General features: G+C 40.1%; 1 protein-coding gene across 1 annotated transcript; it reads left to right on the forward strand.

The window, feature by feature from the left end:
- The first annotated feature begins 701 nt into the window (after positions 1 to 701).
- On the forward strand, positions 702 to 83,123 carry LOC126143530 (uncharacterized). The gene is made up of 8 exons (XM_049915436.1): positions 702 to 780; positions 33,739 to 33,908; positions 36,488 to 36,550; positions 44,157 to 44,337; positions 51,352 to 51,496; positions 66,238 to 66,390; positions 79,651 to 79,794; positions 80,729 to 83,123. The coding sequence occupies exons 1-8, from the start codon at positions 702 to 704 to the stop codon at positions 83,121 to 83,123; spliced, it is 3,330 nt and encodes a 1,109-aa protein (XP_049771393.1).
- Positions 83,124 to 144,179: the final 61,056 nt, after the last annotated feature.

Below are 144,179 nucleotides of genomic sequence, written 5' to 3' on the forward strand. Positions count from 1 at the left end.
ACAAAATGCAGTAATAGACATACGTTTGATTTTTATTGCTTTGAATTAGAGTATGTAGTAATCTTACACTCGACTTCTGAACATTGCCTGTTGAATGAAACTGTCACACGAAGGTCAAATGGTCGCAGTTTATCACATATGTCAATTATCGAGAGTTTCTTAATGTAAAAAATCGCTCATGCAGGAACGATAACAAGAAAATTCTTTATTGATTTGATTTTTCCGATAACATTCGTCCAACACACGATAAAATGTTTCAACCCGTGTCCGCTGCCTTCACCTCTCTATTAAACCCAAAATGAACAATTTGCCGCAAATATTAGACCTTTCCCACGTGTGACTCCATTTTATAACGCTTAAACAACGTTCATAAGACTGAAGTACGAAAAATACAATTCGTAACTGCAAGACAAGTACTAGGAATTCATATAAGAAAATGGTAACTGATAAATACACTCATAATAACCTATGCATTCTTTGTAACTACACGGTGTTCACTTGATTTATCGAAATTATTTCGCGCAGAAAATCAAACCACAATAAGCAACAAGTGATTCTTGAGCTCACAGGAGCTCAGTCCGTCAGTTGACCTGATGATGGCGACATGTATGATCGCCGAAATATTGTGCCCGTTGGACACTGTAGACCGGCAGTACACCCGTGGATATTTTTATTAATAAGCAACAAGTTTATGCTTACCAATGCGAGAGCAGAGACATGCTTCAGATGCGCCATGTTCAGCTGGTGGGATGGCGGCCGGCGTCAAGCTGCCGATGGCAGGTAGTCTGTTGCCGGTTGCCGCTGTGGTGTGCGGACATTTGCCACGATTTTACCTGCTCCAAAGGGTTGCGTTCCTTGTCTCCTCCTCCTCATCCTCCTCCTCCCCATCGCTTACTGAGCCTTTCCGCTGGTTTACTTAACATAGAACCAGAATCTCTTCGGATTTTCCGCCACATGTCTAGAGAGAGTTTCGTTGTGGAAACTATTAAGTGCATCTCGCATTGAAATCCGCACCAAATTTCGAGCCTAAGTAAAACTTCGCCAATCTTGGTGATTTTGCGTTCGTCTAAATTATACTTGCCTTTTTCGGTGCTCCTGCAGCGCCTTTCTGTCGTGTTTTGTGCACCATGGGTGATCAGTTCCGTCTCTCATTAATTTATTTAGTATGAATCTCTCGAGTGCTGTTAATACTATTTCTTTGAAGTTAAGCCACATATGGTTTTCACTTACATAGTTTGGAAGGATTGGAGACTGTCTCTTAGAAAGACGTCAAACGAATTTTTAGTTGTTTTTATAAATCGATATCTTTCGCGTTTAGTTTTGGTGAATTTCTTTGTTACGGAATTGAGCCTCGCTACAACTGTGTGTTCACTAATCCCTGTATCCGTCGTGATGCTCAACATTATTGGTAGCTAGGAGGTCAAGTGTGTTTTCGTAACCGTTTACAATATCAATGGCCTCGTGAACTAATTCTTCAAAATAATTTAAAAAACATTTAGAAAAATTACGGAAGTTGTTTTCTATCTACAATAGGACCTGAAAATGTATTTTTGTCAACATATGGAAGGTAGATTGAAATCACTGCCAACTATAATTGTATGAGTAGGGTACCTATTTGTGATGAGACCTCTGCCCATACTAAGTCACAGGAACTATCTGCTTCAGTGTCGCTTGTGAGCTAGAACACACATTACATTATTTTTCCTTAAGTTGTGCTTCTTGTTTCTGTTGTAGTGCAGATCTTTACAATTACGGCTTTTCCCTCCAAAACCTAGGATGCTTTCTCTGTGACCCTGTAAATACCAGAGCTAAACAATATAGAACAACAACGTACGTTACAAGCATAGCATTCTGTATAACTTCATTTCCTTATTTCTAACATTTTAAAATTATACGTCGACTTTAGATGACATGTCAATCATAGATGTTCTTATCTCTATTTAGTGAACGTATTTTCAGTCATGTTTCGAACATTGTCCGGCTACACTTTATTAACTAATGTTTCGCCGCAAGGGAAATCGCATTTTAGAGAGTAAATTAATATGGAGATGTCCTTCTTCTTTTCAAACATTCACATACCCATTTCTTCTTTCCTTGTTGTCTTTTGGGCATGTAGTTGTAGTAATTAAAGTAGGCACAAATGCAGTGATTAAAAGAGAAATGATTAGCGTACATTCGCGTTCTCTTTACATCGCTCCTTTCTTGTTGCTCGCATGAGGATGGACTGTTTCTATCGCAATCAGTAAGCGTGAATGGAAGCTACCGTACAGACAGAGGAATCTATATTTATACTTGGTAGAACTAATTACATACTGACACAATCGTCGGTATTATTTTCGTTTCCCAAAAGTTATAAATATTTCGATTTCGGAAAAGAAGCTCTGTATTTGGCCAAGATGTCGAAGAAGAAGGTCCCTTACGTACTGGTTGTATCGAGTAAGATGTGGAGACGGCGGTTTGAAAGCAGACACAAGTAGTACAAGGAAGGGCGTCCCTTACCTGAGGGATCGCTACCTGGCGAAGGGGCAAGTGTGGCAAATGTCCGGCGTTGCAAATGTCCGGCATTCGCCGCTGTAGGACGAGGAACTTCTCGAGCACAGCGATGTTCTGACCTTGATGTTGGACGTTTTTACTGTTACTGGTGGGTCAAAAAGTGAAGCAAATTATCTTTCGAGTTACATCAGTCAGATACCTTTAGCAGACAGCCGAAATGAGGTTTAAAAAATTAAAGAAGGAGTAAACTCGAACTCACAACTTTGCGTCCATATTGCGCGACGTTTACCATTAGACCACGCACGGATACACCATTATAACAGCTCGGGCAAAAGACCACAATTCTTCCAGACACTTCCGAGCCTTACAGTGTTGGCAGATCAGACGGTCAATTTTTGTGCTGCCAAGTGTATATCCTCTTAAATCCACGACCGGCGGATGAATGTTCATTTGGAAGCTACACTTCTGGCCATTAAATTGCTACACCACGAAGATGACGTGCTACAGATGCGAAATTTAACCGACAGGAAAAAGATGCTGTGATATGCATTCACACAATGGTGGCGCCGGTGGCGACACCTACAATGTGCTGACATGAGGAAAGTTTCCAACCGATTTCTCATACACAAACAGCAGTTCACCGGCGTTGCCTGGTGAAACGTTGTTGTGATGCCTCGTGTAAGGAGGAGAAATGCGTACCATCACGTTTCCGACTTTGATAATGGTCTGATTGTAGCCTGTCGAGATTGCGGTTTATCGTATCGCGACATTGCTGCTCGCGTTGGTCGAGATCCAATGACTGTTAGCAGAATATGGAATCAGTGCGTTCAGGAGGATAATACGGAACGCCGTGCTGGATCCCAACGGCCTCGTATCACTAGCAGTCGATATGACAGGCATCTTATCCGCATGGCTGTAAGGGATCTTGCAACCACGTCTCGATCCCTGAGTCAAGAGATGGGGACGTTTGCAAGACAACAACCACCTGCACGAACAGTTCGACGACGTTTGCAGCAGCATGGACTATCAGCTCGGAGACCGTGGCTGCGGTTACTCATGACGCTGCATCACAGACAGGAGCGCCTGCGATGGTGTACTCAACGACGAACCTGGGTGCACGAATGGCAAAACTTCATTTTTTCGGATGAATCCAGGTTCTGTTTACAGCATTATGATGGTCGCATCCGTGCTTGGCGACATCTCGGTCAACGCACATTGAAAGCGTGTATTCGTCATCGCCATACTGGCGTATCACCCGGCGTAATGGTATGGGGTGCCATTGGTTACACGTCTCGGTCATCTCTTGTTCGCATTGACGGCACTTTGAACAGTGGACGTTACATTTCAGATGTGTTACGACCCGTTGCTCTACCCTTCATTCGATCTCTGTGAAACCCTACATTTCAGCAGGATAATGCACGACCGCATGTTGCAGGTCCTGTACGGGCCTTTCTGTATACAGAAAATGTTCGACTGCTGCCCTGGCCAGCACATTCTCCAGATCTCTCACCAATTGAAAACTTCTGGTCAATGGTGGCCGAGCAACTGGCTCGTCACAATACGCCAGTCACTACTTTTGATGAACTGTGGTATCGTGTTGAAGCTGCATGGGCAGCTGTACCTGTACACGCCATCCAAGCTCTGTTTGACTCATTGCCCAGGCGTATCAAGGCCGTTATTACGGCCAGAGGTGGTTGTTCTGGGTATTGATTTCTCAGGATCTATGCACCCAAATTGCGTGAAAATGTAGTCACATGTCAGTTCTAGTATAATATATTTGTCCAATAAATACCCGTTTCTCATCTGCATTTCTTCTTGGTGTAGCAATTTTAATAGCCAGTACTGTATGTATCAATGTTTTGAGCATTCCATTCTTCTGCACCGAGTGGTGGCAGCTGTCCAAGTTTAGCTATAGTCGGCATGTCTTGCATATCTTGGCGCCAAAATGCTTTGTTTTCGACGGTGGCTGCAACCAGCAGATGGAAGAGGTAGCCACTGGGAGTCCACTTTTACCAGCTGTCGCCAATATGTAAAGTACCTAGGGGAAGGTGCCATACCATTTGCTTCTATATGAAATTATGACAAGAATTTTGAGATTTTCAAAACGAAATTGATGACACGTGTTTGCAAGGTTTCTTCAAGGTGTATGTGATAAAATCATAACTTTCACGTCCCGTAGTAATTTTTTTATAGGTTGAACTATAGAAGATCGTGGTAAGATGGCAAAATTTGACATCACCAATTTAATTAGATACAGGTATTTTATTGCCTAATAATACAAATCAAAAACTGGTAATGCAATTACCGACCATTCTACAGTTGATATTTACTGTATTATAGCACAGTCGTTTCACATATCTGCTTCATCTGTGCGTGTTTTATGAAGCCACTTCTTACAGTAAATGCCCTGAATCCAGTCCACTTAAGGGCTTTTTTTCGTAGTAGTATCTTCTACTCACAACACAGTCATTGTCTTCAGAAATTGGATTTACTTCTCTCCCTCGTTTGGTGGTTGGTGAACTTTTTTTTGCCAGTCCTTTTCTGTTGCGATGCTTTCAAAGTTTGTAGCATTTCCTGGTCTGTCAACAGCCATAAAGTTTTCTTCCTCCTTTTCTCTGGTGTTTCCGAAATTGGCATCGGTGCAATCTTTTCAAATAAAGTAGAGATCCCGTCTTGAGCTGCAGCACTTGCGTTAGATGCAACTTCTGCAATTATGGATTCATTAGGAGTGTTGCGTTCTGAGATGTCATATCCACCAAGAATGTTGGTTCTTTTAGAATGCTTCTCCGTAATCTCAAGGCATTGCCTGAAAATAAGTAAATGTGCCAAAAAGGTATTACGCGTGTCCTTCTTATCCGAAGGAAAATACGGCGCCTTTCCCAGGTATCGTGATGAGTTGGAAGTTGAAACACGGGTTCCATTATGGCAGCAAACGGGACGTAACTGGACGCACACATAGTTCAAGACACAGAGTACGTGATAAACTTAATGTTAGAATTGCTACAAATGTATAGAAATCACTATTATTGTTTTTAAAAATATCTGCTTTCATTTTACGGAGTATATTTTAACACATATCACAGTTTTTTGGTTCCCAGAGACTAAAAATGTCCGCTATAACAGCAGCTACCGCTAGCCACTCGAAACTTGGACTCGAGGAAGCAGCGGACCGCTGAGTGTTGCGCTCTCTTGACACAGTGAAGTAACACTAGCAAATACACGTCATACACCGATTACCATCTTCCTCCGATTCACTCTATGTGGAAGATTTCGAGGAGGAAGCCAAACCCATGTGTTTTTTGCAGTATGTAGACGACATATGGAAGAAACAAGCTGAATGACTTTCTCATACATCTCAGTTGCATATACCAGAACATTAGCTTTACAGTCGAAGTCGAATCTGATGGAGTGCTCCCCTTTCTGGATATCCTGGTAAAAAGGAGAACGGAGGGCACATTGAGCTACAGTGTGTATCATAAGAATATGCGCACCAACTTACAAACACGCGAGGACAGTCGCCACCACCCGAGGAATGGAGTGCTCAAACACTGGTACATTGGGGCCGGCCGGAGTGGCCGAGCGGTTCTAGGCGCTACAGTCTGGAGCCGCGCGACCGCTGCGGTCGCAGGTTCGAATCCTGCCTCGGGCATGGATGTGTGTGATGTCCTTAGGTTAGTTAGGTTTAAGTAGTTCTAAGTTCTAGGGGACTGATGACCACAGCAGTTAAGTCCCATAGTGCTCAGAACCATTTGAACCATTTGAACTGCTGCATTGGGCTGCCACCTCCCTGACAATGAAAGTCTTAACAAAGAACGGGGTTTCGGAAGAACAACTACAAGGATGAAAAATTCGGAGAGCCCTACGTCCTACATCCACTGTACATCCGGCTGAAACAGAAGTGAAACCTGAGGAAAATGCGGTCATTGAGTTTATTTCTTTTTGTAGCGCATTATTCGGAAAATAGCACGAATTCTTGAGAAACACCAACTGAGGACAGTCTATCGCCCACCAGCTAAAACAGAAGCACGGCTTGATAGTGCCATAGACGACGTCGGACTACGGAAATCTGGGGTCAGATACCTCGCCAATGTGCAAGACATGTATTGGTCAAGCGGTGCGCACTGTCGGAGATCGTTGCCGAGAACATCAATGACATACCAGACTGCAGCACCATAACACGTCGGCACTAGCAGAACTTTGTCTATTAGGATTACGAGGAATGGATTACGATAATAAGGTTCGGAAATAAACGTCTAACTTTTGGTATTATTAAATAATCTTCCGAGATTAGAGTAAGAAAACCGCTTATCAGTCGCGGTAGTGGCTACACCCCTGGTAAGGCCTGGAAACCCACAATTAGCCTGTTTATGAAGAGGAAGGAGATATCCCACAACGGACTGACTTCAGATGCAGTTGGAGGAACAGCGGAGGCGCCGCCAGCACGCATATCTGGGTGCGAACCGTAGACGGAGCAACGATGTCGACGGAAGGAATGGGTTGGGATGGTTGGGGGGGGGGGGGGGAAGGGGGAGGTGCTGGTTCAAAAAATGGTTCAAATGGCTCTGAGCACTATGGGACTTAACTGCTGTGGTCATCAGTCCCCTAGAACTTAGAACTACTTAAACCTAACTAACCTAAGGACACCACACACATCCATGCCCGAGGCAGGATTCGAACCTGCGACCGTAGCGGTCACGCGGTTCCAGACTGAGCGCCTAGAACTGCTAGACCACCGCGGCCGGCAAATAATAAAAATCTACTAGAAAATATCGGAAGTTCCGTACGGCTGTTCGCAGATGATATGGTTGTCTATAAGAAAGTAGCAACCCCCTAGAACCGCACGGCCACATCGGCCGGCCGGGAGGTGCTGGGCGCAGACGGCAGGCACAGAGGCAGGTCGGAGGGTGGGGAGTTCAAAAATGTGTGTGAAATCTTATGGGACTTAACTGCTAAGGTCATCAGTCCCTAAGCTTACACACTACTTAACCTAAATTGTCCTAAGGACAAACACACACACCCATGCCCGAGGGAGGACTCGAACCTCCACCGGGACCAGCTGCACAGTCCATGACTGCAGCGCCCGAGACCGTTCGGCTAATCCCGCGCGGCGAGGGTGGGGAGTGGAGGTGGGCGGTGGTCAGATAAAAGTGCTCCATTCAGTGTGGCAGAAATTTGGTCGAGTTCCGCGCCAGTGCGAGATCATTAACCCACCTTACACGTCATATGAAGTTCTGAGCTGTGGTCTTATTGTCTCACGTATTGACTCCTTGCTGTTTAAAGCGTCGTCGAACCCGAGGGTGACGTCGCAGGGCGCCACGTTTTCGCACCATTAGAAAGGAAGGTCGTACATACCTTTGAGACAAATTTCAAACTTATATGTCGCAGTGGGAGACAATTACGTGGATTCGAAAAAGTAATCCTTTAATTCTGTTGCGCAGTGTAGAAAAAAGCGTATGCCGCTCGGACTGAACTAAGATGAGAAAGAAAAAATTTCAAAGAATTGCAGCTCGTTTTTTTTTTTTTTTTTTTTTTTTAACAATCACCAAATAGGGGAGCGAATGACACGGATGCGATAAGTGAGATGCGGCTCCAATCATTAAGACAAATGTGAGTTTCGTTATGACAAAACCTTTCCACGAAATTTCAATCATCAGCTTTCGCTTCCTAATGCCGAAATATTTTGTTGATTCCCACCAACTTAGGGAGAAATTGTCATCGTAATAAGACAAATCAGTGTTCGTGTGGGGAGATTCAGGTGTTCATTTTTCCAAGCGCTATTCGAGAGTGGGACGGTAGAGAAATAGTCTGAAAGCGGTTTTATGAACCCTCTGCCAAACACTTAGTGTGAATTACAGAGCAATCATGTAGATGCAGGTATGGATGAAATTGATGCCATCCTGGCATCAGCTGTTATAGTTTTTGGGAATCCACATAAAACGTTAAACTCGATTATCAGATGGGGATTTGAAGCCGTTTTCTTCGACATACATATAACAATGTTTTAGCCATTGTGCCACCTGAGCCCCCTCCCCAGAAAGTTTCCGTAAAAACTGCGAAACATACGACTTAAAATTTAAAAAAAGGTTCATACCTAATAACGGGCTCCATTTGTAACGGGATCTTACTAACAGGAATAACCCAACAGGTCTCATCGAAGAGGAAATGCGAAAAGAGTAAGTAGTGTCGGGCGTGTGATAGGTCCGTTTCTGTTCCCACTATACAGAGTGATTCCATGATGATGTTACAAACTTTCAGGGATGATGGAGAAGGGTAAATGTATCAATTTTAGGTAAGGGACCCTGGTCCGGAAACGGCCGGGTCAAAAGCCATGAGCGAAAATCGTTTCACTACCTCCGATAGTGTGTATCAAAGACCCAGGCATTTGGAATATATCCGACTTGCTATTCGTGAACGGATGTGGATCCAGCGTGATGGAGCCGCATCTCACTTTCGACTGAGGGTTTGTGAGCACTTGGATCAGACATTCTCTGAAAATAGGTAGGCAGAGGAGATCTTGAAACTTCCTGGCAGATTAAAATTGTGTGCTGGACTGAGACTCGAACTCGGGACCTTCGCCTTTCGCGGGCAAGTGCTCTTCCAACTGAGCTACCCAAGCACGACTCACGCCCCGTCCTCACAGCTTTACTTCTGCCAGTACCTCGTCTCCTACCATCCAAACTTTACAGAAGCTCTTCTGCGAACCTTGCAGAACTAGCACTCCTGAAAGAAACGAGTGGTAGAGCACTTGCCCGCGAAAGGCAAAGGTCCCGAGTTCTAGTTTCGGTCCGGCACACAGTTTTAATCTGCCAGGAAGTTTCATATCAGCGCACACTCCGCTGCAGAGTGAAAATCTCATCCTAGAGGAGATCTTGTTTGATGGCCAGCACGTTCATCTGCTTTCAAACCACTTGATTTTTTCATATGGTTCCATGTGAAAAGTCTTGTGCACGTGCCGCCTGTCGAGACCGAAGAGGATCTCCTGGGAAGAATTCTCGCAGTCTGCAACACTGTTCAGATGGCATCAGGGCTATTAGAAAGGGTGCAACAGAACTATGTGCTACGATGCCATGCCTGCATTAACGCTTGGGGACGCCAATTTTGGACAACTATTGATATTGAAGTGGCTTGTGAAACTTATGTAGATAAATGGAATTCGTTATTACTGTATCGTAACAGTACGAGTACCTGACTACCAATCCATGCTTTGGCCTCTCTGAATCTAGTTACGTGCACCATAACTAATTTATCAACAGGGGAAATTATCTGAGGGTTTTGAAGAGTATTCAACGAGAATTCTGTACGCCACGATCAGCTTTTGGAAGCTGGGGTCTTTCGCCTGAGCACTGCGGGAGATTAAGGTGGAACGTGAGTAGAGTTTCGCTTATATATTTCAACTCGATAGCTTCTTGCCTAGGGTCCTTTACCTCAGATTCATACGTTTACCCTTCTCCATCATCCCTCAAAGTTTGTAACGGAATCAGCCTGTATACAGGGTGAATTACCAGGTGAATTAACTAAAATTTGTACCACAAATATTGCGGAAATGAAAAGTGCTATTGATGTGCGGTTTTCACAGCATAGATTGGAAGGCAGGAGCTGGTATTGTTAGCCAATCAACAGATTGTAACAATACTCAGAAAGTGTATTTTTTGTGCGCACACACACTTTTTAAATGGAACCATGCCTATTGACATTAAGAAACTAAAATTAGGGTAAATTAGAATATCAGTGGTGTTTGTTGCAGTATTCTTGGGCGAGTCGTTTACTAGATATTGTATTTTGAAAAGTTCCCACACCAACACTTGCACAATACGTGTGGTAATACGCACTAAATAACAACACAAGTTACGTGGATTCTGACCAGTAACGAAACAATTGCCCATAACAGGCTGTGTTCAAAACAACCACTGACAGCGGCAATACATGCTTCCTGTCTTGTATGGAACGACTGCTGCACACGTGCTAGCATTTGAGCGGAGATGTAAGAGCAGGCTGCAGTACTACGTCATTGTATATCATTGGGTGTAGTCGGCATGATCTTGCAGACAGCGTCTTTCAGCTTTCCCCACAGGGAAAGGTCTACAGGCGTCAAATCCGGGGAACAGGCCGGCCAAGGTACAGATTCTCTGCGTCCAATCCGACGATTTGAAAAAAATTAGTCAAAACATACTATAGTACTTCGTGCGGTGTGGGCTGGACAGCCATCATGTTGGTACCATAGGTTCCTCTTAGTCTGCAGAGGAACGCCTTCTAGCATCCGTGGAATATGGTCTGTTAGAAGACTGCGATACATATGCGCGTTCAGAGTTCCGTCTAAGAAAATCCGGCCTATGAGCTGATGGTTTACCATCCCACACCACACGTTTACATTCCATGGACGCTGACATTCTACCTGACGAATCTATCGGGGATTGTCAACTGATCAACAGTGCATGTTTCGGCGGTTTATCTGGCTATGATTGGTAAATGTGACTTCATCACTATCAAGATACTTGATACATCTGGAGTATCCTGTCTTAATGCCTACGTACAGAAGTTAACATGATTCTCATAATCATTTCCATGCAGCTCTTGATGGAGAGAGATGTGACAGGGACGGAACCCTTGTCAATGGACAATGTGTAGGACACTTTCCTGACTCATACCACTGCCTCATGCGACTGCGCAGGAGTTAACGTGCAGATCAACTGCAACAGCAACAAGAAGATTAATTTCTCTCTCTTCTGTCGTCACTTGTTTCCTTCTGTGAAGCTGTCTAGGTGTTATATTACCACTTTCATACAGCTGGTTGAAGAGTTTGATGAACAATTGCCGAGAAGGTTGACATCTATTGAGTTATCTTGCCGCACACACGGCACAAGAACGAACTGCTTTCTTCTTACACCCTCCTTCTCCATACACTATGAACATGTTGGCTTCTTCTGCATTGGTAAATCCCATAGTCAACTCACGATCTACTGCTTCAACTGTCACACGCTGACTAGCAACACGCAGTGCACTCAAGGAACACACAAGTAAACTATAAGCAAACAACAACATCGTTCCTAGCAACTACGCAGGCTGAATGACACAAACAAGAGTCAGTGTCGCAACTTTTCTAAATACGATATCCCGTAACGACTCTTACAAGAATCCTGCAACAAACGCCACTGACATTCTAATTTACCCCATTTTTAATGTGGCATTGTTCCATTTAAGGAAGCGTATATTCGCACAGAAATGCACTTCCTAAATGTTATTACAGTCTGTTGATTGGCTAACAATACGAGTCCCTGACTACCAATCCATGCTGTGAAACCCGCACATCGATAACACTTTCCATTTCCACAATATATGCAGTGCAAGTTTTAGGCAATTCACCCTGTACACACTGGTGGCTGTTAACATTGCCACACGAGGAAGGTGGCGTGTAATAAACGTAAAATTGGCATTAAGTGTACTACATGCTAGAATAAGCAACACACAACCACACAAAGGATTTCCTTCTTGGGGCCTTGGTCCTGCGTCACGCGGTTCGGCCGTGTTACTATTGATTTGGCAGTGTTAGTTGCAGAGAGTGGCCGGATGCCCTTCCTGCCGCCACCCCGAACCCCCTGGGACAGAATGAGTGTACTGCAGCTGTCAGTGTCTAGTGTAAGCCATGGAATTGTGCGAATGTGCTCAAATGTCTGCGAGTCGTGTAACTGAGGCGAAACGTGGGGACCAGTCCGGTATTCACCTAGCGGGATGTGGAAAACCGCCTAAAAACGACATCCAGGCTGGCCGGCATAGCGGCCCTCGTCGGTAATCCGCCAGGCGAATTCGACCCGGAGCTGGCGCGCCTACCCGAGTCCAGGAAGCAGCGCATTAGCGCTCTCGGCTACCCCAGCGAGTAACCACAGAACGGATGTAGGAGTAATATTTTGTATATAAGAAAAGACTACTCAGTGGGATTTTCAATCACAAATCGCATTTGAGTGTTGTTTGTTTGTGAGAAGATACTGTTATGCCTCATGTTAAAACGAGAAAAGTTTACCAGCACATGTCAAAATTCGACAGCAGCAGAATCGCTGCTTATCGAAACTGCAGTTTCTGTACTATTGCTGCTCCCATTCGTTGGATCCAGAGATCACTGGTAGGATCCCACGACTGCGATGTGCATGTGGAACCGATGGGTTCAGGAGGCCCATACTCAACGCCATAAAGGATATCAGCTGCCCGAGCGACTACCGCCTGAGAGAACAGCGTAGGATCTTGCAGGCACGTCACGCACCTTGAATCAGGAAATGGGCTTTCTTACAGGAAGACAAGTATCCACACAGACAGTGCAATGATGTCTGGAGCACCATAGACTGTCAGCACAGCAACCATTGTTGCAGCTTCCCTTGATGTGGCAGCAAAGAGAGAAGCACACCAATAGTGGTGCGCCCAACGACAACAGTGTCACAGGGTACATAAAACGATCACCTCTGGTTCACTCAGCCAGTAATTCAGACAGCAGGACTTACCTTTATAACTGTTGAGGCCGATGGCTGCGCTGTGTCTTCGAGATCTCTGTGACGTTATCTTCCAACCAGATAACGGAAGTATATATGTTGCCCATTCTGTCTGTGCTGGTCTGTTGCCCTGGTCAGCATGAATATTGTAATCCCCAAATCCTCGAAAAATAAGCGAAAAATATACCAATTCGAAAAAACAGATAAAAATTCACTTGACGCCTTCCTGAGAGACAATCTCCACTCAGTCCAGATTAATTATATAAGTGTAGACAAGATGTGCCTTAAATTCAAAGAAATAGTATCGGCAGCAACTGAGAGATTTATACCAAATAAATTAACAAACGACGGACTGATCCTCCTTGGTACACAAAATGGGTTAGAACACTGTTGCAAAAACAACGAAATAAACATGCCAAATTTAAACAGACGCAAAATCCCCAACATTGGCGATCTTTTACAGAAGCTCGAAATTTAGGACGGACTTCAATGCGAGATGCCTATAACAGTTTCCACAACGAAACTTTGTCTCGAAACCTGGCTGAAAATGCAAAGAGATTCTGGTCGTATCTGAAGAATGTTACCGGCAAGAAACAATCAATGCCTTCTCTGCACGATAGCAATGGAGATACTATCGAAGACAGCGCTGCCAAAGCAAAGTTAATGAACACAGCCTTCTTAATTGCCTTCACAAAAGAGGATGAAGTATATATTCCAGAATTTGAATCGAGAACAGCTGCCAACATGAGTAACGTAGAAGTAAATGTCCTCGGAGCAAGTCTTCTGGTCCAGACTGTTTACCAATTAAGTTCCTTTCGGAGTATGGCTCCGAGCACTATGGGACTTAACAGCTATGGTCATCAGTCCCCTAGAACTTAGAGCTACTTAAACCTAACTAACCTAACGACATCACACAACACCCAGTCATCACGAGGCAGAGAAAATCCCTGACCCCGCCGGGAATCGAACCCGGGAACCCGGGCGTGGGAAGCGAGAACGCTACCGCACGACCACGAGCTGCGGACCCTTTCGGAGTATGCTGATGCATGCTTCATACTAAACAATCATATACAACCGTTCGACCGACGAAAGATTCGAACCCAAAATGGTTCAAATGGCTCTGAGAACTATGGGACTCAACATCTTAGGTCATAAGTCCCCTAGAACTTAGAACTACTTAAACCTAACTAACCTAAGGACATCACACACACCCATGCCCGAGGCAGGATTCGAACCTGCGACCGTAGCAGTCCCGCGGTTCCGGACTGCAGCACCAGAACCGCTAGACCACCGCGGCCGGCCCGAACCCAATGACTGGAAAGTTGCACAGGTCACGCCAATATTCAAGAAAGGTAGTAGGAGTAATCCACTAAATTACAGGCCCATATCGTTAACGTCGATGTGCAGCAGGATTTTAGAACATACACTACTGGCCAATAAAATTGCTACACTACGAAGATTAAGTGCTACAGACGCGAAATTTAACCGACAGGAAGAAGATGCTGTGATATGCAAATGATTAGCTTTTCAGAGCATTCACACAACGTTGGCGCCGGTGGCGACACCTACAACGTGCTGACATGAGGAAAGTTTCCAAACGATTTCTGATACACAAACAGCAGCTGACCGCCGTTGCCTGGTGAAACGTTGTTCTCATGCCTCGTATAAGGAGGAGAAATGCATACCATCACGTTTCCGATTTTGATAAAGGTCGGATTGTAGCCAATCGCGATTGCGGTTTATCGTACCGCGACATTGCTGCTCGCGTTGTTCGAGATCCAATGACTGTTAGCAGAATATGGAATCGGTGGGTACAGGAGGGTAATACGGAACGCCGTGCTGGATCCCAACGACCTCGTATCACTAGCAGTCGAGATGACGGGCATCTTATCCGCATGGCTGTAACGGATCGTGCAGCCACGTCTCGATCCCTGAGTCAACAGATAGGGACGTTTGCAAGACAACAACCATCTGCACGAACAGTTCGACGACGTTTGCAGCAGCATGGACTATCAGCTCGGAGACCATGGCTGCGGTTACCCTTGACGCTGCATCACAGACAGGAGCGCCTGCGATAGTGTACTCAACGACGAACCTGGGTGCACGAATGGCAAAACGTCATTTTTTCGGATGAATGCAGGTTTTGTTTACAGCATCATGATGGTTGCATCCGTGTTTGGCGACCGCGGTGAACGCACATTGGAAGAGTTTATTCGTCATCGCCATACTGGCGTTATCACCCGGCGTGACGGTGTGGGGTGCCATTGGTTACACGTCTCGGTCACCTCTTGTTCGCATTGACGGCACTTTGAACATTGGACGCTACATTTCAGATGTGTTACGATCCGTGGCTCTACCCTTCATTCGATCCCTGCCAAACCCTACATTTGAGGAGGAAAATGCACGACCGCATGTTGCAGGTCCTGTACGGGCCTTTCTGGATACAGAAAATGTTCGACTGCTGCCCTGGCCAGCACATTCTGCAGATCTCTCACCAATTGAAAACGTCTGGTCAATGGTGGCCGAGCAACTGGCTCGTCACAATACGCCAGCCACTACTCTTGATGAACTGTGGTATCGTGTTGAAGCTGCAAGGGCAGCTGTACCTGTACACGCCATCCAAGCTCTGTTTGAATCAATGCCCAGGCGTATCAAGGCCGTTATTACGGCCAGAGGTGGTTGTTCTGGGTACTGATTTCTCAGGATCTATGCACCCAAATTGCGTGAAAATGTAATCACATGTCAGTTTTAGTATAATATACTTGTCCAATGAATACCCGTTTATCATCTCATTTCTTCTTGGTGTAGCAATTTTAATGGCCAGTAGTGTATATTGTGTTCGAACATTATGAATTACCTCGAAGAAAACGGTCTATTGACACACAGTCAACATGGGTTTAGAAAACACAACTATCTCTTTATTCACATGCAGTTTTGAGTGATATTGACAAGGGGTTTCAGATCGATTCCGCGTTTCTGGATTTCCGGAAGGATTTCGACACTGTTCCATACATGCGGCTCGTAGTGAAATTGCATGCTTATGGAATATTGTCTCATTTATGTGACTGGATTTGTGATTTCCTGTCAGAGAGGTCACAGTTCGTAGTAACTGACGGAAAGTCATCGAGTAAAACAGAAGTGATTTCTGGTGTTCCCCAAGGTAGTGTTATAGGCCCTTTGCTGTTCCTTATCTATATTAACGATTTTGGAGACAATATGAGCAGCCGTTTTCAGTTGTTTGCAGATGACGCTGTCGTTTATCGACTAATAAAGTCATCAGAAGACCAAAACAAACTGCAAAACGATTTAGAAAAGATATCTGAATGGTGCGAAAAGTGGCAGTTGACTCTAAATAACGAAAGTGTGAGGTCATTCACATGAGTGCTAAAAGTAACTCGTTAAACTTCGGTTACACAACAAATCAGTCTAATCTAAAAGCCGTAAATGCAGCTAAATACCTAGGTATCACAATTACGAACAACTTAAATTGGAAAGAACATATAGAAAGTATTGTGGGGAAGGCTAACCAAAGACTGCGTTTTATTGGCAGGACACTTAGAAAATGTAACAGTTCTACTATGGAGACTGCCTTCACTACGCTTGTCGGTCCTCTTTTAGAATACTGCTGCGCGGTGTGGGATCCTTACCAGATAGGACTGACGGAGTACATCGAAAAAGTTCAAAGAAAGGCAGCACATTTTGTATCATCGCGAAATATGGGAGAGAGTATCAGAGAAATGATACAGGATTTGGGCTGGACATCATTAAAAGAAAGGCGTCTTTCGTTGCGACGGAATCTTCTCACAAAATGCCTATCACCAACTTTCTCCTCCGAATGCGAAAATATTTTGTTGACACCGATCTACATAGGGAGGAACGATCACCAAGATAAAATAAAGGAAATCAGAGCTCGTACGGAAAGATATAGGTGTTCATCCTTTCCGCGCTCTATACGAGATTGGAATAATAGAGAATTGTGAAGGTGGTTCGATGAACCCTCCGCCAGGGACTTAAATGTGATTTGTAGAGTACCCATGTAGATGTAGATGTAGATGTAGATGTTCTCGAAATCTCTCACCCAATTACGCGATCTGGACACAGGTTGCCGGGAAACTGTTATGCAACCACTCGCCAGCCACTGCAAATGATGAGCTCTGGCACAGCATTGAAGTAGCTTGGAATGACGTATCTGTATCTGTCATCCAAGCTCAGTTTAGCTTGATGTGTAGCCAGGTTAGAGCTATAGTTGCTGGCAGCTCTGTGTACCAAATTTCGCATCCTCTATACTCCGCAAATCACCTCCAAATTTAATCGCGCATTCTTTCTTCTACAGTTTAACACATAATAAGCAAAATTTCGCTATTTGCTGCCTTTCCTGTCGTTGCAGTTTAATGATCAACAGTGTAATTGTTCTAGTATCAACCGGAGATCGTTCGTAGACAATACTGTTTATTCGTATACTGATATCTGGTGCGAGCATTGCATGGGAAATTTTCCAGAGGAGAGCTGTATCCAGCAGTGTGTGTCAATTGGATGATGATCATGATGATGATGATGAACATCTTAAGGAAATCTTACTTAATGTGCAAAGTCTTTTGATTAATTCAGCCACTCATCTGGAATAATTGTAAGTCCGAAAACGGTCCTATACTCTCTGGCAGCACAAGTCCGAACTGCCTAAAAGTCAGTTCTTCTTTCTAACTCACAATACGTGAATACACTATTTGATAAAAGGTATCCGAATATCTAATAGTGGTCATTAATATGAGGTGTGTCCACACGTCACCGTTGTGGCGGATCGAACTCTACTTGGAACACATTCAGTGAGGTGTGTGAATGCTTGTGGATGAGCGGCAGGCCATTCTTCACCGAGAACCAAAACTAGAAAAGGTAATGACGTTGGACACTGCTTTCTTGAGTGAAGTCGACGTTTTCATTCACCCCAGAGGTGTTCCACTGGGTTCAGATCGGGTCTCTGGGCATTTTAGGAATGTTATTGTCCACAAACCATTTCCTCAGAGATGCTGTTTCATAACAAGGGGCGTTGCCCTGCTGATACGAACAGTCATCGTCTCTGAACTGTTCTTCAACTGTACGCAGTACACAATACTGTAACATGTATTCCTATCCTTCCGCATTTCGCACTTTTAAGCGCAACAGGGGGATGTCACCCCAACCATGAAGAACAAAAAAAAAAAAAAAAAAAAAAAAAAAAAAAAAAAAAAAAAAAAAAAAAAAAAAATAAATGGCTCTAAGCACTATGGGACTTAACTGCTGTGGTCATCAGTCCCCTAGAACTTAGAACTACTTAAACCTAACTAACCTAAGGACATCACACACATCGATGCCCGAGGCAGGATTCGAACCTGCGACCGTAGCAGTCGCGCGGTTCCAGACTGTAGCGCCTAGAACCGCTCAGCCACTATGGCCGGCCCCGTGAAGAACACCCCCACTCCATAACACCACCTCCTTTATACTTCACTGTTGGCACTACACACGATAACTGAGCGAGGTGGCGCAGTGGTTAGCACACTGGACTCGCATTCGAGAGGACGACCGTTCAATCCCGCGTCCGGCCGTCCTTATTTAGGTTTTCTGTGATTTCCCTAAATCGCTTCAGGCAAATGCCGGGCTGGTGCCTTTGAAAGGGCAGGGCCTACTTCCTTTCCCATCCTTCCCTAATCCGATGAGACCGATGACCCGGCTGTTTGGTCTCTTCCCCTCATATCAACCCAACTACACACGATAGCAGCTAATGTTCTCCATGCATTCGCCAAACCCATTTCCTTCGAACGGATTGCTACATGGTATAGCATAACGCATCATACCAAATCCCTCGTTTCCAATCATCCACACTGTCCAGTGGCAACGCTCTTTAAGTCACGTCAAGCGTTGCTTAGCACTGACTACAGAAATGTGTGGCGTATGACGAGCTACTCGACCATTGTTCCCCATCCCTGTCCATCAGTACAAGTTTCCTGGTTGGTCCTCGGGATAGCTGTGGCTGTTTCTTTTCGTTCACACTTCACGATCACGTCACAAACAGTCGCGTTTGGCAGCTGTAGAAGGGTTGAAATGTTTCTGATGGCTCTGTTACTCAGATGACATCCGATGACCTTCGAAGTCACTGAGCTCTTATGACCAACCCATTCTGTCGTTGCGATGAAGAAGTGAACTTCAGCACTGGAAACTCTTCACTCCCAGTTTAAGATGAAGTTTTAACACTTTGTGTTTTACTTTATTTATTCAGTTTTTTTTTTTTTTTTTTTTTTTTTAATTGTCGCACAATACTAGCCCCGAATGTGTTGTGGCCACTGTTCAATGAGCCTGTACTTGCCACTGTTGGACGGGTTTCTGATGTGTATGTTTGCAGATTTGGCAGTCTGTTGGTAAAACTTTCTTGCAGTTTCTCAATATCGTTCTTTCAGTCGTGGTACATCAGCTAACAGATGCAGTTCGTACTGTGGATAATCCTGAGGAAGGTGGAGGGTCAGTCGCTATCCCTGCTCTGAATTTGTTGCAGCCGTCGGATGTGGGTGTCTGCAACACTGCCCCAAGTAGCTACTGCATATTCGAGGAAAGATCATATGAGGCATTTGTAGACATCTAGACCGGCGTGAGAGGGTAGCGTCGAATGTAGGCTGAGAATTGGATATAGGTCCCTGAGTCGTCCAACGGCCCTGTGTTGACGCCAAGTAGATGTCTGTCTGGCGCGAAGCCAAAGTATCAGCAAGATGATGCCCGGTTCACGGCTGTTCCTCTGACGATGGCGGTGGCAGAGATCCTGGCGCCACCCATTTCATAAGGATGATGGCTTTCATTTTTTTGGGTTGAAAGCTAGTCACCATTGTGTCGCCTAGCTGCCGAGTTGATTTATGTGCATCTGAACTCTCCGTTACGGTATCCATGCATTAAGGCTGTTGGTGCGCAAGGCTGTGTCATCAGCGTATAAGACCAGATTCATCAGTGGTGTTGCGGGGATATCTGCTGTATAAAATGTATACAGGATCAGGTCAGACACTGACCCATGCTGTACACTGGTGGCAGTGGGATACCGACAACACAATACTGCCCTGGCGAGTCCACCTCACGTGACGTCTAGTGGTCAGTTCTGCATTATGTAACGGTGTCCGTAAACTTGTCATCAGATACCGGTAGTGTATATCCTGTTGTTGGGAGACACGCTTGTACTTCAGATGTTAAGTCCCACAGTGCTCAGAGCCATTTGAACCAATTTTGAACACGCTTGTAGGTGGTGTATACTGAGAAGACTCTCTTCAGCAGAATATGGTGATATCTATATTCTACTATCTTTCCCAAGGCCTGTGGCAATGACAGGGAACTAATATGGTGGGTGACAATATGAATTAATGTGGCTGATCTACTGGTATCACATACAGTCAAATTTAAAACAACCTAGGTATGGTTTACCTGGGTCTAATACGAGGGTAATCCCAAAAGTAAGGTCTCCTATTTTTTTTTATAAGTACATAGATCTGTTTATTTCTACAATGGTTTACGTCAGTTTACAGCTCGAACATTTAGCTATTTTTCGACATAATCACCATTTCTGTCGATGCATTTTTGTAGACGCTGTGGCAGTTTTTGAATGCCCAAGCCATACCAGCTCGTCGCCATGCTGTTTCTGGACTCAGTTGTCACGGGTGATGAAACCTGGGCATACAACTTAACACCTGAGACCAAGCAACAATCACGCCAGTGGCGGCATCCTTCTTCGCCAAAGCCGCGGAAATTCAAACAAACACAGTCTGCCGGTAAAGTCATGACAACGTTTTTTGGGATGGGAAAGGGGTATTGTTGGTCGACTTTATGCCCACTGGGACCACAATTAACGCTGACAGGTACTGTGAGACTCTGAAAAAACTCAAACGGGCAATTCAGAACCGAAGAAGAGGAATGTTGGGCAACGGCGTACACATTCTCCATGACAACGCTCTCCTGCAACAGTTTCAGTGGAACACAATCACCCACACACCCTACAGTCCTGATTTGGCGCCCATTGACTATCACCTGTTCCCTAGGTTAACAGAACATGTGGCCGCAAAGCGATTCAGGTCCGACGGCTATGTGAAAGAAGAGGTTCATAACTGAAACTTCCTGGCAGATTAAAACTGTGTGCCGGACCGAGACTCGAACTCGGGACCTTTGCCTTTCGTGGGCAAGTGCTCTACCAACTGAGATACCCAAGCACGGCTCACGCCCCGTCCTCACAGCTCCACTTCTGCCAGTATCTCGTCTCCTACCTTCCAAACTTCACAGAAGCTCTTCTGCGAACCTTGCAGGACTAGCACTCCTGAAAGAAAGGATATTGCGGAGACATGGCTTAGCCACAGCCTCGGGGATGTTTCCAGAATGTTTCCAGAATGAGATTTTCACTCTGCAGCGGAGTGTGCGCTGATATGAAATTTCCTGGCAGATTAAAACTGTGTGCCAGACCGAGACTCGAACTCGGGACCTTTGCCTTTCACGGGCAAGGCAAAGGTCCCGAGTTCGAGTCTCGGTCTGGCACACAGTTTTAATCTGCCAGGAAGTTTCATATCAGCGCACACTCCGCTGCAGAGTAAAAATGTCCTTCAGGTTCATAACTTTCTGAACAGCATGGCGGCGAGCTGGTATGACGTGCCACAGCTTCTACAAAAATGCATCGACATAAATGGTGATTATGTCGAAAATAGCTAAATGTTCAAGCTGAAAACTGATGTAAACCACTGTAGAAATAAACAGGTCTATGTACATATAAAAAATAGGAGACCTTACTTTTGGGATTACCCTCGTACTATTGACTTACACATGTTCCAAGCGAGTTGTCAATTGATAAGAGTGGGAACAACTATGATGACACAGCAGCAAGGCACTATTGTCGCCCACATTTTACACAGAATTCTTGGTAGTGTGAAGAATTGACCTCATGAGTCTGTCGAATAGGAAGCTCGAAGACGGAATAAAAAATGTACGTTGCCAGACAAGGTCGCACTGTGCGTCTCACCATGCACCACTGTACCTGTGAGAGTGACTTTACGCATTGGAGCTTCGCAGTCAGCGAAGATAGTGCGCAGTGGACACTCCAGGGGCCACTGACATTACGATCCAACAGTATGCATGACTGAGGGAGGATCTGCAAACTAAAGACTGCTCTGTAAAAAGTGCAAGGGGAACAATCATTGGAAAATGTGTGTTTTATGGTGTGACAAAAGAGAGCGTTACTCAGGAGCAAGGAAAGTTACTACCAAATAATTCTGTTGGTGGCACGACGTTATGAGTTCACCAAACAAAAATAAAGAAACCACCAAGGCAAAATTTTGTAGAAGCTTAGGGGAGACAAGAAGTTTCTGTGTGCTCCAACTGGGAGACATTTCGTTGTGATGCTTGATGATAGACACTTTAACACCTGCTGTAGGGCCACGTACTTCGTCGGTGATGACAGAGTCATTGGTATCAAACGCCTGGTCCGGACCAACCCAGCCACAGCCACATGCATGCAACATCCAGCATGTGGAGGTGCAGCCGTCTCACGTGGACTGCTTGAAAGCCGACAGTCGCTTGACACCACTACACCAGACACGCACAACCTGGTAAAGACAAGCACTAAAGCACTGTTTGCCTCTCAGTCGTCAATAAGTAACGTGCAGGATAACCACCCTGGGATGATTAATAAGTAAATGGACATACACTACTGGTCATTAAAATTGCTACACCAAGAAGAATTGCAGATGATAAACGGGTATTCATTGGATAATTGTATTATACTAAAACTGACATGTGATTACATTTTCACGCAATTTGGGTGCATAGATCCTGAGAAATCGGTACCCAGAACAACCACCTTTGGCCGTAATAACGGCCTTGATACGCCTGGGCATTGATAAACCGCAATCGCAACGGACTAGAATCCGACCTTTATCAAAGTCGGAAACGTGATGGTACGCATTTCTCCTCCTTACACGAGGCATTACAACAACGTTTCACCAGGCAACGCCGGTCAGCTGCTGTTTGTGTATGAGAAATCGGTCGGAAACTTTCCTCATGTCAGCACGTTGTAGGTGTCGCCACCGGCACCAACTTTGTGTGGATGCTCTGAAAACCTAAATCATTTGCATATCACAGCATCTTCTTCCTGTCGATTAAATTTCGCGTCTGTAGCACGTCATCTTCGTGGTATAGCAATTTTAATGGCCATTAGTGTGTTATGGTTTTTCAAACACGTTTGTGATTAAAGGATATTAATTGTCTGGTTTACACACTTCAGAGCGAGATACGGTATTAAGTAATTTTGTAAAGGGTAACTAACAGAGTGAAAGATACCAGTAAACCCACGATACCGTAAAGAAGCGAACTCCCGTGCATAAAAAAGTTTCATAGGTCTGACTGCTTTACAAATGAGTTCATGTTTTAAATATTTGGCCTTTAAGCGTGTAAGTGAGGATAGCTTTAGAAAAGATTTGAAAGTATGCTTAAGGTTTGTTGGAAGTCGCTAACTACTCTCATTATGAAACACTGGATGAATGTGGTCTGGGTAATTTGCACTCCATTTCAAGCAAAAGCAGTTTTCCACTGAGCACAATGCTAATGACGTGGCATCTCCTTAACTACGTGTCACACAGTGATATAATTTTGCAGGTACATTGACTGGTATGTGGAATACTTTCTGCAAAGTGAGATGCGAATAGAGTTTTCAGTAAAGAAGTAATACATTAAAATGTCATGCCTGATGTTAAACTTCTACTGCGCACTATTTCTAAACAAAAGCTAGTTGTCGCGCGTCTAAATATCTATGACGTCCTATCTCCTGAACTGTATATCGTACTGTGATTTAATTTTGCAGGTACATTTAGTGGTACTTGTCTACAAATTGTGTTGTGAGTGTAGACGGTAGTAAAGAAGTAATAACTTTCCGTCATGTCTGATGCTAAAGTTGCACGGCATGAACAGCGAAAATGTAGTAGGCGATAAGCTTCTTTCATCATTTTACGGCGGATGTCAGTGAGAAAAGGTTTCATAAGCGTTCGATACTATGTGTACAGTTTTTTGGAAGTCGCTAAGCGCTCTGGTTCTCAATTACTAAAACTAAACTTCGCCCGAACAGGCCATGCAGTACAGCTTAAATTGGAGCTCCATGAGGCCCCCACTGTCACCGCAAAGCAACAGTTTGGAACTAAAAGAATAATGTATAATGGCAACATAAATAGACCAAACTGCATGCTAGCACATATAAAATGGTTTGAAAATAATAGCTTTTCATATGATAGCTTTGCTGCTGACTTCTGTTACTGCTTTGATACCACATGCCCAGTTGTAATCACAAAAATGAAACAAACAAAAAATATAAACAAAAATATTTGGGTAAAGCTAGGGAAAAATTAAAACTACTCCACAGAGCAATGCTGAATAATAGAGAGATTCCTGAGCTAAAGGAAGCTTTCAAAATATATCAAGCACACTATAAAGACTTAGTCACACAGACCAGGAGCAACTATGTTGCAAATAAGCTTCAAAACTCACACAACGTAACTGCTGGTATCTGGGCAGTCATAAACGGTTTTAGAACCTGCAATGACAAATCCTGTATGGACTTTACTATTAACCACAATGGCATGCTCATAAAAGACCAACTGGAAATTGTAAATACTTATAATGAATATTTCCGTAGGGGAAGCCATAAATGACAAACATAAAAACATGCACTACAGTTTTAAAGGTAATACATGTGACCATATTAGATATCTAGCCCCCACAAACTGTGCAGAAATAATGGTCATCATTAGCTCTCTAAAACCCTCTAATTCAGCTGGGCATGATGGCCTAAATATTAATGTTTTAAAAGCCTGTAGCCAAAATGTCTCTGTACCTCTGTCTGTAGCAGTCAACAATATAATAGAATCAGGCACCTTTCCAGACAGACTAAAAATAGCACAGGTAACACCCATTTTTAAGAAAAGTGACAACAACAAAATAGAAAACTACAGACCAGTCTCAATCCTTCCTGTCTTTTCCAAAATAGTTGAGATAGTTATATACAACAGGATTAGAAACTTTCTTAACAAACACAACCTGATGTTTGAAAATCAAAATGGATTCCTAAAAGGTAAATCAATTAGCACTGCAGCTGCTCAACTAATTGAAGAGGTGTTAGGAGTATCGAAAGCAAGGAACGTGTGGCAGGTGTATACCTAGACCTGGAAAAAGCCTTTGATTGTGTGAATGTTGACATGCTATGAGACAATCTATGGAACATGGGCATTGGAGGAGCTGCTTATGACCTAATAAAGTGTTATATGAGCAATAGAAAACAGTTTGTTCTGCTTAAAACGGAAAGTGGTGTCTACAAATCAGAGATCACTTGCATAAAATATGGCGTGCCCCAGGGCTTAGTGTTGGGCCTCCTTCTGTTCTTGATCTATGTAAATGATATTAAATACTGTACTATAAATTCCAAAATTGTTCTGTATGCCAATGACATGTCCGTTGTGTGTAAAAAGGAATCATGTAATGAACTAGAGGCCAAGTGTAATAATGTGACAAAAGAAATTGTTCAGTTTTTTAATGAAAGCCACTTAAATGTAAGCACCAGTAAAACATGTTTGATGGAGTTTAACAAAAGTAGTTTGAATAATGAAATTAAATTGTACATTGGCAATGAATTGGTAAAGAAAGAGTCCAGTGTAAAATTCCTTGGCATAACAATCCAAAGCAACCTGAAATTGGACACACATATTGACTCCCTAGCAACTAAGTTGTCAAAAAATATATTTGCAATCTGTACTATTAACAAGTTCTATAAAGATACTGTAGTCCTAAAGATTGCATACCATGCTCTTTTCTCCTTTCACTTAAACTACAGTATTGAAATTTGGGGGGCAACAACCTAAGCTAATCTAGAAAAGCTACTCATTCTTCAAAAAAGGGGTGTGAGAATAATCTGTGGAGCAAAATATAGGGAATCTTGTGGCAACTTGTTTCCAAAAACAGAGGTGTTAACTGTTATAAACACATACATTCTAAAAGCCATACTGCTTGTGAAAAGACTGCACCCAAACACTTATTCATATTTCCACCAATACAATACTAGAAATAAGGAAAGATTTTACATTGGCAGCCACAGAACAGCACTTTACGAAAAGGGGCCTCAGTATGCAGGTATAAAATTAGCTAATGCACTGCTTAGTGCAGTCGTGGCTCTTCCTACAATTAAACTGAAACATCACCTTAAGAAATTTTTAGTAAAACACCCTTTCTATGCATTATAAGAGTACCATACTTATATGAAGAACAACAAATGCTTTGTGAAATTATGTGAATAGAAATCAGTATACATCTTATTGTAATTTTGTTGTAAATTAATGACGTATTCAGAAGAATGTCTCTTGTGTATTGTACAAATAACTTTAATCATTACTGTTTCTTTGTACATGTGCAGTGTACCATTCGATGTTGAATAAAGCTATTATTATTATTATTATTATTATTATTATTATGAAGACTCAGTGGTACCGACTGGCTGCCATGTTATCCTCAGCCCACATGCATCATATGGAGGGGTATGTGGTCAGCACACTACTCTCCCAGCTGTATGTCAGTTTACGAGACCAGCACCGCTACTTTCAGTCAAGTAGCTCCTCAGTTTGCCTCACAAGGACTGAGTGCACCCTGCTTGCCAACAGCACTCGGCAGACCATATGGTCACACATCCAGCTCCCTAGCCCAGCGTGATAGAGCTTAACTTCGGTAATCTGACCAGAACCGGTGTTACCACTGCGGTATGGCCGTTGTCGCCATTCTCACTTACTGGATGACTAAAATAGGGTACTTGCACGCAGTCAATCATGCTACCTTAAGACCAACACACAGTTTGCAACTGTAATACTCACAGGTCAGCACTTCACATAATCTGTGAGCAGTTTAACACAATTTTTCAAATGGCAACACAGTGAAGTAGCATACTTCAATAGGTGGACAAAAACATGCGAACACCACAGCCACAACACATTACCATGCCTGTTGTCATGTAGGAAAACCATTGGCATTCAAAACAGCTTCCAGTCACCTCGGAATGGATAATACAGGTCCGGTATGGTTTTTAAGAGAATATCGTACCATTTGTCCTGAAAAATAGTGACAACTTTAGGCAGTGATGATGAAGCTAAATAGTGATTGTGCACCCTTCTCTCTAAAGTAGACCACAAAGATCTGGTGACTGTGGTGCCCAGGGGAGATGTGAGAGTTCATTTTCATGCTCACAAAACCAGTCCTGAGCTATTCGCCACAGTCTTCTTCAATGATCTTCCCTCATGATCATTCAACACACGCTTTTGTCCTCACTGTGACTTAGCAGATGATGTATTTCCCTTTGCCCTTTATGCAGTATAAAACTTCGATACAGTGTCTCTTGAAACACCAAACACTCCAGCTCCCTTGGTTACAGAAACACTCATCATACTATCACCAACTATTTTCCCACGTTTGAGTTTACTTAGCTCTGACATGATGTACTGACAACAACACAGAACACTGTTCTAACCATGACTGACACTTGCAGTGTATTGAGGGCCTTGCACAGATGCCATTCATGGACAAATACAACAGCATGACATGCAGGCTTGGCTAGCATCTGCATTTATGTTCAAGGATGCATTTCTCATTGTGTTTCAATATTTTTAGTCCAATCTCTACACTTTACGCTATAACTCCACAATCATGACTTACGACAACTAAATGATTTTTACATACTGAATGCTTGCTAGCCACTGACTGTGGTTTTAGGGACGATGTCTGAAAACCCCAGTTGGCCCAAAAAGTTTCAAGACTGGATTAATAGAAAAAACAGAGAACAGTTAAGATGGCAACTACAACATTTTAGACGTTCTATTTAGTCTCCCCTCAGTTGACTACAACAAACAGAACATTCATACCACCATGTGAAACTGTCAGAAAAGTCCTTCTTAGGGATACTGTTCAACTTGCATACCACATTGGCTTCAATGTCAGTTATGACTTCAAAGCATTGATGCTTCATGTGAATTGCTACATTTTGTCATACTTTGGTAGGTTGGTGTTGATAACACCAGGTCTTGTCACCTGTGATGCTTTTTTACAGAATAGAGTTGCTCACATCTTGCAATTCAGCCAAGTCATGGCAGGCATCCATTCATCATTGTTTTTGTTTTGGAGTCAAAGTGTGCCTGTCCAAGTTTGCGCACATTTTTCTCTGCTTCAAAACATTCTGAAGAATATATTGAGCACTTGATTGATAGACATTGCTCCATTGCAATTCATGATACAACATTGTTGACATATTGTGGCTGCATATCCACTATTGAATGCTGCCTGCTCAGTCACTTAGTTATAGTACTTGTTCCATAGATCAAATTCACGATAAATGTTATGATGTGGAATGTGTCAACAGAACAAACATAGAACACTTATATGCAACTAAGTAAAAAATAAACAATAATTATTATATTGTTGCATACTGGAGTCCACAGCTCGTGGTCATGTGGTAGCGTTCTCGCTTCCCACGCCCGGGTTCCCGGGATCGATTCCTGGCGGGGTCAGGGATTTTGTCTGCCTCGTGATGACTGGGTGTTGTGTGATGTCCTTAGGTTAGTTAGGTTTAAGTAGTTCTAAGTTCTAGGGGACTGATGACCATAGATGTTAAGTCCCATAGTGCTCAGAGCCATTTGAACCATTTTTTTTTGCATACTGGCCATTTATGGTATTGTTATAAGTAATTATCTCTACACAAAACAGAAAACCCTTTAATCTACATTCGAAGATATTTTTGCTATCTGCCAGACATTTTATGTCGATGGGTATATTGTCAAAGAGTTTAATAACTGCATATTTGTTGCTTTCTGTGGCAGAGCTAGATTTAATAAAGGGTAATGCAGATCATTTTTCCCTCTAGTGCTGCAAATACGAATATCTCTGTTACTCTCAAACTCAGATGGATTGTTGATAACAGATTATATAAGTGAATAAATGTACTGTGAGGCCATGGTTAATATTCCCAGCTGCTTAATCCTCATTATTAAACCCTCACAAAATTTACAAACACAGTAGAGTGTAACACGACATTTTGTACTTAATTTGGTACATTGCATGCTATTGGAGAGCTCATACTGGTAATTAGCTAACGAATAACCCATAAATTGACTACCTTTAATAAAATGTGGAGTAGTAAACTTTATGATAGTTTAGTAGCAATGTAACATCCCCCCCCCCTTTCAGTGTTCTAGGATTAGAGGGACACCTGCAAGATGTATGTGTATGAACTCCACACATAATTCTAATTATCTTCTTTTGTGCGATGAATACTTTTAGCCTAACTGAGGAGTTGCCATACAATATTATTCCATAAGACATCAGTGAACAAAAATATGCAAAATATAGTAACTTACATACTTCTATATCCCCAAAGCTGCTTGGTCTAATGCACATTTGTTGTTTACAGTTGTCAGTTCAAGCTGCTACTATACAGTAGCTGTGTCAATGTTGCTTATATGCCAGGAATAAAAAGATGCACATATTACAGAAATCCTGACAAGGCAAGGGACTGTACCATATAATTTCAGACATTAACATTAAAAAACAGACAAAGAGAAAGTTTCAAAGATACAATAGATTTTTTTAATCAGAATCTGTATAATTTAAAAATGGTGCTACTTCACTACAGGGAAGTTTTAATATGCTCAGGGGTTCCCAAGATTTGCCAAGCATTTTCCAGACAAGGCCTGCCATTAGTGAAATTTTCTAACTGGAATAATTTATAAACTGTCAGATTGTTTCAATAAGAGTATACATTTTTTGGAGTAGAAAAATCAGGGCTACAAAATTATACCAGTGGATTTTGGAAAGTTTTTTAAAATCAGGATATTCTGGAAAACAAACATTTTGAATATGAGTAACTTTTGGAATATTAAGTTTTCAGAAATTGTAAAACATTTGCTTGAATGAGAAGAATAAGAGCTTTCAAATAAACGAAGTCAATTTTAAAACAATTTCTATCAGGATTGAATTTTTATGAGCTCATTGTTTTCAAGTATAGTAAATTATGATTATTTCTTTAAATAAAATGTTCCTGTATGAACTCCTTACACTACTGACATCAACAGACTGTAAATTATACTGTGTATAACAAAATTTAATGAAATACAAATTTCGTAATTTCCTGTAGCTCCCTATACGTTGTTGTGTCTATATGCATTATTAATGAAAACGGTTTCTAAAAGAAAAAAATAATTAATATTAGCAGCAAGAGTGGTATAAGATCATGGAGAATAAGCCACCTTTGTCTATTATTGGCTGCAGACTGTGCCTGACGTTATTTGATGTGTACATTGAGCAAGCTGTGAAGGAAACCAAGGAGAAATTTGTAACAGGACTTAAAATTCAGGGAGAGGAATTTAAAATTTTGAGATTTTCCAATAACACAGAAGTTCTGTCAGAGACAGCAAAGGCCTTGGAAGAATAGCTGAACAGAATAGGCAGCAGTTTGGTTAAAGGTTATAAGATGAACATGAACAAAAGCAAAACAAGAGTAATGGAATACAGTCAGATTAAATGAGGTGATGGTGAGGGAATTATTTTAGTAAATGAGACACTAATAGTAGTAGGTGAGTTTTGTTATTTGTGCAGAAAAATAACTAATGATGACCAAAGTAGGGAGGATATAAAGTCCAAACTGGCAATAGCAAGAAAGCATTTCTGAAGAAGTGAAATGTTTTAAAATCAAATATAAATGTTAGGAGGTCTTTTCTAGAGGTATTTGTTTGGAGTGCAGCCTAGTATGGAAGTGAAATGTGGATGACAAACAGTTCAGTCTAAAAATTAAAAAAAAAAATTTTTTAAAAAAAGTGAAATGTGGTATAACAGGGGAGTACTGAAGATTAGATGAGAAGATACTGAACGAAATTGGGGAGGAAAAAAAATGACAGAGCTTGACTAAAATAGGGAATCAGTTTGATAGGTATCATGGAATTGTCAGTTTGGTAATGGAGGGAAGTGTGGAGGGTAAAAATTCTATATGGGTATCAAGGCTTGACAACAGCAAGGAGGTTCAAATGGTCGTAAGTTGCAGTAGTTGTGCACAGATGAAGAGCCTTGCACAGGATAGATTGGTGTGGGATGAGGCATCAAACCTGTCCTTGAAGTAACAACTGCAAAACAACAACCACTACCAATACCATCAACTTAGCTGTGGTCCAAAGTTGGTAATTCATGTTCTTTAATTGCTTTCGTGCAGCTACCACACCTAACCCTTTATTTTTCTTGTGTGCAGTTTGTTGCATTTTAGTGCACTGTTTGTAATGAACAGATATAATTAATGTAAATTGTCTCCCTTGGCTGCTTAATAAAGCTATCATATCATAAATGGCTTGCCCAAAGTGGGCCTAACAAGGAACACTACAAAATTTGACATAATGTAAAATAGTCCTTAAACATTGGTAGGAAACTGCACTGGGATTCAGTTTCTGAGCCATCCATTGCAAAGAACAGTGTTGTTAGATAGGCAAAACAATGCAAAAGCCATTATTTGACCTCAGCTACTTCTGCGGCAGCTAGCATCTGCAGGCTTGCAGCCAGTGAGACTCTGATGATACTATACATTAAACATCTTCCAGTATAGGATCTGTAAGTGTTAATACCTCACAACAGAATTCCGTTCACCATGAGTTGATTAGGTCGGCAAAAGGACATAAAATCAGCCTGATTTCCAGACTGTGTCAATGGCAACAAGCTGCCACTTGTGATCTAATGGCATCTTCTCATGTTGTATCATTCATATGACCTAGTATCAATTGCAGAGTTTCCAACATTTTACATTATTGCTTAGCCTAAAATGTAATGATTATTTATGAAGTGACCAAGACCAGTGAGGTCATTTGGGATTCACACTGTACAGAACTTAGAGGCATGTGGTATGGATCATATCACTGATCATAACCCACTGTCAAGTCATTCATCAGTCTTGTTGACAAGGAGGCCCAGAAATAATTTAGATGTATTTGGATAGAGAAAGAATTGGATCACAGGCTCCATTTACAGGGTGTTTCAAAAATGACCGGTATATTTGAAACGGCAATAAAAACTAAATGAGCAGCGATAGAAATACACCGTTTGTTGCAATATGCTTGGGACAACAGTACATTTTCAGGCAGACAAACTTTCGAAATTACAGTAGTTACAATTTTCAACAACAGATGGCGCTGCGGTCTGGGAAACTCTATAGTACAATATTTTCCACATATCCACCATGCGTAGCAATAATATGGCGTAGTCTCTGAATGAAATTACCCGAAACCTTTGACAATGTGTCTGGCGGAATGGCTTCACATGCAGATGAGGTGTATTGCTTCAGCTGTTCAATTGTTTCTGGATTCTGGCGGTACACCTGGTCTTTCAAGTGTCCCCACAGAAAGAAGTCACAGGGGTTCATGTCTGGCGAATAGGGAGGCCAATCCCCGCTGCCTCCTGTATGTTTCGGATAGCCCAAAGCAATCACACGATCATCGAAATATTCATTCAGGAAATTAAAGACGTCGGCCGTGCGATGTGGCCGGGCACCATCTTGCATAAACCACGAGGTGTTCACAGTGTCGTCTAAGGCAGTTTGTACCGCCACAAATTCACGAAGAATGTCCAGATAGCGTGATGCAGTAATCGTTTCGGATCTGAAAAATGGGCCAATGATTCCTTTGGAAGAAATGGCGGCCCAGACCAGTACTTTTTGAGGATGCAGGGACGATGGGACTGCAACATGGGGCTTTTCGGTTCCCCATATGCACCAGTTCTGTTTATTGACGAAGCCGTCCAGGTAAAAATAAGCTTCGTCAGTAAACCAAATGCTGCCCACATGCATATCGCCGTCATCAATCCTGTGCACTATATCGTTAGCGAATGTCTCTCGTGCAGCAATGGTAGCGGCACTGAGGGGTTGCCGCGTTTGAATTTTGTATGGATAGAGGTATAAACTCTGGCGCATGAGACGATACGTGGACGTTGGCGTCATTTGGACTGCAGCTGCAACACAGCGAACGGAAACCCGAGGCCACTGTTGGATCACCTGCTGCACTAGCTGCGCGTTGCCCTCTGTGGTTGCCGTATGCGGTCGCCCTACCTTTCCAGCACGTTCATCCGTCATGTTCCCAGTCCGTTGAAATTTTTCAAACAGATCCTTTATTGTATCGCTTTACGGTCCTTTGGTTACATTAAACCTCCGTTGAAATCTTCGTCTTGTTGCAACAACACTGTGTTCTATTTGGTGGAATTCCAACACCAGAAAAATCCTCTGTTCTAAGGAATAAACCATGTTGTCTACAGCACACTTGCACGTTGTGAACAGCACACGCTTACAGCAGAAAGACGACGTACAGAATGGCGCACCCACAGACTGCGTTGTCTTCTATATCTTTCACATCACTTGCAGCGCCATCTGTTGTTGAAAATTGTAGCTACTGTAATTTCGAAAGTTTGTCCGCCTGAAAATGTACTGTTGTCCCAAGCATATTGCAACAAACGGTGTATTTCTATCGCTGCTCGTTTAGTTTTTATTGCTGTTTCAAATATACTGGTCATTTTTGAAACACCCTGTATGTCCATGTATTATAAAATTTGTTTTTAAATTGTCAGCTGAGAAAATTGATAAACTGAGAAACAATTTCATTACATTCATATTTGAAATAGTCAATTAAATGCCTTCATCTCTGTAGTTTACAACTATGAATAAAGCTAAATATTTTCTGCTCTGTTTCAGCTCTGCCACATTCCTGCTGGCTCCGAAAATATGTTTTCCTCTGCACAGCATGTGGAGGACTGTCTGTACTCTTGGGAATACTGTTTCTCACAGTATACTTCATGCTACGATCATACACTTCTTCACTGAATTACTTTGAAACTGTACCAACTTATGTACCAGCAACTATGGTAAGATGTAATTGAATGTGTATATAAATTTTTATCTGTCACATGGGTCCAGTTTGATCATAACATATGAGTGGAAGAATTTCACTAATAAATCAAATTTTAAACTAAAAAATAACATATGAACACAGTTTGTAGAGACAATTTAGACTGAGGTGACAAAAGTCATGAGATACCTCCTATTATCATGATGGATTTCCTTTTGCCCAGTGTAGTGCAGCAGCTCAGTGTGTCATGGACTCAACAAGTTGTTGGAAGTTCCCTGCAGATATATTATGCCATGCAACCTCTACAGCCATACATAATAGTAACAGTGTTGCCATTGCAGAATGTTGTGCACAATGTGACCTCTCGATTATGTCCCATAAATGTCTGATGGTATTCATGTTGGATGATCTGGGTGGTCAAACCATTCACTCAAATTGTCCAGAATGTTCCCCAAACCAATCACAAACAATTGTGACCTGGTGACATGAAACTGTTGTTTGAGAATGTGAAGTCAATGAGTGACTGTGAATGGTCTCCAAGTAGACAAACATAATCATTTCCAGTCAATGACTCGTTCAGTTGGACTAGAGGACCCAGTCCATTCCATGTAAATACAGCCCAAACCATTATGGAGTCACCACCAGCTCACACAGTGCCTTGTTGGCAACTTGGGTCTGTGGTCAAGGGTCTGCACCACACTCAAACTGTACCATCAGTTCTTACCAACTGAAATTGGAACTCATCTGACCAGGCCATAGTTTTCCAGTCATCAAGGGTCCAATGACATGGTCATGAGCCGAGGTGGGGCAGTGCAGGAAATGTCATGCTGTTAGCAAAGGCATTCGTGTCAGTTTTCTGCTGTCATAGCCCATTAACAGCAAATTTTGTCACATTGTCCTAACAGATAAGTTTGTCATATGTCCCATATTGATTTCTGTGGTTTTTTCACACAGTGTTGCTTGTCTGTTAGACTGATAACTCTGTGAAAGTGCTGCTGCTCTTGGTCATTAAGTGAGGGCTGTTGGACTGTGTGTTGTCCATGGTCAGAGGTAATGCCTGAAATTTGGTATTCTTGACACACTGTTGACACTGTGAATCTCAGAAAATTGAATTTCTTAATTAATACCAAACTGGAATATCCCATCCATCTAGGTCCAATTACCATTCTGTGTTCAAAGTCTGCTAATTCCTGTTGCATGGCCATAATGACATGGGAAGCCTTTTCACATGAATTAGCTGAGTACAAATGACATCTCTGCCCTTTTATACCTTGTGTACATTATACTGTCACCACTTGAATATGTACATGTCGCTATCCCATGAATTTTGTCACCCCAGCATATGTTAGGTACTTCAGTTCACAAAAAAATTTTTAAAAATTCAAATCTTGATTTTCTCAACAGTGTTAAATGTCCTTGTTCATCTGCAGTTCCATGGAAAACACATTTTGAGGAACAATTTTTGTAACTAGTGAACACACAATGTATTCACACCACATTCTGAGGTCCTGTTTTATTTAGTACTAATTCCACATGTCCTGGATTTTTATCATTTACCAAAACTAGTTAGACCTTTCCTTTTCGTTCTCATTGTATTTTGATAGTATGAGATCTGAGAGCAGTTCTTTTGACAAACATTACAAAATAAAGAAGAAGCATATTACAAAAGCATAGCATTTCACAGAATTATTGATTTGCAGCAACACAAGAATCTTAACACTTAAATATGTTCTGCTGGTGGGATTTTATTTGGAAAACATATTATAGTAAGCATTACTTATGTCTTGACAGCTGGATGTTCCCATATAACAGGAAAAAGTATTAACTTGTTTTTCAAGTCTTCAGTTGCAATGAGATGCCTTCCTTGTATTTAACACTAACAAAAAGCAAATTACTCAATGCTTTAACATACATTTTCAAAAACTATGATGACAACTAAAGGAAAATGTTTATGGATAACAAAATGAAGTGCTGCCAAAAGTATTATACTGCAATAACCAGTATAGTTGAGATTCTTCAGGTGGGACATCTCTCCATTTGAAAATGATTAAATAACATGATAAAAGACAAAAAACAGAATATAAGATGAGAAATTAAGTCTCAGAAACTTCTAGGTTATTATTTTTTGGTACATTTCACAGATTGAACCTATAATCTGAAATACTGGCTACAGTTATGTTTCTTTATGCAAATGATTTAATTATTTTTTGTTAGATAACCTAATGTTTTAGTAGTGGCTGCAAGTGTCCATGGTCAAAACATATAATTAAGATTGAGAATTATAAGACCTGTTTCTTCTAAGGATATTATTTGAAGCTATTTTTTCATATGAACTGAGAATTTAGTGATAATTTATTTATACAATTTTTGTCACTTGATTATGATTAGTGGAAAGTACACACAGAAAGTGTGTATTGATTCAATCATACATCAATTTCTTCATGTTTATTTTTGTTGGTAGGTTCTTTCACTGTAGAGAACACTAATTCATTAAATTTTAGATGACTGGTTACAGCACATTTAAAATAACAGGAATATCACTTCATGCATAATGCAATACAACTAAAACAAGCTTCCTCTCTTATTTCTTTCCAGCTCATTGTCACTGGATTAATTGTGATGTGTTTGGCAAGTAGGAAGAATCGTTACGAATACCTGGTAAGCAAAACACTGCACTGAAGTCCTTAAATGGCAGGGAACTTTTCCTCCTTAGCACCAGTTATTTGTATTAGAAACTCTTTAGTACTACTTAGGGAATATTATTAAGTGTACATAAAGGTACTTATAAATGTACATTATTTATATTGATCTGCCTAAAGCTGTGAGTGATTGCAAACATACAAATGGAGCCTGTGCACATGCAGGCACATGCATGTATGCATGAGCACATTCACCCAAACCTATTTTGCATTATATGTGAGTGTGCTGCATTCTGTATAAGAATGAAAGTTGGAAACTTGAGTTACATTGTTCAGCATTTTTGTACTGGTCTTCCCAGTACTAATATGTTTCACTAAAAGATGAGTAGTTGGCACCATAACATAATTTGTAATTGTTTGTATCCCATCCTGGTTTTCTGTTATTGTGCTAATGTGTATGATTATAATTGTTTCATCAAGTCTTTTAACCACAAGAATTTCCTAGTGGAAAAAATGTGGCCTTTCAAATTCTGACAATTCTACGAAAATCATGTCATTTCTGCTTCAGTTTAACAATAATGAACAGCTCCCATTATATTTGCAATGCTAGTGACATGGATACATGAGTAGTTAACTAAAGAGGCTATAGCAGCAATTTATTGATGATATAGGGAATGCACAAACAAGTGTAGCCACTATGTGAAGTACTGGTACTAATAAAAAATATTTGTCTTTAAATGCTAATAATTAAATAACTGGGGAATCTCTCATTGTTGTCTTCATTTGTATTGTGAGCTACACACAGAATAAATTCCAATTTTATGATACTACTGACAAGGGAACATGGCCTCATTTTTTGTGGAGAAAAAAGTGCCCCTGCAAGATATCAGCCCCCAGCAGTTGACCCCATGCAAAAAGTTGGGCCATAGTTTTGATACTATGTAGTTATCATGTGTAGTTATCATGGCTGTCAGCGTGTCTGTGCAGTGTGATGCATGTGTGGTGTGATTTTTATGTTTATAAACTTTGTGCTGTTAAAACAATTTTTGCGCTAGCTTCCAGGAGTGCAGAATTCCTATTATGTTTCCTATGTTCTGTTTATTCTCAGACCTATGGAAGTTTTATGTTTTGTGTACACTCTTTCTTCGACAAAGAATTATCATTGTCTTGGGTCATTTTAGTTATGGTAAACAGAGCAGTTTTGTTCATTCCTGACTAGCACATATATCTGCATTCATGATGCTCACGAGTTTCACTGTTTTGTCCAGTTTCAACAATGAACAAAGTTATTATTACTTCAGAATGAAGGTGTCATTTTTACAAATTAATCATAACTCTATGTGAGATTTACAGTTGGATTGGCAGGATCACAGCTCAATGGCTAAAGTGATGACCCCAAAATGATATGCCTGCATAATGCATGAATTTAATATGTTACTATCAAAGGTAATTCATGAGATGGTGGAATGCTTGGTAGTGATGAATCCCCCTGTGTTAAGACACACAGCATGAATGCTGCCCTTCTGGTCTCACAATCCAGCCCTCTGATTCACACAAGTTGAAGCTAGCTTCTTCTACTTGGGTATCACTGTGGAGTCTGTGAAGTTCACATTGGTCATAAGTCAACTCAACCACTGGTATGTCACTGAGATGCAGGATGTAATTACCACACTGCCTGAAAGCAATTCATATGACTGGCTGAAGACATAGTTAATCAGAAAGTATCACCTTCACTAGAAGAATGCCTCCATCAGGTTTTAACACAAGAGGGCATTGTGGACCACAAACCATCCCAGTACCTGCAGAGTAAGATCAATGCTGGTACAGATCCAGACAGCTTGCTATGAACTATTTGGAATAGCTGTTTGCTGTCTCCAATTAAGGGGATTATAGCATCTGAGTTAGATATGTCTCCAGATGTAGTGGTGGACCTAGTGGATACAGTACAAGATGCTATGTCTGCGGCACCCGTCAGTATGATAACCATTCAGTGCACAAGCACATGAACAACTGCATCGTATGTAGACTATGATGCACTGACAGCTAAAGTGGACGTGTTGACCCAGCACATGAGTCAATAATTGTCTCAGTGTGATGCAAGTAGTGATTGAGGCTGGCCAAGTCACTGAGGATGCTCAAGTGGCAGGCCATCATCCACCACTTCGGCACCAGTGACTGAACCACAACAAGAAATTTGTTGGTATCATAGTAAATTTGGGAAACAGGTGTGCTACTGTATGTAGGTACCTCATCTGATCTATGCTGCAGCACCTGTTCAAAACTGCCCAATGAACAGGTTTGAAATATTTAGTGGACACAGGGTCCAATCTGTGCATCTGCTCCTGTACACCCGTGTACCACGATACGCCCTTGTAGGCAGCCAGTGTCATTCTTTATGTGTTTGATTGGGTATGAGAATGATCAACATTGCTATAATTACTAGCGAAATGCATAGATTCAGACTACTGAATGGAAATTTTAAGATTTACGAAAGATTACATATGAAATGAAATTTTGACAGAAAATTTTTGCCAGATTGCTACACTACTAGGCCCCAGTTATACAGTCCCTGGTTAGCAGCCACTTAAGTTCTATTCTCAGAATAGCATGGAAATGTGTTGTATGAACACATATTAAAAAAGTAAAAAAATAAAAAAATGGAGAATAAATGCAGGATAACTAAACTGATGACTCTGGCAGGGTTAGTGAAGCTAACCAGAGAATAAGTTTTGACAATGGCAGGAATATTACAGAATCACACAAATTGTATGGAAGAATTATGACAATTCCAAATTTATATAAAATTTTGTAATACTACTTTTTGATCTCATGCTTGATAAACTGGAGCATATGAATGAAATCTGAAACTGTTTCCTAACATAAAACGTTTTGCTTGTAGTAGGTCTGTTAAGCATTTGATATTCGTACTTCATGAATTATATTCTATCATGTTATTTATGTAAATACAGTAGATAAAAATGACCATTTGTTCTGAAACAGTTTCGCTTATTTGGCATGTGTTACAATTGCTGCAATATTAGAAAGGCCTACTTCATTTTATCTAGCAACACTGAGAAAATAGACATAATCAAATTGAGAAACCACACCTGTCTTGGGTACTATTTGTATTAACAGCTTTTTCAGTATTAGACAATGACATTTTGATTTTTCATGTAGAAAAGTGTTTGACAAATGTTGATGAGATAATAGGTTCTTTCACAGAAAGGAAAGCATGCTGTATAAAGCTGTAGCAAGATTACAGAGAGAGAAAATGCTGGGACATAAGGATTCAAAAAATGTCTACTGCCTTACCTGTCTCTTGTCTTTGCTGGTTTAATCTTTCCTATGAGGGTTGCCAGGAAGTAATACACGGCATTTTTTTTTTTCTCACCCAAAAACGATGCTAGAAATGCAAAACATTAGGTACGTCTTATTTAAAGTCTCCTGAATGAGTGGACCAAGCTTTCATCACTACTGACAAATAGTGTAGCTGCTACAGTTTCAAAATGGCATCTGTAGGTGATGTATGTTACAAGCAATGTGCCATCATTGAAGTTCTCACTGCAGAGAAAGAAACTGTGGGTAATATTCACAAACACTTGTGCAAAATCTATGGAGAATCTGCTGTTGACAGAAGTACAGTTAGTCACTGGGCATGAGGTTGAGATCATCAGAAGGCAGTTTGTCAGAGCCCCACAATTTGCAATGGTTGGGGAGACCATCTACGTCCATCACACCTGACATGTTGCTGCAAGCCCTTGGACTTCCACTTGCTTTGGCCATTAAAGGATGCCATTTGTGGAAGACATTTTGAGGTTGATGAGGAGGTGATTCACACAGTGAAGCACGGGCTCCACCACCAGGACAAGGATTGGTACCGACAAGGCATAGATGCCCTTGTTTTGCGCTTGAGAAAGGCTATAGAATGGGAAGGAGATTACGTGGAAAAATAGAGTGTGTAGATAAAACATCATTCTTTCATATATGTAGTTCTCATTACATTCAATAAAGAATTGTTGAAGAAAAAAATCCGTTCATTACATTGTGGGCAACACTCATATACTAAATTTTATGGCACTCAAAACAGAAAGTTGTTAGCTAACAGCCAATAAAGAAAGCAAAGTTTCTGAAGATTTCTTACTCTCCTGGTTACAAATAATCCCACCCAGTATTAATTATGAGTTTTTTTTAAGGGGGTTAGAATGTCAGACCAGTCAATGGGAGCAGGAGAGGCACCATAGGACATTTTAATTTCCACTGTCCTGAATATAGGTTTCATGGCTTCCATTACAAAATATACATGCTTGAATTCCACAGAGTGAAATACAGTGATGTGAGATAGAAGAATGTTGTGTGAAGAGGCATGACACTGCACTTTGGCACACTTAAGACTAAATAACATCTTCCATTTTCTCGAACATATATGTTTTATATATCAAACTCTTCAGGAAGAAGTGGGCTACAAAGTGAACATGATTTTGAAAAATCAAATTTTTGTTAAATTTTGATGTCCTATCTCAAACACTCGAGGGGAAAGGGGGGAGGGGGGGAGGTACCACTATCAAGTTTTTGCCCTGTTCTGAAATATACTAGATCTGTGGCTGCTGTCACATGCAACAAAAATGCAAGAACCTGTAACAATAGTGCTCACATGTCATAAATCCAAAGGAAACACAGCAATTTCATTGACAGACCACATGACTGCTGTATTCCTAATTACTAATGAACATGCTTTATGGAATGATTCACAGTTATTTCACTATAAAGAGTTTCCAACAGTAATACTATTTTACATGGAAATTGTTTGTGATCAAATATTATTAAGCAACATGAATAAAAAACATTTTTACAAATTTTCTATGTCAATAACTTGCTGCAACTAAGAAAGTAATCTCATATAGCCTTTGGAAACTGAATTATCCACACCAAAAATTCACTATTATAACTATTAGGAGGCAAAACCACAACCTAATGGTCTGTCTCTTCATAACAGTTTATGTTGAACTGAGCTTTGTAAAGTCTGCAAATAGTAAACTAGAAAATGATGGCCTACATCAAAGCTCACATCATTCAATGTAAGACAGACACTGATCCTGGTGTTATCCTAGATTGTTATAAAATTATATTTACCATATGCTTGTTACATAAGTTCTGCCGGTAGTGTCTGTAAAACAACCTGGGAAATAATGTATAAAGACTGTAGGAAAAGCAATATCATAAACACAACAGCACAGTACTAAAAGCAAATGATGAAATAATAAATGGCCTGAAAGAAAGTTGTAAGAAATTCATACAAAAGTGCAGTATAATGGGCACAGATTAAGTACATGACTTCACACCCAATTTTGAAATTTTTTTGGCATCATTAGTCTTCTGACTGGTTTGATGCAGCCTGTGAGGGATTCCAATCCTTCACTAATCTCTTGATATCAGGCTAACACTTGCACCCTATGTCCTCAATTATTTGTTGGCTGTATTCAAATCTCTGTCTTCCCCTACAGTTTTTACCCTCTACAGCTCCCTCTAGTACCATGAAGGTTATTTCCTGATGTTGTAATACATGTCCTGCTAATGTGTCCCTTATTCTTGTCAATGTTTTCCATATGTTCCTTCCTTCATTGATTCTGTGGAGAACCTCCTCATTTTTTATTTTATCAGTCCACCGAATTCTCAACATTCCACTCTAGCACCACATCTCAAATCCTTTGATTTTCTCCTGTTCTGGTTTTCCCATTGCCCATAGTTCTCTACCATACAATTCTGTGCTCCAAATGTACATCCTCAGAAATTTCTTCCTCAATATTTGATACCAGTAGATTTCTCTTGGCCAGGTATGCTCTCTTTGCCTGTACTAATCTGCTTCCTATGTCTTCCTTGTTTTGTCTGTGTTGGTTAATTTTGGTTCCAAGATAGCAGAATTCCTTAACTTCATCTACTTCATGATCATCAATTTTGATGTTAAGTTTCATGCTATTCTCATTCCTGCTACATCTCATTACCTTTGTCTTTTCCTGGTTTACTCTTAATCCATATTCTGTACTCATTAAACTGTTCATTCAGTTCAACAGATCCAGTAATCTTTCTTCATTTTTACTGAGGCTAGAAATATCATCAGGGAATCTTATCACTGATACATTTTATCCTTAATTTTAACCAACTCTTGAACTTTTCTTTTATTTCTATAACTGCTTCTTCATTGTATAGATTAATACCTGCATATCTGTCTTACACCATTTTTAATCCAAGCACTTCATTCTTGGTCTTCCAGTCTTAATTTTCCCTCTTGGTTCTTGTACATACTGTGTATTACCCACCTTTCCCTAAAGCTTGCTCCTGTTTTTCTCAGAATTGTAAATATATTGCACCATTTTCTTCCAGTCTTAATGTTCCCTCTTGGTTCTTGTACATACTGTGTGTTACCCACCTTTCCCTAAAGCTTACTCCTGTTTTTCTCAGAATTGTAAATATATTGCACCATTTTCTAGATTGATGACCCTATAAGCATGCCTTGATTTTCCTTTAGTCTTGCTTCCATTATCAACTGCTCTGTCAGAAGGCTTCTGTGGTTCCTTTACCTTTCTTAAAGCCAAACTGATCATCATATAATGAATCCTTGATTTTCTTTTCCATTCTTCTGCATAATGTCGTCAGCAGCTTGTAAAAATCAGCTGTTAGTTGATGGTGTGATAGTTCTTGCACTTATCTGCACTTGATATCTTTGGCACTTTGTGAATGATATTTTTTCTGAAAACCTAATGGTATGTTGCCAGTTTCATAGATTCTACACACCAACTTGAGTAGGCTTGTCCCCCAGTGATGCCTTACAGTCAAACATCTAATTTTGGAATTTCTGTCTGACCATGACATAGTCCAGCTGGAACCTTCCCATGTCTCTGAATCTTTTCCATGTATACCTCTTCCTCTTGTGATTTTTGAACACAATATTCATTATTATGAACTGAAATTTATTGCAGTACTCAATTGGTTTTATCCTCTCTCATTCCTAGTGCCAAGCCCATATTCTCCCATAACCCTTTCTTCTATTTCTTCCCTTGCAACTGCTTTCCAATCTCCATGGACTATCAGATTTTCATCTTCCTTTACTTAATGAATTATCCATTCAAAATCGTCATATACTTTCTCTCTCTCTCTCTCTCTCTCTCTCTCTCTCTCTCTCTCTCTCTCTCTCTCTCTCTCTCTTCATCTGTGGCTTGTGACATTGCTCTGTACACTGGAGCTACCACTGTTGGCACTGTCTTGCTGTCAAATCTGATGACAACAACCCTATCACTGAACTCTTCAAACTTGAGATCCACAAACATTTGAAATGATGATAATAGATAAAATCTACACATAAATACTTAGTTTTTTTTGTCACTGTTACTTACAAATACTTTTACCTGTGGCTGTTATTAAGTGTGTGTTATTGCACATCTTGAATTACTTCATTTACAAATGGAAGGCAGTATGCTGAAAGAGTTGTTGCTGAAAGGTATATGAGAGTTAAAAAATGTAATACATTTTGTTATACCCTTAGGAGTCCCCTAACAGCCCTCTCCTACCTGTTGTATCCTTTCTTATAATGAAATACAACCTGTAATTTACAAACTGTTGTTTTGTTTTAGATCAAGCTGTGTGGGATATGTTGTTTAGTTGGCGGTGTGCTGTGTATTGTGGTGACCATTAGCACAACAGTTATACATATGAGTAGGCTCCAAACTCTACGTGAATGTATGTACACACAAAAGACACAGACCTGCACATGCTATTCTGCTTTGCTACAGTCATCAGACAAAATGGAGGAAGGTGGGTTCCTTGAGTTTATCCAATATTTTAAATTTTTTGTATTTGATTGAGTAACATTTTATTAAAATTAAATAAAAATTTTTAAATGGTTTTTGAGCTTAAGAAGCTATATAATCAATTCTTAAGGTTTATTTGTATACACATTGTCCATTATGTGCAACTTTTTTTTTTTTGGGGGGGGGGGGGGGGGGAGGACTCTTCTCTTGTTCAAAAAAATCTGCATCATCCAGAAAAGAACGAGTAGAATCATTGTTAGACTGAGTCCAAGAATATCTTGTCACAAATTATTTCAGCAGTTGTGGATGCATACCATTGCTTGTTTTCTCTCATGTGCTTTTTTCTGTATCCAGAAATATTCACCACATACAAGAATGACATGTACTATGAATCTGAAAGAAGTATTAAGTACACTGGCACCGAAATTTTCATCTCTCTTACCACAGAAATGAAATGCTTGAGAAACAAGTGATTTATTTTCTAACCAAAATTACAGCATTTCCTACAGTTCACTTTTGCTACCTTGTCAAAGTATTTGTAAATGTAATCTTATAAAATGAATAAATATCTTAAATGGTATTGCATTTATAAGTGCTAATATAAGTATTATATAGGAAATTTTGGGATTGCTCATTCATTTATTTCTGTGTCCAGTTGGCATTTCCAGAACACAGTAATTCTGATGGCCTTGATATTTGCCTTGATCAAGTCTTGCATTGTGCAAGGTTCTTCCAGTAGAGGGCATATGAGCAAGTGATCCAGATCTTGTGTTGTTCTGCTCTTGCAGGGCATGTCTCCACCACCTGGAAGGATGCCCCATTTTCACATTTTCGTCTGTCATTGGGGAACATCCACCTTAAGATGACTGTGTGATTTCCAAACAGATCATTTCCTGGGGCCAGCTCTTCCTTTGCAGGGTTATCCAGTGGCAGATTGCTCTTTCAACTGGTGATACAGCTAGACTCAGGTGTTCGCTAGAGTGGCTGTGTCCAAGTGATGAAGCTCTTTCTAGTTTTCAATCGACAGACTGCAGCTTGATGATCATGCAGTGGATGATGGATATCATTGACCTGCTTTGCCCTCTCAACATTGCAGCAACAGCCCTTCTGACAGAGGGAGGAAACTATTCCAACAATCCTTGAACATATTCTGGGTTCAAATATAATAAATTTTCCTGAGGCTGAGAAGATCATGTCCACAAATCAGCATGGCTTTAGATAGCATCACACATGCAAAACTCAGCTTGGCCTTTTCTCACATGATATACTGAGAACTATGGAAGAAAGGCAAAGGGGAGAGACCATATTTCTAGATTTCCAAAAGGCACTTGACATGGTGGCCTATTGCAGGCTGTTAATGAAGGTATGAATAATGAGTGGCTTGAAGACTTCTTAAGCAATAGAACCCAGTATATTGTCCTCAATGGTGAGTGTTCACCAGATAGAAGGATATTGTCAGGAGTGCCTCAGGGAAGTGTCATAGGACCGCTGTTCTTCTCTATATACGTAAATGATTTAGCAGATGGGGTGGGCAGCTATCTGTGGTTGTTTGCTGATGATGCTGTGGTGTATGGTAAGGTGTTGAAGTTGAGTGACTGTAAGAGGATACAAGACAACTTAGACAATATTTCTAGTTGGTGTGATGAATGCCAGGTATCTCTGATTGTAGAAAAACTAAGTTAATGAGGAGGAGTAGGAACAACAAACACTTGATATTCAGCTAAAGCATTAGCAATGTCCTGCTTGACCCGGTCACCTCGTTTAAATATATGAGTGTAACATTGCAAAGCAATATGAAATTGAACAAGCATGTGAGAAATGTGGTGGGGAAGGTAAATGATCAGCTTCAGTTTATTGGGAGAATTTTAGGAAAGTAGGGTTTATCTGTAAAGTAGACTGCACTTGAGGAAAGCTATAGAGAAAATTTAGAGAACTGGCATTTGAAGTTGACTGCCAAATGATTCAACTGCCGCCAACATACTTTGCACATAAGGACAATGAAGTTAAGATATGAAAAATTAAGGCTCATACGGAGGCATATAAACAGTTGTTTTTCCTTCACTCTGGTTCAAATGGCTCTGAGCACTATGGGACTTAACATCAGAGGTCATCAGTCCCCTAGAACTTAGAACTACGTAGACCTAACTAACCTAAGGACATCACACACATCCATGCCCGAGGCAGGATTCGAACCTGCGACCGCAGCAGCAGTGCGGCTCCAGACTGAAGCACCTAGAACCCCTTCACTCTGACTGCAAGTGGAACAGGAAAGAAAATGACCAGTAGTGGCACACAGTACCCTCTGTTGTGCACCATACAGTGGCTTGGCACATACTCATCTAATGCATATTGTACGATGGTTTTGAACTTTGTCCACTGATCCTCAACATTATCTGTACTAGAGACAAAACTTTTGTGTTGAGCCATCAGGTACTCTGTAATCTGCTCTTAGTCACTTTTGCTAAACAGAAAAATCTTCCTACCTTTTTTAACATTTCTATTTACGGCTGAAATCGTCAATGCAGTAACTGCTTTATGATTGCTGATTCCCTGTTCTGCATTATCTGTTTCAAATAGTTCGGGTCTGTTTGTCACCAGAAGGTCTAATATGTTATCGCTACGAGTCAGGTCTCTGTTTAACTGTACAAGGTAGTTTTCAGATAAAGCATTTAAAAAAATTCACTGGATTCTTTGTCCCTGCCACCCGTTATGAACGTTTGAGTCTCCCAGTCTATATCCGGCAAATTAAAATCTCCACCCAGAACTATAACATGGTGGAGAAATTTACTCGAAATATTTTCCAAATTATCCTTCAGGTACTCAGCCACAACAGCTGCTGAGCCAGGGGGCCTGTAGAGACATCCAATTACCATGTCTTAGCCTGCTTTAACCGTGACATTCACCCAAATTATTTCACATTTCGGATCTCCGTCAATTTCCTTCGATACTATTGCACTTCTCATCGCTATAAACACACCTCCTCCTTCACCGTCCAGCCTGTCTCTGCGGTATACATTCCAATCTGAGTTTAGAATTTCATTACTGTTCACATCTGATTTCAGCCAACTTTCTGTCCCTAGTACTATGTGGGCATTGTGACTGTTTATTAATGAGAGCAGTTCTGTGACCTTTCTATAGATGCTCCTGCAGTTTGCTATTACCACATTAATATTGTTATTCCCTGTTGCATTTTCCTTACTCCTACCTTGCCACGTCTCAGGAGGCGTCTTGTCAGGCCTAGGGAGGGAATTCTCTAACCTAAAAAACCCACATGTGCACTCCACACGTACTTCGCTACCCTTTTAGCTACTTCCTGTGTGTAGTGCATGCCTGACCTATTCAGGGGGACCTTACATTTCTCCACCCGATAGCGGAGGTCGAGAAATTTGCACCCCAGATCTCCGCAGAATCGTCTGAGCCTCTGGCTTAAGCCTTCCACTCAGCTCCAAACTAGAGGACTGCAACCAGTTCTGGGAATGATACTACAAATAGTTAGCTCAGATTCCACCCCGCGAGTGAGGCTTTCCGCCTTCACCAACTCCACCAACCGTCTGTATGAACTGCGGATGACCTCTGGACCTAGACGGAAGGAGTCATTGGTGCCGACATGAACAACAATTTGCAGTCGGGTGCACCCAGTGCTCTCTATCGCTGCCGGCAGGGCCTCCTCCACATCTCAGATGAGACCCCCCCAACAAGCAGACAGAGTGAACACTGGCCTTCTTCCCCGACCTTTCCGCTATTTCCCTAAGGGGCTCCATCACCCGCCTAATGTTGGAGCTCCAAATCACTAATAAACCCCTCCCCCTGTGTGCCTGCTTGGACCTTGCTGAAGGAGCGGCCACATGTCCACTCACAGGCAGAGCGTGCGATGCCACACGGCCAGCCTCCACATTGACCCTCCGCCTCGTGCGCCGCTAATGCCGCTGAAGCCGCCACTCCCGTTGGGGAGAGGGTGGCCCAACCATGCCCGGTACCCGCGAAGATGTCTCGACAGCATGGACAGTGGGTGAAGCATGTAACACCTGGGGTGTACCATGTGATGCACCAGACTCCCCACTGCCGCTACACTCCAAGGCAGCAGCCTGAAGATGGCTGACTGTGGCCATCAACATGTTCAGCTGTTCACAAACAGTGGCCAGCTCCTCCTGCGTCCGTACACAGCAGTCACACATCCTATCCATCCTAAGAAATCAATTTACTGTTGAGAGTTAATCAACTTTTAACTAGACTGCTAATTCACTAAAGGCAGTTGATAGTTGACTAAACTGTGGTTACTAGACACTTCTTATAGAAAACAATGAAAATAGCACTACCTGTCTCTGGACTGTATTCAAAACAAACACTAGCACTACTGGCTGACTAAAGGGACTCTCTCTGACTGTATTCAAAATGAACACGAAATCTACCGAACACTATCACTAGCACTCAACAATTAAAGCTTCCTAGAAGCAAAAACACACGGAAGAAGAAGTGACAAGTAAGAAAAATACAGTTAATACTTAAATTAAAGTAGCTCGCTGCACAGCAGACGTGAAGCAGACGGCAGTTATGACGACACTGACACTACTGGCACTATGGCTGACTGAAGGGACTCTCCCTGACTGTATTCAAAATTATCACAAAATCTATGGAACACTATTACTAGCACTCGACAATTAAAGCTTCCTAAAAGCATAAACACACGGAAGAAGAAGTGACAAGTAAGAAAAATACAGTTAATACTGTTAATACTGTACGTAGCTCGCTGCACAGCAGACGTGAAGCAGACGGCAGTTACGATGACTATGCAATCAACAGTTTCTCACAGCAGATTCAGTAGAATCTGAGTAATGAGTTCCTTTATACTGGCCTACGGAACAGGGAGAGGCCAAATGTATCCCTGGTAAAGCCATTCTTTTAGATATTTCCAGCACCAAAAGTCACACAGATTTAGATCAGGTGATCTTGCCGACCATGCATGTGGAAAACCTCTGGAGCTAACATGTTCATGGTAGGTTGCATTAAACAGATCTCTCCCCAGGCATGCAACATGAGGTGTTGCCCCATCTTGCATGAAAACAGTGCTTTCAACACAACTATGCTCTTCCAAAGCAGTAATCAACTGCTGTACAAGGAGGTCTCAATAATCACCAGAAGTCATGGTGCATCTGAGAGGCAGATTGTCTTCAAAGAAAAATTAGCCAAGAATAAAGGTGCTTGTGAATACACACCACACAGTCACATACGCTGAATGCAGTGGCTCTTCATGCACAACACAAAGTTTAACAGTGCCCCTAAATTGACAGTTCAGTGTATTCACTGCGCCCTGGAGTCTAAAATGTGTCTCATTACTCCATACAATATTTCCTGACCACCCACATCATCAACTTTGATCCATGCCAGAAACTGAAGAGCAAATTCAGAACTTTGTGTAGATCATAGGATTTCAGTTGGTGCACCATCTGGATCTTGTACAGGTACCTGTGTAAAATAGACCACAAAACTTTTCATGCTATTGGCCGTGGGTTGGACAGTTTTTGTGACACTGCATGAGCACTAGCGCTAATCAGGGCATGTGCTGTGTGGTCAATTACAGCCTTCCTTCTCTAGGTGCCACACCAAGCTTGTTTGTGGATTTTAATTTCATTATCATCTTAATTCATTTAATGATATTGGGCCTCTCGTCAGGCCTTTCAGTCAGTTATACTCTCTCACTGCAACACTTAAATTGCTGCTTTTCACATAAAAAAAATTCACTAGCAGTGCACAGTCTCTCTTCTTGATTTCTCAACGGCCATACTTTCCACTCATGTTAAGGCTTGTCAAATGACAGCATGGATGTCATACCATCAAACAAACTGTGCATAGCAGCAGATTTGCACCTGATGAGCAAAACTGGAACTAATTTTTTTCCAGTGTAAGTTACTCCACATTTATGTATTAACATATCTACCAAGTTTTATTGCCAAATGATAATTAAATCCTGCACTGGACCCCCAAGAGTAGCTGCACTTTAATTATAACCACCCTGTAGATAGTACCATTCTTAACATACTATAACATTCCATGTGTGTCTATATTTATATATATCAGAATTTTAAATGGCACTGTGTAACAACAAAATAGAATTATCATCTCAAGTTTATATAATAAATGACAATACAAAATGAAAACTCAGATGCCAAACTTTTTACAATCTAATTTGTACATTTTTTCAATGCAAAGGCTCACTATCAGGAAGCAAACACTTTTTTTCTGTTCTGTCCCCCTCACTCCTCCTCTCATCATGCTCTACATTGCAAACAGTATCACTAAATAGCTGGATATTGATGTACAGTTGATATGTTTACTCCCTCTAGCAAAATTAATAATTCAACTAAGAAATATGTCTTAAAAATGATTAAAGAAAAACACTACTGGTTCGTTTGTGCAGTGACTGACACTGTGTGAAGAATAATGTCATATTTATTAATATCTATATGGAAAATGTTCACAAAAATTAAACTACAATTTGATTTACATAGAAAATTTTTTAACCTCCAAGCAGCAGCACAGATAGGCATCAAATAGCTTTTGGAACCAGAGGATCCTTCATAGGATAGCGCAAAAAAGAAGAAATTATTAAATTAAACAAGAATAACCAGGATTTCATTACGAAAATCACCCACAGGTTTATCTCACTGTGTCCAGAGTCCTAGGTAATGTTTCTACTGATTTAGGGCTTGATCTTGTTTCCTCTAACCATTTCTTCACTTGGAAACCTCTGATTTTCAACCATAGTGTCTCTGATACTTCTTGGCAGCTAAGCATTTTGCCTCTATATATATCCTGCTAACAAAACTGCTTTAATGTGGGAAACAACAATTTCTTAATGAGCCTATATGAGCTTTTTGAATGATTTTTGGCATTTTTTAATTCATTAAAAAATTAAAATTAAATTTCCTAAGAACTAAGCAATGTTGGTGAGTGTTATAAATGTTTGAGTAGTTCTTTTATTGAAAAAACTAATTAGAAATAAATTTTTCCTTTCATGCAGGTTTACGGTATGTTTTCAACTCAACACCAGACTGTGATGTCATCCATGGAGCACTCTACTCATGCTTACGAGCTTTATTTGGATTATCTGTTATTGGAATTCTAATATGTATTTTTTCTTGTATGCTGGTCTATCAGCTTCTCAGGTAAATATAACCTGCACATACACAATTTTCTCATTCCCCCTCCCCCCACCCCTCACACACTCACACAATATCCAATAAATCCTACTGAAAATAATTTGGGCTGCAATGTTACGTAAAAGTAATTGAGTTGTAGGTCTTTACCAAAAAATTAAATTACTGCTTTTGAATTTTTGTAGCAACAAACAAATTATTTAAATACATTAAATTTATTTGGAATTGAAATTAATCACATCATGCTTCAGTTATTTACTAAACTGTGGGAATTTCTTTTAATAATGGTTATAAATGGTGTAAGTTAATTTCTGAAAAATAATTTATTTAGTTTATAGAAGAAATTATGTATTCTACTCTAATGGTTTCATGCATTAATTTCCTATCTTATATGAGACACAGAGCTTTTACGAAGTTTCCTGAGTTGAATAGGTCATTTCTGAATTTTTGGGAGTGGTATAAACCTACTAAGACATTTGGTCTACATCTTGTGCTATGGCCATGCATATCCGACCATCTAAAAAAATCTTAATGTTATTTGCTGAAAATATGACCAGTCACTGCAGGATGCTGGCCTGTCCCAAAGTTGTAATCAATATCACTGAAGATGTATTTTCATTATGTTTGTAACTCTGGGGCTCGTCTTTCAACTTATAAGTACATTTTGATCCTCTCCTGATCAGTTATGGCTAAAATCATTCCAGCAGGCCATCATCATCCATTAATTTTCAGCTGATCCTCTGTTATTTTTATAATGACCTTTTCCCATAGCTTAGACAAGGGATAGGAATTGGGGAGAGCAATACTTCTTTGATTGTTGGAGTGCATTATTTTGGCAATGTAAATACAAATTGTTTGTCCCGATTACAAGTGAAGACAGCAGTATATAAAGTGTAAAACAATAAGGTAGTGGATCAGATAATATCACTGTAGAAACAATCAAAGCACTTGACGAGACTGGTCAGGAGTTGTAGTACAGAATACTCAACAAGGTTTGGAAAGTAAATATAACAATTAGAGACTAAAAGTAATGCATCATCATCCCTCTCTTCAAAAAGGGTTATAGGAAAAAAATGCACTGACAGAGTTGTTTAATTTGATTTCACTTCCTCTAAAGTATATGAGTCAATTCATGTGGCCAGGTTAAGAAAATCTACTGAATCTGCACTGAAGGTGGAATAACACAACATTAGTCCTAGTTGGTAAATTGTTGAACATGTTTTTCTGAAAACAGTGTATCATGAGAAGAACTGGGAGACAAATAAATTACTTGTAACTATCATTCTGAACATTGTGAAAGTATCATGTAAGCACATATTGGAATAATTTGAAGAGGGAAACAATTTTACTATGATAATAGTTAAAGAACAGAAGATCAGATACATCTGAAACACAGTCTCAGGTCTAACTTATAAGTTGTTTACCATCACTCCATAATGGATGAAGTATTAAAAGCTATAAAAAAAAAAAAACAAAAAAAAAAAAAAACAACAACACACACCTCCAATACCTAATCCCTTTAGCTATCTTCACACAATACATGATAGCAGATATTATTCACATGATTTCCAATAACATTTGTGAGTGCTCAAATATCATCACTTGGTGGATGTTCATCAGTGTGAGCTGCAACACCAGCTAAATTGTCAGTTATACCCAGAATTCCAACTACTCAGATTGGACTTCTGTAAATCAATACATATGAAGCTGCATTACTTTTAATAATGATTGCTGAAGATGCACAGAGAAAATTCCAAAGGACATTGTGTATACATCAACAGATTCAAGACTGCTTAACATATTGAAAATGAGAGCTTTAAAAACACTCCATCTCCTTCTAGAAAAAACTGCTTTCACGAGAGATCTGAACATCTATGAGAAGTTAATAGCCACTGGAAAATAGAACTCAACTCGCTGTATTTGAAGACAGTATACTACCAAGATGTTTTTTGTGCACATCCCTTTGAATTACTCAAAGTTTGTGCTTCTCACTTGTTTCACTCCAAACTTCCCAAGTTTAACTCAAACAAAATTTTAACTTCTACAGTCGCGATACATGCACCAACTGAGGGAGTAAAACACTGTGGGAGGTCATATTTCCATCCATATTTTTGAATGTAGTGATTCTGTAACACTTTCAACCACTGATGTGTAAATTTTTTAATGCTGTATTATAAAATGTCATACTAAAAATGTGTTCAATAAGTCTTTATGTGACTGTGTTTTGAAATGCTTTGTTGTCATACAACACAAGTTCTGATAGAAAAACCATCAAATAAACCCTTTATATTCAGACTGATGTATTCCAATGAGGTATCTGCTCAGTTCAGCTCCTAATGTAGAAAACCATCTTTTATTGCATTGGTTCGTGATTCACACAATATTTACAAAATCTGGCATGTCCAGTACTGCTGTTGATGCTTGGGAATACTCTTCATTGTGAAATATTGAGTTATCAAGTCACAAAACTAATCATGATGTGGTCTTTACTTCACATGTGCTGACAGAACACACTTTATCTGTGATATAGTGGTATAGGGTGTGACAGAAGCTGAAGAGCTAGCTAAATTAAATCTATGACATGAAGAACTTATTGGGATGGGTCTCAAAATCAGAAAAACCAATACAATGTGTTTAGAGCTTAGCCAAAATTTACCAACAGTCTGTTCTGAAATTGAGAATGAACAGAGAGAGAGAAAGAGAGAAAGAGACAGAGAGAGAGAAGAGGGAGAAATTTCAGAACTTAGGTAGCATTATAGTTTTAGATATACCATACACTAAAAGAATGGAAACAAAGTACAAATTTTTCCATAATTCCCCATCTAGCATGTTACATATTGCAGTATTGCTTATGCAGAGCATATTTTCTACCTACAGTGATGTTTGGATATAATCAAAAATTAGTAGGCCACCAAAGAGTAATCTCAAGGCAACAATAGCACTTCCACTTTCTCATATACAAAGGACAAACAATGATAATATAAACTTTGAAGATATCCAATAACAACTAGGACCATAAAAAGACTACTGTAAATCCTTGAAGTAGAATGACTGTAGTGGTATGTTCATATGACAATAGTGGTTCTATGTACATCTCCTTGAGTATGCTTTTATCAAAATGCATCTGAAAAGACAAAAAGAGAAAGACATTATGGTGATTACAGGGAGAATCAGATCTTCAAGGCCCTCAAAATTATATATATAAATTGGCATCAGTGTATGAACAAGAACATAAATTGTGTATTAACAAAGCATAATACAACATATACTCACATTAATGTGACCACTGTCTATGTTCAACATCATCATGCAATAACTACTCACAGATGGCAGGTGGTAGCACTAACTGTGGAGGGTATAAAATGTGTGCCAGAGGAATGTGAAAAACAGTGCAGTCATTGTCATAATGTGGAAACGTAGCAATTTACCTGATGTCAAAAAGGGCATTATCATTGGCTTTTGGATGAAGGGTGGGAGAATTTCCAAAATGGCTAAGTTTGTACACTGTTCGCATGCAGCCATGGTTAAAATATACCATGCATGGCAAACTAGTGCTATCAAAAACTGGTAATGAGGCAACTGTGATGTACCATGGGGCATAGATGACAAGGGTGAACAAAGGCTGTGGAAATGTGTATGGGTAAATACACATGCAACTGTTGCGCAACTGACTACCCAGATGAACCAAGGGGCTACCAATTGTGTCTGCTGAACAACCATTCAGCTAATGTGAATGGGACTAGCAGCAGGCACCTGATTCACACACCCATGCTGACTGCTGTCCATCAGTGACAAAGGCTGGAATTTGCATGCCAGTACTGTAATTGGACATCCACTGAGTGGCAACAGGTGGCCTTTTCAGATGAATCATGTTTTATGCTCCATTGGACATATGGTTGTTGGTGTCTACGGTGTGAAATGTCTGAAGCCAATACTCTCCAACTAGGAAGGAACATTATAGCCTGGTAATTATTTTCACGGCATTGCCTCAGTGATGGCATCATCCTGAAAGGCACAGTGGATCAACACGAGTATGCATCTACCCTTGGAGACCGTGTCCACCCCTACATGCAGTTTGTTTTTCCTCAGCACACTCGCATCTATGAACAGGACATTGTAACATTTCACACAGCTCACAGTGTACATGTGTGGTTTGAAGAACACCAGGATGAGTTTACTAAACTCCCCTGGGCACAACACCAAACTCCCCAGATTTAAACCCAACTGAGAATCTGTGGGACCACCTTGACTGGGCTGTTTGCACCATGGATTCTCAGCTGAGAAACCAAGCACAGGTGGCCATCCATGGTACTGGAGTGGCATGGCTCCACATCCCTGTTTGTGCCTTTGAGAGTCTCAGTGACTCTTTTTGTGTATGTTTGCAGTGGTCTGCATTGCAAAAGGTTGTTATTCAGGCTTTTGACAGATGGTCACAATAACGTGACTGGACAATGTTGAAGAGACTCACATAGAATCACACCCAGCTTGCTGGTCAGGAGAAGTAATTATGATTACAATGAAAATATGATGGTAAAAATTGCATAGTAATACAACTCAAGTGTCAACTTAATCTAGAAAATAGTTTTACTCATACAACAATTTAAAATGTCCATGCATTGTGTGTTTCATTAAAGTGAATAAACTGAAAAATATGTCATAATTAAATACTTTGTTTTGAATTCTAGCAACAACAGAAACTTTTCTAAATTAGGGACAGTGTATAAATAGACTGCGCACAAAAGGTATTTATAATGAAAAGGTTTTGTGCAGTAAGTGTGTCACATTTGCAGAATACAGACCAAAAGCAAATATGAAAATGAATTTTTCAGTGATATTATGCCCTGACTTGTTACTGTAGATGAAAGCTTGATCTACCATATTAAGTGAGAAACAAAACAGTAAGCAAATCAGTGGCATAATGACGTTGCCTTGCACCAAAATAGGTGAAGTAAATTTCTCTGGTGCAAAGGGTTGACCATGATTACCTTTCAAAGAGTAAAACAATGACTGGCTAATACTTAAAACATCTTCTGGACCAATTGCATTACAAAATATATGTGAAGAAGTCTGAAATGTTCCAGAAAAAATCATGACATTGCAAATGACCTGAAAGTTGTTGGCAATGGGGAAATGATAGGGATCTGAGTATGAAGTGGTTGGAACATCCACCATGTTGACAACATTTGGCATCTTCTGATGTCTACCAACTATGATTGTGCCATGAGATGTCCATTGTTAGAGGTATGAGGGATAAAACAAGAGCAAAACAAAATGCCTCACATGCAAGTGCAACATTAGTAGCAAACTCCAAGTGACAAACATCAGCCCTCTCATTGCTAGTGTGGTAGGTGGGCCAATTCTGGTAGTTCAGGATGTAATGTTGGAGGTAGCTGACTTGCTTAAAAACTGGTGTAACATCTTCTGGTGTGCTTATAGTACTCACAGACCTAAAAAGAAATTGGCATGGGAAAATATTTTGAGTGACAGGAAGAAGTTAGAGTAGACATAAATGGGTTTATTGAGAACTTAAAAAATCACACTTCAGGGATGTAATCAACACATTGTGGAAATCTTGAACAAGGGGACAAAACAATAAGTGCATGATTTTTGATTTTAAAAAATCTCTCACTGGCAGGCCAAGAACCTTTTACCTTGCCCTCATACAAATAAGAAAGTGAATGCCCACTGACCTGCTAAGCAAGCTGCTGCAGTCAGCAGCCATACTTGCTCATATATAATATGCCAAATAGTTTGAGTTTACTGTCAATGAGGAGAGTAGTCATTGCAGAAAAGAAGAGCTCCTAGACATGGTAGGGGACAACGAGGTGGTAGAAGAATATTAAATTGCAAGTGACGTAACTATAAATGGAGCACTTGTTCATTTGAAGAAGGTTGTATGAGGGTCTACGTCATTGATTTATAAAAGGGCCATATTTCAAATTAAGCCATGTCTAAAAAAACTATGAAGAAACTGAATCAGGGTTTGATACAAGGATTTAATCCCTCCCCAACATAAGTCTATGGGCTTAAAAATTATGCCATGTTGCTTGATTGTTGCTTAGTTATAGTTTAATGTCTCAGTCATTACTAGAGACAGCTGGAGAAGGACATGGGGAGGACTCTGCTGTAGTCTTTACACTTTACAGAAAACGATTCTGGCATTTACAAGAAGTAGTTCAGGAAAACATGAATCTGAATAGACAGACAACGATTTGAAGCTTACTCCTCCTAAATTCGAGTCCAGTTTGGGTTGAATACACTTGAATAATGCTCCTGATAACTTCATACATTTCTATGCTAACAAAAAATATTATATTCAGAAACAAAAATTCAAATACAGAAGTAATAATTCTGAATGGATGTGTAGTAACTGCATAATATGTGTCATTCCATTCAGAATTATTACTTCTGTATTTGAATTTTTGTTTCTGAATATAATGTTTTTTGTTAGCATAGAAATGTATGAAGTTATCAACCCCATAAACTTACTCATAACCATTGAAACATCAATTCAATTGACAAATTCTATTATGGATAATGTTATATTTCATTTCCATAGAGAACAACATTCAAGTAATATAGCACAGTATATAGCCACTTGAACTGTAGTCGAGAAATCCCTATCTCAACATACTGATTTATTTTTGTCACTTAATGGAGGGAATATTTTGAAGAGTTGCTCAATGTAGGTGAAAATGCGATCAGTAATGTTTTAGATTTCGAGGTAGAATGGGATAGGAATGATGATGGAAATAGGATCACATTTGAGGAAGTGGAAAAAATGGTCAATAGATTGCAGTGCAATAAAGCGGCTGGGGTGGATGAAATTAAGTCGGAACTCATCAAATACAGTGGAATGTCAGGTCTTAAATGGCTACACAGGATAATTGAAATGGCCTGGGAGTCGGGACAGGTTCCATCAGACTGGAAAAAAGCAGTAATCACACCAATCTTTAAACATGGAAACAGAAAAGATTGTAACAACTACAGAGGTATCTCTTTAATCAGCGTTGTGGGTAAAATCTTCTCAGGTATTGTTGAAAGGAAAGTGCGAGTATTAGTTGAGGACCAATTGGATGAAAATCAGTGTGGGTTTAGGCCTCTTAGAGGTTGTCAGGACCAGATCTTTAGCTTACGGCAAATAATGGAGAAGTGTTATGAGTGGAACAGGGAATTGTATCTATGCTTTATAGATCTAGAAAAGGCATATGACCGGGTTCCTAGGAGGAAGCTATTGTCTGTTCTACAAGATTATGGAATAGGAGGCAAACTTTTGCAAGCAATTAAAGGTCTTTACATGGGTAGTCAGGCAGCAGTTAGAGTTGACGGTAAATTGAGTTCATGGTTCAGAGTAGTTTCAGGGGTAAGACAAGGCTGCAACCTGTCTCCACTGTTGTTCATATTATTTATGGATCATATGTTGAAAACAATAGACTGGCTGGGTGAGATTAAGATATGTGGACACAAAATAAGCAGTCTTGCATATGCGGATGACTTAGTTGTGATGGCAGATTCAATTGAAAGTTTGCAAAGTAATATTTCAGAGCTAGATCAGAAATGTAAGGACTATGGTATGAAGATTAGCATCTCCAAAACGAAAGTAATGTCAGTGGGAAAGAAATATAAATGGATTGAGTGCCAAATAGGAGGAACAAAGTTAGAACAGGTGGACGGTTTCAAGTACTTAGGATGCATATTCTCACAGGATGGCAACATAGTGAAAGAACTGGAAGCGAGGTGTAGCAAAGCTAATGCAGTGAGCGCTCATCTACGATCTACTCTCTTCTGCAAGAAGGAAGTCAGTACCAAGACTAAGTTATCTGTGCACCGTTCAATCTTTCGACCAACTTTGTTGTATGGGAGCAAAAGCTGGGTGGATTCAGGTTACCTTATCAACAAGGTTGAGGTTACAGATATGAAAGTAGCTAGGATGATTGCAGATACTAGTAGATGGGAACAATGGCAGGAGGGTGTCCACAATGAGGAAATCAAAGAAAAACTGGGAATGAACTCTATAGATGTAGCAGTCAGGGTGAACAGGCTTAGATGGTGGGGTCATGTTACACGCATGGGAGAAGCAAGGTTACCCAAGAGACTCATGGATTCAGCAGTAGAGGGTAGGAGGAGTCGGGGCAGACTGAGGATAAGGTACCTGGATTCGGTTAAGAATGATTTTGAAGTAATAGGTTTAACATCAGAAGAGGCACCAATGTTAGCACTGAATAGGGGATCATGGAGGAACTGTATAAGGGGGGGCTATGCTCCAGACTGAACACTGAAAGGCATAATCAGTCTTAAATGATGATGATGATGACTTAAAATGAAGGCAGAGGTGCTTTCTTTGACAAACACTTGGCTAAGACCCTCTCACATCCTTGTAAAAATGAACTGGTGTTCCATCTCTAATACCTTGTTGACAACGAGACATTGAACCATAGAGTACACAAACTTTCCTATTTGTTGACTGTAGAGAAGTTAAATGACTCCCAGGAATGAAATTATTCTTATTTACTGAAGCAATATCATGAGAGTGAATATGACCTTTCTCATGTTGTATTACTTTCAGTAGCAATTTATAGTATGTAAATGCTTTCCTCAAAATATCATTAAATCATTCTGATTTCATGTGCGACATGAGCACATAAATACACTACTGGCCATTAAAATTGTTACACCAAGAAGAAATGCAGATGATAAGTGGGTATTCATTGGACAAATATATTATACTAGAACTGACATGTGATTACATTATCACGCAATTTGGGTGCATAGATCCTGAGAAATCAGTGCCCAGGACAACCACCTCTGGCCATAATAATGGCCTTGATATTCCTGGGCATTGAGTCAAACAGAGCTTGGATGGCGTGTACAGGTACAGCTGCCCATGCAGCTTCAACACGATACCACACTTCATCGAGAGTAGTGGCTGGCGTATTGTGACAAGCCAGTTGCTCGGCCACCATTGACCAGACATTTTCAATTGGTGAGAGATCTGGAGAATGTACTGGCCAGGGCAGCACTCGAACATTTTCTGTATCCAGAAAGGCCTGTACAGGATCTGGAACATGCGGTTGTGCATTATCCTGCTGAAATGTAAGGTTTCACAGGGATCAAATGAAGGGTAGAGCCACGGGTCGTAACACGTCTGAAATGTAATGTCCACTGTTCAAAGTGCCGGCAGTTCGAACAACAGGTGACCGAGATGTGTAACCAATGGCACCCCATACAATCATGCCCGGTGATATGCCAGTATGGCGATGATGGATACACACTTCCAATGTGCGTTCACCACCATGTCGCCAAACACGGATGTGACCATCATGATGCTGTAAACAGAACCTGTATTCATTCGAAAAAATGAAGTTTTGCCATTCGTGCACACAGGTTCGTCATTGAGTACACCATCGCAGGTGCTCCTGTCTGTGATGCAGCGTCAAGGGTAACCACAGCCATGGTCTCCGAGCTGATAGTCCATGCTGCTGCAAAACAACGTCGAACTGTTCATGCAGATGGTTGTTGTCTTGCAAACATCCCCATCTGTTGACTCAGGGATCAAGACGTGGCTGCACGATCTGTTACAGCCACACGGATAAGATGCCTGTCGTCTTGACTGCTAGTGACATGAGGCCATTGGGATCCAGCAAGGCGTTCCGTATTACCTTCCTGAACCCACCGATTCCATATTCTGCTAACAGTCATTGGATATCAATCAACGCGAGCAGCAATGTCGCGATACGATAAACTGCAATCATGATAGGCTACAATCCAACCTTTATCAAAGCTTACATGCGGCATCACAACAACGTTTCACCAGGCAACGCTGGTCAACTGCTCTTTATGTATGAGAAATCAGTTGGAAACTTTCCTCATGTCAGCAACCTTGTGTGAATGCTCTGAAAAGCTGATCATTTGCATATCACAGCACCTTCTTCCTGTCAGTTAAATTTTGCGTCTGTAGCACGTCATCTTCGTGGTGTAGCAATTTTAATGGCTAGTAGTGTAGATCATCTGTATCATTAGTAGTAGTTGCCAGAAAAGATGCTCTTTATATTACATTGCATATTATATTATGGAGCAGCATCTATTGGAAGAAATAGTGTTTTCCCTTAGAAGTATTGCATAAAATTCATTTATGTGAGTTCTTAGTTGTCTAGATGCAACAGATGTGCCCATTTGCAGTTCTATTGAACAGACAGTGTAGTTTTTCTGCTCACTATATGCTTAATAGCCAGTTAACACTCTTTTCCACTTGTAGAAATACCAAATTTTCAAGTTCATATTATGTCTTAAAGTCAGGTGATTCCAGTTCTTCTATGTGTTGAATATGGAAGGACAACTTTTGTAAATAATCTGAAGAGACTGCTAACCAACTCCATATGAAACACCTGTTCATCATGAGAAATTTCACATGTACCACTTTCCCCACATGGAGGCTCTGAACAATCCTACACAGATGTTTTGAATCTTCACATTCTTGAACACCCCTGACTATACTAAATGATAGAAGCAACATGTTACATTTGCACATTTGGATTTACGATTGTATAACTTCAATTTAATGGAGTGTTGAGCTCCAATTTAAAATGTCAAATGCAGAAAATTAACCTAAATATTCACAGTAACAGTAATGAACATTACTAACAGCCAAGTATTGCACACCAAAATCTAGGCACACTTGCTACTAGATGCAACAGTTAGAAAACATGTCTAAATAATAACTGGGATTCCCTTGCATGTAAAAAAAAAACCTATCATGGCAATTTTTTCATTATTAATGCAATGTCCAACATATTTCTATACATTTTTGTGAGAAGTGCAGCTTGGTTGTAGTGAGATTTTATATTTTATTGATTTTTTTTGTTTCTCTTGAACAGTTTCTTTTGGATTTCCCATTACAGTGATAAAATTTACTGAAAATGTTTCTTTAAAATTATGACTTCATGACTGTAAATGTTGAAATTAAATAAATACAATCTAAGATTAAGTGTGCACGGGATCAGCTATGATTTAAATCCAGATCTGCAGCTCTTTCAGCCAGTCTCTGTCACCTGAATAAATACAAAACAATCCAAGCCTTTGGAAGATGTTTTCATCAGCATGGCTAAGAAAGCAAAGTATCTGAGAACCACAACACAGTTAACCAATGTTAATAAGATCACTGTACAAAATATTAGTCAACTTCCCTACTCCTCTCCTCCTGCCTCACCCTCCATGTCAAGAGAGTGACACTTTGGAGCACTGCAGAATTGGTACCAGGTCATCAAGTGACCCTCCACTACTGACATAAGCTATATCAATGAAGTGGTATATATGTGCCAGTTGGTTGAATGGAATCGGTGCAATTCCATGGATCACCGTGGTGACATAACAGAAAGGAGCTAACGTGATGATTCCCACACCATGAATGATGCTGCCAGATCTGTTAGTGTATTAATTTGGACTGTACAATGTGTCAACATGGAATGATATACCATTCAGGGCCATGTAATATGGTATAAATCAATGATCATAAACAGATCCTAACTGACAAATGTCACACCTCAGCAATGACAACCAGTTTCAAACTCTACTGACATTTTGCTGCTGTCATTGACTTCGGAGCCATCTCAACCAGTTTCCAAGGGAACCTTATGAAGGGAACTACATGTAATATGACATTTAGAGTTGGGTACCTGGCAAAAGACCGCCACTCAAAGCATTTCATAAAGCTGCCTATCTTCAGTGTGCCAAACAACACACAAATTGGATAGTAGCTGACTGGAAGCAGATGTTTTTGAATGATGCAAGGTGACAAGTGAACTGATAGTCCAATAAATGCATTTAACCTGCAGTGTGAGGAGAGTGTGTACTATGATCAAAATAACAAAGTAATTGACTGTTCAGCATGGGAAAAGATGATGTTGTCAGTTCACCTAAGCCTATGCATGAAATATGGCAGTGACAGCAAGAGCTGGGCAATTCCATACTGAATACATTCACATGCTGCTCATTAATGTGCATTACTGGGTTTATTTAAAAGAAAGCAATGGAGACAATGAAAATTAACCATGATTATTACATTACTGGTTGCAAGTATCATCCACAGCTGGCTGTAGCAACTAGAAACTGATGAGACAGCAGAGAAATACAACAACAGTGAACAGAAGGCATGACTGAGCTCATTTTTTGACTGATTGTTGCTGTCCTGTAATCAAACAGCTGTCAGACATCTTTTTTTATTCTGATCCAGATGTAGTTCAGGTCAGAGGTAGTTCCATGGTTTTTTGAATATGTTTTTCACAATGTGACTTTAGCCCATTTATTCAAGTTACTGTGAACATTCTTGGTGACCAAGGATAGCCTTTTCTTCTACATCTTCATGATGAGTATGCTGTGGATACTTCAATTCTCCAAGATGACAACAGCAATTTTCACAGAGCAGCATGTATAAATTCTGGTTTGATAAACACTCAGGCACCTTACTGAATTTCAACTGAGATATAAATTACCCAATGTTAATCCCATAGAAAATGTCTGGGACCATTTGAAACAGCAGGTGAAATCTAGCAGTCAACATGCCTACAATTTTGTAGCTCTACAGGTTCTAATCACAAATGAGTGGTTTGAGTTGGATGTGACATACCTAAAGAAATTTGTGGACTCTCTTCCTCACTTTTTGAGGCCATTAGCAAGATCAGAGACTATGTTACCCAGTATTAGTATAACACCTTCTGAGAGTGACTAGTTTTTGTCCAATGTGCATACCTTCAAATACTAAAATGACTGCTTGAGCCAATACAGCAAAAAAATTGTCCACATTATAGTGATCCAAGGTTCCTCCAAAATGACAATGTTCTTGATCCTATGTCATGAAGTATTAGGCAGTTCATGGCCGAAATGAAATACCCAAGATAATGAAATACCCAAGATTTTGCACCCACCTTACTCAGCAGGTCCAAACTCCTGTGTGACCTTTTCCTCTTCTGTAGAATGAAAAAGGCCTATAAGGCAAAAGTCCTCAGAACTTAGAAGATGTGAAATCAGAATACACATGAAAAAGAATTTTTGAAAACAAGCATTGAAATAGAACTTCATCATTGATGGGATGTTAAACTCTAATCTTCCTTTCTTTTTCTTTGTAGCATGGCTTCATTTATACCTCATTTAGGATGAAAGATAGGAAGTATAGGGTTTAACATCCCATTAACAATGATATGGTACCAATGACCAAGCAGTTTGGTCCCTCCCCCTGCCTTTAAACTGACCAACCAACCAACAACAAAATCATCAGAGACAATAATACTGAGTCCATGCGGCTCAAAGGTTTGGTGTGAGTCTTTCAATTGGATGCCTCTTCAGAAACTTACATGTCCCTAACCTACCCTAGTAATCATACCAGGGAAAGCTGAAGTACAGTTTAATGTGGAATCCAAACCACCTGTCAGTCCTGGTGAATCTTCACATCATTGAGAGGTGAAGGATACTTAAAGGCAGATGGAAATACTTTGTGGTCTGGCCAAGATTTGATCCTGCAACCTTTCAGTTTCCAGATATGTGCTTCACCATTAAACCATCAGGCATGACTATTATTAAAAATGGGCCATACTAGGAGAACATTGAATTGCAGATGGATGGAAACCACTCACTCCATTGTGGCCACCCATTGTCAAGAAATGAAGTTAACCACATTAAAAAAATACTTATTTTCTGGTTGTCATGGTGATTAGAAATAAACCACAAACATATGCCATCAAACCACCAACACATTTTTTTTAATTCATTCAAAATTTCATGTATCTCAGTTACTGTCATAAAAGCACAAAAAATCAACATCCATCTCATAAAGTGGAAAATATGATTATTTGGAAAAGTCATCAGTCAACTCATCCCAGTTTCAATACCATAGAGCTAATTCAAATCTTTTTTCTGTGTGTATGGACATTGAAGTGGTGAATGAGAATTTGTACCAAGGCCAGGGTTCAAACCTGGGTCTCTACTCACTCAGCAGATGCACAACCACTATGCCACACTGGTGCAGTGGCTTTGCACAACAGCATGGACAACCTAGCACACCTCCCTCCTCAATCCAAATTCCCATTCACACCTCAGCCCACTTGGTATTCCCCCCAAAACTTGAACAACATTGTAGAGTCTCTCCCGCTGTATTGGAATAATACCTCAGCATCAAATAAAATGGAGAATCCTGTCTGAAATCCAATCATAGGTGCTTTAATCAAATAAAACTGTTTTTCATTCATTGCTTCATAGATATTTGAGACTTGAAAAAAGTTGCCGGGACCATATGGCTTCATTGGATCAAATTTTTTCTGTTCATGCACCATTTTTAGCATGGTTAAAGTCCATCTGTCTCCTTCAGTAATCTATATACAGCAGAATTCAACAAAACAGTGTGGTATACATGACTCTTGTTGCCTCCTGGTTAATTTGAATGGTGAGTTGTCCCTCTGTAGTATGGTGGTAGGTCATAATGTATTAGTGTAGGCAACATAAACTGTGGACATGGTGCCCTGCAGTTTTCTCAAAAGCTATTCATGATGGTGCTGCTAGCCCTCTAACAAAATATTTTCATCACAGAGCTATGCAAGCAGTTCACAAACTTCACTTAGCAAAGCATATAAACTGACAGTTAGGGTCAAATGTGGCTCATTTGTAACTGAATCTGGATTATAAATTTATAGGCAAATAGAAAAAGAAATGAAAAAGTTACAATTCTAACTTAACATTTATTGGAGTTTGTTTTAATTTTTCAGTCATGAAAAAAAGAAAATGTACTGGGAACAATTGGAGATGAGGTGTCGTTATATGTATCGACAACAGCACACAGCACGCCACTGCAACTGCTGCGATGATTGCCGCTACCCACTTCCACATGAAGGATTCCCTTGGGAGGTTATGGATGAGAGGTAACAAACCTTTAATTGAATTTATGTGTTAGAATAAAATATTATTAAAAGTATACAGAAATAACAAAACCATCTACATAAAGATTACACCTACAACTCTTAAAATATACCAATACAATATTCCCCTTTCACAGTGGCATGAGGGAATGTTGCCAACAACTTTAACATGGATAATTACTTTGTTAAATTGTAAAATATATTAAGTTACATTTAAGTTACTAACAAAAACTGAAAAATGTCATTTATCATCAGCAATAAAGATATGTAACATATAGCAGTGAGTGAAATTCATACGAATACCCTGTCCATTCCCTTATGTACCTACTTGACCAGTGGGCATCAAATAACCTTCATCATGAACTATGTTTCTTAACATCACATCTAGGTGGTGATAAATGTAATATGATTGACAATGTATAGTAGTTCTGCCTTTATATAAAACTGCCAATCCCTAAGCATATAAACTGACCGTTAGGGTCAAATGTGATTCATTTGTAACTGAATATAGATTATAAATTCACAGGCAAATGGAAAAAGAAATGAAAAGGTTTCAATTCTAACTGAAACACCATCATCAGCTGTTCAGTATATTTTGGTACAACTAAAGAGTGGAAATGGAAAATGTTCTAGATGCCAAATTTCACATATGTCAGGAGAATGAAAAATCAATGTGTATGCAATTCACTTGCAGGTCTCTGGTTCTGCAGTGGTCCATTTACTTTGTAAGTGTATTGTACAAGAGAATTCACTGTCGCCCCTTATTTTCAGTAAAATGAATTACCAGAACACAACCCTTGATATAAAAATATGTTTATTCTCATAATACACAAGATGTGCACTCACTGTTGCTCTTGACTTGACTGAGACATACTTCCACCTGTGACGAAGTCTCCAGGCTACCTGTTACTCTAACACATGGCAAGATAACAATGCTTGCTGCTCACTGCAATACTTATCAGGATGAGACATAAATCTGCTAACTGCAGTCTCCAAAGTAGCTTATTCTAACATAAAGCCAGATACAATGCATCCCACTCAGTGAAGTGCTATCCAGGCTGAGACACATCTGCTTGCTGCAGATTGTCCCAGGTAACTCTCATGTTACCTTGATGTGGCCCCTCAGCCATACCTGCCTGTCCCAAGCAAAATGACAGGAGGGAGGAAGGAGAAACCATTAGGTAGAGGGTGTAGGGACAGTACCTGCATTTCAGCAGCTGTCACTCCTTGCAGACCAAAAAATCACTCCCACACAGCCATGGACAGCATATCTGCACTGATGAGAACTTCCTTGCCCAGTATGCTTAAGATCTCATGAGGGCCTTCACAGGCAGGCACTACTCCCCAAACTTACTCCACAACCAGATTTCCCATGCCATATCCTCACACACACCTAATGCCTCCACCACCTCCGAGAATCAACCACAAAAATGTGCCCCCTCATGACCCATTATCACCCTGGACTGAAACAACTGAAGCATAATTTTTGCCAGGACTTTATCAGAATGCCCTAAAATGAGGGCATCTTATCCAAGATTCTTCCCACTCTCCTAAAGTCATACTCCATTGCCCATCCAAACTACACAACATCCTGGACCAACCCTATGTCATTCCTACTCCCATCCCATTGCCACAGGCATCATACCCCTGTGGAAGGCCCAGGTGTGAGACCTGCCCAATCCACCGACTCAGCACATCCAGTTCCAGTACTGTCACAGGGTTATCCTATCCCATCAGAGGCAGGACCATCTGTGAAAGCAGCCGTGTCATACACCAACTCTGCTGCAATCAGTGCACAGCATTTTATGTCAATACAGTCCTTGGCCAATTTATTAGATGCACTACAGTTTTTAAGTAAATTTTTTATTTATGTCTAACAAAATTTGTTTGTTTTTAATACATAAACTGTGATAAAATGATTATGAGTTGTCTACTTCATAACTAAGGTGATATAACAAATAAATAAAACATAGCATTTGTTGAAAATATTTTATTTCAATAATTATAACAAAAATTAAAATATTGTGAAAGTGAAAACATTAATTTTAATATCTAGTTGAGCCAACTTTTGGAGCTATGAGAGCCTTAATATGACATGGCATGCTGTCAATGCAGGACTGTACAGTTTCCTGATAATGATACCACACATTGATGATCTTCTCAAAGAGCTGTGTTTTTGTTGTGATGACATCTTTTGCCACCTCCCTCTTCATTAGTTCCCATACTTTTTTTTCTATGGGGTTCATGTTGGAACTATTACCTGGCCAGTCTAACAGAGGGATATTTTGTTCCTTCAGAAAGGATTTGATTGACCTGGCTGTGTGACAGGGAGCACCATTCTGCATAAAAATAAATGGTTCCCCATTCGGGGACCATTCTCTGAGCTGTGGTATTACCTGTTTTTGTTTTTGAAGGACTTCCTTGAACTGGTCTTGCCTCATTATGCCTTTAACCATGTAAAGACATCCTGTTCCCTTGCCAAAGATGACAGACCAAATTATCAACTTAGTTGCGTGTTTTATGGTGTGAATAATGCAGTTGGGATGAAATTTTTCTCCTGTTCGATGGTGCACATACTGACATTTGTTAGTTAAAATTTCAAATGTGTTTTCATCGCTGAAGCATACCTGTAAAAATCAAGAAACATAATTAATCTACTATGAATAAATGTACATAGGTTGTATCATATTGTAAATAATAATTTTAAAGTTAAATTACCGATCTTCAGAAATTCACATCCTTATCACACCACTGTTTAATCTACTTCAGAGGCTTTACTTTCATTGTGGCTGTTAACATTGGTTTTCTAGTGGGTTGGCAGGCCTTGAAATCAATATCCTTCAACTTTCTGCGAACAGTGCATCAGATGCATTCACATTAGCTTCTTCCAGTTGAGATTTTATCTGAAACTTCCTGGTAGATTAAAACCATGTGCTGGATCGAGACTCAAACTCAGGACTTTTGCCTTTTGCAGGCAAGTGCTCTACCACCTGAGCTACCCAAGCAGACTCATGTCCCACCCTAACAGCTTCAATTCTGCCAGTACCTCATCTCCAACCCTTCAAACTTCACAGAAGCTCTTCTGTGAATCTTGTGGAACTAACACTTCTGGGAGAAAGGATATTGCAGAGACATTGCTCAGTCACAGTCTGGAGGATGTCTCCAAAATGAGATTTTCACTCTGCAGTAGAGTGTGCGCTGATATGAGACTTCATGGCAGATTAAAACTGTGTGCCCGACCGTGACTCAAACTCGGGACCTTTGCCTTTCGCGGGCAAGTGCTCTACATTCTGAGCTACCCAAGCAAGACTCACGACCCGTCCTCACAGCTTCAATTCTGCCAGTACCTCGTCTGCCAGGAAATTTCATATCAGTGCACACTCCACTGCAGAGTGAAAATCTCATTCTGGAAACAACCCCTAGGCTGTGGCTAAGTCATGTCTCCGCAATATCCTTTCTTCCAGGAATGATAGTTCTGCATGGTACGCAGAAGAGCTTCTGTGAAGTTTGGAAGCTAGGAGATGAGGTACTGGCAGAATTAAAGCTGTGCGGACAGGTCATGAGTTGTGCTTGGGTAGGTAAGATGGTAGAGCACTTGCTTGCGAAAGGCAAAGATCCTGAGTTCGAGTCATCAGCCAGCACACAGTTTTAATCTACCAGGAAGTTTCATATCAGCGCACACTCCACTGCATAGTGAAAATCTCATTCTGGAGATTTTATCTGTTTCATTGTTTCAAATTTGTTTTCTAGGCAAATTATTTTGAGAAAACTTTCTGACCTTGGAGTGAAAATTGGTTTTCTTCAACATTTGTTCTTCCTTTTGGGGCTCAGTTCTTCACCTGAATCAATTTTCTTCTTTATACGCCTCACACTAGCTTCTGATGTTTCCAACCTTTGTGAAATTTCATGACTGGAATACATTTTTGTGTTAATGAAGGCTTTGACCTCCGCTTTTTTATGTGGTGACTCTTTTACCCATTTTTAAAGGTCACAGTTAGTAATATCTGTTTGTTAAACAATCAATTGTGATGTCGATATTACAAAATTGATAATAAAAGTGAGCAAAATATTACACCAGTTACATGCGAGAACACTATTGAACAGGTCCTTTCCTGTATGCTGTACTCTGCATATTAATACAATAAGTCAACAATCCAATGTCATGAAGCAACAATAGATACAAAATTCAACAATGTAATAAGTTCCCTGAATAGCTGTCATAATTTTTCTGATTAATAGCATTAAATATAGTACACAACATGTAATTATTACAAACAACATTAAAAATGTGCAGTTCGTCTAATAATTTGGCCAGGGACTGTATGTCAACCAAGCAGCTGTCCACCAGAATGACATTGACCACCCAATGGCACAACATTCAGCTGAGCACAACATGCCTGAGTTCAATGGCTGCTTCAAATCTGGGTCATCTGGAGCCATCCCTCCACCACCAGTTTTTGTGAACTACACAGCTGGGTGATATCTGTGCAACACCTCCTCTTATCACATAACCCTTCTGACATCAGTTTCCATTAATCTCTGCCCGCTATTGTTGACAATAATTATTTCTCTTTTTCTCTTTATTCCTCTCCTTTTCCACTACTCCTCTCTCCTCCCTCCCCACCTCTCCCTGCCCACTGCCTAACCTGTAGCATTTCACTGTCCGCCATCCCCACCATACTATCTGTCTCCCTCCCTGCCGCAGCCTCCTCCTTACCCCCACCCAGTCGTCACTCCCATCGTGCACTGGTGCCACTGCTCACAGTGTGGTTTCAGTTGCCTGAGACTGCAGTCATGGCTGAGATATGGACATTACCACCCACAACAAGTTACCACACTTCATCAAGAGTAGTGACTGGCGTATTGTGACGAGCCCGTTGCTTGGCCACCATTGACCAGACGTTTTCAATTGGTGAGAGATCTGGAGAATGTGCTGGCCAGGGCAGCAGAGGAACTTTTTCTGTATCCAGATAGGCCCGTACAGAACCTGCAACATGTGGTCGTGCATTATCCTGCTGAAATGTAGGGTTTCGCAGGGATCGAATGAAGGGTAGAGCCACGGGTCGTAACACATCTGAAATGTAACGTCCACTGTTCAAAGTGCCATCAATGCGAACAAGAGGTGACCGAGACGTGTAACCATTGGCACCCCATACCATCAAGCTGGGTGATACACCAGTATGGTGAAGATGAATGTCATTTTGCCATTCGTGCACCCAGGTTCATCATTGAGAACACCATCACAGGCACTCCTGTCTGTGATGCAGCGTCAAGGGTAACCGTGGTCTCCGAGCTGATAGTCCATCCTGCTGCAAACGTCATCTAGCTGTTCGTGCAGATGGTTGTTGTCTTGCAAACGTCCCCATCTGTTGACTCAGGGATCAAGACGTGGCTGCATGATCCATTACAGCCATGCAGATAAGATGCCTGTCATCTCAACTGCTAGTGATACGAGGCCGTTGGGATCCAGCATGGAATTCAATATTACCCTCCTGAACCCACTGATTCCATATTCTACTAACAGGCATTGGATCTCGACCAACGCGAGCAGCAATATCACGATACGATAAACTGCAATCACGATAGGGTACAATCCAACCTTTATCAAAGTCAGAAATGTGATGGTACGCATTTCTCCTCCTTACACAACGCATCACTACAATGTTTCACCAGGCAACGTTGGTCAACTACTGTTTGTGTATGAGAAATTGGTTGGAAACTTTCCTCATGTCAGCACGTTGTAGGTGTCGCCACCGGCACCAACCTTGTGTGAATGCTCTGAAAAGCTAATCATTTGCATATCAGAGCATCTTCTTCCTGTCAGTTAAATTTTGCATCTGTAGCACGTCATCTTCGTGGTGTAGCATATTTAATGGCCAGTAGTGTATATCAATGAAAATAATCAACTTTTCAAAATATAATGTAATTGGATAGATATAAAATCGACTCAACAAGTGGCAGCAGCAGAACACATGTATAAAATGTATTCAGAGTTAGCAAGCTTCCAAAGCTAGTGGCTCCTTCTTCTGGCAGAAGAAGTCTTCCTTCCCCTTCAACCCTTCTGCCAGATGAAGGAGCCACTGGCTCCAAAAGCTTGCAAATTGCAATACCATTGATAAGTGTGTTTTCCTGCTGCCAGTCCACTTGGTGAGTTGCTTCTTTATCCATCCAATTACATTATATTTTCTATAAAGGAATGTTTGGAAACAGTTCAGTGTTTCTCATTTTGCTTTGCAAATCTCACTTTCAGTTCCTGTGCTACACATGAGTACGCGGATAATAACTTTGGTGAGATTGACAACCTCTACATTAGAATGGAATTTACACTGATATATGACTCTGAACATCAACATTGAGGTGATAGTCTGTTTGGCAACAGCACAGTGAATCAATGGTATTTTCAGTACATGCTTCCTTGTCTGTCATATCAGCCACTTCTTTTCCCAGAATTCTCATGTGTTCTGACCCAGTGGAATAACACCTCATTCAAATACTTTGTAGCTGTATATGTTGACCAGTATTGTCTGGACTGTGTAACATATACAATGGATTCAGAAATTTAAAGCATGTGAAACATTTTGCTTTACAAATACACATCATCTGTTCCAGTTCCTCGAGGTTATATGTAACTATGCATGAGACAGAGTACACCAATTTCATAAACACATTTTAAGAACATTCTCAGGAGAAGTTACAATGCAGCTATGAAAACCCATCTGTTTAGATTTATCAGTGAATATACCCATTTAGTTGTGGAGTTTATTTAAAATTCTATAAAATAGAGTTTAAAATGCTAAACCTAAATTTTTTTGGGCCTCTTCAATAGAGTGGTTAGAAGTCAGCTCCAACTCTGGGTTGTGGGTGATATTTTCCTTATGCCACCTACCATTGGGCCCTGCATGGCATACATATCAAATGGTTTAAGTGTTTATGGGCGATTCATTTAATGATGTACAGTTTGGAATGTAGATGATCATGGAACAGCAAAACGTCTATAGACATAACACACCACAAGGTGCTACCACCAGATTCCTAGTGGAGGCTGCCCAGCCACAGAATGTGGACTGGAAGCAGCCATAGGTAGCCTCATTCCCACATGGGAATGTAGGTCTCACAGCTCTGTATAATGTAAATGCAGAATTTAACTGCAACTGCATAGAATAATTCTAAAGCTGAAGCAAATGAATGGTATCATCATCCAAAATCTATAGCTGAGGTGCTTAAGATCTTCAGCATCTTTGGTGATTCTTCCTATCAGATCCCTTAAGTACTGTAACCATGAGAACTTCTCATCATTATGTCTGCCTTCGGACATCCAAAGAAAAAGAGACAAAAGTTCTTCATTTCCTGCAGTCACTTATAATGAACAGAAACACAAAAGCACATCTCTTTAATTTTCCCACATATGTATCAGTGATGAGAAGCACAATTTCTTATAGAAGAAGCTATTGCATTTCATTACTTTGAAAATGAATAAGCCACGTATTTTCTTTGCTGCAAACAGAGATTTATTTTCCTTTTCTTGCCTGTATGGAATTTCCAACCAGCAATCTCATTCTGAAGAACATCTTACTATTTTTTTTAAAAAATCATCTAATGTTGCTTGAGATTAATGTTGTTCCTTGGTACTGATTATATTTTCAATACTTTGTGTTAAAATCAAAAACTCTTTCTTAATTATTGTTTATTATTTTTGCTTCTTTCTTTTCTTTCTGTTTAGTAAAATAAATTCTGTGGACAGACATGCATATAAAATGGTTTTACACATTTTCCTCAGTTCAGTAGACAATCCTGATTAAGATATAAGATAATTTAGTAATCATTTTAGGCACCGGCATTTTCCCAGGCATATCAGTTATGTTGTGTGGAGTTTCTATGCACCATTAGTTTGTGAAGCTACAAACTTTGAACATGGCCTTGAATCTGAATATGTAAATTGCAAAGCAGTGAACTTAGTTCACATCACCAATTGATACACTAAATTACTGTTGCACTGGTTAAACACAAATGCTGGATGTAAATATGTAAGTCTCAAAATTCTTAAATACTACCCTCATGATTACATCAGTTCTTTTCCATTTTGTTTGCTTTGTTTCTCATCGATATTGTCATGAGCTGTGGTGCATGCAGTATGGCATAATTGTTAGCATCACTGACTGGTGTGCTTAGGATCACCAGTTCAAATCCAATCACCAGGAATTATTTCTCATTTAATGTTTATCAGTTCTTGAAATATGTTATGTTTGTAACGTTTGTTTATTTTGAAATATTCAGTGTTTGTATAAATACCAGCATTTGGGAATATTCAGTGTTTGTATAAACAGCTGCATTCTCTGTCCAGGAGTTTAGTTCTGTTCTGCCTATAAGCTGGTGTCAAGTGATGCTAAGTATTGATCTTTCTTATGATCCTGCCTTCATATTTGGAGTTGATTATGGTTTCAACGTGACATTGTTTGCTGAAGGTAGGCCAAACTGATGAAAACATTTGGCAACAATCTGCAACAAGTCTGATTATTAAAAGAACAATTTAAGAACAGGACCAACATAATGGGGAAATGACCTGCTCATACATATAGATATTTTGGCCCTATGCCCCATCATGAACCCCAGTATGACAGAAGTCAACAAAATCTCACACTTGATGAAAGGAGTCACAGAAGACATTTGCCAATATCTTCTGGTAAAGTATGTCACGACAGAAGAATTCACCAAGTGGTGCCAGCAAATTGAGAAAATGCTGCAAAGAAGAACTGGATGAAAGAAATATGGTCAGTTGCAGAATGTGGTTTCTGTGACAGTTGTGGAAGACCACCACGAATTCACCTCTGTCATATGCCAGATAGGAAGACAAGGGATACAGTAGTGTATGCAGTCACAGTAACAAGAGACAGCAGTGATCCATGTGGGTCCCATGCATTAGGAGGTAAAAGGGAATGTTAAAGAAGGGTGTATTGATCTTTAGCATCAATCTCTGCCACTAGTCAAACACTCCAAGAATGGACTTGACCAACTCAGACTTATGCAACAACCATCAAATGACAATGCAACATCTGATCACTGCAGATATGACCAACTCCACTGACAAGTACTGCATCCCACGGAAGAACAGACATTTGGAGGACAGAGGACATCATGTCAATATGTTTTCCTCATGGATGTGCTGGACACATTGTCCACTACTGCAGAGAGGGAAGACAAGTGCTTTATCACTATTACATGGCAATACACCAACCATCACAACAGTCTTCTCCATGCCAGTCATAGTTGACCTGTGGGACAAAGCCCATTGCCATGCCCTGGATGTGGTCACTCCCAATACATTGCAGCATTTTCCCATTGCCATACAGAGCTACCAGCCACATGCATAGCCACCAACTTCAGGAAATCTAAGTAAGGTGACCACCTGTGAAGGGAGACTGTCAGAGACGCAAATCCTCCATGGACAATAGTCACCAAGATGTCAGGAAATCTCATTGATGTCATCACTGATGACCAGCCTATCCAGGCACCTGCAGATTCAGGAACTTCTTTTCTTGTAATGTCAGGCAATTATCACAGTAGCTAAAGAAGATGAAAGCAATTGCGCTGAAGGTCACAAATGGGAAATATGTCCAGCTAAAAATAAATGTAAATGTCATGCGACTAGGGCCTCCCGTCGGGTAGACCATTCGCCAGGTGCAAGTCTTTTGATTTGACGCCACTTCAGTGACTTGCATGTCGATGAGGATGAAATGATGATGATTAGGACAACACCCAGTCCCTGAGCGGAGAAAATCTCTGACCCAGCCTGGAATCGAACCCAGGCCTTTAGGATTGACATTCTGTCACGCTGACCACTCTGCTACCAGGGGCAGACATATGTCCAGCTGACAGTAAAACATATTGCAAGAATAATTATCAATGACAGAACACAACCATTTAAATTTGTCACTCCAATAGAAAGTAGTCACAATGTTATTCTCAGATGGGACTTCTTGCAGGCACCATAAGCAGTCGTAGACTGTGGAGGATCAGAGCTCCAAACTGATGAAGGAATTCCAATAAGCACACGCAACAAAAATTGCTCTAGGATAAACAGCTAGCTGTTTATCCTAAAGACGTTATCCAGCCATCATCAATTAGACAAGTGGTCATTTGAGATGCTCAGTTAAACTGTGAAGCTTTTGTCAATTGCACAAAGCTACTCAGGCTCACAAAAGAAAGTGACAATTATAAGCAAGGTTAGGTGGTCTTGGAAAACTGTGAATCACTAGTTGCCACAAGCAGCTAGAACTCATCTCTAAAGGTATGTGTGAAGGGACAGCCAAATCAATCCATGAAGGACAGCTTAGTGTCATCAACAAAGAATCATTCTCTGCCACCATTAGAGATAATGCAGGGGGAGAAAGCTTCAATCAAACTGCCCATAGGAAATAGCCTGACTGAGGAACAATGTTGGTGAGTGATAGCCATTCTGTGTAAATTTTCAGATGCTCTCAAATCCAGAGTGCAGAAAAGGTAGACCAAGCCATCCAAGGTATGACACTTTATCAGCACTGGGGATCATACACCAATTAGCCAGTGGTCATATAGAGTGCTGCCTGCTGAATGAATAATACAGGAACAAGTGTAGAAGATGCTAAAAGATGACATCATTAAATCTCCAGAGGGCTACTAGTCTTCTCCTGTGGTCCTTGTGAAAAAGAAGCATAGCACATGACATTTCTGAATCGACTATGACAACTAAACAAAATGAAGAAGAAAGAAATCTATTCATTGTCACGCATTGATGACACCCTAGACTGCTTGAAAGAAGCAAAATATTTCCAAACTATGGACATGCAGGCAGGCTATAGAACTGACATTGATGAGGCTGACTCAGAAAAGACTGTCTTTATAATTTATGACAGACTCTGTGAGTTTAAGGTTATACAATTTGAAATGTGCAATGCTCCAACCACCTATGAATGTATGGTGGACATCCTCTTTAATACCTTAATTGGAAAATATGTCTTTGCTATCTAGACAACATTGTTGTTTTTTCAAGAAATTTGAAGAACATCTAAGCTGCCTGCCAACCATGTCAAAGTGCACTCAGGCTGCAGGCCTCTGTACGAATCCAAAAATATGTCTCCTAACTTCCTAACTGCCCAAGAAATAAAAATCTTGGGGAAGCAAGAGAACGGCGGTGGAGGTTTTCTGACTCTTCAGCACACTCATGATGTGAGAAGTTTCCTCGGTATGTACTCATAGTACTAGCAGTTCATAACTGATTTGCATAATAAGACACATCACTTGTAAGAGCTATTGAAGGTAGATGCCAAATTTGCTTGGAACAATGTATGAGAAACATCTTTCATTGTCCTTAAGAAGGTGCTAACACCTTCTCCAGTCCTAGCATTGTATGACAAGAACACCAAGATGGAACTTGACATTGGCACTAGCAGTTGTGAATAGGTGCAGTTCTAGTGCAAATTCAGGAAGGTGCTGAAAAAATGATAGTTAACATTTCCAGATTACCCTTAAAATCCAAAATGATTTTACAATTGAGAAAGAGTACCATGCAGTTGTGTGGGGTAACAACAAGTTGCAGCTCTATTTATTTGGTAAACCATTCATCTTTGTGATGCACACCTTTCTCTAGGCAGGTTGACTAACCTAAATGATCCATCAGTTTGTCAGGTGAGATGGACACTGAGGCTTCAGTGTATACAGTGGTATACAAAGATGGATGCAAACACAAGATCATGACTGCCTTTCAAGGAATCCTTTGCTGGAACACAGAAGTGTGGATGGAATCTCAGTCATCACTGGATTAAATGGTACTGCTGCCCAACAGAGGGAAGATCCAGCTGTGCTGAAAACCACAGAAGCCTTGAAAAAGGAGGAACCAACCAAAGGAGAATTCCAATTAATAAACAGAGCATTGTATAAGAGGAAATATGATCTGTTGGGGCAGAAATTGTTGCTCATCATCCCAGCTTCTACAGCCAGCTATCCTGAAGCATTTCAATGTTACTCCAACATCTCACAGAATGCTTTAATAAGATGTTGGCTGGTACACTCTTGGTGTATCTTGGTGTCAGATAGAGAGGTAGGGATACAGTACTTCCTGTATTGACATTAACATACACCACAGCAAAGCAAGACACTACATGATTCACACCATTCTTTCTGCTCCATGGTTGTGAAGCCGAAATGACAATGGATACACTGTGCCTGTTTTAACCAGGTAATACTGAGGATGAATATGTGAAACACCTTATCATCAGCACCAAAGAAGCAAGGCAGATAGCTGGTTTAAGGAACCTAGGCATGTAGGAGGAAGACTGAGAGTACTATAATGTAAAGCACCAGCCAGTGAGATGCAGCCCATGAGACTGGGTATGGATTTTTACACCAGTGCAGAAAGTAAGACTTCCACAAAAGTTACTAAAGTGCTACTTTTGGCCATATCGTATCCTTCATTGCTCGTTGGATGCCACATATGAAGTCAAGGATTATGATTCTTCATCAAGACGACAAAAGGACACAGACACTATTCACGTCCTCTGCATAGAGACCCAGTTGAGACTCACTAAGCTTCTATGGAATGGGCTACCTTCTATGCTCACAGTAGTGAAGACAATATAACAGCATGACTAGAACACAAGGACCCACCAGTGCCACTACATAGAGAACCATTGACAAGATTTAGGCCAAGAGCACTATAGTTGGCTCCAATGACAACATCTGAAACAGTGGGTTGCTGTTTCTCCAGGAGACTGATCAATGCTATGAGCTGTGGTGCATGAAGTGTGAAATAATAGTTACCATTGCTGGTTTATGTGCTGCAGTTCACCAATTCAAGCCTGTTACTTAATATTTATCTTTTCTTGAAGTATGTTGTGTTTGTAATGTTTGTATATTATGGAATATTTAATCGTTGCATAAAGAGCAGCATTCTGAAGTATTTGATGTTTGTATGAAGAGATGCAATCTTCATCCAGGAGTGCAGTTCTGTTCTGACTGTATGTTGGTTTCAGTTATAAATGTGCTTTCAGTGTTAAGTGTTGTACTTCATTGATGACCTGCCTGCAGATTTGGACCCAATTGTGATTTGAGATAAAAATATTTATTTGCAGTGAACTGGGTACTTTACTTGTGATACTTAACTCGTTTTTATTTGTTTCCTGTCTCTAGTTTCTCTTGTCATTTTTTCTCTGCACTTACATTCAAATGCAGAATAAATAATCCAGTCTTTTAACTTCACACTATCTACGCTGTTTTTTGAAATCCTAGCAGATACTGGACACCACGCAGAGTGGGTAACCTATATTCACCAAACCCAGGTGAAGATGGGAATTCAAATACACACAGGCCTACATCTGGCTGGAGCTGGTGTCGTTTGCCCTGGGCTCGAGGCAATACAACCAACCAAAATACCAGGTAATTTCTGTTATGTAAGGCATCAAAATAAATAATTCAGGTTTTCGGGTTGTAAAATTCCTGCTTTAATAAAGTAAAATTATATATGTGTGCTAAAGTATTTTCAGTCACTGGTGATTTTGAAAATATATTTCACTGAGAACAAATAGGATTTCTCTTTTTAAACTGATCTGTCACTGTTAGATCAACAAATAAACTCATTTCTATGAAAGAGAACATCATCCGTAAAGTAGCAAGTGAAGCTCTGTGGTCTTCAGGTTGTTATATGTTGTTTTGAGGGGGGTTGGGGTTGTTGGGGGAAGGAGACCAAACAGCGAGTTCATCAGTCTCATTGGAGTAGGAAAGGACAGGGAAGGATTTCAGCCATGCCCTTTCAAAGGAACCATCCTGGCATTTGCCTGGAGTGATTCAGGGAAATCATAAAAACCTAAATCAGGCTGGCCGGACGCGGGGTTGAACCTTCGTCCTCCCAGATGCGGGTCCAGTGTGCTAACCATTGCGCCACCCCACTTGGTTTGTAGTTTTGAAAATCCCGTTCTGCAGAGTAACACTTATTTTGGAATTCTACTAATCTGGTATGAGCACAAAAAATGTTTGCTCGTAGTCCTTCTCATGTCCACACTGAAATTATTAAATAGAAAAACCCTTTCAGCAGCATCCATTCATAATTGCAGTAGCATAGGCAACTTACAATTCAATTATTGATTATCTAACAATAGAAGTACTTGATTACATCTCAACAACAGTGATATAAGTAGAATAATTCACAACCATTCATTTTTACATATCTTTTGTATGTAAAATGTTAGAATAATCCAAACGTGAGATTTTTCTGAAGTAACAGAACATTTCATATGGTATTAATAAGAGAATGATAAAAATTCATTTGGCTTAAATATAATTCATTTAACTCTGTTTTTATTTAAATTTTCAGAGAAAGCAGTCAAAATTACCGGAATACCACTAGCAGTCCAGACAGTCAATATGGTTTCAGCAGCCGTCCAAATCCAGACATGCATAACAACCAGGGAGAGAGGAGAGTTGGTGTTGCATCTGTGCAAGTGGAGAGTTATGGCCCAGGTTACTACATGTGGGGACCACCACCGCCATACTCAAACCATAGTAGTCCAGCTCATCGTGAACCTATCCTTGGTGTGCTCCCACATTCTAGTTCTATGAGCCCACCATGTGTCAGTCATGTTCACAGACACTGTCATGTACAAGGCCAGTTTCTTGGAGAGCAGAACTGCTTTGGCAATTCACAGCTCCAGGCAGCAGGCTCCAATGACACAAATGTGGAAGAAGTTAGGAAAAATGTGCTTACTGAAAATTATACAAATGCAGATGAATCAAAATTACCTGCTTCAGCTGACAGTAGCAGTGAAAATACTAAAAATTCATCAGTTAGTAGAGAAAGAGTAAGTAACACACTCCCAGTACGAAAAGCAAAGAAGAGGATAGATATTTCATCTGTGAAATCAGTTGCTAACATACCATTTTCTGTTGATCAAAAGAAACAGCACACATCTCCAACTCATGTTGTTGCTATTAATACAACATCCAGTTTCCCACGAAACAGTATACAAGTATTATTTGGTCAACAACGTCAGATAACAGAAGCATACCGCAGTCAAAGTATGTCTGAAAAAATAGCATTAAATGATTTTAATGTTGCTGATAAATTGGCTCCACATCGTTTGGAAACGACTGATGGTCATTCAGAGCCAGAGGATGATGGAAGACTGCCAAATCACTGCTCACCACAAATGCGAGGTGTGGCAAGTTCAGCTTTTACTGTACATGAAGCTCCACATGGAAATGGAAATGAACCAACTGAATCTGAGGTTTATTTTGCTGATGTTTCTTCTTGCTGTAATGTGTCTGTTCACAATGATGGGCCAGATTCATCTTTCTATGATGAAGCTTCAGCTCCACAGAAACAAAATGTTACAACTTCTTCAGCAGAAGAGCCTATTGTTCCCAAACCAGAAGTATTACACCAAGTATCACAGTGTTTTGCCACATCAGATAAAAGTCATCATCTTAATATGAAGCAAACAGGCATACAGCAAAGAAGCAGTGTCACAACAAAGCATGTTAATTTAAAAAATACTTCAGAAAATGAATTGGCGTTATCAGAAAGTGCTAATCAATATCATAACAAGTGCAAGCATGAAATTATTGATTCTGAATGTAAAAATGCAACAGCTGATATTTTTAATCACCAGAAGCATACTTTATCAAACAGTTGCTTTCATTTTATATTAACAAGACAGAGGAGCCTGTCAAAAGATAATTTGTCAGTGGGCAAGCAGGAAGCATCACATCATAATAATTTATTGTGCAATAAGCAATATATTGAACCAAAATCTCATGATGAATATGACACATCACAAAATATCCAACAGTCAGCCATGTCACTTTCAGACTGTGAAGCTGGTGTTACTTCTCATGTACCAGATAATAATGAAAATTGTTATACATGTCAGGTAACACACTCTCTGCCACAATGTGACAATTTTGTAGCAACAACCAATTACAGTCACAATTCAGTATACTGTAACAATGATGTTGTCATAGGAGATACAATTACAAGCCCAGAGCCCTCATCAGTTCTAAGAATACCCAACGATGAAGTATTAGTGAGCAACAAGAACAACCAGGATGAAACTCCTTGCATCTCAGCAGTGCTGCAGCTGAGTAAACTTCACATACATCAGCAAAGGAACAGTATTCATAAAGCTAACAGTGAGCCTCTAGACAGCTTTCCCTTACTACAAAGAAATAAACATTTTCTGGCTCCTGATGCACAGTATGAAACAATCCCTGAACAGCCACTGCAAATAGCCAAACCCCAGCTTTTACACACTCATAGGCATCACAAAAATTTTATTACAGTACATGACACCTTTAATGGAAATAATGTGGTAAACGCTACAGGGAGACTTAATGCATCCCACTGCACAAACTTTAACTCCCCATCATCATCATCTCCTAGTGACAGATGTTTAAATTTTTTGGTCCCTACAGTGACTAATGTGGATAGCTCCATGAGACTGTCAAATAATCCAAACAACATCAACAGTAGTAGGAGCTTCATAGAAGGATTGTATCAAGCAAATGCCAGTACTGAGGAAGAATCTGAGTCACAGACACAGCAAACTTCGACCTGCTACAGTGATGCTACTTTGGACTCTGGATGCCATAGTGGATCTGAATTTGCTGCCAGTCACCAGAGTGGCAGCACAAGAGGAAGAAACCATAGTTCTAGATCAGAATGTGGAGGAGAAGTAATGGGTGTTATCACAGTTCGTTCAGTTAATGTATAAAAGTACAAGAAGAGGAGCAGCTGTTTGGGTCAAAAACATCCAGCTGAATAAATTGTATATAAGACTAAAATGCAGATTTCTTTCAGTCATGAAATGATTCTTCCTAGCACATCAAAACTGAGATACAGATTCTAAAACTGTAACATACTCTATATTTCTGTGAGTCAGCTCAGTTTTTGTTCAGTGTATCATTTGTTGTTACATATCACATTGATATTTTTGCTGCAGCTGTGTTGTTTCTATGTTGAAGCAAATAGGAGGATAATTGAGATGCCATTTTAAGTACAAAAATGCAAAAAAAAAAAAAAAAAAAAAAAAATCTACACATGTTAAAAATTGTGTATTACATACTGTGTAAAAATGAGTATTTTTTAATGTTTTAAACAAAAGAATTTCTTATTGTTACCTCTATTTTGTTATTTACATGTGATTTTTTTTTTCATTCCCGTCATTGTAGTGTAGGAAGAAACAAACCTACATTAATCTGGTGAGTACATTTAGTAGAAGATCTATCAGTTATGTCTTGACTTGAGTTTTTCAGCAATGGGTCTTCAAATATATGAAACACTACCTAACACAAATTTATGTGACAATGTTTATCCTGCACTTATTCATAAATTATGACTATAGAAGTCTGTCAGAAGTTATGTATATCTGTAAAGATTCATGATATTTTTAGTGTTGTAAAAAACACTGAAAGTTGTCAAAGTTCTTAATGACAAAAATAATACTAGCAAATGCCAACTAAGACTGTTCTCTCATCTAAGTTCTTATACTGTATTACCAATCCCTGTAACACTTATGAGCAGTCAGATTTGTCTGATTTTACATGACATAACAGATTTTTTGTGGAGCAGCCAGACAACAACAGTGACTGTGAGAAAATGCAATGAATAGTAGATTGTTGTCTCTAGCTGGACAAACACATAAAAAATTGTCAGGTTTGAAATGAAAGGGCTTGCAGAATAGCAATAAATAATAAATAAAAAAATAAAGAGCCAAGCTAATATAGGCCTGCAATTAAATATGAGAACATCACAATGTATCAAGGAGCTTAATAAATAGACTAAATGAACATTTAAATAATTGTAGGATTAGTGGGATGTATAGTGATTGTTGCTATGGTGAGTACTAAGAATAATAAAACAGTACAGTAAGAGGATTAGGGTTTAAAATCCTACTGACAATGATCTTGTCAGAGATGGAGGACAAGCTTAGCTTAGGCAAGGATTGGTAAGTAAATCTGGATGTGCAAATGAAGATTTAATTGCCATCCTCCAAAATATGAGTCCAGTGTCTTATCACTGAACCTCCTCACTTAATGAAACAGTACAGGGGAATGGCTGAAGGTCTACAGGCAAGGCAACAAACATGAATGTGAACTAAGATGTAGTAGAAAAGCACCAAGGATTATCTGAAGCTGGTGTGGCATGAGGAGAGAGGATGAGGTGGATATAGGAGATGGGATAGAGGCAAGTATAGAACAGGGGCTAGTGGAGACTGAGTTCAGGAGGATGATGGGAATGCAACTTACGCTAAGCAATATATTTCACAATTTGATGTTCCAGTTGATCCTTGGGCACTGTATAGTGGTAGCCATTCATATGGGTAAATGGTCAAGAAATTAGCTTTTCATATCAATCAAGAGTTTGAAAAGCTAAGCAAATAACCTACAAATGTCTTGTGTTACTGTGAACTTCATTGAAAATGGCAAGTATTTATCTTACACACTAACAGTGAAGCAGAAATATATAATTTTGGCAATTGAAAACTGATCTTACAAGGTCTGTTCAAAAAATTCTGGGACTTTGTCCACAAAATTTTTCTGCACTTACCTTTTAGTTATTGTGCATGGTCTCCTTTGAAATACTCTCCTCCACAATTGGTACACCACTCCCAATGCCATTTTCACTTTTAGAAGCGGTCTTTGTACGCCTCTTGCTGGATCATGTGAAGCGCCATCTGCATAGGGTTTTCTGCTTTGGAAATAGAAAAAAACATCTGCAGAGACCAGGTCTGGAGAATATGTAGTATGAGGCAGCAGCATGATTTTTTTTTATTTTTTATTTTTTTTATGCAATAGTCATGCACCAACATGGATGAATGTGCAGGTGCATTATCATGATGGAAGAGTCATGAACTGTCTTGCCATATTTCAGGCCATGTCCTTTTCACATTTTCTTGTAGGTATCACAACACCTCCCAATAGTATCATTGATTAACAGTTTGTCCTTGTGGCATGAACTCGTGATGAACCAATCCTTCAAAGTCAAAGAAAACTAGCCTGAATAAGGGTCATCTTTAACTTCTGTCTGGCCATTTTTAAACTGTGTGAACCAATCCTATCACCAAGTGTGGCTTAAACACTCATCAATGTAGGCTTCCTGCATGCATCGTTTGGGGTGTCTTTGTAAAAGTTTAATTGAGTTTCACGGAAAATTTATTGCAGATGCATTGCTCCTCGAACTCTGCCATCTCGAAATTCGCAAACTGTGTGACACAACATTCTGCTCAATACAGCACTGCATGATAACTGACTTACAACAATGAAACTTCTGGTGGTTACACATCAAATACAGGTGTGTGCAGGGATGCCAACCGCATTTTGCTCCAACACGCCACTGGAGCGAAATTACGAATGTTCTGAAATTTTTTTAACAGACCTCGTGCTTAGCAGTGACAAATTTGAAAAGTACAGTGAACACAGAAAACTTTAACACATGGAGGAAGGTCACACACTTACTTGTTCAATTGTGGTAAAAAGCAATATTCAATACTTGGTTGACATTGTTGACTGAGTTCAGGGTGCTCAACATTATGAAAGTTATGAACTTCTGTTCAGTTCTTGCTGAGGAAACAGTATGCAAGCATATCCACTGCAAATTTCCTGGACAATTTGCAATCTATCTGGCATTTGAACTTGTAGTAAGTATTTGCTAGAAGGTATATACAGGGTGTTACAAAAAGGTACGGCCAAACTTTCAGGAAACATTCCTCAAACACAAAGAAAGAAAATATGTTATGTGGACATGTCTCCAGAAACACTTACTTTCCATGTTAGAGCTCATTTTATTACTTCTCTTCAAATCACATTAATCATGGAATGAAAACACACAGCAACAGAATGTACCAGGGTGACTTCAAACACTTTGTTACAGGAAATGTTCAAAATGTTCTCCATTAGCGAGGATACATGCATCCACCCTCCGTCACATGGAATCCCTGATGCGCTGATGCAGCCCTGGAGAATGGCGTATTGTATCACAGCCATCCACAATACGAGCACGAAGAGTCTCTACATTTGGTACCGGGGTTGTGTAGACAAGATCTTTCAAATGCCCCCATAAATGAAAGTCAAGAGGGTTGTGGTCAGGAGAGCGTGGAGGCCATGGAATTGGTCCGCCTCTACCAATCCATCGGTCACCGAATCTGTTGTTGAGAAGCGTACGAACACTTCGACTGAAATGTGCAGGAGCTCCATCGTGCGTGAACCACATGTCGTGTCGTACTTGTAAAGGCACATGTTCTAGCGGCACAAGTAGAGTATCCTGTATGAAATCATGATAATGTGCTCCATTGAGCATAGGTGGAATGAAACTAAAATGAGCTCTAACATGGAAATTAAGCGTTTCCGGACACATGTCCACATAACATCTTTTCTTTATTTGTGTGTGAGGAATGTTTTCTGAAAGTTTGGCAGTACCTTTTTGTAACACCCTGTATACATTCTCATTAGTGGCCTTGCTGCAGTGGTAATACTGGTTCCTGTCACGTCACTGAAGTTAACTGCTGTTGGGTTTGACTAGCACTTGGATGGGTGACCAGCCAGGTCTGCTGAGCGCTGTTGGTGAGAGGGGTGCAGTCAGCCCCTGTGAGCCAGTTGAGGTGTTGCTTGATTAAGAGAAAGCAGCTCTGGTCATTAAAACTGAAAATGGCCAGGAAAATGGTTTGCTGAACACATGCTCCTCCAGATCCACATCCAGTGATGTCTATTGGCCTAGGATGGCATGGCAGTAGGTTTGTACCATGGGGCCTTCTGAGACCTGTTTGCACAGAAAGAGAGAGAGATGTAGACATTCTCAGAGGATTTCTATAAAACTATTCCAAACATGGTCATTGATTAGTAAATTTAGTGGTTTTTCTATCATATTCAACAGTGACAAAGTTCAGAACATGGTGAAGACAGCGTAGCTATTTATGTTTGTAAGCACTGAAGTATCAGTGGTGATGCACAAGTTTGGCTCAGAACAGCAGAACTATGGAAAGCACGCTACCAACATGAGTGGTAGTTGATAGCAAAAAGGCAGAAGCTAAATGGTCATAACAGAAGTTGAGAATCCAAAGTGAAATCCATAATGTGAACAAATGAGAGCCAAGCTATATACATATATCTTAATTTTACATATTTACAGCTTCATACACAAGGACTTAAGTGTGTATCAGAGGCTTGAAGCAGCCTTCTTTCTGTGTGCAAAGTGTCATAAGCCCCACATATCATGCTTAGTTAGTTAGTTAGTTAGTAACATGTTCCATAGATCATTTAGACAATTCTTTTACCATAATTATGTGGAAAAAGTCAGTTTACACTTTACAAGATATGCATACACAATTAGTGTTAAATTTAATCTACACATTATTTTCTTGTCTTACGACTACACTTAAAAATATTATATGTGGACACAGGAGACACATGCACGCACGCACACACACACACACACACACACACACACACACACACACACACACACACACAGTGCGGGATTTTTGACTGTACACACTTGTACCTCTGAAGAAAAAAATCAGAACTGTAGATTTTGAACTGTGGTACAAAAGAACTTTCACTGTGGTTGAAGTGATATAAAACATATGTTGTACTCACCTTTTTAAAATGCTCAGAAAAGCACTAAAATAGCGTTTTAGGAAGTATAAAATAAAAAACAGAACCTTGGAAGATCTCAGTATCGCAACCCTCCCCCTTCCCCCCCCAAATCAAGCATTATTTGTGTTGAAACCCTGTAGGGCCACACAAAGCATTTTGTCTCATTTGTTGTCCACTATGTCCCTTGTTTCTTTGGAACTTCATTCTCTGACCTAACATTCAACTTACATATCTTACCTCTGTATATGTTTCTGTCTTCAATATCTATAGTATTGATTTGCACTTTTTCTAGTGATGTTTAACTTCTGTGATCCTTGGTATTGTTGACTTGACCCCATGTATGTAAGCCAGAATTCTGTTGGTGAATCTTGTTGGTGGTAGCCTGCTAATGTGCCTGTAGAACTTTAACCTTCTTTTTCTGACATCTGCTGCTACTGCTAGGTTTGACATCTTCTCTGTGGTTTTCCTAGAATGTAATCTGTACCCCTCTTCTGTCAGCTTTGGGATGAGAATTTTCCTCCTGATTTTGCGTTCTTCCTTCAGTATGCTTCCCACATAATTTTTCATAAGGGAAATCACTTCCATACAGTATTTCAGGCTTGATGACTGTGTTGCAGTGTGTGACCTTTGTTTGAATAGACACGCATTTCTTTTACATATGTCTCACACTCTGCAGTTAGCTCTCTTAATATTTTTAGTCAAGTTTTCTGTGAGATCTTTTCTCCTCCTGTAGATTTGAGAATTTCATATAGATATTTGAAATGTGTAACTCTGTTTATCTTGCCATACTTTGCATCTAATTTTTGTATGTTTAATTTTGAGTAGAAGAATTCAGACTTCTGAAAAGAGATTTGTAAGCCAACTTTTTCTGGACATTCTTTTCATATTTCTATTTGTTTGGTTGCTATTGCTTCATAATTCAAGAGTATGAAGTTCCATCAGTGACACATGCATGTTTGTTTTTTAGAATTTTTGTATTTCTCTTAATTTCTGTGAAGGATGTTGGTGCTACTTCTAGCTGCTTAAAGTTTTGTGGAATGATATTTTTAATATATTCTCTTGCTTCTTAAAGTAAACCATTTAATCCTATTTTTGCTGCTACATTTAAAAAAGTGACTGTTACAAGTGCTTGCTACTTTTGAATTATCAGTTACAACATTATCATTTAGTGTAATTGTTATGGTATCTTGTACACTGACTGGCTGTTCTGCCTCCCATTTGACAATATCCCACATAGTTTTAACCTTATTATCTACTTTGTTAATTCCTATCAGGACACAGGTTTCTTGACGTTTTAATGACTTTCTTTAAAATATTATAATATTTTTCCCTAGTATGCAGGTAATGTCAGATTTTGACTTATTTTGGCCTTTATATAAATTTCCCTCTTCCCTTTACATGAGTTTTTAGTTCCCTTAGTTATCCTTGGATTGCATGGTTTCTTTTATGAATCTTCTGGTAACGTTTTAGAAAAGCAACTTTCAAATATTTACACAAATTTACTGTGGAATAAATTGAATTTATCATTAGCATCTCTTATATGTATACCCTATCCCATACCACCTCTTTTAACTTACTCTTAAAAGATTGTACAGTTCTCATAAATAAGCCTCACTGCTTTTTATGAACCTGCCTCAGATTTTTAAGTTGCTGTATTGTTTAGTTCCATTACATCAGCATCATGATCAGATAGTATATTAATAAATGGGTACACATTAACTGTTTCAATCTGAGCACTGTCTACAAAAATGTTATCAATCAGTTTCCTATTATCTTGTTGAAAACTAGTTGGAAAATTGACTACTGGAATTAGATTGAAACACCCTAATAATAATTCCGGTTCATTTTTCTGGTCTACATCTTTTGAGAAATCTGCAGTGCAATCATCACAAACTACTAACTGGTACTTCTTGTCTGACAGGTAGCTCGACAATGCATCTAGATTTCATATAAACAGCTGAAAGTTTCCTAGAGGGGATCTCTAGACTGTTACAATTACCAGAGAGATATTCTGCAATAGCAAATCACAAGCACGTGCTTCTACATTCTGATCAACACAAAAATTATTTGTTTCAAGATTTTCGACTTTGTGTCCAACTTTAACATATGTTGCAGCTCCTCCTTTTTTTATAATAACTCTACACAAAAAGGATGTTAGTCTATAAATGCTGATATTGAACTTCTCCATCCCTGTGAATACTTGGTGTTCAGAGAATTTAGAATTTTTGACATCTTGTAGGCATACAAGAAGCTCATGAACCTTGTTTTCCAACTCCCTAATATTCTGATCAAACAAATTAATTTTCTTTTTCTGGAAACTTTAACAAATATTATGGCCCAGTTCTGCTCAAATTTCTTTCAGTACTGTCTGTCTGTGGCCAGAATCTGACCTAAGAAATGTGCCCCTTTGACTCCAGTTATAACAGGGATTTTGTCTTGAGTGCCCCACAAAAGAACATTTGAAAGTCTTTAGCTTTGAAACAAATAATATTTCTTGCCATCTCATCTAAGTAGATATAACTGTCATGTGATATTAAATCACTCCTCCCTTAAATTAGAACATAGGATTGATGTTGCCTGGGGTTTTGCCAGGACCACTGGGGAATGGTATGGCTGACACAGACCCTCAGCCTCATGATCTAGTGGGAATTCAGTGTCTGGACAGGTCAGCTGCAGTGAGGATGGTGGTGGTACAGCTGGTCAGTCTACACAGATTGTGCTGCATTGCTAGGGCTTGTTTCCATCAGAGTGAGTAGTTAGAGTTGCTATGATGACAGATCAGGAACTACCTTCATTGGTGAGTATCTCTACTCTGTATAGGCCTTAGAAAACATTCCTGATTGCATGGCCCTATGGTGTAATGCCACTATGGCCAGTGCAGAGACTAGGGTGAGGATAGGGGCAAGGCTGACCCATGCTAGCTAGTGGGACTGGAGCTGGGGTCATAATATGGGTTTCCAAGTCTTTTACAGTCCTAAACAGGAGTGGGGTTTGTATCAAAGCTGTTTTGTTGTTAGATCAGCTGATCATATTCAGCGGCCATCTCAAAAACATGGCACTTACTGTGGCCAATGATTATGCCTTGTCCCCAGATGGGATTCCAACTGAAGATGCAGGCCCATTTGCAGGATGTGTTTGACCACCCCTGCTGAATGCCTTTTTTGTGGAGTTTGTTCAGAGAGTAAGCAGTTGGGGCCAAACATGATATAAATTACGATTATGACATATCATTATTGTACTCAGGTCACTACAAAACATATTTTGAGCTGCCCTCCCCCCCCCCCTTCCCCTCCCCCCTCCCCACACACACACGCCAAATATAGATATATATCATAGTAGTTAATTTTGGCCAAAAAAAGTCTGCAATTTTTTCACATTTTGTAGCACTGACGGATTTTTAGTGGTGTCTGTGTGCTCCACCCTGGGGATAAGCCCATTCTTACTCAAAAGATGTCCTAGGTACTTTATGTTTACCTTTAAGAAGCTTCATTTGTTGAGATGGCAACACAATCAATTTTGTGTGAAGTGCATATTCTTGCAATAATAATCTACCAGAGCTGCTTCTTTTGTGTTTTATTGACTGCTACTGGTTTTGAGCAATGGTTCCTTATCAAGCAGTGCTTTATACAAATTTAAATGTTATTTTTCAGATATGATCTACTTTTGTTTTGTCACATTTGTGCATGGTTACAAGCACAAATATGCCAAAACAAAAGCAGATAATATTTGAAAAATAGAATTTTAGTTTGTATAATGTAATGTCTGAGAATGAGCCAACTCTCAAAACCAGTAGCAGTGAACAAAATATAAAAAGCAGCTCTGGTGGATTAATGTTGCAATAGTACACATTTCATACAATTTTTTGAAGTTGCAGAACACCATGCATGAGAAATATACCATCTACTTTCTGGTAGGTGGGCAAACAAGACTTATGGATTTTCCATGTATTGTTCTAAAGTAGGCCATGTTACAATCATATCTTCAAGGTAATTAACATGGTTTAGGCAACAGTGAATCAATTCTTTGGGAAATCTCTGAAAAATCATTTTACATTTCAGAAGGCATATTCAACACCTGTTTTTACCTTGTTTCTGTGTCCAAGGCAATCTGTAAATATATGTCAGTGAGATCAGTCTCCAAAAATTCTGGCCTTCATATAACTTCATCAGCAGGTCTTCAAGTCACAAAATCAGATGCTCATCTTTACTAAACTGAGTTAGTTAGTTAGCTCATTTTAACAATTCTTTTATAGGAATGAATGTGGAATGAGTCAGTTTACAGGGTGTGTGTACATTATCAGTTTTAACATTAATGAACATATTATTTGTCAGACCTTCTCATGCAACTACAATAAATATAAGGATTGTAGTGGGGGATACAAATGGTCAACTTCAGTTTATTAGGAGAATTTTAGGAAAGTGTGGGTCACCAGTAAAGAAGACTGCATATAAACATTAGTGTGACCCCTTCCTGAGTACTGCTTGAGTATTTAGGATCTCCACCAGGTCAGATTAAAGGAAAACATTGAAGCAATTGAGAGACAAACTGCTAGATGTGTTACCTGTAGGTTCGATAAACATGCAAGTGTTGCACAGATGCTTTGATAATTCAAACGGGATTCCCTGGAGGGAAGGTGACATTGTTTTTGAGGAATGCTGTTGACAAAATTTGAAGCTGACTACAGAATGATTCTATTACCGCCAACATAAATTTTGCATTAGGACCACAAAGATGTGATAAGAGAAATTAGGGCTTTTATGGAGGCGTATAGACAGTGGATTTTCCCTTCACTCTATTCATGAGTGAAACAAGAAAGGAACTTCCTAGTAGTCATACAGGATACCTTCCATGATGCACCATATGATGGCATGTGGAATACATATGTAAATGTAGATGTAGATGTAAAAAAAAAAAGAAAAGTTTTTCCTTATCTTTTTTTTCCCCCCTTGTTGCTGCCCTAAAATCTCCATCTATTCTAATAGACCCATACAGTTTTTTGATTATGACCATTTTTGTTATGGTACCTACTGACTGGTCAACATAAGTATAATGGAACTTAGCTCATGCAATCTACCTTAGTTTTAACTGTTCCCTGCATTGCAAATTGTACTGGACATGCATGCTAAGTATACAACTGTTTAGCTGATTTCAGTGGAATACTTGCTTAAAATTTTTTTTTGCACATCCTGCTCTGGGTGTAAACAATTATTAATATTCTGCGCAAGACTTTTCTAGGTTGCTAAATTGAATGGGAGATAGCTCTAATGATACTGATCATCAATTTAGTAAAAATGACCAACTCAAAATATTAGCTGTCACTAGCAAGTTAACTACATGAAGTATTTGTATTCTAGTAGCAAAATGCATAAATACTTTATGAGTCATTGTGGCCATTTTAATGCACTCAAAAACTGAAATTAGTCTTGACCACCATATGTAATTTATTCTGCCTTATGCATTTTGGCCTTACACCATTCTATAAGGCTCTACAAGAGAAATACATGAAAAGGTATCAGTAAAAATGCATTGGTACAATTACATAGAATGTACATTGTAAATATGGAGAAGCAAACACACAGTGAAAACCATTGATAAAGTACACATTGTAAAAAGCTAAGGAAGCTAAATCTCACAAAAATGCAGGGTGTCTCAAACGTTTTGGGTCAAACCAAAAGAGGTTATATTGGGTCCACAACTGATTATACTGAATTAGGGAACCAAGTCAGAAACATATTTTTATTGTATTATGGACATACACAGCACACATCATGTAACAACAATGCAGCTCATAGTGATTGTTGAAATTGACGAACACTGGTCTCAACAAATGCATGGTAATGGTGCATGAAGTTCTGCTGCACTATCTCAAAGATCCCTGGTGCCTGTTGGACCAGGAGGCAGGCATCTTGGACACTGGGAAGCAGGTCTTCAACCATTTCTGTAGGGGTTTCATACTCCAACACCTTGATGTAACATCAGAGGAGAAAGTTCAGAGGTGTGACATCTGGCAATCACACTGGCCATGGGACAGGACCTTCCCTCATAATCTAACGATGACTGTACATGTTAATGGCTGGGGCACCATTGTGTTGAAACTGCATCCTTTCATGGACAACAAGGGGTAAAGTCTCCAAGCAGTGGAAGCACATCTCACAGGAGCACATAATGTGGACCATTCAAATGGGAAGGCAGCAAATAATGTCATGTTAGGTGATCTTGGGGAATGTCCACCCATACAGTGACAGAGAGTCATTGCTGGTGGCCACCAGTATGGATGGTCTGGGGATTATCCTCACCCCAGAAATGGCTGTTGCGACTGTTAAAAACACCATCATGGGTGAATGAGGTCTCATCCATGAACAAACAAACTGTATGATGTTTGGCACTACAGTGGATAATCCATTCACAGACATGAATGCAGTGCTCAAAACCCATTGATCCCAGTGCTTGCACATGCTCTTTTTGATAGGAGTGTAATACCTGTTCCACCAGTACTCTCTACACTGTTTCCTTTGAAGTGTGCATTTCATTGGCAGGTTGATGGGTACTTATTGCTGGATGGTTGGCCACATGATCCAACACCATCTCCTCAAAGCCTGGAGTTTGGACGGCACTCTGTGCTGTGAAAAATCCTGTCTCTTGTAAGTTGGTATCCAAAGAGATAAACATCTTCCAGTTGGGATGGTGCCTGTTGGAAAAGCATTCTCTGTACATTTGAGCTGCTTTAAGGACACTACATCCTGCTGCACCATACACTAAATACATGTCTGCTAACTCTCGTGATGTATAACATTCCATTTTTGACTACATGTTATGCACTGCACACAGTAACACACCTCACCATGGGCACATCACAAGCTGTGTGATGCAATGGACAGCTGACATGAGGGATATGGTGTGTGTGCAGCACAGGTTAATGTGCTGGTGCAATGCATGCAGTTACCACATGACATATATGCTATGGGCTAAATTGAGTGCAGTATGTCTATCTGGTGATCAGGGGTGTATGCTGTTTATTATATGCTGCCTGTTCCAGTGTACAACAGACACCTGAGATACAAGAGCGCAACAGAACTGCATGGGCCATTGCAGTATGTGCATTGAGACTGGCAGTTGTCACTTTGAACAATAACTATGAGCTAAGTTGTTGTTATGTGTTGTACATTGTGTGTGTCCATAACACAATAAATATGCATTTGGTGCCATTGGCTTCCTATCTCAACACAATCAGTTGTGAACCCACTATCAACTGTTTGATTTGGAACCAAAAGGTTTGAGACAGAATGTATATACAATACTTTCATATGTAAAATGTAAAGTGAAGTTGTCAAACATGGATACAGAGTGTCTGGTCTACTTTACATGATGGCATTTGAGTGTAAACTGACTAACTGTACATGCCAAAGTATTGGGTAAAGAAGGTCACTAGAGGATGGTACTATTCAGCAGTTATGAAAGTCATATTGTTTTAAAATACAGAAATACTGATACAATCAATTCATATTATATAGTATTTATATACATTACATTTCATGTACTTTTATAATTTTTTTAACTGTGTGTTTGTGTCTTCCATTTTTGTGATAAACATTTTATGTAATTGTACCAATGTTTCTTCACTGATGCCTTTAAGAATGGCACAAGTCTGAAACATGTAAGGCAGAATAAAATAAACATGGTGGTCAAGTCTAATATCAATTTTTGAGTTAGTATTCTACCTACATGCTTACACCTTTCTTTTATATTGATCTAGCCCATTAGTGGAATTTCTTGACACTTGTAGGTGACTGTCTGTTGCTGAGATTGCAGTAGTGACAGGGAGCTGCTGCATCAGTATCCTAGTTAATCAGGGACACAGCTGCTTGTGTTACAGCTTGGAACTCTACCTCATATTTATTAACAATCACCTTGATCACTATGTTAGTTGGAGCTCTGTTGACTGCTGATATTAATGTGGCAATGCACACAATCATGTTACACTGTTTTGTGTACACTACCTAACTATGCACATGTTGGCCAAGTGGCCAGACATGTGACAGATAAAGCACTCTGCATCCCATTTAGCCAATGACTTCTCTTGTGTTTGTTGTAGAAGTCAGGACATTACTACAGTAACTTATGAGTATCTGAAAGTGATAACATTGCATGAGCCATGTCTTTCATATGCTGCTTGTGCTGGAGACTGATGACACATTATAATTTATGCTCTTGTCTTTGAATATCTACCAATACTGTGGCTTAACATGATTTGCCAACTACCTTACTTTTTAATTTAGGCTTTTTCACAGGGATGCAGCAAAATTGTAGGCTTGTGTTGGTATCCCCTGACAATAATTATGACTTTTGCATGTCATCAGATGCGCTGCTAATTATCAGATTTGGCCACAAAAAGTTTGCTGAACAGAAGAAGTAATGTTGAACACTCATACTATTTGTAAAACTTCACAGAGAGGTGGTCTAATGTTTTTGGAGAGTAAGCACTCAACTTCATTAATAAAACACATTGCATGATTCACATGAAAAATTATTCTGTCTGAATAAAGCCTGAAGTTCAGTGACTCATGCTGTGTAAGATTTACCCAGTTACTTGATACACTGATTAAATTTTATAGTTGTGGCTATGCCATGAGTTTTCTTACTATACAGGCTAGAAAGTGTATCATAAGTTTCAGAAATTTATAGATTGCTAGGCTCAGCAAACAGCTGTAATTTTTTAATTAATTCATATATTTTACAACCTGAAGAAACAAAGGGTAAGAAATACTTCACAACTTACATGAATTTAGTTGATACAGATAAACTTCCTGCATTTCTTCTGCTTGGTAAAAATTGTCATCAGACACCTGTTGTGGTGATCCTGACATCAGTTTGTTGCAGAATTATGGAACATGTTTTATGTTCATGTATTACAACATGCCCAGAGAACAAAAATCTCCTCTATAAAAGTCATCATGTATTCCACAAAGGAGACCTTGAGAAGCTCAACTCCTTATTTTTATCCATAGATCCAGAACACCGTAGACAATAGTGTCCAGCTTGATTCAATGTTACTTGAGTTCAGGGAGGCATTTGATGCAGATCCGCACTGTTGTTTGGTGAACAGAATATGACATTATCACATACTGGACCAGGCATGTGGTGTATTTAGAACTTCCTTGCAGATACAACTCATCACATGATTCTTAATGGCACAAAACTGACACATGTAAAGGTAATTTCAGGAGCATCCAAAGAAGTGTGATAGGTCCATTCTGTATACGATATATGTAAATGATCAAGTGGTTAACATCAGAAGCTCAATGAGGTTGTTTGCAGACCATGAATTTGTCCACAGATAAGTACCAGATCCAGAAGACTACGGAAACGCAGGAAGACCTGCAGAGAATCAATGATCGATGCAGGGATTGACAGTTGGTCTTGTGAGAGTTTAAAACAGTGAAGATAGTCATTGTGCAAGACACAACTTGCCTGCATAACAGAGTTAAAAGAAAATTATCTTGTGTCATGTAGAATAATCACTGACCAGTATATGTGACCTTGGTCAGGCCTTATATACTGAGAAGAATAAGGCATTGTATGTAATAAAGCTAGTACCCCAATGAAGTGTGATAGGGCTGCTACTGTCTACAACATGTATTAATGATCTCATGGACAACATTATAGGCTCTGTGAGGCTATTCATAGATAATACTGTTATCTAAAGGAGGATTTCAATGTCATAAGACTGTAGCAAAATGCAGAAAGACCTGCAGAGAATTGACATTTGATGTAAGGCTGACAGTTGACACGAAACATAAATAAATGTAATGTATTGTGCATAAATAAATGAAGAAACCCACTACTGTTTGATTACACTATTAGGGAGAAATCACTAAAACATTAACTACTGTAAAATAGCTAGGGGTACCACCTGGAGTAACCTAATGTAGAATAACAACATAAAACAAATCACAGGAAAAGCAAATGCCAGGCTGGAATTCATTGGAAGAATTTTAAGGAAATGTAGAGGAAGGTGGGATAAAGTATCCAGGATGGAAAATGTGTTCATTGCATTTTTTTATATATATATATATATATATTTTTTTTTTTTTTTTTTTTTTTTTTTTACCTGGACAGTGCTGACGTCTAAAAAGAAATGGTCAAACTAGTTCACTGTTGTCAGTGAGTTTGACACAGGAAGTTTGTTCCACTATGTTTTAGTAAAAACTTTCCTGATTTTCAGTTGTCTGATGTAACATACATAAGTTATACTAGTCTTGTTACCTCACTTATATTTACAGTAATACTTTTTTACCATATCAATGTTTCAACAAAGTCTTTTGGACTACAAATGTAGTTCCTTGTTGCCTTATTATATTTGACAGTTTCATCTGTAAACCACTAATGCCAGCATGGCATCTGATCAGGAAAAGTGGTCACATTACATGTCAGGAAAAGTGACCAAGTTGTTTACCCTGGCAAGTGGAATTGTATCAGATACTAGGACACCAAAAGGTCTAGAAAGTAAGTCCAAAAATAAGAACAACAAACATGGGATTGCGATGGAATTTTCCAGATCACCCTGCTAGGTAGGGGAAAGTGGTCTCTTCATTAGACTTCAGAAGCATATAACTCCTATATATTATTTTTATTTTCACTTACAAATATTTGGTATGATACCTTGTAATATTTACATTCAAAAAGGGTAGGCAGTAAGCTTCTATTGATAACCATAATTTTGTGAAAGTTTCCCATAGAGTAGCCACCTTACCCCACCTTCCCCTAATTCATTCTTAAAAGAAGTGGCTTAAAGACACTTGTTTGACCAATTCTTGAGTATTATTCTTCAGTCTGGAACCAGCTTGAATTAATAGAAAAGACAGAGAAGATCCAAAAAGAGTGATTCATTTCATCATAGATCATTTAGTTGGTGTAAGAGCATTACATAGATGCTCAACAAACTCCAGTGGCAGATGCTAAAAATGAGGCATTATTCATCATGGAGAGGTTTATTATTGAAATTCCAAGAGGGTACATTCTGGGAACATTTAGGCAACATATACCCCCCTCCCCACCCCCCCACATATGCCTCACAAAATTACCATGGTAAGAAAGTTAGAAAGCTCATACAGAGGTTTACTGATAGTCATTCCTCCGATATGCCATTTGCAGGTAGGGGAAAAGGTATTGACACCAGAAATCCCCTCTGCCACAAACTGTAAGGTGGCTTGCAGAGTATAGATGTTGTCACAGCTGCTGTTGTATCAGTAGCTGTATCAGCTGCCAGTTCTACTCTTGTTGCTAAGCTAATCACAGCTGCAGCACCTGTTGTATTTGCTGCTGCAGTTCCACCTGCTGTTTCCACAAATCCTAAAACTGTGTATTTATACTGAAATAATATCAGCAATTTAGGAGCTGTCATTTTTGCCACTTTCTTTCATACTCGACTGTAACTAAGTCTGGAACATTGTGAAACCAGTGAAGGTGTATAGGTAAATGAGTGCCGAAATAGTAGCAGAAATGTACAACTTTTGCTCAGAGCAGAGAATCTGCAAATAATAGAACATTAATACATGTGGTGCTTGCCAGAAGAATATTCACAGAGTTAAATAAGAACTATATTGGTGTCTAAAATTAAAGCAACACACTGTTCTTTCCCTGTCCTGTGTCTAATCCATGATATAATCATATCAACTGTTAACCACATGTCTGTATAGTCATGTTCTGCATGGTAAGATGGCATTCTGGTCAGTGGATAACCAAACCAACAATGATGTCAGGGCACCTATGAAACGAGGTAGCATTTGCTGAGTAGCCCACATCCTCAATTGCTGTGTACACTGCCACAGATGGTGCATTACGTCACAGAGAAGTTGCCTACCAGGACTCTCTCCAGTGGAGGATCATAGAAAGAAAGGGAGCAGAACAGTTACAAACTTATTTGGCCCCATGGCTTAATGTGAATCATTCTGCTGTTTCTCAGATGTGGCAACAGTTTATAGAGACCAAAACTGTATCCCAAAGACTAGGGCAGGTCAGACCACTTGTGTCTTCAGAACAGAGGACTGTTATTTGGCTGTAAGGCACGACATTACTGCCTTAATGCTGCACAGTAACTGGCATGTGAGCATGCAGCATCCACTAGACATGTTGTAACAGAACAAATGGTGTGTAGAAGACTGTGGAAGAGTGGCCTTTATTGTTGGAGACATCCTGCAAGTGTACCTCTGCCATGTCTTCACAGAAGGGAAGGTCTGGCCTGGAGTCATCAACCTGCCACCTGGACAGACAAACAGTGGGCCAATGTTGCTTTCACAGATGAGTCCTGATTTAGTCTGGAGAGTGATTCTGGATGGATTTGCATCTGAATGGAATGTGGAACATGATTTTGGGACTCAAACATTGTGGAAAGAGACTGAGATTGAGGAGGATTGTAGGAGGTGTTGTAACAAGATCTTGGGACCTCATTTAAAGTTGTTGCGAGGTGCTGTGGGCCCAAACATTTTATTTATGGACAATAATGCTTGACCTTATAGAGCACAAGTGGTTGATGTTTCCTTCAAAATGGAAAATATTGCACACATGGTGTGGCCTACTCAGTCTCCTGATTTGAATCCCATAGAGCATGTCTGTGATGCACTAGGGGGACATTTTGCATCACGTCAGCATCCACCCAACTCTCCAAGACTGTGAGTAGCTCTGCAGGAAGAATGGGCATTACTGCCACAACACGAGACTCATGACATCATTCACAGCATGTCCCATTATTGTCAGGCCTGTATTGCTGCCAGAGGTGGTCACACCCCATACTGAGCACATTAACCAGTTGTTGGAATGTGTGTGCAAATCCATCAAGTTTGCCAGCCGCTGTGGCCGAGTGGTTCTAGGTGCTTCAGTCCGGAACTGTGCTGCTGCTATGGTTGCAGGTTCAAATCCTGCCCCAGGCGTGGATGTGTGTGATGTCCTTAGGTTAGTTAGGTTTAAGGAGGTAACAGAAGAAATACTGAATTTGATTGATGAAAGGAGAAAATATAAAAATGCAGTAAATGAAGCAGCCAAAAAGGAGTACAAACATCTCAAATATGAGATGAACAGTAAGTGCAAAATGGCTAAGCAGGAATGGATAGAGGACAAATGTAAGGATGTAAAGGCATATATCACTAGGGTTAAGATAGATACTGACCAGAGGAAAATTAAAGAGACCTTTGGAGAAAAAAGAGCCACCTGTATGAATATCAAGAGCTCAGATGGAAAACCAGTCCTAAGCAAAGAAGGTAAAGGAGAAAGGTGGAAGGAGTATATACAGGATCTATACAAGGGCGATGCACTTCAGGAGAATATTACAGAAATGGAAGAGGACGTAGATGAAGATGAAATGGGAAACATGATACTACATGAAGAATTTGTCAGAGCAATGAAAGACGTAAGTAAAAACAAGGCCCTGGGAGTAGACAACATTCTATTACAGCTACTGATAGCCTTGGGAGAGCCAGCCATGACAAAACTCTACCATCTAGTGAGGAAAATGAATGAGATAGGCAAAATATCCTCAGACTCCAAGAAGAATATAGTAATTCCAATCCCAAAGAAAGCAGGTGTTGACAGGTATAAACTTTACCAAACTATCAGTTTAATAATTCACAGCTACAAAGTACCAACACAAATTCTTTACAGACAAATGGAATAACTGGTAGAAGCCAACCTTGGGGAAGATCAATTTGGATTCGGTAGAAAAGTTGGAACATGTGAGGCAATACTGACCCTATGACAATGTTAGAAGATAGCTTAAGGAAAGCCAGACCTACATTTCTGGCATTTGCAGACATAGAGAAAGCTTTTGACAATGTTGACTAGAATACTCTCTTTCAAATTCTGAAGGTGGCAGGGTTAAAATACAAGGAGTGAAAGGCTATTTACAATCTGTACAGAAACCACATGGTAGATATAAGAGTCAAGGTGCATGAAAGCAAAGCAGTGGTTTGGAAGGGAGTGAGACAGGGTTGTAGCCTATCCACAATGTTATTCAATCTGTATATTGAGCAAGCAGCAAAGGAAACAAAAAAAAAAAATTGAGTAGGAATTAAAATCCATGGAGAAGAAATAAAAACCTTGCATTTTGCCGATGACATTGCAATACTGTCAGAGACAACAAACAACCTGGAAGAACAGTTGAACAGAATGGACAGTGTCTTGAAAGGAGAATATAAGATGAACGTCAATAAAAGCAAAATGAGGATAATGCAATGTAGTAGAATTAAATAAGGTGATGCTGAGGGAATCAGATTAGGAAATGAGACACTTAAAGTACTAGATGAGTTTTGCTATTTGGGGAGAAAAATAACTGATGATAGTCAAAATAGAGAGGACATAAAATGTAGACTAGCTATGGCAACGAAAGTGTTTCTGAAGGAGAGAAATTTGATAACATTGAGTAAAGATTTAAGTCTCAGTAAGTCTTCTTTGAAAGTATTTGTTTGGAGTGAAACATGGAAGTGAAACATGGACAATAAATAGTTTAGACAAGAAGAAAATAGAAGCTTTCAAAATATGGTGCTACAGAAGAATGCTGAAGATTAGGTGGGTAGACCACATAGCTAATGAGGAGGTACTGAATAGAATTGGGTAGAAGAGGAATTTGTGGCACAACTTGACTATAAGGAGGGATAAGTTGGTAGGACACATTATGAGACACCAAGGGATCACCAATTTAGTATTGGAGGGAAGGGTGGAGTGTAAAAATCAGAGAGAGAGACCAAGAGATAAATAAACTAAGCAGATTCAGAAGGATGTAGGTTGCAGTAGTTACTCAGAGATGAAGAAGCTTGCACAGGACAGAATAGCATGGTGAGCTGCATCAAACCAGTCTCTGGACTGAAGACCACAACAACAACAACATAGAGGTATCATGGCTCAACATTTCTACAGGGAAATGGCTTGTTGAATCCATTTCACACTGAGCTGCTGCACTGCACTAGTAAAAGGAGGTCCAACATGATATTAGGAGGTATTCCATAACTTTTCTCACCTCAGTGTAAAGCATAAACAAATTAGAAGCCATGTTGTGATAAGCCAGGTAAAGTTTACAATGTAAACAAAGATGAGCTTGCTCATATACCTATATCTAGATGACAGATCACTGATGGCTTCATAAAAAACACAGCAGTGAGTGTCACAGAGTGTGCCTATTGCACTCATTTTATGTGCACATTGCGAGACTGTCTTAAAGTCTTCCATCAGGGAGACTAGTGGCATCTCAGCCATCTTGTCCAAGCACTACTGCCAAGATGGGTTATTAAAGATCTGCATCAAAAAAGTAAGAACTTCAGAATGCACTGACTCACATAAGTCTAACAATAGTTATTAAAGATCTGCATCAAAAAAGTAAGAACTTCAGAATGCACTGACTCACATAAGTCTAACAATAGAAGGAATCAAATTAGGGGAACTCTAGGTACTACTGTAACTGCAGCATCATAGAAAGATTCTTGGTATGGCTGATGAAGGTTAGTTCTACTATTTAAGACAGATGAAATATGATTTCATTGTTGGAACTTGTAAATTCTCATAACATCTTATACTGGGCAACCACAAATCTCAACCTTGTGCATGAGTAATCCCTACATGGAAACATAATTAAGTGTTGTTTTAGCCACATATTCTTTTAAAAAAAATGTTCTCATGGGTTTTTACAGTTCATATGGATAAATTTAAATTACAACTGACAGAAAACAAGTACAAATACTGACACATTCACAAATTTCATTTTTTTGTAGAAAATGGCTGAAAGTATAAACAGTACCCACATATTACTGTGAGTGATTAATGTAGCATCAGGTAATGAACAATATTAAGCTCATACACTACATTAATACTTTTAAGACCCAAGCCACAGAAATAGTCATGGAAAACATTCATAATGGAAGTATGATTTTACATTTTTTCACTGTATGATGATTTTAAAATCTGCTTCAGTATTCAGCAGGGTGCCTTTATCTGGGTGATGCAACACTTTTACCTTATTGCTACTCTTTAGATGGAGACTGGAGGGGAGAGGGGTGGGTTATGCAAAGTTGGGGAATAAGCCATGTTCTTCAGCCCCTGTGCCTTGACCATAGGCCTCAAAATGATGCCGCTGTGGAAGAGCCAGATTTGTGACGTGTGCCCTTAGCTACTTAATTGACATGATGTGAGTGAATCTTCCCACAGAGTGCCATTGTGCTTACAGCACACTCAATGATATGCTGCAACCCTTACAGAGTTGGTAGCCATTATCTTTATCTATAAGTTCAACATACAGCTAGATCTCTAGAGACTCTTATAGTATGCAGTCCCAGAATGTGTTAGCCTGTTTTAACAAATTGGTGCTTGGTATGACCATTAGAGGTGGAGCAAACTCTGAGTTGACTTTGTTGATTGTTCTTTATTCAAGTGATGCATATGCTATAGGTATCTTTTCTGCACTGTCAGGATAGTTTGAGCTTTGTACATTTTCCTGTACTTGCATGACACTTGGTAATTCTGTGGTTTCCAGAGTATTAGATCATATGTACAAGACTCCAAGTAGAATTCCATCTTAGGTGGTGGGCAGCCAGAGTAGTCTTCCAATTTTTGCTGATGTGTTCAGAATGTAACAGAGAAACACTATCACAACACGTCTTTCCTTCCTCTGCAAGCTGTGATGCAAGTGTCTCCAGATTTATGGGATGCTGGATATCATGGTTGCTATAATTTTTCTTATGGAAAATGGTCTGTAGCTCTCCAGTTCCACTCTTAAACTCTTTTTTGTCAGAGAGCCTGTGAATCAAATGTGCTTAGGAGCACTTCTAAATCTACAGGACTACTCTGTAATTCATACTTAGTGCCTGGCAGGAAGTTCACTGATACACCTTCAGAATATTTCTCTGTGGTTCTGCTCTTGAACAATGGGTGGGAAAAATGAACATTTAAATCTTTCTGAACAAGTTCTGAATTCCCCCAATTTATCATGATCCCATCTTCCTAAGTGGGTTGGTATCAATAAAATATTTTTGCCTTCAGAGGAGAAAGTTGGTATTTCGCTGTAATACAAAATGAGCTGCCCTCCTCTGGACTTTTTCGGTGTCCTCAGTCAATCCTCTCTGGTAAGGATCCCATATCACACAGCAATACTATAGCAGAGGATGAGCTAGTGTAGCATAGGTAGTCTGTTTAGTAGACATGTTACATCTTCTAAGTGTTCTGCCAATAAAATTCACTCTTTTTTTACCTTCCCCACAACATTATCTTTGTGATTGTTCCAAATTAAGTTATTATGATCATAATTCCTTGGTATATAGTTGAACTGACACTCTTTAGATTTCTGCGATTTATTGTTTAATTGAAGTTTAACAGATTTCTTTTAATACTGATGTGCATGACCTCACATTATTCTTTATTTACAGCCAATTGCTGCTTTTTGCACCATTTGGTTTTCATTTTCTAATGACGTTAATATATTATATATGACAGCATCATCCGCAAAAAAATCTAAGATGGCTGCTCATATTGCCTCCTAAAACATTTATATAGATTAGAAATAGCAGAGGGCCTATGAGACTTCATTGGGGAATCCCGGATGTCAGTTCCATTCTACTCAATGACTCTCGATTGATAACTATGAACTGTGATTTTTCTGACAGCAAACTGTGATCCAGTTGCACAGCTGTAGTGAGGATGCATAACAGCTGGAAGCATATAACTATAAGCAGAGGCTTATGGTAAACACTTGCTGAGATGCCAAAACAGAATCATACCAACTTTTTTTGAAGGTCATTCATCATATCAGAACTTCAGCCACCACACAGGTCACTGGAAGTAGCATCCTGGCTCTGGAGAGGAAAAGGATCAACTACACATGGCACAGAGTTGCTGAGACCACAAGAGAACTCTTCATGCTTCATCTGCAGATGACGTCAACCTGTGCCCCAATCTGCGGCAATGGGTAGACACAGCCAGTTGATCTCCAGAAAACAGAGCAGGGTATTCAGCAACATGCAGGCAAGCTACAAAATACAAATGCCTTGTACCTAAATCAAAGGAAGAAGAGCCTCAGAGGACTTAATCAATTGTAGAGGGAAAATAGTTGATGATACAGTTTTATCTGTACTCAGGAAGATATTAAATTTTTCACCAACTCTAACAGTACCAGCAGCAGATTTTATCAGTGCAGTGGAACAGGTTGCTCTTCCCCTCAATGTAGTAACAAAAATACAGCGTGAAATATGATACACACTTACAAGAGCCAAATTGTTCCATGGGGGAGAGGAAAACACTTGAATGCCTCCCAGAAGATTCTGAGACAGTAATCCATTCAGCAGGTCTTGCTACCACTTCAAGAATACAAGCAGAAAATGTACAACCTACTAAAGGATAATGGCTACAAAATATGATCCAACCAACCAAGTGAAGAGGGAGACTACCAAAATGCAGCAGATCACTATCAAAGATAAAACAATGAGGAAAACTTTGTCCAAAAGTGGCTTCTCCTTCTAGATTTTATGGATTACCTAAAGTTAATAAACAAGTGATGCTGCTCTGTACCATCATAAACAGTTTTGTTGCAACAATGTATGAAGTGGCAAAAACTTGCACAGTGATGCTCAGCTGCTTTGTTGGCAATTGTCAGCATCACATGTAGAAGTTCATGCATTTCATCCAGTGGCTTCAGAACTTTCAACTAGGCCAACATGATCTCATGGTGAGCTTGAATGTTGTTTCCCTCTTTACTAGGACATCTTTAAGAGACTCATTCCTTCAAAGATTCTTCTCTCGTTGATGGGCACAGTGTGAGAAAAATCATTGATAGTCTGTCAGATCATGATGCACAGCTAGTAATGCTGAAAGGAATAAGCCAAAGTAGGAAACAAAAGATTTAAAGACATGAGTATCTCTGCAAATCAATCATTAAAAAGCCAATCACAAAGGACAAGAAGTCTACAATACAGACAGTTTGGGACAAATAAAACTCATTTCCACAAATCTTTACCACTTTCTTTGACAGCTCTTTCACATTAAAAAGTATGAATGACATCAAGAGAATAGAAAACTGAGGAAAAAATCAAAACTAGATGGCCAGTTGTGAAAGAGGTATCAGGGCAGAATGTGGACACTCAGTATATTACAGAATGAACCTATTAGTGATTTACCATAGTTGTGCCAAAAATTTAATAATCTTTCTTGACAGTAGGTGGTAGGTTAAACCAGAAGTTTATTGGTACAGATAAACAAGCAGAATTTATAAAATTTGATATTCTGTGACAAATAATAGCTCATGCAGAAACACATAACAAACAAAGATGAAACTGAATAAGTTATTAATTCACTTAAAAGTAGAAACTCCATGGATAAGTTGAAATATCAAGTATTCTTATGGAAATCAGTGCACAATGTATTAATTCTGTACTCGTTCAAGGTGCAATGTGTCTTTCAGGTATGGCCAGTTTCCTAACAGCTTGAAATACTCATTAGTAAAACCACTTTATAAAGAGGGAGAAAGACAGAATGCATTCAATTACTGGTACCACCATATGCCTTTGCTAACAGTGTTTCTAGAACTTTTTGAGAAAGCAATGTATAAGAGAGAAGTATCACATCACAGCCGAGATAATTTGTTGTCAGACTCAGCAAATTTCGTATACTGAGATATGGCTTCAGGAGAGGATTATCAACAGAAAGGCAATATATTCTTATTTATGTGAGGCATTATTAGGAAAAAATGACAACTTAAGGACGGCAGGTATTTTCTTTGATTTAACAAAAGCATTTCATTGTATGGACCGTGCAATAGTTTTACATAAGTTGGAACAGTATGTTATTAGGGACACAATAGTGGTTCACTTCATGACTGGCAGTCAGGAAGCAAATCATTGTCCTTCAGTGTTAAAGTCATGAGGGGATGGCAGGCCGCTTCTAGACAGGACTGGGCAGTGGCAGGGGGTCATGGTGAGAATGCAAGCTAGTGGTAGCTCATTAAAAGATTGTCAACAAGCCAGTCACTTTATTACAACTTATGAAGCTACACTCAGATGCTGTGGGGTAACAGCATGCATGGTGTACCATCAGTTGGCATCCAAATGGCAAGTCCTGATGATGCGACCCAGAATGCTGATGCCTATGGCCAGCTAGCAGCATGCACACCATTTCCATATGCCACACTCAGTGTTTGCCATTAGAGGCACAGCAGATGACCGGAACACCTGCAGAGGCTGCAGCTTTCTGGTGAGAAATCCCACCTCTGCGTGTGATGGTGCAAGGTGTCAAAGTGCTCATACCAGCATCCAAGTGGCACTTGCATCAGCAGATAGTACCATGGTGGCAAATGGCTGAGCTCATGGTGGCTGCATGCTCTCCCATGGTGCAGCAGTGTGTGGCATAGCCCTTCATGACAGTCATTCAGCTGAGCTGTGAATATCTCTGTTAAAAAGTCACAGTTATTTATAGAAGATAGTGTCACATTCTTTGTGTTGTGGCATAGCTTTCAGTCATGTTCCCAACTACATTTATCTGGCTCCCAACGGGGAAACCACTTGGTCGATTTTGTATGACCCTTGCCTTATTGCTGCACTTGCTTGTTCATGGTGCTGGATCTGATCTGTCTTGCACACAAGAAAACTCTCTTGCTATAATAAGTATGCTGACATCATGTGCCTGCCACATGCCTGCGACTTCTATGAGGTCTGTTCAAAAAATTTCAGAACTTCATCCACAAAATTTTTCTTACTTATTGTGCATGATCTGCTTCAAAATACTCTCACTCACAATTGATACACTGCTCCAAGTGATGTTTCCACTTCCAGAAGCAGTCTTGATATGCCTCTTGCTGGATCATGCAACTTGCCATCTGCGAATTTTTTTTTCATCTCATCTATCATTGCAAATATTTATCCTTTCAATGGGGTTTCCAACTTTGGAAATAAAAAAAGGTCCATAGGGGCCAGATCTGGAGACTGTGGAGGATGAGGCAGCATTGTGACTTTGTTTTTTGTGTAATAGTCACGCACCAACAAGGATGAATGTGCAGGTGCGTTATCGTGATGCAAGAGCCGTGAATTGTCTTGCCACACTTCAGGCTGTTTCCTCTCCACATTTTTCACAGGCATTGCCACAAATCCTAATAGTACCATCAATTAACAGTTTGTCCCTCTGGCACAAATTCATTATGAACTAATACTTCAAAGTCAAAGAAAACTATCAGCATGGCTTTGACATTTGACCTGACCTGATGAGCTTTTTTTGGCCTTGGAAAAACCTTTCCTGACACATTGTGAGGTTTAACTCATGAGCCATGGGACAAACTTAGCAGCAACATGTTGCATTCCAAGATGCTGTGTCAGGATTGCATAACATGATCCAACTGAAATGTTAAATTCTTCTTCAATCTCTCAAACAGCCAGTCTTTGATTGGCATACACAATTTCGTTGACATTCCTAACATGAGCATCATCAGTAGAATTCAAAAGGTGTCCTGAGTAAGGGTCATCTTTAACTTCCATCTGGCTATTTTTAAACTGTGTGGACCATTTGTAACATCATGTATGGCTTAATCACTCATCACCATAGGCACCCTGGATAATTTGATGTGTCTCTTTAAAGGTTTTCTTGAGTTTCACACAAAATTTAATACAGGTGTATTACTCCTCTAACTCTGGTATCTCAAAATTCACAAACTGTGTGATAAACATTCTACTTAATATGGCACAGAACAATAACTAACAGGTATGCAACAATGAAACTTCTGGCAGTTACACATTAAACACAGGCATTTGCAGGGATGCCAATCACATTTCACTTCCATTGGCATGAAATTATGAATGTTCCAGAGTTTTTTGAACAGACCTCATACAGTGCTGTGCTGCTATGCTTCCACGGAATTGCCAAAAAAATAGTGGTGGTGCTACATTACCAACCCTCCTCCCCCTTTCTTTCAAAGACCCAGCCCTTGGGACACTACTCTGGACTGGACTGCAGCAAAATTCAACATCCACAGCCAACAATGTAAATATTTACAAAAATTTTCACTTCATAAGTACCAGGTAGTTTGAACCACAAGGTCCAGAGGCTGCAACTGTATGCTATGAAGCTTAGCCCACTAGATCCTTACTTACAACAACAAGGTTACATCTTTGCCATGCTGATTAGCAGTCCAATAGTTCCTGTGAGCATGTACAATACAACTTTCAACTAATAACTTCCCATTAGCCATATCATCTTGTAAACTCTCTGTATACTGTTTAACACATCACCCCACCACATTCAAGATCATTATGGCTTGTTCTGTAGTTTTATAACCTCTTAAATACTGTGGAATACATTTCTTACTACTACCCACATTACAATGTCACACATAAAATAATTATTTTTTACTTCTTACTTGCTACTTATAAAGAAGAATGGTACTGAAAAACTGTTTGCCTTTTAATAAATTATCATGAACAAAACTTCTTTAAAAGCACATTGTCTGGCTTTATTAAACTCTTATACCCAGAATCTCTTTTTGTCTATCCAGAGGTTTTTCAGTCTGCTGTTTTGGAACTTTTCCCTGTGTAAATAGTTTCCCTCATGCTTTCCTATAAAACATACTCCCAGACCTTTCCTCACCCATGAATCACCCATGGTACTACTACTCACAATACATCAACAGATAGTCATTGTAGCTTTAATCACAAACCGAATTCTTCCCAAAATGCTCAGCTTTCCAGTGCCCCTGATCACCTAAAGTAACTTTCTGGTGCCTTGTGGCACTGTATCATATGAATTAAATATTAGCATTTTTGTTCCCAGTTTAACCAATTTGTCCATTAAAATGGACAAACCTTGCAACAGGAATCTGCTGGTTTGCCTAGCTGGAATTTTGTCCCCCTAAATTTCATTGTTTGCACAAAAAGGTCAATTTTGCATGAAGTTTGGGCAGAAAGTTTACTCTCTGATTTTCTTCGTACCCTTCACCTACCTTACACTCATTGTGCACATCAGACTGCTGCAGTGTTGTGAACAGGTCATAACACACATCATCAGCTTGCTCTGCAAGGTTGTGAACTAATGCTCACACTACCATAGCATTCTGAACCCCATGCATACCTTCCTCAGCAGATTCCACCTTGCTGATTTGATCACAAACTTCACAAATACATTGCTTCTTCCTTTTCATAAGTTCACCCTGATTCTGAGGAAATATATGCATTTGTACAATTTATTCCACAACATCTGCAGCACAACTATCAACATTAATAGCTATCTGTGCATTCTCTATAGTACCTACAACATCATCATCATTGGCTGTTCCACTCTACACAACCCAAGAATCAGTGGCATGTACACTTCCATGTGCATCTGGCCCAGACTCCATAGCTTCTAAACAACACCCATTATCACCCAATGGGATAGAAACTACTGCACTTAAATTACTTAGGTTGCTATCCACATGCTTATTTTCTTTGGTGCAGCCCACACTTGCTTCTTATGGCACTACAGCTACCTTAGCCTTCACAGTTCAATGTGATTTCAGACCTAATATTCCCTCATTACTCCTTTCAACATCCATAATATTAGTACCTCTTGTAGTGAGCCAACTTTGCACATCATCTCCCTCTTCACTATTTATCTTAATTACCCCATTCAAGAGACTATCTGACCAGATTATGACCTACTCCTAACAGAGTTGAGAAGCTCAATTACATAAATGGTTGTTGGACATACTGCAGGAGCAGGTAAACTAGACACAAACCTCTTCCCCTATCTTTCAGTTTTCTTCTTCTTGCTCCTCTCTGTCCCTTCTCTCCATCCTCTCAAAATCTTCCTATTCTTTATCTCCTCCCCCTCCCCTCCCCCCATTTTAACCCACCAGTCACTGAATCTTCTCTGCACCTCATCTGAATACTCCAGAGTATTGTGGAAAGCTATTTGATCAAAATTTTCTCTTCTTAATTTTTCTCATCTTAATTTCCATTTCTTAAGCTTCCTTTCACAGGATGTGCTAGTACTTTCTAAGTTTATCTTGACTGCTTTGTTCATACTTTTTGCAATCTTGTATCAGTAATTTCACAATATGATATGGCTAGGGATTGAGCTTATTGTGAGTAGACACAAAGAGAACTGACTGCTGTCCATAAACAGCTGGATGCTGCATTGGCTGTGGTCAACAGGCTTATGGCTAATGCTCAAAGCTGCCATAACAGTGGGGCACTGGTGATGAGACCTGTGACACCTTTGGTGCCATTGGAATCCACTGGTGACCTGGTTGTCACTGCATCTTTCAATATGCAATATCTGAAAGTCTGTCATCACTCAAGAGTGAGTGGCAGACAGTGGTGGGTTTGCATGTCACCAGGTGGAAGGCAAAATAGGGAATGTGCTGCATGACTGGCTCCTTATGTGTGAGTAACAGGTATAAGGTACTAACCTGAGCCAGCATGGGCACCACTCCTGTTGAGCCAGTGGCCGATTCTCCCGCCTGGTCCAGACAAGTACTCGGGGTGAGGATGGGTATTCTAGGCATTGGGAGCTGCAATATTAGGTGGAGCCTCTCAGGGAAATAGCATGCAGGGTGGAAAAGAATGCCAATGTGCACTCGGTATGTTTGGCGGGACATCTCGTACATGACATGGAAGAGACTCTGTCAGTGGCTATCAAGTGCACTGACTGGCTGCAAACAGTGGAACATGCTGCCACGAATTATGCCTGCCATCATCAGCTCTTTTCAGCAGGTGGCTGATTTGGTGAAGGCAACTAGTACTGCACACAGAGTGCAGGCTAAACTGTCTACTTGTTGCATTATACCCAGGGTTGATCACAGTTCTCTGGTTTGGAGCAGAGTGGAAGGTCTTAACCAGAGGCTCAAACAACTCTGTGATGGTATCAGATGTTAATTTCTCAACTTTTACTATTGGATGGAGAACTGTAGTGTTCCCCTTAGTAGGTCAGACGTGCACTATGTAAAAGAATATATTGGCTACTAGAGTAATGGAGTACATGTGGCAGGAATGTGAGTGTTTTCAAGCTTAGAGAAACTGCCCTTGCGATCAGAGATGAATTGCCTGGTGCCAGAGACAGGACTCCATGTGACATTATTCTGAATGTCTTGTCTGAAAATTACTTTGAGCAGATAGAGAACCAACTCATGAAGGTAACATCTTAGACCTCCTAGCAACAAACAGACCTGAACTTTTCCAACCAGTTAACTCAGAGGAAGGTATCAGTGATCATTAGGCTGTGATAGCAACTATGACTACAGGTTTTATAAGGAATGTTAAGAAAGGTAGGAAGATATTTTTGCTTAGCAAGTGTGACAGGATACAAACTGCAGAGTTTCTGAGTAGGCTGCATCAAATATACAGTGACGAGGATGAAGATGTGAAGCACAAATGGAAAAAATTCAAAAGCATTGTTCAATGTGCTTTAGACAAGTCTGTTCTGAGGAAGGTCTTAGGGCATGGTAAAGACCCACTGTCATTTAATAGCTCTGTTAGAAAAGTGCTTCATAAACAAAGAGAGCTTTTTGTAATGACATAATAAAATAAAAGACAGTAATGTACCAGGAATCTGCTATAACAGTTAATTGCAATTACATTAGCAAGAGGCCTATTTCAGCATTATTACAATTATCAGTCTATCTGCAACCAAATACACTTTGTTAAAAGTCATAACATTATAACTAATAACAGTTTTGTTTTATTGTGTGCTAGTACTTACTTCTATATTTCATTGTGGCTCTCTTATAATCCCACTGTTGTTTAGGTTATTTTCAACTATAGCCAAGTTTTTAAATACACTCCTGGAAATTGAAATAAGAACACCGTGAATTCATTGTCCCAGGAAGGGGAATCTTTATTGACACATTCCTGGGGTCAGATACATCACATGATCACACTGACAGAACCACAGGCACATAGACACAGGCAACAGAGCATGCACAATGTCGGCACTAGTACAGTGTATATCCACCTTTCGCAGCAATGCAGGCTGCTATTCTCCCATGGAGACGATCGTAGAGATGCTGGATGTAGTCCTGTGGAACGGCTTGCCATGCCATTTCCACCTGGTGCCTCAGTTGGACCAGCGTTCGTGCTGGACGTGCAGACCACGTGAGACGACGCTTCATCCAGTCCCAAACATGCTCAATGGAGGACAGATCCGGAGATCTTGCTGGCCAGGGTAGTTGACTTACACCTTCTAGAGCACGTTGGGTGGCACGGGATACATGCGGACGTGCATTGTCCTGTTTGAACAGCAAGTTCCCTTGCCGGTCTAGGAATGGTAGAACGATGGGTTCGATGATGGTTTGGATGTACCGTGCACTATTCAGTGTCCCCTCGACGATCACCAGTGGTGTACGGCCAGTGTAGGAGATCGCTCCCTACACCATGATGCCGGGTGTTGGCCCTGTGTGCCTCGGTCGTATGCAGTCCTGATTGTGGCGCTCACCTGCACGGCGCCAAACACGCATACGACCATCATTGGCACCAAGGCAGAAGCGACTCTCATCGCTGAAGACGACACATCTCCATTCGTCCCTCCATTCACGCCTGTCGCGACACCACTGGAGGCGGGCTGCACGATGTTGGGGTGTGAGCGGAAGACGGCCTAACGGTGTTCGGGACCGTAGCCCGCTTCATGGAGATGGTTGTGAATGGTCCTCGCCGATACCCCAGGAGCAACAGTGTCCCTAATTTGCTGGGAAGTGGCGGTGCGGTCCCCTACGGCACTGGTAGGATCCTACGGTCTTGGCGTGCATCCGTGCATCGCTGCGGTCCGGTCCCAGGTCGACGGGCACGTGCACCTTCCGCCGACCACTGGCAACAACATCGATGTACTGTGGAGACCTCATGCCCCACGTGTTGAGCAATTCGGCGGTACGTCCACCCGGCCTCCCGCATGCCCACTATACGCCCTCGCTCAATGTCCGTCAACTGCACATACGGTTCACGTCCACGCTGTCGCGGCATGCTACTAGTGTTAAAGACTGCGATGGAGCTCCGTATGCCACGGCAAACTGGCTGACACTGACGGCGGCGGTGCACAAATGCTGCGCAGCTAGCGCCATTCGACGGCCAACACCGCGGTTCCTGGTGTGTCCGCTGTGCCGTGCGTGTGATCATTGCTTGTACAGCCCTCTCGCAGTGTCCGGAGCAAGTATGGTGGGTCTGACACACCGGTGTCAATGTGTTCTTTTTTCCATTTCCAGGAGTGTATTTATATTAATTTCTATTAATTGCTATTGTTTTCAGATGTAAGCTTGGTCTTTTATTGCTTGTACATAATGTAGTGACAACTAATCCAGCAATGCTGTATGGTTACAATTTGTTTATTCATTTGTAATTATCTATGAACTAGCTGTCAGTTATAGCTGTCAAAACATCAACAGTAGTTATAAGCAATAAAAGGCCTAGATTACATCTGTGAAAAAAAGCAACTAATAGAAATTAAGATAAATATTTAAAAACTTGGCTACAGTTGAAAACAAGCTATGCAACAGTAAGATTATAATACAGCAACAGTGCCACAATGCAATACGGAAGCAAGTACTAGCACACAGTAAAGCAAAATTGTATTTAGCTATAATATTACAACTTTTAACAAAGTGTATTTGGTTGCAGATAGCCTGATGATGGAGATAATGCCAAAAGAGGCCTATTGCTAATGTAATTGAAATTAACAATTATAACAGCATTTTGGTACATTATCATCTTTTATTTTATTATGTCATTACAAGATATCTACAATGCTATGGGCCCCAGAGAAAATAAAAAGATAAAGAGAGCTTCATCTCAGATTCAAGAAGAGTCAGAACCCAGCTGCAAACAAAAGATGAATGAAACAAAAATGAGTGTACAGAGAGTAATGACAGAAGCAGTCAATGACATTGAAAGCAAAATTTTGTCACCTGATCTGGGAATAATAAATGTTTTGGTCTTCTGTAAAATCATTAAGTGGTTTGAAATCACTTATTAATTCACTCAAAAGACCATATAACACTGAAATTGACAATAAAAGAGAGAAGATTGAACTACTGTATTTGATCTGCGGAAATTATTTCGCCACAGAAGATTTAACGCAGTCCCTCTTCTCAGTCATCATATGAATGTTAAAATAGCAGATATTGAGATAGTCAATCAGGGAATAGAAAAGCAACTACAGTTGCTTTGTAGGGGAAAGGCATCTGCACCAGATGAGATACCTATAAGATTCTACAAAGAGCATGCAAAAGTATTGCTCCCTTTCTAGCAGCAGTTTATCACAAGTCACTGGAGTATTGAGGGCTACCTAGCAACTGGACAAAATTTCAAGTCATTCCCATGTTCAAGAAGGGCCGTAGGATAGATGCACACAATTGTAGATGTATATAATTGACATCAATCTGTTGTACAATTATGGAACACGTTTTATGCTCAAGAATCATGACGTTTCTGGAGAACAAAGATTTCCTTGTATAAAGCAACATGGATTCTGCAACAGAGATCTTGCAAAACTCAGCTCACTCTGTTCCTTCAATGAGACTCATAGCACTGTAGACAGCGGTAATCAGGTTGATGCCATGTTCCTTGACTTCAGGAAGGCATCTGACTCCATGTTGCACAGCTGTTTAGCGAGAAAAATATGAACTTATTAAGTACTGGACCAGATTTGTGACTGGATTCAAGAATTTTAGTCAGACAGAACTCAACGCACTGCTCTTAATGGAACAAAATCAACAGATGTAAAGGTAATTTCTGGTGTATCCAAAATGGCTCTGAGCACTATGCGACTGAACTTCTAAGGTCATCAGTCACCTAGAACTTAGAACTAATTAAACCTAACTAACCTTAGGACATCACACACATCCATGCCCAAGGCAGGATTCGAACCTGTGAACGTAGCGGTCACGCGGTTCCAGACTGAAGTGCCTTTAACCGCACGGCCACACCGGCTGGCAAAAATGGCTCTGAGCACTATGGGGCTCAACATCTTAGGTCATAAGTCCCCTAGAACATAGAATACTTACACCTAACTAACCTAAGGACATCACACACACCCATGCCCGAGGCAGGATTCGAACCTGCGACCGTAGCAGTCCCGCGGTTCCGGACTGCAGCGCCAGAACCGCTAGACCACCACGGCCGGCGGGTGTATCCCAAGGAAGTGTAATAGGAACAGTATTGTTTACAATGTATATAAATAATCTACTAGAAAACATCAGATGCTCTTTAAGACTGTTCACAGATGATGTGGTTATCTATAACAAAGTAGCAATGCCAGGAGACAGTATCACTTTGAAGAATGACCTGCACAGGACTGATGAATGGCATAGGCTCTGGCAGTTCACCCTGAATGTAAATAAATATATATATTTTGCATACCTTGTGGAAGAAATCCAGTCCTGCACAACTAGACTATTGATGGAAACAGTATCTGCCACAAAATATCTAGGAGTAACTATTCAAAGTGATCTTAAGTGGAATGACCATATAAAACAGATAATAGCAAAAACAGACACCAGACTGATGTTCATAGGAAGAATCTTAAGGAAATGTAACTCATTCATGAAGGAAGTGGCTTATAAGGTACTTGCTTGACTGATACTTGAGCACTGTTCATCAACATGGAACCACAACAGGACTGATAGTAGTGGTATAGAAGATTCGATTCAGAGTGGTGCATTTCATCATGTGGTCATTTAGTCATAGTAGTAGGAGAGTGTTACTGATATGATCAACAAACATCACTGGCAGATAATACAAGAGAGGTGTCAAGCATCACAGAGAGGTTTACTATTGAAATTTTGAGAGAACACTTTCCAGGAAAAGTCAGACAATATATTAATTAATCCCACATACATCTCACATAATGCCCATGATGAGAAAATTCAAGAATTTAGATCCAATACAGAGATGTAATACAATCATTCTTCCCATGCACCATTTGCAAGTGAAAGAGGGTAGGGTAATGGTACAAGAAAGTACCCTCTGCCACTCACCATGACAGGCTTCTGGAGTATGATGTGAATGCAGATGTTCCTTCCCCCCAGACCAAAGTGTTCCCAGTCTCTTAGACAACTTTGCATAGCCTACTTCCATCTGATCCCCTTTGGCTGCTACAATTTTTAACTCCTCCTCTGTAGTAGCACCTTGTGGTACTGAAAACCCCAGTCCCAGTGGTACTGACCTCAACAACAGTGCCCACTCCAAAGAATGCAAACTAACTCACATTTCTTACAATTCCCATACTCTGCTTTCATGAAAACTCTAATTAATAAACACAACATAGCAAAATAAAGTCAAACAGAGGACACTTAACTGAAACATGATCATAATACTTCCTACTGTAATTTAACTGCTCTGCCTGACCAGCTGCTCATTCCCATTATTTTATACACTGAGAACAATGAATACTTTTGACAGCACTCAGTTTCACCTCCTTGATTTCTACACATGGTTAACACCTTACATATTCGTAGACAATGAGCCACTCTCCCTGCTCGTGATAACACATATTGTGAAACTAATATGCTTATTTACACACCCACAGAACACTGCCTGTGACTCCCCACCACATACTAAGTTCATAAATTTAATTACACACTTGAAAAATACCCATTGACACTCCATGATACCTCCAGCAAAAACAAGTTAGTGACCCATAAAAGTCCCACTGCTGACACCAGCTGAAGTCAATCAAGAAGAGGGTGTTAGCCTCCAAATGGGAAGTCCTGCCTCTGTATGTGGTGGCATGTGGCACCATCAGTGCCCACACCAGCATACAAGGGAGGCAGCTCTACTGCTCCAGTTATCTGTCCAGTCATGCATTTCATGCTGTGGGCGTGACACCAGTGGTGCAGGAGATAACCAGAACACTTGCAGAGCGTGCTAGCCTCCAAATGGCAAGTCCCATCTCTGTGAGTGGTGGTGTGTGTCACCATCAGTGTCCACACCAGCATAGAAGGGAGGGCATCTCTGCTGCTCCAGATATGACCTGATGCCTGCTGGGCATGAGTCGAGCTGCTGTTGGGCAAAAATGGAGTGACCAACCAGTGAGGTGGCGCAGTGGTTAGACACTGGACTCGCATTCGGGAGGACGACGGTTCAATCCTGCGTCCGGCCATCCTGATTTAGGTTTTCTGTGATTTCCCTAAATCACTCCAGGCAAATGCTGGGATGGTTCATTTCAAAGGGCATGGCCGACTTCCTTCCCTGTCCTTCCCTAATCCGATGAGACCGATGACCTCGCTGTCTGGTCTCCTTCCCCAAAAACAACAACAACCAGAAGGTGCACTTGGTACTAGCTGATGGTGCCATGGTGGCAGCTGGCCACACTCACAGTAGTTGCTCGCTGCTCCATGGTGTGGCAGTGTCCGTCATTGGCCCCTTGTCATAGTCAATCTGCTGCACTGTGAATATCTCTGATAGTAAATTACGGCAATTTATATGAGATAGTGGCTCATTTTTTGTGCTGAGGCATCATCTCTAGTCATATTCCTGACAATATTTCTGCAACCCACCAGTAGGTAAACTATTTGGGTCATTCTGTAAGACAATTGCTTTAGCACCGTGCTGGCTGGTTTGCAGTAGGGGGCCTGGTCTGTCTCACAATGTGAAAATAGCATTGTTGCTGTAATCAGTATGCCAACATCCTATGCTTGCAAGTTGCCTATTGTTTCTGCAGTGCTGCACTGTGATGCTTCCACAGAACTGCCAATAAATGTCAATAAAAAGGGAAGATTGAAATTTCTCATAAGAAGGAAAAATCCATAACTGCTTTGGAGAAATTTTAATACCCAAGATCTCATTCACTACTATTTATTCCTGATTACTGGTTTCAATAGTTAATACTGTCATCTTCAGATCTTTAAAAGACTTATTCTTATATGTACTGTTCCATTATGAATGTATAATGTCACTGTGGCACATGTGATGCAGTCAAAGTGAACAATATATATAACAACAAGTTTTCTAAAGATTAGAAAATGACAGTCTTAACTGATAAAATTGGTAATCAGGAATAAATAGTACTGACTCCAATCTTGGCCACTAAAATTGTCCAAAACAGGGAAGAGATTTGAATGAAACTGGCAATGTAAAGTGGGAGATGCCACAGAGTTCTGTTCTGAGTTCTACATCTACATCTACATCTACATCTACATCTACATGTCTACTCTGTAATTCACATTTAAGTGCTTGGCAGAGGGTTCATCAAACCACAATCATACTATCTCTCTACCATTCCACTCCCGAACAGCTCACGGGTAAAACGAACGTCTAAACCTTTCTGTTTGAGCTCTGATTTCTCTTATTTTATTTTGATGATCATTCCTACCTATGTAGGTTGGGCTCAACAAAATATTTTTGCATTCGGAAGAGAAAGTTGGTGACTGAAACTTCGTAAATAGATCTCGCTGCGACGAAAAAGTCTTTGCTTTAATGACTTCCATCCCAGCTCGCGTATCATATCTGCCACACTCTCTCCCCTATTACGTGATAATACAAAACGAGCTGCCCTTTTTTGCACCCTTTTGATGTCCTCCGTCAATCCCACCTGGTAAGGATCCCACACCGTGCAGCAATATTCTAACAGAGGACAAACAAGTGTAGTATAAGCTGTCTCTTTAGTAGACTTGTTGCATCTTCTAAGTGTCCTGCCAATGAAACGCAACCGTTGGCTCGCCTTCCCAACAATATTATCTATGTGGTCTTTCCAACTGAAGTTGTTTGTAATTTTAACACCCAGGTACTTAGTTGAATTGACAGCCTTGAGAATTGTACTATTTATCAAGAAATCGAATTCCAATGGATTTCTTTTGGAACTCATGTGGATCACCTCACACTTTTCGTTATTTAGCATCAACTGCCACATGCCACACCATACAGCAATCTTTTCTAAATCGCTTTGCAACTGATACTGGTCTTCGGATGACCTTACTAGACAGTAAATTACAGCATCATCTGTGAACAACCTAAGAGAACTGCTCAGATTGTCACCCAGGTCCATTTATATAGATCAGGAACAGCAGAGGTCCCAGGATGCTTCCCTGGGGAACACCTGATATCACTTCAGTTTTACTCGATGATTTTCCATCTATTACTACAAACTGCGACCTTCCTGACAGGAAATCACGAATCCAGTTGCACAACTGAGATGATACCCCATAGGCTCGCAGCTTGATTAGAAGTTGCTTGTGAGGAACGGTGTCAAAAGCTTTCCGGGGATCTAGAAATACGGAATCAACTTGAGATCCCCTGTCGATAGCGTCCATTACTTCATGCGAATAAAGAGCTAGCTGCGTTACACAAGAATGATGTTTTCTGAAACCATGCTGATCACGTATCAATAGATCATTCCCTTCGAGGTGATTCATAATGTTTGAATACAGTATATGCTCCAAAACCCTACTGCAAACCGACATCAATGATATAGGTCTGTAGTTCGATGGATTACTCCTACTACCCTTCTTAAACACTGGTGCAACCTGCGCTATTTTCCAATCTGTATGTACAGATCTATCGGTGAGCAAGCGGTTGTATATGATCAGCGTAATCTGAAAGGAACCTAATCGGTATAGAATCTGGACCTGAAGACTTGCCCGTATCAAGCGATTTGAGTTGCTTCGCAACCCCTAAGGTATCTACTTCTAAGAAACTCATGCTAGCAGCTGTTCGTGTTTCAAATTCTGGAATATTCCATTCATCTTCATTGCTTTTCTTAATGTACTTGCCAAACAAACAAAGTGAAGCACCCGGAAGGGGAGGAGAAAATGAAATGAAACTTCATAGGTTGATACAGGATGTGATTACAAAATTTGATCAAATTTAGAAATAATTTGGATGTACAAGCCCATGAAAGTGTCTCAGCACCACACAGACAGTTTGTAGAGATGTGAGCCATTTATTCATGAGTATTTCCCTGTTGAGAAATGGCATCAAATTGTTGTCACATAAGAGATGACACAGAGGATGTCCATGACACTATTGTGCCTTTGAAATTACCTCATCCACTACCAGCCATGAACTAAAATCACACCCGATGGCCCCCCAGACCATGATGCAGGAAGAACACTGGTGTCTCTCTTCAAATCATTGGAAGAATGGGACCTCTCTCCAGGTCATTGCTATACTCAGCAACAATTGTTTTCAAGGGTAGTGCCTAACTCTAATTCATTCCTGAACACAATGCAGTGTCATTCATCAGTATTCCACATTTCCCAGTCATCGCACCACTCCAAACACAGCTGTTTGTCTTGTGGTGTTAACGGAAGCCTATGCATTCCCTAGTCCAGTTGCCGCTAGTCTCAGATTAATGATACAAAATGATGATGAATGAATTGTGATGCATCCCAAATCCAAATCTAAGCAAAAAAACTTCCATTGCACCACACTCCTTCTACTCTGTACAGGACTTCAAGCAATAGTTGAGAGCTTTCCTGTGTAATACACTGAGGTGACAAAAGTCAGGGGATAGCAGTAAGCGTAAATACAAAAGATGATCATACTGACATGTGCATAAGGTATAAAGTGGCAGTTCATTGGCAGAGCTGTGGTTTGTACTCAGGTGATTCATGTGAAAAGGTTTACAGCATGATTATGGCCTTTTGAACACGGAATGGTAGCTGGAGCAAAATGCATGGAACATTTCATTTCAGAAATCATTAGGGGATTATTTACTCTGAGATCTACAGTGACAAGAGTGTGCTGAGAATACCAAATTTAAGGCATTACCTCTCACCACTGACAATGCTTAATGACTGACATCAGTTGCACTTGCGTAGACTTATCAGTGCTAACAAATGAGCAACAATGCATGAAATAATTGCATAAAACAATGTGGGATGTACAACAAACATATGTGTTAGGACATTGTGGCAAAATTTGGCATTAATGGAATATGGCAGCGGATGATCAATGCAATTGCCTTTGCTAACAGCACATGACATGTGGTGCCTCTCCTGGACTCTTGACCACATCGGTTGGACCGTAGATAACAGTAAAACCATGGCATGGTCAGATGAGTCCCAGTTTCAGTTGATAGGAGCTGATGGTAGGATTCAAGTGCAGTGCAGACCCCAAAGCTATGGACACAAGTTGTCGACAAGGCATTGGGCGAGCTGGTGATGGCTCCATAATGGTGTGGCCTGTGTTTAAATTAATCATAAATTGGAAATTGTCATGTTCATACACTTGAAGGCCATTTGCAGCCATTCATAGACTTCATGTTCCCAAACAAAAAGAGAATTTTTATGGGCCACAATTCTTCACAACTGATTCGAAAAAGATTCTGGACTTTTCGAGTGAATGATTTGGCACCCAGGTCACCTGACATGAATCCCATCAAACATTTATGGGACATATTAAAGAGGTCAGTTCATGCACAAAATGCTGCACTGGCAACACATTCACAGTTATGGATGGCTGTCGAGGCAGTGTGGCTCAATATTTCTGCAGGGGGCTTCCAACAACCTGCTGAGCCCATACCACATTGATTTGCTGCACTACACTGGGCAAAAGTAGATCTGAAATGATATTAGGAGGTATCCCATGACTTTTGTCATCTCATAGTATGTTCTTTATTTGTTTATTATCTCACAACTTTTTTGTGTTTTGTTAATAAATTTTCTAATCAGCATTATGTGAACTCTGTACAGACATTTTCCACAACCAACTAGCTTTGGCTTACATCGTACCAATGACACAATGACAGCATGTGGAGAGATCCACTCTTGTCATGGGAACTGAAGATCTAAGACCACATCACATATATGCTCCTTCTCCACATCAGCAACATCTTGAGGTCAGAGGAGTTGGCAAACAGAGAACTATGGTTCATCTCCCAACAGTGCACTTTACCCTCCATCCTCCATCACGCCAAAGGCACAAGTGAAACCTAAGGACCTGTACTAGGACTTGCATTGATTGCTCTATATTATGTGTCATGTCTGGGCAGTGTGTGTGGGGTGGGGAGAGGGGGGGCCTGGCAGACAGGTGGTGCTCCTCATTTACTTCTATCAACTTTTAAAGTTAGATTTCTGCAAGTGAAAGAAATAAGAAAGTATTTACATATTCATTAACAAACACAACTATCTAGGACAGGGCCACACAAGGTGCATGCACTGGTGCATCACAGAGTGCAGAAGATGGCTGCGCTATGTTGACGATGGTGCAGACCCCCCACTCCTCGGCTTTGCGCAACAGCGCTGCCTCTCACTTCCTTAGCTTGTGTCGCTCGCGCCGCCTGTCTCGACTTGTTTAAAAGCTTTTACCCTGTTGTCTTCATCATTGCCAAATACTAATGTACACTAGATGGAGAGCTTAGTTTGGTGTACCAGTACAAAAGAGATTTATATACTAACTGTAATGGTAAGAATTTTAAATTTGGTTTCAACACAAATGTATCTTCCTATGTGCTCTTTATTTTATTTTCAATTATGCTACTAATATCTGGAACAAGAGATTGGCTGACAGCAATTCTGAGAGAATTTTTTAAATTAGAATTAGAAATACTCGCACGTAATCTAGTTTTTGTACAAGACAAAACAGAAAATAACCTTTCACATACACAAGTGGAACCAAACATATAAATAATCTTTGCTGCTTCTCTGTGTAACTTGGGAAATTCTTCCTTTGGCAAATTCTGGTAGACTTGGAGCAAACCTTTTGTACTGTAAAACACATCCTTTTGGTGAACATTGTTTTGCAAATCAATTAGTTCAAAATGTAAATCTGAAGGCACACTTTCAATATCCATTGAAAAAGGTTTCACAAAAACATCAAGAATTGGCTGCAGGTAGGTAATGTAAGCGGTTTTTTCGAAGTTCTAAAATGCGATAGATTTTAATAAACATGTAATGTGTACTATTGGTTTTAATGTAATGTTACACTTGCATATGTAACGCAGTCTCCTTAATTTAGCTGTATGTCATATACCAGCACATTACCTGGAATTGGTCATTAAACGCATTTTCAAGGGATTGTAGCACCTCGAAGTATTTTTCAAAGCGCGCTCCTTCCTGCACAGATGCTGTCAAACAAAAACATAGTACCATTTTGATTAGAGTGGTTATAAAAATCAGGCTGTTTTAATAAAGGTACAATTTATATCTCGCTTACCTAGTTCAGGAAAGTGTTGCGTATTTTTCTCTGAAAGGTTGTTTTTTAGGAGCTTCAGTTTATACTGGAAAGCATTTATTTTGCTGATCATATTGTTGATGAGATTGTTTTCTTTTTGGAGTTTCAGACTTAAATCATTTAGGAGAGCCATAATGTCTGTTAAAAATCCTAAAGCAGCTACCCATTCAGGGTCATGAAAAAGTGGCTCCGGACGTCCTTTGCTCTCCAAAAACTGAGCCACAGTGTGGCGTAGTCGAAAAATTCAGGAAATCACTTTCCCTTTGCTCAGCCAGCACACCTCAGCGTGGTAGGGAATATCTGGATACTCCTCTTCAAAGGAAATCAAAAATTCTTTGAATTGATGATGAATGAGTCCATGAGAACGAATGTAGTTCACGATATGCACCACTATCTTCATCACATCTTGAAGACCGATAACTTTCACACAAAGAGCCTCTTGGTGTGCAAAACAATGAACAGAAGGTAAATTCGGCATGTTAAGTTTTTTCCGCAGTAGGCCAATAAACCCTTTTGCTTTACCACATATTGCTGGTGCCCCGTCTGTGGTTACAGAAAACAGCTTTTCCCAAGGTAGTCCTATTCCTTCAGCTGTCATTTCAACAGCTGCTAAAATATCCGCCCCTGCAACAGTGTCCTTCAACAAAATCATATCCAGGAGCTCTTCTGTTACATGTAGTTCATCGTCCACGCCACGCAAAAATATTGCTAACTGAGCTGTGTCGTTAATATCTGTGGACTCATCAAGTGCGATGGAGTACGCTAGGAAGTTTTCAATTTTGGTTGCCAGTTGTTTATGCAAATTCTCAGCAATGTCGTTGATTCTCTGATGTATTGTCATTCTGGAAAGTGGTATTCTGCTGTACGCAGGAGCTAATGTGGGATTCATTGTCTCTACTACGTCCAACATAATGTTTTTTATTAATGGCCCATCCATAAATGGCCTCCCAGCTCTTGCTAAATGTAGAGCAACTTTGTAACTAGCTCTGAGAGTCCTTTCACAACACCCATCTTCTTCACCCTAAAGTAAAGAAAAAAAGATATGTTTGAAATAATTTATGCGAAAACGGAAAAAGGAATCTAAACAAATGTTATTTCGTTTCACATGACCTTTAACCAAAATATACATGCTAAAGTACTTGCAACAAACCTCATTTGTAGATACAGAATTCTCTTCTGCAAGAGTTTGCAACTTCCGTAATTCTTCCTCTCTGGCATCCCCTGTTATATTACTATACTTTCCTGAATGCAATTTGCTGTAGTGCCTTTCAATAGACGATTTTCTGACACACGTAATTAGTGTACCGCAGATTAGACATTTGGCTATATCGTCACAAAGCACAAAAAAAGTAGTTGAGTTCCCATTCCGGTTTAAATTGACTTTCGGCAATTTTCCCTTTTTTTGGAGCAGATGGTTCCATTATTCCAGTAATTTCCTTGCACTTACGTATTCCAATGTTGACTAAGCTGTCTGGCAGCGCATTCGGCAGTGCACAGTGTTAGCCTCACCTAGCAAGTTGAGTTGAGGCGAAGTATGCCGAGTTGAACCGATGCAATGTGCAGGCACTCGCTGCATCTCACTTTGCACATGTGTGGTTTTCCGTGTTTGTGTGGCCCTGATCTAGGAATTCATCTAAGCCACCATTTGATGTTGATGACAATGGATGCATAAATAATGGAGTCCAATATTGTCAGTAGATTAACAAAGTCTAATTAGACCATGAAAATAAACTAAGGCTACATCAGAACCACATCTACAAACACACACTCCACAAGCCACCATATGATGTGTGATAGAAGGTATCTTGTACCACTACTAGTCATTTCCATTCCTGTGCAAGTCACAAACAGAGAGAAGGAAAAATGGCTGTCTATATGCTGCCATACAAGCCCTGATTTCTTTTATCTTACCTTCAGGGTCCTTAAGTGAGATGTATGTTGGCACCAGCAGAATCATTCTGCTGTCAGCTCCAAATGCCAGTTCTCTAAATTTTCTCAGTAGTGTTGCACAGAAAGGATGTTCTCTTCCCTCCACAGATTCCCACTCAAGTTTCCAAAGCATTCCCGTAATACTCTCATGTTGATCAGAACTACTGGTAACAAACGTAATAGCCACCTCTAAATTGCTTCAGTGTCTTCCTTTAACTTGACCAAGCAGTGATCCCAAACACTCAAGCAGTAGTCAAGAATGGGTCACAGCAATGTTCTACACATGGTCTCCTTTACAGATGAACCACTTTTTCTTACAATTCTCCCAATAAAACAAAGTCAGCCATTAGTCTTACCTGTTACTAACATGATATGCTCATTCCATTGTATACTGCTTTGAAACATTATAACTAGGTACCTAATTGACGTGATTGTGTCAAGCAGTACGCTACTAATGCTGTCTTTGAACCTTATGGGATTGTCCAATCATCACACTAACCAGAAATTTTGTCTATGTCATCGTGTATCCTCCTAGAGTCAACCAACAATGACACCATTCCATACACCACAGCATCATCAGCAAACAGCTGCAGACTGCTGCTCACACTGTACATCTGTACAAAATAAACCAAGTTAAATGGTGGGCAAAATAAACTAAGTCTAAACTGTCCTCAAAATATCTGGTGTCTAAATTACACAAAAATTATTCACAGTCTAAACTGTGCAACTATTGTGCTACATATACCAATGAAGCAACTGCTACAAAAAAATTAAAGACTGCCCTCTCACTAGGAGCTCTTGTACAACACTGTTTACTCTGTGTTGCCCATATGTAGTGAAGGATCATATGAATACCACTGCAAATAGCCATAAAAGTTACATTTTTGTTACTTATTTGAATCTGTCACACTAAAACATGGCCATGTTGCAAGTCAATTGACATCATTTTTCCATCTGGCTAGGCTTCCAGAATTTTGACACAAGGAAAGGTATTTACATAATTTTAAATAAATTGAATCTTTTTTGCTTTATTAGGTAGTGCACAAAAAAGCATGCTTAATTTCTATGTGTGACTGTTCAGAGCACCGCCTTTCACATGGTGTCTAATACTGGGATTGTGTTCTCCATACTTTTTTGAACTGGCAAAATGCCAATTTTTCAGGCTCAATTGAATGCACTACATCATGTGGCACATCCATTACTTTGTCTTACTGTAATTTTCTTTGCTGTATCAGGATTTTCTATATTAATTTTATCTAACTATTATTTTTTAAACACATACCAAGATAGTACAAGACATTCACAATATTGATTAAAAAATAATGTTCTGCAACTGGATTCAAAATCTACATCAAACTATCATTGAAAATGGTCTACTGCTCAGATACATTTGGCTTTTGTATAGAAAGTGATGAATTTTCTATATTTATGATTTTTATTGATTTATTTTGGGAAGGGGACCAAACAGCGAGGTCATCAGTCCCATCAGATTAGGGAAGGTTGGGGAAGGAAGTCAGCCATACCCTTTCAAAGGAACCAACCTGGTGTTTGACTGAAGTGACTTAAGGAAATCATTGAAAATCATAATCTAGATGGCCGGACGTGGGTTTAAACCATTGTCCTCCCAAACGTGAGTCCATTGTGATAAGCACTGTGCCACCTCATTCACTTTATGATTTTCCGTCTTTCTCTGATGTTTTGCAGCTTCTGAACAAATAGTGCTATCATTTGCAGCGTAGCCTAGTTCTAGTTGTCTCTCTGAGATCTTTCCATGAGTAATATACTATCATTGAACTGTATTTATTTTGTAACTAGTGCTTTCTTATTTTGTGACTGGTGATTTCTTAATGTCCATGGGACCAAGCCAGGACAGGGAACATGGTCCAGATATGTCCCATAGGAATATCAGTCACTTACAGCTGAAGATGACCACCTATCTTAGTTGGTTTGGTTGTCTGTTCTTCATTTTAGACAGACACAAGAGAGGTCTTATTGCCTGCAGTTTTCATTGCAGCCACCTCCTCAGTATTGTTTTTTACTAACTTTCAAATGTTCACATGCATTGCCACACACTCCCCTGTCTTGGACAGACTCCAATTACACACACACTTTTGTGAATAGCCCAGAGGGCTGTCATTTTATAAAGGAGTGGTATACAGACAACACCCAACGGAAGTCAATCGGTCATCAGAGTTACATGAGGATGAAAACAAGTCAGCTTGCCAAAGTATGACACTGTCTGGATGAAAACAGCCAAATATATACCCAAGAAGAGTTCAGAACTTGAAAGAGAGGATACTTTAATTTTATTTGGTGGGGAGCCCACTTCATGCTGGTTACATGAGTGATATGACATAGAATGGACCTCATGACCACTTGAAAGCATTGGGATTCCATTCTAGTATATGATTACTCAATTTCCACCCAGAAGTCATAGAAACATGTCAGAGTTTAGTCTAATGAGAGCACATTTTCGTTGATGATATCTCAGATGTGCTCATTAGGGCTGATGTCAAGTGATTTGCAGCATAACCCCAGCTCCCTCATAGACTTGGAGAGCTCTTCGAACAATTCTGGCCTAATTATGGAGTAATACAATGGTATATTATCTAGCTGGAACTACAGAGCACCTATAAGATGCTGTAGTCAATTAAACGGATGAACATGGTCAAATATGGAGGTTTCTGTGTCATCCACAGATGGGAGACAATGGTAGATATACACCGAAGAGCCAAAGAAACTGGTACATCAGCCTAACATCGTGTAGAGCCCCTGTGAGCATGCAGAAGTGCCACAACATGATGTGGCATGGACTCAACCAATGTCTGAAGTAGTGCTGGAGGGAATTGACATCATGAATCCTGCAAGGCTCTCCATAAATGGTAATCTCTTCTGCACATCACATTGCAAGGCAGCCCAGATATGCTCAATGATGTTCATGTCTGGGGAGTCTGGTGGTCAGTGGAAGTGTTTAAACTAGGAGGAGTGTTCCTGGATCCACTCTGTAGCAATTCTGGAAGTGTGGGGTGTCAGTGCCCTGCTGGAATTGCCCAAGTCTGTCAGAATACACAATGGACATGAATGGATGCAGGTGATCTGACACGATGTGTATGTGTTGTCTGTCAGAGTCATATTTAGATGTATCAGGGTTCCCATATCACTCCAACTGCACATGCCTCACACCATTGCAGAGCCTCCACCAGCTTGAACAGTCCCCTGCTGACATGCAGTGTCCATGGATTCATGAGGTTGTTTCCATACCCGTACACATCCATCCACTCAATACAATTTGAAACAAAACTTGTCTGACCAGGCAACATGTGTCCAGTCATCAACACTACAATGTCAGTGTTGACGTGTGCAGGCAAGGTGTAATGCTTTGTGTCATGCAGTCATCAAGGGTACATGAGTGGGTTTTCAGCTCCAAAAGCCCATATCAATGATGTTTCATTGAATGGTTCATGCCCTGACACCTGCTGATGGCTCAGCATTGAAATCTGCAGCAATTTGTGGAAGGGTTGCTTTCTGTCACTTTTAACAATTCTCTTCTGTCCTTGTTGGTCTCGTTCTTGCACCATCTTTTTCCAGCCACAGCGATGTCAGAGATTTGATGTTTTACCAGATTCCTGATATTCGCAGTACATTCATGAAATGGCTGTACAGGAAAAACCAAACTTCATCACTACTGGGGAGATGCTGTGTCCCATTGCTCATGCACCAACTATAACACCACATTTGGACTCACTTAAATCTTCATAACCTGCCATTGTAGCAGCAGTATCCGATCTAACAACTGCACCAGACACTTGTTGTCTTATACAGGCATTGATGACCACAGTGCCACATCCTGACTGCTTACATATCTTTGTACTTGAATATGCATGCCTATACCAGTTTACTTGGCACTTTGGTGTATGATGGGCCCCATTTGATTCCCTGTGAACATCATTCACATGGGCATACTGGTGTCTCTTACTTGAACAGTGCTCAGATGTGTCACCTTGTCAGGTTGTAAACTCATCACCTGATATCACCATGTGGCACTTCAGCCCAGGCAGACTTCTCCCATCCTTTGAGCATCAAATGATAATGATGCTAACATCTGTGCTACATAACATGTAATGTGTAGAAGTGCTGATATGGCGCAATGAGTCATGCACCCCATATCAAAAAGATGGTTCTGTGTAGTATGGCATCTCACTATTTATTCCTTTACAGCACTGAATTAGTGAATGATATGCTGCTCAGTCCCAAGAGAGAAACATGGCAGGGTTCAGTGTTGATTCTAGCAGCCATATTATGGTATCCTATGGTCCCCATGGTTACTCTGCAATATCACATTACTGCTAAGGATTATGTAACCATTGTAGCTGATCAGGTCCATCCCATGGTACAATATTTGCTCCCCAATGGTGATTCTTTGTTTGAAGATGACAGAGTCCCTTTTCACACAGCTCAAATCACCCAGGACTGGCTTCCTGTGCACAAAGATGAACTGTTGACTCCCCCTAACCACCATGGTCACCAGATCTCAATAGTATTGAGTCTTTGTGGTCTACTTTCCAGGGAAGGGTGTGTGATCACTATCTACCTCTATTATCATTACCTGAACTTGCCACAATTTTGCAGGAAGAATGGTATAAGATTCACTTGAAAACTATATAGGAGCTGTATTTAACCATTCTGAGATGACTGGAAGCAGTTTTGAATTCCAGAAATCTGCCTACACTGTATTAGGCATTGCAATGTGTTGTGTATGTGATGCTTCCATATTTTTGTCCACCTTCTGTACTTCCTTTGTTTTTAACAGAACACATTTCATCCAAAATTTTTAAACAGGCAATTCAGAAGAATAGATAAACAAGTGATATTTCTCCTGATATCATTTAAAAAACATTATTAATCTTTTGTCATTACTTTTATTTAAAACATACATTAGTAAGGTACCACAATCACATGATTTGTAAGTGTATGTTATGAGACTAATAAATCACAACTCACAATTCACAATGGGCTATATGTGTGCTGTTCAGTGCAATAAATCAAAGTGTGCAGCAAGTCTGCAGTTTAAATATTTTCCAGTCTTTTGTTGTATCTTGTCTCACATAATGATTTTTCTGCCCTGCTCTGACATTAAAGCACCACAATACATTGCTTCAATTGCATGCATTTGTCAGTTCTAGAGCTGGAGCATATCTGAGGATATTCTTTGTATAAATGGCAATTTGGCCAAGTTTGTAATTATTTTACATCTCAACAGGCTTTTTTTCATGTGGAGAGGTAACTGTAGATTTGTTTCTTGTGACTGTACATTTTAAAAAAAGCAGTGAGGTGAGTGAGTGGTAATAATAGTGTAGTCTGTCATTTCAAAGATGTAGGTAAGATGAGAGGTTGCAGATGAGAGGGCAATGAAGAATTTTAAAGGTGTAAATATCCATGAAGGCTTTTTAAATGCAGTAATTGTAGTCCCCAAACATTTGAAGCAAATGATAAAGAAAAAAGTCATTATAATGAGAAACTACTAATGTCTAGGTGGAAAATTTGCCCCAATAGTGACCTTACCAAATTCCTGTCCTGTCACACAGCCATATTTTTCTGAAACCTTAACTTGAATACCGAGCGAGGTGGCACATTCGTTTGCACACTAGACTCTCATTCGGGGGAACAGTGGTTCAATCCCACGTCTGGCCATCCTGATTTAGATTTTCTGTGATTTCCCTCAATCACCCCAGGAAAATGCCGGAATGGTTCCTTTGAAAGGGCTCAGCTGACTTCCTTCCCCGTCCATCCCTAATCCGATGAGACCGATGACCTCACTGTTTGGTCTCTTCCCCCAAAACAACACCAACCCTTAACTTGAATAGATCTTCAATGGAGACACCATTTATCCTCCAATGTTGCAAATTTTATTCAAACATGTTGTTGGCCATGTGAAATATTCACAGCTACTCAAAATGCATTGACAATATGCATAGCTACTCAAAGCCCATTGCCAGTTTTAAATCATCATGAATGGTTGCACTTTGTAAATATGTTAATCGTCATTGTCACATTTTATCCACATTTATGAACGTTGTTATATTTCTAATTTCCTGTAACAGTTGATTGCAACTGCCATTCTATTCAATTTTTTGTGTTTACATTGTATTTGTAACATGTTTACACTTGAAAACAGCTGCAGAAGCTGAAACTAGATGTTTATATATGACATAACCAAATGAGATCTTAATGAAATTTAGAGTATTGGTGAAAAAATATCACCTGTATTTAACTATGTTATGAAAAGGATAGATTCTTGCTCACCATAAAGATGGCAAGATGAGTTGCAGACTGGTGCAATGAAAAGACTGTTACACACTGAGCTTTCAACCAAAGCCTTCTTTGGAACTAAAAGAAGAAACACACACATTCACACTAGCAGGCACCTCTCATGCACCAATCTACATCTACATCTACATCCATACTCTGCAAGCCACCTGACAGTGTGTGGCGGAGGGTACTTTGAGTACCTCTATCGGTTCTTCCTTCTATTCCAGTCTTGTGTTGTTCATGGAAAGAAAGATTGTCGGTATGTCTCTGTGTGGGATCTAATCTCTCTGATTTTATCCTCGTGGTCTCTTCGCGAGACATACGTAGGAGGGAGCAAAATACTGCTTGACTCCTCAGTGAAGGAATGTTCTCGAAACTTCAACAAAAGCCCGTACCGAGCAACTAAGCATCTCTCTAGCAGAGTATTCCACTGGGTTTATCTATCATCTCTGTAATGCTTTAGCAACTACTAAATGATCCTGTAATGAAGTGCGCTGCTCTCTGTTAGATCTTCTCAATCTCTTCTATCAACCCTATCTGGTATGGATCCCACACCGGTGAACAGTATTCAAGCAGTGGGCAAACAAGTGTAATGTAACCTACTTCCTTTATTTTCGGATAGCATTTCCTTAGGATTCCAATGAATCTCAGTCTGGCATCTGCTTTACCGATGATTAATTTTATATGGTCACTCCATTTTAAATCATTCCTAATGCCTACTCCCAGATAATGTATGGAATTAACTGCTTTCAGTTGCTGACCTCCTATATTGTAGCTAAATGATAAAGGATCTTTCTTTCTATGTATTTGCAGCACGTTACACTTGTCTACATTGAGATTCAATTGCCATTCCCTGTACCATGTGTCAATTCATTGCAGATCCTCCTGCATTTAAGTACAATTTTCCATTGTTACAACCTCTCGATATAGTACAGGATCATCTGCAAAAAGCCTCAGTGAACTTCTGATGTTATCCACAAGGTCATTTATGTATATTGTGAATAGCAACAGTCCTACAACATAACCCTGTGGCACACTTGAAATCACTCATACTTTGGAAGACTTCTCTCCATTGAGAATGACATGCTGCATTCTGTTATCTATGAACTCTTCAATCCAATCACACAACTGGTCTGATAGTCCACATGCTCTTACTTTGTTCATTAAATGACTGTGGGGAACTGTACCAAATGCCTTGCAGAAGTCAAGAAACACGGCATCTACCTGGGAACCTTTTTTGAAACTCATGCTGATTCCTACAGAGTAGACTTCTAGTCTCCAGAAAAGTCATTATACTCGAACATAATATGTGTTCCAAAATTCTACAACTGATCGATGTTAGAGATATAGGTCTATAGTTCTGCACTTCTGTTCGACGTCCCTTCTTAAAAACGGGGATGACCTGTGCCCTTTTCCAATCTTTTGGAACACTACGCTCTTATAGAGACCTGTGGTACACCGCTGCAAGAAGGGGGGCAAGTTCCTTCACATACTCTGTGTAAAATTCAACTGGTACCCCATCAGGTCCAGCGGCCTTTCCTCTTTTGAGCGATTTTAATTGTTTTTCTATCCCTCTGTCATTATTTATTTATTGTTTTATTTACTCATAAAGTTCTGTAGGACCAAATTTAGGAGCAAATCTCCAAGGTCATGGAACGTGTCAGTACATGAAATTACAACATAAATGTAACAACAGATAAATATAAATGGTCATGAACCTTAAAAAAGTCAGTCCATAAGTTTAAGTAAACGCTATCAGCAATACAATAAAAATCAGCTTAATTTTTCAAGGAACTCCTTGACAGAATAGAAGGAGTGACCCATGAGGAATCTCTTCACTTTCGATTTGAAAGTGTGTTGATTACTTCTAAGATTTTTGACTTCGAGTGGCAGCTTATTGAAAACGGATGCAGCAGTATACTACACATCTTATTGCACAAGAGTTAAGGAATTCCGATCCTAATGCAGGTTTGATTTCTGCTGAGTATTAATAAAGTGAAAGCTGCTTATTCTTGGGAATAAACTAATATTGATAACAAGAAACAACAATAAGGAATATACATATGGAGAGGCCAATGTCAAAATACCCAGATTCTTGAACAGAGGTCGACAAGAGGTTCGTGAACTAACAGCACTTATTGCCTGAACCGCCCATTTATGAGCCAAAAATATCCTTTTAGAATGAGAAGAGTAACCCCAAAATACACTCCTGGAAATGGAAAAAAGAACACATTGACACCGGTGTGTCAGACCCACCATACTTGCTCCGGACACTGCGAGAGGGCTGTACAAGCAATGATCACACGCACGGCACAGCGGACACACCAGGAACCGCGGTGTTGGCCGTCGAATGGCGCTAGCTGCGCAGCATTTGTGCACTGCCGCCGTCAGTGTCAGCCAGTTTGCCGTGGCATACGGAGCTCCATCGCAGTCTTTAACACTGGTAGCATGCCGCGACAGCGTGGACGTGAACCGTATGTGCAGTTGATGGACTTTGAGCGAGGGCGTATAGTGGGCATGCGGGAGGCCGGGTGGACGTACCACCGAATTGCTCAACACGTGGGGCATGAGGTCTCCACAGTACATCGATGTTGTTGCCAGTGGTTGGCGGAAGGTGCACGTGCCCGTCGACCTGGGACCGGACCGCAGCGACGCACGGATGCACGCCAAGACCGTAGGATCCTACGCAGTGCCGTAGGGGACCGCACCGCCACTTCCCAGCAAATTAGGGACACTGTTGCTCCTGGGGTATCGGCGAGGACAATTCGCAACCGTCTCCATGAAGCTGGGCTACGGTCCCGCACACAGTTAGGCCGTCTTCCGCTCACGCCCCAACATCGTGCAGCCCGCCTCCAGTGGTGTCGCGACAGGCGTGAATGGAGGGACGAATGGAGACATGTCGTCTTCAGGGATGAGAGTCACTTCTGCCTTGGTGCCAATGATGGTCGTATGTGTGTTTGGTGCCGTGCAGGTGAGCCCCACAATCAGGACTGCATACGACCGAGGCACACAGGGCCAACACCCGGCATCATGGTGTGGGGAGCGATCTCCTACACTGGCCGTACACCACTGGTGATCGTCGAGGGGACACTGAATAGTGCACGGTACATCCAAACCGTCATCGAACCCATCGTTCTACCATTCCTAGACCGGCAAGGGAACTTGCTGTTCCAACAGGACAATGCACGTCCGCATGTATCCCGTGCCACCCAACGTGCTCTAGAAGGTGTAAGTCAACTAGCCTGGCCAGCAAGATCTCCCCTATCTGTCCCCCATTGAGCATGTTTGGGACTGGATGAAGCGTCGTCTCACGCGGTCTGCATGTCCAGCACGAACGCTGGTCCAACTGAGGCGCCAGGTGGAAATGGCATGGCAAGCCGTTCCACAGGACTACATCCAGCATCTCTACGATTGTCTCCATGGGAGAATAGCAGCCTGCATTGCTGCGAAAGGTGGATATACACTGTACTAGTGCCGACATTGTGCATGCTCTGTTGCCTGTGTCTATGTGCCTGTGGTTCTGTCAGTGTGATCATGTGATGTATCTGACCGCAGGAATGTGTCAATAAAGTTTCCCCTTCCTGGGACAATGAATTCACGGTGTTCTTATTTCAATTTCCAGGAGTGTATAAGTAAGGAACAAGAGTGGCCCCAATACTGATCCCTGGGGCACCCCCACTTCACAGTACCCCACTCAGACCCCACATCACAGTAATTTTCAACATTGTGAATAATGACTTTTTGCTACCTGTTGCTAAAGCAAGAGGTGAACCAATTGTGAGCTACCCCCGTATTCCGTAATGGTCCAACTTCTAGAGCAATATTTTGTGATCAACACAATCAAATGCCATAGTTAAATCAAAAAATATGCCAAGCATTCGAAACCTTTTGTTTAACACATCCAGTACCTCACAGAGGTAAGAGAATATAACATTTTCAGTTGTTAAACGACTTCTAAAGCTGAACTGTACATTTGGTAGCAAATCGTGTGATATAAAATGAGCAATTATCCTTACATACATAGCCTTTTCAATAACTTTTGCAAACACTGATGGCATAGAAATAGGTCTAAAATTATCTACATTATCCCTTTCTCCCTTTTTATAAAGCGGCTATACTATTGAGTACTTTAATCATTCAGGAAACTGTCCATTCCTAAAGGAAAAATTACAAATATGGCTAAATACAGGGCTAACATGTGCAACACAGTACTTTAATATTCTGCTAGACACTCCATCATAACCATGAGAGTCCTTAGTCTTCAGTGATTTAATTATTGACTCAATCTCCCTCTTGTCTGTATCACGGAGGAGTATTTCAGGCATCAATCTCAGAAAGGCATTTGCCAAGAAAGTTATATGATTTCCTGTAGAAACTAAATTTTTATTTAATTCACCAGCAATGCTCAGAAAATGATTGTTAAATCAGTAACAGAAATATTTTTACTGTAAATTGACTTTATATCGTCGACCTTGTGCTGCTGACCTGACACTTCCTTCAGAACTGACCATATGGTTTTAATTTTATCCTGTGAATTAGCTGTTCTATTTGCATACCACATACTCTTTGCCTTCCTGATAACATTTTTAAGCACCTTAACGTACTGTTTGTAATGGGCTACTGTAGCTTGATTGCGACTACTTCTAACATTTTGATATATTTCCCACTTTGTTCTACATGATATCCTTATCCCACTAGTCAGCCACCCAGGCTTCCCATTACTGCTAGTATCCCATTTAGAATGTTCTAATGGAAAGCAAGTCTCAGCTGTCATCTATTTCGATATCTACTAGTTTGTCATCTGTGCGACAATCAAGAGAAGGAACTACAGTGCAGTCTTCCTCTGTGAAACAGCTTTGGAAAAAGACATTTAGTATATTGGCCTTTAGTCTGTCATCCTCCATTTCAGTACCATTTTGGTCACAGAGCGTCTGGACATTTTGTTTAGATACACCTACCACTTTGACATCAGACCAAAATTTCTTAAAATTTTCTGCCAAGTCAGTACATAGAACTTTACTTTCGAATTCAGTGAACACTTCTCGCATAGCCCTCCTCACACTACATTTCACTTCGTGTAATTTTTGTTTGTCTGCTAGTCTTTGGCTATGTTTATGTTTTCTGTGAAGTTCCCTTTGCTTCTGCAGCAGTTTTCTAACTTGGTTGTTGTACCACAGCGACTCTTTTCCATCTCTTATGATCTTGCTTGGTACATACTCATCTAATGCATATTGTACAATGGTTTTGAACTTTGTCCACTGATCCTCAACACTATCTGTACTTGAGACAAAACTGTTGTGTTGAGCCATCAAGTACTTTGAAACCTGCTAAACAGAAAAATCTTCCTACCTTTTTAAATATTTCTATTTATGGCTGAAATCATCAATGCAGTAACCACTTTATGATTGCTGATTCCCTGTTCTGCATTAACTGTTTCAAATACTCCAAGGCAGCACCCTGAAGATGGCTGACCACGGCCATCAACATGTTCAGTTGTTCACAAACAGTGGCCAGCTACTCCTGCGTCCATACACAGCAGTCACACATCATATCCATTCTAAGAAATCAACAATTCACTGCATAGAGTTAATCAACTTTTAACTAGATTGCTAATTCACTAAAGGCAGCTGATAGCTGACTAAACTTTGGTTACTAGACACATCTTGTTGGAAACAACGAAAATAAGCAGTACCTGTCTCTGGAGTGTATTCAAAACGAACACGAAATCTATGGAACACTATTACTAGTACTCGAAAATTAAAGCTTCCTAAAAGAAAAAAACACACAGAAAAAGAAGTGACAAGTAAGAAAAACACAGTTAATACTTATATTTAAAAAGAAAGATGATGAGACTTACCAAACAAAAGCGCTGGCAGGTCAATAGACACACAAACAAACACAAACATACACACAAAATTCTAGCTTTCGCAACCAACGGTTGCCTCGTCAGGAAAGAGGGAAGGAGAAGGAAAGACAAAAGGATATGGGTTTTAAGGGAGAGGGTAAGGAGTCATTCCAATCCCGGGAGCGGAAAGACTTACCTTAGGGGGAAAAAAGGACAGGTATACACTCGCACACACACACATATCCATCCACACATACACAGACACAAGCAGAAAATGTCTGCTTGTGTCTGTGTATGTGTGGATGGATATGTGTGTGTGTGCGAGTGTATACCTGTCCTTTTTTCCCCCTAAGGTAAGTCTTTCCGCTCCCGGGATTGGAATGACTCCTTACCCTCTCCCTTAAAACCCATATCCTTTTGTCTTTCCTTCTCCTTCCCTCTTTCCTGACGAGGCAACCGTTGGTTGCGAAAGCTAGAATTTTGTGTGTATGTTTGTGTTTGTTTGTGTGTCTATCGACCTGCCAGTGCTTTTGTTTGGTAAGTCTCATCATCTTTCTTTTTAAATATATTTTTCCCACGTGGACTGTTTCCCTCTATTATATTCATACAGTTAATACTTAAATTTACGTAGCTCGCTGTACAGCAGATGTGAAGCAGATGGCAGTTACGACAACAATGACTGCTGTCTCTGGCCAGTGTGACCTACTTGTATGATTGTGTGTGTATTTTCCTTTATTTCCAAAGAAGGCTTTGGCAAAAAGCTCAATTTGTAAATATCTTTTCTTTGTGCCTATCTGCAACGTGATGTGTCATCTTTATGGTGAGTAGCAATCTATCCTTTTCATGATATTGTTGATATACCAAACTGGACTTCTGATTGTTTGATTTCTCCTTCATTTAATGAATTTATGGCTGCAGTGCCCAGTATGAAGAAGATGTTTGTATAAATATACCTCTTTTCCTTGAAAAACCTTACAGGCGAAAGTGTGATTGCAACAAATATACAGGGTGTTCTATTTGTTTTGACAAGCCCACACAACTTTTTGTTCAAAAGAAAAAATAATCATACCAAGCAAATGTTGTTTAGTTACCAGTGAGACATTAACCAGTATGATGAACTGTCTTCTAACTTGTATGTTACAAAGATAAAAACAGGAGTACTTCTGTACATTTTGTATTCAGTATTCCAATTTCTCTACTCAAGACCTACTTAAAAATGTATCAGAGTGTACCACTCCTTAAACATGACAGTATTAAAAATAATATAAAACTATTACTCTTCTGTACTAGCACACAGTGTTTTCAAAAAACAAATGGAAACACAAAGGAAACACACACTGATCATTCAGTCAACCATTTCCAGTTGTAAGCTTGCCTGAGTGTACACAAGCTAATAGAAGATAAAAATGCAGCTCACTTGAGGTGCATTAGATCATTAAAATTCTGAACCAGTTAGAGGACTTTGCCCATAATGCTCCAAACTCTCTCAGTTTGGGAGCGATCTGGCAACCTTGCTGGCCAAGGTATGGTTTTTCAAGCACAAAGACAAGCAGTAGAAATTCTTCATGTGTGCTGGTGGGCATTACCCTACTGAAAGGTAATCCCAGGATGGCTTGCCATGAAGGGGAACAAAATGGGGCAAGAGTATCAAAGATATGCCACTGTGCTCTCAATGTGCCACAGATGATCCTGCTATGAAAATAAATGACAACCCAGAATATCACACCTGGCTATCAGGCTGTGTGGCAGGCAAGCAGGCAGGCAGGCAGGCAGGCAACAACCACTGTCTGGGGCATCCTGAGATACATCTTCACTGGTCATTGGTGTTCAGTTCAAAGTGGGACTCGTTGATGAAGACAATTTTACTTCAGTCAATGAGATTCCAGGCCGAAGACTTGACTGTAAACGACCCAAATAAAGTTTGACAACCAGGAGTGATGGTTTGGACTGCCATTTCTTTTCATTGCAAGAGCCATTTGGTTGTTATCCATGGACTTCTTACAGCACAGAGGAATGTCAGCGATATTCTATGTCCTGTTTTGCTGCCCTTCATGGCAAGCCATCCTGGGTTTACATTTCAGCAAGATAGTTTCTACTGCTTGTCTTCATACTTGACAAACCCTACCCTGGCCAGCAAGGCCGCTGGAGCTCTTGCCAGATGAGAATGCCTGGAGCATTATGGACAATGCCACACAACTAGCTCAGGATTTTGATGATCTAACACACCAGTTGGACAGAAATTGGAATGATATCCCTCATGAGGACATCCAACAACTCTATCAATTGATGCCAAGCTGAATAACTGCTTGCATAAGGGTCAGAGGTGGACCAATGCTTTATTGACTTCCTAAATTTGTGAAGCTCTTTCTCTTGAATAAATCATCCATTTTCTTGGAAATTGTAATTATTTGTTTGTTTGTACATGTACATCCCATCTACTGATTTCCATCTAATTTGGATAATTCCTTCATGATGCAACATTTTCCTTTTTTTGTCTTAGTGTGTATCCCTCAAGTTATCTGAAATTGAATATGTGCTATGTAATGTGCTTTGTGCATACATATCTGTGATCCACAAGCTATTGTGGATATGGCATAAAATAAACAAGATACAATTTTAGATCCTTCCTAGTCCACTTTAGTATAGGATATTAAATTTGTTGTCTCATGCCTTTGCGTAATCCCACCAAGTTAGGTAGCACAGTGGTTAGCACTTGAAAGGAAAACAGTCCAAACACTTGTCTGTCCATCCAGATTTAGGCTTTCTGTGATTTCCCTAAATCACTTAAGGCAAATCCCAGGATGGCTCCTTTGAAGGGGCACAGCCAATTTCCTTCTCCATCCTTCCCTAATCCAAGCTTGTGCTCCGTCTCTAATGACCTCATTGGCAACAACATGATAAACACTACTCTCCTCCCTCCTGCTTGTGTAATCTCATTGTTTTCTGGTTTCGTTGTCATAGCCATTGTGCAATATGATGTGGGAAGAAATAAGCTGTTTCTTGACATCCTATACGCTACACTCTCAAAATTTTAGGAGCAAATCATTACATGTTATCTGTCCTTACTGTTGACTTGCACACAGGGGACTGTTGAATATTTCTATAACGCTCTGATGTTGACTAAACAAAACCAAGCAAAATAACAGAGCTCATTTTTGAATGATACATATTTTCTATGGTAACTGAACTTCATTAGAATGATACAATGATGTATAATAATCTACAGTCAGTTGGGCAATAGCTTTGAAAACAATTTCTTTCACCAAGTGAGGTGGTGCAGTGGTTAGCACATTGGACTCACATTCAGGAGGATGATGGATCAAACCTGCCTCCGGCCATTCTGAATTAGGTTTTCTGTGATTTCCCTAAATTTCTTCAGGCAAATGCCAGGATGGTTCCTTCAAAATGGCATGGCAACTTCCTTCCCCATCCTTCCCTAACCCAATTGGACAGGTGACCTCGCTGTTTTGTCTCCTCCTCCAAACCAATCAACCAATCACTATTTTTCAGGAATGAATTCCATGTTCTTCAGTTTCTTATAATGAATCCCAATCTAATAGGTGTGTTTCTTATAGATGGCTACCATGTTAAATCATTGCAGGTGGAGAAATCTAGGTACTTGGCAGTTGTGAATAATTCAAGTGGTCCCATAGTCATAGTGTGATCAAACAATATTGGCACTTTTCATATATTTACATGTATGTGCTACATTTATTTGTCTCCAGAGAAAGCTGACAATCTTTCACCCTGTGTTAATCATATGCAGGTTTTATCAAATTTTGCAACAGTTCTTTAATGTTTTTGTGCCCCGGAATACATCTGTGTCACCTGACAACAACCTTAGATAACTAACCGATATTCTTTCATTTTGCATTACAAGATGAATGATCTCATGTAACCTCTCTGTGGAACTTATGGTGTCATATATAAGTGTGTAACAAAACCTGTAAAGTTGTTTTTTTTTTTTTTTTTTTTTTTTTTTTTGATATTGCGGAAATTGCTGCCTAGTAATACATTTATCCATATACCAATGGGATTCTTATTGACTGCACTTTTCCTCTAGGTACACGAATCCTATTTCATTCAACTGTAATTTTGCTTGCAAGTTCTGTCACCTTTTCTGTGAGCTCTATTGTTCCTTTTTGCTATTTAACATCAAAAAATTTAGCAAAGCTTTGAGGCTGCCCACAAAGACAGTTTCCATGCTCACTCTCCATGCTTGTGCACTGAGAGGCACCAACACACTCTCTTTGAACTGGAATGTGGCTTTACCTCATCATACAACCAAGTTTATTCCCATTACTGCCAAATCTACAGTTTAATTTGTCAGGAAATTCTTTTGCTTCCACTGATGTCTCCCAACTGACAACAATCTCCTGAGTTCTGTTTAGAAAGAAGTCTTTAGTCTGACCTTTATTATTCTGTAAGTGTTAATTCTATTTACTGTGTAGCTGTGGAAAACTACTCTGAAAACTTTCAGGAAGTCAAAAATATGAGAACAATGCACTTCTGTTTCTATAATGCAACATATGTGACAGTTATGAATATATTCTTTATCCTTTAAATGGTGTTGATAGATAGACATTGTCCAGTCAATCTAAAAACTCAAAACAAATTTATGGCACATGATGGTTATGTGAGGTATGAAAGGAGCTGCTAATAAATACAATAAAACCTGTAAAACCACAAGAAGTTTCTATGAACATAGACTACATTATTCTTCTTGCAGATGTAAGCTGGAAACACTCAGCCTTGTTGTATAAGAATTGTAAGCACATCTTCCTTTCAGAAAACATCCTATTACTCAATTTGAGAGCAATGTGAGGAACAGGGTTTCATTGAAGTAATGTTAATCATAATCTTCACAGAAAGAATATATGAGAAGATTCATTTTGTAAGGCAAAATGAAAATAAATGAAGAAATGATTGAATGGCATGGAATACATTATATCAAGTCTTAAGAGCAGATACTGCATAAAATATCACGGAAAAAGATTTGATTTTTATATGTGACC

Source organism: Schistocerca cancellata, unplaced genomic scaffold (genome assembly GCF_023864275.1).
Source record: "Schistocerca cancellata isolate TAMUIC-IGC-003103 unplaced genomic scaffold, iqSchCanc2.1 HiC_scaffold_823, whole genome shotgun sequence".
NCBI classification, from domain to species: Eukaryota; Metazoa; Arthropoda; class Insecta; order Orthoptera; family Acrididae; genus Schistocerca; species Schistocerca cancellata.

Coding starts and splice junctions, on each gene's coding strand:
- LOC126143530 (XM_049915436.1), top strand. CDS start 702: ATGCGAGAGCAGAGACATGCTTCAGATGCGCCATGTTCAGCTGGTGGG. Junction 781..33,738: donor CGTCAAGCTGCCGATGGCAG/GTAGTCTGTTGC, acceptor GCTCTGTTTCAG/CTCTGCCACATTCCTGCTGG. Junction 36,551..44,156: donor AGAATCGTTACGAATACCTG/GTAAGCAAAACA, acceptor GTTTTGTTTTAG/ATCAAGCTGTGTGGGATATG.